General features: G+C 39.1%; 6 protein-coding genes and 2 pseudogenes across 7 annotated transcripts in view; 2 read left to right on the top strand and 6 right to left on the bottom strand.

Moving 5' to 3' along the window:
• LOC139478836 (multiple epidermal growth factor-like domains protein 10) overlaps positions 1-17,242 on the bottom strand; it is a 17,956-nt gene extending 714 nt beyond the window's left edge. Inside the window, exons 1-12 of one of the 2 annotated variants that reach the window (XM_071261497.1) lie at positions 17,114-17,242; positions 9,511-9,645; positions 8,946-9,152; positions 6,267-6,500; positions 5,742-5,876; positions 5,455-5,601; positions 4,764-4,904; positions 4,526-4,675; positions 4,029-4,178; positions 2,944-3,093; positions 2,314-2,463; positions 1-5 (exon numbers count right to left, since the gene is read on the bottom strand). The exon at positions 1-5 is cut by the window's left edge and continues 143 nt beyond it. In XM_071261497.1, the coding sequence (XP_071117598.1) occupies positions 1-5; positions 2,314-2,463; positions 2,944-3,093; positions 4,029-4,178; positions 4,526-4,675; positions 4,764-4,904; positions 5,455-5,601; positions 5,742-5,876; positions 6,267-6,500; positions 8,946-9,152; positions 9,511-9,645; positions 17,114-17,168 (1,659 nt within the window). In that variant the 5' untranslated portion in view covers positions 17,169-17,242. The remainder of the gene's footprint in view (positions 6-2,313; positions 2,464-2,943; positions 3,094-4,028; positions 4,179-4,525; positions 4,676-4,763; positions 4,905-5,454; positions 5,602-5,741; positions 5,877-6,266; positions 6,501-8,945; positions 9,153-9,510; positions 9,646-17,113) is intronic. The other variant, XM_071261498.1, reaches the window with a different exon arrangement.
• A 13,072-nt stretch (positions 17,243-30,314) lies between these two features.
• On the bottom strand, positions 30,315-42,867 carry LOC139478358 (matrilin-3-like; annotated as a pseudogene).
• A 9,911-nt stretch (positions 42,868-52,778) lies between these two features.
• Positions 52,779-59,760, bottom strand: LOC139478853 (matrilin-3-like). The gene is made up of 3 exons (XM_071261517.1): positions 59,712-59,760; positions 58,656-58,717; positions 52,779-53,421 (listed from the first exon to the last, which is right to left on the bottom strand). Exons 1-3 carry the CDS (start codon positions 59,714-59,716, stop codon positions 52,823-52,825), a joined length of 666 nt encoding a protein of 221 aa, XP_071117618.1. The 5' UTR covers positions 59,717-59,760; the 3' UTR covers positions 52,779-52,822.
• An 8,004-nt stretch (positions 59,761-67,764) lies between these two features.
• LOC139478826 (uncharacterized) lies at positions 67,765-84,907 on the bottom strand. The gene is made up of 27 exons (XM_071261485.1): positions 84,809-84,907; positions 84,515-84,649; positions 83,379-83,603; positions 83,033-83,266; positions 81,584-81,730; positions 80,650-80,790; positions 80,383-80,427; positions 79,699-79,836; positions 79,366-79,509; positions 78,764-78,866; positions 78,448-78,521; positions 77,354-77,862; positions 76,886-76,973; positions 76,684-76,760; positions 76,469-76,505; positions 76,018-76,115; positions 75,582-75,707; positions 74,998-75,143; positions 74,139-74,274; positions 71,879-72,022; positions 71,013-71,046; positions 70,616-70,671; positions 70,296-70,421; positions 69,972-70,103; positions 69,472-69,596; positions 69,025-69,160; positions 67,765-68,943 (listed from the first exon to the last, which is right to left on the bottom strand). Exons 1-27 carry the CDS (start codon positions 84,867-84,869, stop codon positions 68,866-68,868), a joined length of 3,495 nt encoding a protein of 1,164 aa, XP_071117586.1. The 5' UTR covers positions 84,870-84,907; the 3' UTR covers positions 67,765-68,865.
• A 467-nt stretch (positions 84,908-85,374) lies between these two features.
• On the top strand, positions 85,375-87,016 carry LOC139478357 (uncharacterized; the record flags this gene model as incomplete). Its single annotated transcript, XM_071260793.1, has 4 exons — positions 85,375-85,435; positions 85,581-85,715; positions 86,504-86,728; positions 86,841-87,016. Coding segments are annotated over exons 1-4 (597 nt in total), but the record flags the coding sequence as incomplete, so codon positions are not given.
• On the top strand, positions 87,010-92,312 carry LOC139478852 (scavenger receptor class F member 1-like; annotated as a pseudogene).
• A 3,851-nt stretch (positions 92,313-96,163) lies between these two features.
• Positions 96,164-110,315, bottom strand: LOC139478837 (receptor-type tyrosine-protein phosphatase kappa-like). Its single transcript, XM_071261499.1, has 19 exons — positions 110,238-110,315; positions 105,156-105,243; positions 104,920-104,972; positions 104,533-104,666; positions 104,196-104,283; positions 103,787-103,863; positions 102,943-102,979; positions 102,564-102,661; positions 102,339-102,464; positions 102,091-102,236; positions 101,511-101,646; positions 101,123-101,263; positions 100,909-100,942; positions 100,378-100,442; positions 99,774-99,899; positions 98,676-98,801; positions 98,205-98,338; positions 97,887-98,022; positions 96,164-96,797 (listed from the first exon to the last, which is right to left on the bottom strand). Exons 1-19 carry the CDS (start codon positions 110,296-110,298, stop codon positions 96,738-96,740), a joined length of 1,866 nt encoding a protein of 621 aa, XP_071117600.1. The 5' UTR covers positions 110,299-110,315; the 3' UTR covers positions 96,164-96,737.
• Positions 110,316-118,761: 8,446 nt separating this feature from the next.
• LOC139478356 (uncharacterized) lies at positions 118,762-143,903 on the bottom strand. Its single transcript, XM_071260792.1, has 29 exons — positions 143,843-143,903; positions 140,628-140,762; positions 139,493-139,699; positions 137,460-137,690; positions 136,471-136,605; positions 136,175-136,321; positions 134,753-134,899; positions 133,627-133,761; positions 133,331-133,477; positions 132,204-132,338; positions 131,908-132,054; positions 128,709-128,802; positions 128,533-128,585; positions 124,940-125,073; positions 124,621-124,708; positions 124,178-124,254; positions 124,052-124,088; positions 123,656-123,753; positions 123,431-123,556; positions 123,189-123,334; positions 122,547-122,682; positions 122,186-122,326; positions 121,989-122,022; positions 121,575-121,639; positions 120,983-121,108; positions 120,363-120,488; positions 119,912-120,045; positions 119,342-119,477; positions 118,762-119,007 (listed from the first exon to the last, which is right to left on the bottom strand). Exons 1-29 carry the CDS (start codon positions 143,901-143,903, stop codon positions 118,936-118,938), a joined length of 3,450 nt encoding a protein of 1,149 aa, XP_071116893.1. The 3' UTR covers positions 118,762-118,935.
• Between the last annotated feature and the right edge of the window lie 276 nt (positions 143,904-144,179).

The raw sequence follows: 144,179 nt of genomic DNA, 5'->3' as shown, positions 1-144,179 counted from the left end.
TGCAACTTCAAAGTTCAATATATACAATATGTGTACGAACTGTAAAATAATTATATATATATATATATATATATATATATATATATATATATATATATATATATATATATATATATATATATATATATATATATATATTTATATTACACCAGCTACCCTCCCTCTTTTAATTTGAAAAATGGGAATGTTTATTTTCGTACATGAAATCTTCAAGCAACCGTGGTATGCTTATATTTGAACGTTATACTTACCAAATGTGTATATGTCTAGGGTTTTACCTGATGGGTATGAAATGATTGTTTAGGCTCCGATTTCTTAAAGTTAGATCCCAAGAGCAAATAGAATCTAGATCAAGATGAAGATCAGGATAAGATAAGAGACAATTAAGATTTAAGTTATCCGAGATGTAACATTATAAGGGCATATAGATATAAGTTCTTCTTTTGAAGTTTTAAAGAGATTTCTGGTAATATAATTGGCCCGATCAATTGTCAACATTCTTCTAAATGTGACGTTTACAAAGTATAAACTTAAACCTTTCGCTTTTTTACCTGAACCACTATTCCTGTGGAAATTTATCAAATTGAAAAATGGGAATGTTCATTTTAATTGTCAACGAACCTCTACATGTGACGTTTACCAAGTATTAACTTCACCTTTTGAAGTTTATACACTTTTTTACCTTAACTACTATTCATGAGGAATCTCGAGTTGAACATTTCTCTGTCGTCTTCCTTGCTTACCATGATCTTTAGAATCCGCAATATTGGACAATAAATTAACATTTCTAACATATGTATGCGTGTGTCCCTCCTCTTCAAACATGACTACCTAGAAGTTCACTAAAATTCAAAATTCATCCCGAACACAAAATACTCTGAGGTTGAAAATTCTGTTTGAACTCTCATTTTAGGCAATGGAAAATTACTGTATGGCCTCTGAAAGTTCGGTATATCGTCAATTTCGCCATTTGTAACACATTCCTAAATAAGCATATATTTAGTGTATATTTTGAAATCAAAATTTTGAATATTTACTCGGAGAATTTAATTTTAAAAAATAACATTGTAGTGATCGCCAGTAATGTGTTTTTTTTAAACAAATCAGCAATGATCATTGTAAAACGTCGCCGTTAACATTACATGTGGAATGTTTTGAAAAATACGCAAACATCAACGCCAAAGTGAACTTGCTGCCCTTTTGTATAGTATTTACAAACTCACGTCTGTTTTGAGATGTCTCTTGTATTACGTATATTTCAAGCTCACCTGTGATAGCTACAACCCGAAATAACGAAAGATTCCTCGTAAAATCCCTCATACTGATGTCAATGGACACGCAATTTTGTAAATGTAGATGTCATACATCAACATTGTTGTTCACAATTGGTGATTTCTTTGAGGTGAAAGTCGGGTGACAATATTATGTTATTTCAGATATAAAATTAATAAAAAGTATGTTCGTTAATCAACAGTGAACTGTGTCCTTTATTTATGGAATTGGAAGTGTGAGAATACACCATCAATTGGTTTATCGCATTCCAATATAACCGGTAACGTAAATCGACGAAAATTGTGTGTCATAGGTCAATTGCCATCTCTTACTGGGCATTTACACAAACGTTTAACAAGCAATGTTATATCGATATGTATACTTTAATGACAGAAAAAAAAGTTCAGTCATCTTAAAATGACAAGATCTGTTCCCGCAGAGTAAATGCAGTTAAGGGGAATTATTACGATTATTGTCAGAAAGAATTATTTACAGCATATCTCTTATTGATGTCTGTAACATGTGTTACACACGGACGCTAATAAATAATCATTACTTCAAGAGAAATACATTATGCTGACGATGACCCCCCTTTGATAACTGATACGAGCGTCGTTAGTGGTCAAGACCATTCTACGGATCCTGCTCACAACCGAATCCCCTCCTTTTTCCTCAGGCCTGTCGTAAGCCTATCATCGCAGAAGCCAATGTAGGCCATTTGCCTTTGGAACCTAAGAACCTGCGACCCATTAAACGTTTACTCAGGAAGTGGTGTTGCCTATGATCACGAAAACAAATCATCTTCGAAATTGTTTGTATGTGTTTATCGGATTTATCAATGTAGTTAGGTTTCAGAACGGGATGGACACAAACGGTTTATATATGTATACTCATAAATTACCAATTTATTCATTCTTTATCAATATAGAAAGTAAAATACCTATGCCACTAAAAACATGAAAACAAAAAGTTTCTGTTTGAGCAACTGTGGTTGAAGTTTGTCAATACGTGAGCTATATACGAAGTTAGTCGCAGTCTTACCTTTGGCGCAGTCCTCTCCCTCCCATCCAGACTGACACCCATCCTCACACCGGCCTGTATCCCGGGGACAGGCGCCCGACTCTCCCAGGCACTTCCGGGCACGGCAGCTACCTTTACATCCAGCTCCGTATTCATCTCCTTGGACACATGCTAGGAACAGAAATATGTTTGTCCAGAGAATGTTGAATTCAATTGCTTTTTGTTTATTCTTACGTGTGTATCTATAAAGGGTAATGTTATATTGACTGATCAGTTTACACTGTGTCCATTACAACGTTGTCATAACGTTTTAAAGCAACTTTATACCGTAATCTAAGTGAATCTTAAATGTTGTTTAACGCCGAAGTCAGCAAATATTCGAGCTGTATCATGGCGACCTTTAAATTATTATTCAAGTCTTGACTGAAAGCATTCTTACACGATATGAGCCAAGTCCAAACAACCCAAACAATTCTAATTATGCATTGATTGCAATATGATGAACTGCGTATTTAGGACTTGTTCTGAACCTGAGTCCCAACAGTGTACATGAAATTCAGCATGCCGTTTTGGAGTAGGGTAAAATACATTTTTGACACTAGAATTCACACATGTATTAAGGGGAGTGTGACACTTTCTTACGTCTATTACCTGAAGTACAGTCTTCTCCCTTCCACCCTGACTGACATCCTGACTCACAGCGACCTGTATCCCGGGGACAGGTGCCGGTCCCTCCCTCACACATTCGGGTAGTGCAGTTATCAAGACATCCAGCGCCGTATTGCAAACCTTGGATACAGGCTGTAGACGGAAAACAATTAAGACAACAACCAAACCATTTGTTTATGACACTCAGCCCACAATGTACCACATACATCTATTTTAACCAGGATGTCATTTGTGAGCTTACACAAATTCACAACGTAATTTACAAATAAATTCAGATTATGTAACAATTATATCCAAATTATCACAACAATGTTACGTATCATTTACCCTTGGTACAATATTCGTCTTGCCACCCCAACTGACATCCTAACTCGCACTGACCTGTATTGCATGCGTCCAAGATGTGTAGTCATGCGTATCCTGAGTGACAATAATATATTCTTCACAAAAAAGAAACGCAAATCCAGATTTGTGGCTGGTAAGAAAATACTGTCACTATTCGATTGACGCAGATGCCAGGCAATAAAAACCCTGTACTTAAATACCGTTCATAGTGCTGCTGCACGTGCAGTACATGCAGCCCCATGGCCCTTTTGTTAATGCACTGGGTACGTTTTTTTCCGAATCGTACGTGTTTCCGGACTAATGGTTTGCATGTCCATTTTGTGATCATTTTGATCATGGAAATTTGTCACTGACACTATAAAACATTAAACCTCTTCATTGTGCACTTCTTCGTCTGCAACTGTTGCTTGTCTTGCCAAAAATATCCATTTGGCGTTCCTTTCTTTGAAGAGTATATCATAAATAATGGAGAGGAAACTAACCTTCTGTGAAATCAATATGCTTCGAGACATCATGCGACAAGTGTTTTACGAAAGATACGACAGTATACTTGTTATGTTATGTTATACAAACGGCTCAGTATGTATCGTATACAATGGTTCAATCAAGAAGCACTGTCTTCATGGAAGTGAGATTTACATACTGACTTTACCAGCCATTTTTCAACAAATAAATGTATACACATACATTAAATGGAATATGGACTATCTAAAGTTTCTTACCTTGAGTGCAGTCTTCCCCCTTCCAGCCTGACTGACATCCTGACTCACACTGCCCTGTATCACGGGGACAGGTGACATTCCCTCCCTTACACATCCGGGCACTGCAGTTACCAACACATACTTCTCCATATTCCACATCTTGGACACAGGCTGTAGATGGCAAAAAAGAATATGTATGACATAGTCTAGTGCCTGACCCTCCTTCACACATCCGGGCACTGAAGTTACCCAAACCACCAGCTCCACAGCTCACCTATGTTATACATGCTGCCAATGAAAAGAATACAAGCTGTTTACAGAAACGAAATAAGAGCTTACAGACATTAGTTATTCAAGAAATTCACATTGCCTATTTTTTAAAAATGTTCCACCATTAACCAGGACGCCAGTCAAAGATGGGCAAAGTGTACATGTATGACGACAATTATTTTATTTATGAGATTTATATTATGATTCTGTGCTTCGACTTAGCTATAACACTTGTGGATGCCATTTACCAGTAGTACAGTCTTCTCCTTTCCACCCTGGCTGACATCCTGACTCACATCGGCCTGTGTCCCGGGGACAGGTGACATTCCCTCCCTTACACATCCGGGCACTGCAGTTTCCAACACAACCAGCTCCATATTCAACTCCTTGGACACAGGCTGTAGACGGGGAAAAATTATGTTTGGCCAAGACCACAAGTCATAAGTGGCAATAATATGATAAATAGTGAATGATTGGCAAACTCACGTTCTGTACAATCAATATGCTTCCATCCGGGTATGCAGCCATTTTCACAATCCCCGGTCACGTGATTACAGGAAGAGGTTCCACTACACCTCCTAGAGGAACACAGGTGGACACAGCCTTCTCCGTAGGAATTTACACATTCTGAAATAAGGAAATGGGATGCATAACTAGATTCATATGTGAAGAATGACATTATGTCATCTGTTATAATTAATGTAAAAAAAAAGTATTTCGTTACGACATACTGTCATAAACAAAATGAAGAACTGAACACCCAGACTATCGACTGCATCCGTGCTGTGGCAGTCATCAACTTGCTACAGTAATCTATCAACATATTCAATACATAGACGACACATCGGTGTAGTTACGTTTGAACGATCGGCAATTTGATAAATGACGAGTAACACTAAATCGCCACACGTTCCCCGTCGGGAACCAACCCAGTCACGTTGATGGTGTCGGTGATTATGTATTACTCACAGAGGTTCAAAGCAGTTCTTAACATATATTTCTCATCTAATGATGGATATAGGGATATAGAAACATTGAAAGTGAGTAAAAACAAATCGTTCTTCAAAATAATGTCTATATTTTCACGAAATAACACTCATTTCTTTTTCTTAATTACCATAATTTAATCTATTAATCAGGGGGATTTTTTGTGTGAACATTCTCTGTCTATTCTTACTCTGTATACAGTCAGTTCCATTCCATCCTGCCTTACATCCCTCAACACATGTCCCCGTTACGCGAGCACAGCTGGAGTTGTCGCCCTTGCAGTGTCTGTCTGAGCATCGCCTATTACAGTTTGTTCCATAGCTGCCAAATACACACACTGAAACAATACCGTTAGTATACGTTTGCTATTCATTTACTTTTCGTTCTTTTTGCAAAAACCTCTGCAACAGGACATTGATATCAACTGAAGTGACAGAACATTAAACAATAAAAGTAACTGTAACTGTAACTACAAACCCGTGTCACACTTGTCTGGTTTCCAGCCTGGTAGACAGACGCCACTCGGACAGACGCCGCTCATGTAGTTACAAACCTCGCCGTCACAGTGGCAGTAGTTGTCACAGACAGCACCGAACGTACCGGGGCCACACACTTGAAATGCAAGACACCAACACAATTAAACAACATTTACAGCGATGGCAATGAACAGACAGAGATTAAAGATGAATACAAAAAGATTTTGTCAGAAAAATAATACTATAATTCCTACCATATCCAAGAAAAACATTGTAGTCACTCTAATCAAACATCGCCGTGAAGTCCATGTATGATTTCATAAGTGCGCCTCGTGTCTACAGCGAGAGGAATGCACGGTTAACAACCAATGTGTCAGTTATTTCCCCAACAACAACTATGCTTTATCACAACTAACACATGAGAAATTCATATTCACGCCAAACGATGAGTTATTTTTGAAAATCAAATAAAGTATTTATTTGTATCTATATACCCAAGGACAGGAAATACCATAAATGACACAACCTTCAACCTTCACTTCACAAAAATCCAGGACGGGTACGTTGACTTTGTCTTTCTCGTTGTTGACAGTTGTGTACAGGACCAGAAAGCGACCTTCACCAGAACAAGTGACGTTCAAAACATCAGGAATGTCTGTCCCGTCTCTGTTCCCTGTCACGTTGTAGCAGTTGACGCCATCAGTTGGGGAGATGGCAGTATCAGCTATGTAGATCTGGATACCATTCCGACGAACTTTATCTGTTACATATGAAAAGTGTCATGGCAATCGATGAAATCTAGTATTTCGTATGGAAGCTGGTCAGTGATGAATTGCAACATCGCTGTATATTCCACCAACGTTTTAGTAGTTTGCCTGTTGCAAATGCAGTCTCACATGTCTGTGTCACAACGCACATACTTACAATCGACAGTCTTAAGAGGAACACCATTTACCCTGTATGCTTACCCCAGACTATCATTACCCAGTGAAATAGTTATACTTGCATTAACTATTTCGTTTCAAGTCCTTATTCGATTCGCCCTATTTCATTTTATTTGGGGATCTCGAACAGTTAGCTAGAACATGAATAATAACTAATTTTAAAACGTCACAGTATTTGAGATTTGAGCAGATTGGATAACAGATTAATGGCGTCACTGGATGTGTATAATCGAGTGGAATGTAAGGCTTGTTATATGTCCGTATTTTTATCCTTATCATACGTCAGTGCGAAATAGCTTAAGCTTAAGACCACGACAAGCATTAACTGTGCCATGGATGCGTACATACGTGCTTTTATTATGAACTGGTTTACACACCTATTTCGTATTTGGCTATCAAGGACAATGATTCTATGTGGACATTGATGCATGATGTATTGGTACTCGGACCTTGAGTCGAAGAGAATTATGATACATTATCCTGCCAGGATCAGGATTTATCCTTGGACATTTATTCAATATATTTTGACACAATGACAATGATTCCCAGCAGGACATTCATTCAGGATGTATTGTTGCTAGCATCATGATGCACAGGTGGACGATGTCTATAGCTAGGTCCTAGCAAAACTATAATCTATACAGCTGTTTCATTAAGGTTAGTTTAGTGCATTAAGATCATTTATGTATATTGTTATTCACTGAGAGAATGGTCTTCCCACTCGCAGAAAGACACGATGAGAAATATAACAGCATTTTTCGTGAAATGATAGTAGAAAGTGTCACCATCTGATTACTAACACCCTCCTATATCCTAAAGCACCACAATATGCATGGCATGGCATGACACTTACCACATTGCAACAGACAACAACATTCATTACTTTGAACAAAAGGATATGTGGTCCTTCCGAAATTCAAAATCATTTTCGATCATTTATGCAGCTATTTTGATGTATGCATAGTGAATCAGTAAGATCAGTCTTGGAAGAAATAGTTCGATTGAGTGAACATGGTTTTATGCTGCTTTTAGCAATATTCCAGCAATATCACGGCGGGGGACACAAGAAACGTACCTATGTGGGAAATCGAACCTGGGCCTTCTGCGTGACGAGCGAACGCTTATACGTCTGGAATACCCCATCGCCCCTCGAAATCCTTCGAAAAGGCTCTGCCATAGTGTTTAGGCAATGACACCACAGCAGCATTAACACTGTTCAGCATGGCCTTAGAGTAAATTGGAAATATTATTTAGTGACCCTACTGGGTCTCTATCTTTAAGTAGGACATATTATTTCGCCTCATATGCTCCAGTATTTACATAACAGTGAGGTTTTGTAGGACACTAAGTACTCTATGGTTCCGTCGGACAATTCATTCAATGAACATGCTGGTGTCACATAGAAGAGTTGTTTTTTTAATGCTTTAATATCACTTTATTATAATATTTGACTCGATATAACAAACAATCATATTAATAAGAGAGACGTGATGATGTGTTTTTTCCCCACCTAAAGGTTTGTTCTGACATATGGTTGATAACTGAAGTCATCCATGATATATTTGTCATCCATTTTGCTATTTTCTGCATCCTAAGTTGCCATTTCGATGTTAGTACATGCTAATATGCAGGTCACCAATAAAACAAACAGTCAATGATCTACTGCCCTGATATGTATTCTGGAATGCAAATTCATTCAAAGTAATTTATCTATCACTGTTTTTAAACGCAGAATATTTGTATATTTTAATTTTCGGCTAATCTCGTCAACATTCGCCAATAACTCAAGGCATGGTGTAAATCCTGCTGGGGAACCATGTAGGTAGCAAAGTTACTGTAAGTCCCCTTGGTCCCTAGTATGGTGGCCTAACTTTAGTTGTTGGTGATTAATAGCCTGTTTTTATAATGTGTCATCTGTTGGAATCAAATCATTTTATTGCTCTAAAACTAGTTTTACACTTATGATCTGTGATATATTGCTGGTTGTTATATTGTCCTTCGTTGACAGTTTTTTATATAAATCTATAATAACAATGCATATCTTGTTCAAGTCACGATATGGCTGAAATATTGCCGATGTGACTTTAAATTAACTCACTCACTCACTCACTGATATGTATTCAGTTGTCATTATGTCAGCGGAGCCGCTGTTACAGTGGTCAATAAATGTGAAGAGCCGACAATGCTGTCTGTCTGTGTCGACTGCACCATGCTGTGCTGCCAGTAGAACATGTTTAATGAACATCTGGCGTAATACTCACAATTAGTTCTGAAGTATATGACGACGCCACGCACCAGTGTTTCATTTCCGAGATCCACTCTCCACCAGGCATATGTTATACTTGCATCATCATAAACTGAATGAAAACATGTTTGTTCATCACCGCCTCCTGTGTCCCCATTGACGGCGTTTGATGATGGGAAGTGGACACTACTTGATGATGTTGTCTTCTTGAAGGCTATATTTTCTGTGACATACAATAGAGTGATTCCTAAATAACATTAACATCATGTTATGGTAACATGCGACTAAAGCAGACATCATAAGGTCGATGTCAATATGTACTAGTAAATGGATAATACATAGCAACGAGGAACATGTCAAAATATGACAGGACCAGTGTTCAGGTCAGTTTATATTTTATATTAGATATTTCTGTTGGATATGAAAAGGTTTTGTCGCTTTATTTGTATCAACATTCCGGTCAGTGTTCATACAGGTATACTCTGTACGAATATATCCTCAGATGCAGTTCATGAACGTTGCTACCAAATGTAAATTGTTGTAACTGCATTGATTGAAACAATCCACATTCTCATGCTTACCTTTCTGACAAGTCGGACCGGACCATCCCTCGGAACAATATGCAGGTTCGCAACCGGAAGTAGGGTTACAATTGACCAGGGGACAGTGACACTGGTAGCTGCACCTGTTGCCGTATTTACCTGGCGTACAGTCACCTGTAACAGAAATGATGCATAAATGCATCAAGTACAGACCGTTACACTCAACACGAGACCACATTCGCCACATGGGCAGTTTCATAGTCTCCACAGTGACGAATACACAGACAAGGGCATTTCTGATCGCCCAGTACTTTATTGAACAAGTTATGTTTTCAAAGAAATCAAAATATGCCACAACAGACATCTGATCAGACAGATACGTTATTCTGCATTCCACATGATGTCAGAAAGAGCCCAGCTCCATATTCCACTATCCAGAAGGACGTAGACGTCTAAGGTTGTACTAGGGTCACAAGTCAACAAATGCCACAGACGTCTTATATGTAATTCCGCCGACCGCATACTTGTTATGCTGAACGCCAGTCACATACTCAGATGAATGTATGTGTGATTCAGTACGTCTGCGGGTAATATATAATGTTTACTGAGTGAACACATTTTAATGGTGGCACACATTTTGGATACATCACTCCTCTCTTTACAAACAAGATGATTGTCATCTGAACTATGAAAGAGAAATACACAGATTCAGTCTGAGGTGAATCCGAAATGATGCAGCACTTAGCCCCTCACCACTTTCCTTAAACCCACAGTATGATGCTAAATGCTGGTCTCAGATCAGACCAAACCAGGGTTTGAACCCAGGATTTGAAGTTTCCGGCACACCTAAGGCACACATCTGTGGAAATTGAACTCTGGCGCCTCTTTACCACCTGTCATGTATTTCCTGTGCCGTGAAGTGCAATAATGGTAATGTAATGGCAAGAATAAAACATGTAAGTAATATACATAGAAACCATAGAATTAATAGAGGTTATCACGCGAGTGTATCAAGGGATAGTAAATATCCTGCATTCGGAATAAATTAAGCGAGCCATAGTGTTTATTCATAATGCAGGATAGTGACAGTAGCCAATATAGTTCCAACTGAAATCTGTTTCTTATACAGTGGCGAAGCAATGTATACCAAAACCACAATTGTTTTATTTGCCGTTCGCGGCAATCCATTGGTCTGTTCCCTAGAGTAACTACCCTTTCTCAAAAGGAAGCTACTCTAACCCTAGTCTATGAGACGTCATGACGGACACGGTCAGACGTTGTTGACAGTCGGTCTGTCCTGTCATAAGGTTAAGGTGTACAGCGACAAAACGAAACAAGGTAACGATTCAAACAAATTTCGGCCAAATCCAACTATTTTAATTTGAGGAAAAGGTTTCAAGCCACAGAGGTGTACAAGCGCAGATATGGCTACTGATCCTTCTTGGTTAGGCCTAGTGCCCTCGCAAAACTGTCTCGAAATTTAGATCTTAAAAGTTAGACACTTATTTTCAGTATATTAGACAGTTCTTTTGATAATGATAGCAATCATCCCTGTAGTTTATCAAGATTCCCGATGGCAAATTCTGTCTCGATCGCCGAATGACGAGGGCGAAGCCATGTTTGTTTAAAAGCACTGAAAGTAGTCCCTACCTGAACTTTGATATTTGCATATCTATCCGAATATGACCCCAACGGATATGATTTGTATCCGTTGGCTTTTATCCTGCTGAGAAACCTACCCATTATTTGAGTTACAGTTATTCAGTGTTTGGAATATTCACAGCACTTGCAGAGTTAACCTCCTTTACTAAGAGGGAACCAGCAGACGAGACGATAAGTGTTGTCCACATGGATAAGGCGTTCACACTTTTGGTTAAACCCACGAATACGGGTATGGTGCTTATAAAAAGTCTGGTTTCGTGTCGTTTCTATGCCGTGCACTACATTAATCATAATGTAATGGCAATGAGAAAACATGCAATATATATTCAATTATATGTAAAGAAAAAATAATATGTATCCTGTACAAGCAGTACACAAGGGAATTGATGTTGCCAGTATTGATAAGGCACCATGAGTGGCGGCACGACGTTCTGTGAGTACTGAATGGCATCTGTTGCTATCTGGACGTCCTGTTTGAATCTGGTAGTCTCGGGATGGTTGTTATCTTCCTGCATCGTTGTTGTCTCCCAAAACCAGAACGGGGTGCTTCGGTGTGTGGTCTCTGACAGTAATTCCCCTGCACAGAGCAGTATTCTGGGAGATAATGGAACCAACTCCCAATTTGACGACATTCGCAATCCCAGGCGCTGCCTTTTTGGGTTGTGTATATTAACTGAGATTAGTTGATAATAACGCTACGATCTCGGCAAATGGATGATCACGTTATAACAAAACGAAAAGAATGCGGAAATGTCCATGTTCTTATTCAAACAGACAGCATACTCTTAAATACATGTAAATATAAATTTCCATTGCAAGAGCCTAACCAGCCCAGATGCTTTGCGATTAAACGATTCCATTTGGAAAAGGGCAAAATAGCTGTATAAATTATATGAATGGACCACTGAAAAACAGTGATCACTCGTATATTCTCGAAATGGGTAAGTGTATCCTGCCTTAACAATAGCAACCGCCATTCGTACAATTTGCATGAAAAAGTATTGTTTCCTGACGCAGTGCAGCTGTACCCCCGCTATGCAAAATCATCCGATAAACAAACCAGACAATCGGGTGACTGATGAACCAGAAACTCCAGTGACACGAGAGTAGCATTACTGATTTTGTTTAAAAAAATAAAAGTGATCTGTAAACGTTGAATTACGCCTGCTGTGTACAAATGCAGAGATTTTGCTGCTTACAAGAAAATAATGATTTTAGAAACATATAGATATTTCTTTCGTAGTTGACTCAGCACAGCGAAATGCTACTATGATCAATGCTACGATTATGATAATATTCACGAGGACAGGTGAACGCGTGCTGTTTGGCATATATGCGTATGGGAATTGAATCACTACCCTGATACCCTAAACCAGGAAGAAGATTACTCAATGTCAAGCTTTCACTGCTGGTCGGTAATGTTTGTGTGCGATGAGCACTCAAGCGATGCTCTTAAGTATCTGGAAGATATATTTTACTCAACATACAGTGGTGCAATTTAAACGAGGTTGCGACAGAATCCGAATGCTTATGTGTAAGGATATGTATTATCACCTTCAACAGACTGTTCGTAGTTGCACAGATAGTATATGTGTTCAAAGATGTAAAGTTGTTTCGATAATATATCTGTTCACAGATATAAAGTTGTATAGACGGTATATGTATTCACAGACATACATTTTTATGCATAGAACATACGTTCACAGATTAACAGCAGTCAGTAACGATACAGTCCGACATCGCCTGAAGGTAAAACAAATCTGCAAAGGAAAAAGGAACAGAATACACGCAGAAGCTACCATGTGTTGTGTTTCGAATCGGTGTCATGGTGCCAGTCACTACAGTTACAGATTTTGATGAATGTGGTCAAGCATCTCAAATCTGTATATAAAAATATAATTACTTCACAAATAGATTACATATTGTTTCAAGCACGCCTCTCCCATATATTTCATATAGAATACGTGACGTCATGTAATCATTACTATCAGTAGTATATTCACTGTAATAAGGAAAACCAGTTTGTGCAAACATCTGCCTGAACGATACTCGAGTAGGCTACCTATGAGTGAGTGTTTTCAATGTCTTGTCACCCCGGTGTCACCCACTTTACTGTGGTGTAGTGATGCAGACATTACACATTACTTCCTCGACCATCGTGTTTGGGACACCGTATCAAACCTTCACATCCCAACTCTTCCTAAACCAGCGTCAGTTATACAAAACGTATCCTTTACATAATGATATGCTGATTTAAAGTGCAACTTCTCATTTGCTCTTGAGAATTATGCGATCCCGATTACACTGTAACTATTGTATCATGACTGATGCCTTCACACTAACATTTACTAACAACTGGGGATTTTACCGTGGTAGGGTTAATGTAGGTAGGTGTGACACGACTCGTTTTGTGTTTAACTGGTGATACTACTTTTTAAAATAACCTGTAAAAGGGAGCCAGTGTCCTGTTCACTACACAGTTGTTGCGTTTGAAACACCGTGAACTGACACGTTTCAAAACATATCAATGACACCACTTGACTGTCATTAAGGTGTTTTACTGGATAGGTCCGTCACACAAACATTGTATATTTATATATTATGCACCTCATTTAGGTATATGTTTACATTATGCCGCTCATTTAGGTATGTACTGACATAACGCTGCAAATTTAGGGACCTGTATACATTCATCATTAGAACCTACATGTTGGTATCAGTACACATTATCATTGGACATGGGTAAAATAATCCTTCTGTCTGCCATGACTATTCGATATTGACGAAATTCATCATGAATTATCATTGACAATAAGAGACAGTAGCTGTTCCACACACAATATGAAACGAAACTATAAGTAATGGGATTCGTGTATAGGACACTATATATAACTGTATTTGTAGGATTTTGAAGTTGCAGTTAACTGCAAAAATATTGAAATGTGTGACAATGTATAAGTTGTTCTTATTTCGTGTACTTTCAAGTTTTGAACTTAAAACTACTAACACAATTAATGAAATATTCATGAAACTAAGATGGGCAGACAAACACTAGCTCATATTCAAATATAAAGAAAACTGGGAGACGGAAACCTCTGCAACACACCTTTGTGACACAATTAGCCATGCATTGGGCATTATTATCAGTTCTATGGATCTGACACAGGATCGGGGAAAGTCTCGTGTTGATAACGATTCAAGAATTCCGCTATAACTGCATGGTGAAGTCTGTCTTAGCGGGAAATCAAGACTGGTTGTTCTCCGGCGTTGACGTTTTATATTTACATGAACGTGAACTGTCCTAGCTACGGTCGACATGTATTCATGCTTCTGTTTACAAGCTACCGATAGCGTTGATTCCCTCTACTTTCTGCACTCGTAGCATCAGTTTGTCGTTGTGTAATCGCCCAGATAAAGACATGCTTAGCCTTTTCGCGACTTCATGGTGTCATCGCAGGGGTCAAATTAACCAAATTTACTCTATATTTTGCCTGTTACGCCCGATTGAATCTGTTCCGTGTAGAATCGGGACTAGTTACATGTATTCTTTGGCGTTGATGTGTGCAGTTGCACAGATACAGAGAACAGGTAAGCGAAAACTGTACACTTTTATAGACGTCATATTCCTGTTTCAGGTGTGGATCATGCACGTGCTACGGTCACTCGTCATGTCGATTCGTTTTTCCATATTTACAAGTTTGTAATCTGCATTTTGCTTTCGTTGTTGCGTTTGACGACTGTGAAAATAATGATATGTTTGGACACTGCATTGCATAATTTCCATGCTATGTGTAAAAGTCGGAGATTTCAGTTATTAGGCGTTTCTTTTAGGATGGAGTATATTAACTGAGATAAACATGACGAGTCATACTTGCTGGATAACATAGCTAAGATCACGGCCAGTGGATGATTACATTCTGATCGTGAAAAGACTATGCATACTCTGCCCAAATGGTATAACCCGCCAATCATACAATGTGCACGACAAAGTAAGTACTGGAGTACTTCTGCCATGCGAAGCCACCCAGTAAACAAACCAGGTAATCCTTTAAAATACAGTGACACGAAAGTATCATTACTGATTTTGTTGAGACAAATAAAACAAATCTGTTAATTTTAAAATACGTCTGCTGTGTACAAGTGCACAGATTTTGTTGCTTATAAGTGAAGAAAAACCTGAAGAAATATATTCGTTTTGAACAATGGGGTGCAGTATTAAACTCTCGGCCCAAATGTTTCTTTTGTAGTTGACTCAGAATAGATAAATACTACTGAGAATCAATGCTACTTTTTTTGATAATATTCATATAATCAGGTAAACGCATGCCATATATGCGTATGCGTGTGGATATTGAATAAATCAATGTAAACCTTATTCTCAAATGTAGCAAAGGTCTTGTTGAATCTCTCTAACTGATTGTTTATAATACGTTACATAATATCCATTACAACGATAAGACGACAGGACGACAATAGGTTATGAGAGACATCTCATTGTAGAGTGCACATCAACCACGCATCTTGTTCAAGTGCAGCTCTCTTCTCAACCATGAAACCTTACAACCCAGATACTCTACACCAGGAAGAAGAATACTCGGTGTAAGGCATATTTTGCTTTGTGGAAATGTGTGTCTGCCATGAGCACTCAAGCCATGCTCTTGAAGATCGTGGGGTAACAGGATAGTCAGAACATACATTATAACAATTTAAAGAAGGTTGAGATATAACTCTAATGCGTATGTGTATGGATGTTTATGATCAACGTCAACACAGTGTTCGTAGTTGTACATAGAGTATATGTGTTCAAAGATGTAAAGTTGTGCAGATAGTACATGTGTTCACAGATTAACGGCAGTCAGTAATGACTCAGTACGATATCGATGTACAAGGTACACGGAATAAAGAACAGAAGACCCGCTTGACCTACACATATGTTTGGTTTTGATTCGCTGTCGTGGTTTCACTTAAGTTACAGATGTTGATGAATATAGTCAAGCATCAACGCAGATCTTTATATATGAATAGAATTGCTTCACAATTTCGTTTACATATTGTTTTGAGGACAATTCTTCCATGCATTCCATACAGTATAAGTAACGTCATGTGATCATAAATGTCACTATGCCATATTCACTGGAAAAAGAAAAACAAGTTTGTGAAAACATCTGTCTGACCCATACCCTGGTAGGCTTCCCAGGTGTGACTGTTCTCCATGTCTTGTCACGCTGGTGTCACCCAGAACACGGCAATGGGATAGCGATACAGCCATTGCACATTATTACCTGAACCAACGCTTTTGGGACACCATACCCCTATAGCCCGTCTAGTAAAGTGACATACTAACAGGCTTATTTAAACTGTAACTCTGCTTTTGCTCATGAGTATTATGCTTTCCCGAATACACTGTACCTGTTGGGGGGCACGGGTGGCCCAGTCGTTTAAGGCGCCGCGATTCGCTGTGCAGAGTTGCGTCCCCTGGACACGCCAGAAACCTATGATTGTGGGTTTGAATCCCGGTTCACCCCAATTATGTTTCTAGGTTTGTCAGCGCCATACCCGCGCCCGTGGGTTTCACCAAAGTTGTAAGCGTCTGAGACCTGCATCACTTCGGGCTTTCCTCCCACATCAAGCTGACACGCCGTAATATAACTGGAATAATGTTAAAAGAGGCGTTAAACCCAACTCACTCACTCACTCACCGTACCTATTGTATCATGCCTGACATCCTCACACTAACAAGTCTGGTGATTCTACCATGGTAGGGTTAATGTCGGATAATGCGACACGACTCGTTTTGTGTTAAACTGGTCATACTACTTTCTAAATCTACCTGTATAAGGGAGATAGATTACTGTTCACCACACAGTGATTACGTAAGGAACACCGTGAACTGATACGTTTTAAAATATATAAATGACACAACTCGACTGTCATAACGTACATAGATATACGTACACCTATACGTAAAAAACTGACTTACCAGCTACGACACTGAGGCAGGCAAACAAGAACACAACACCGACACACGCCGCCATCGTCACATATTGCAGCACAGACCAGGACGATGATTACGGTCCTGTGAATATCTGCTTATTGTGTAAAAACCGTGCAGTGAAATTCTTTGGACAAAAGAGACTGTGGTTTGTGTCGGTTTTTATGACAACTTGCTCCACACATGAAGAAACACAGACTCTACAGCCTTTTGCTCACATGCTGTAATGAATAATACGACAAGTATCATCACTTGTTGTAAAGTAGACATGTGTTGTTATACAGACGAGTTGCTCCACCAGGTGAAAATAGCAGACCGTGCATGACGATGCATGGATGTATGTGTGTGTTGGGAGCTCCGCGCTTGTCGTAAAGCCAATTAATGTATATCATAAGGGTGGTCTGACTTGTTGCGTGCCATAGGCGTCGTAAACAGTTGCCAGTGATATCAACCACTGGTTTGCTTGATCCAAATAGATCATTTGGAAGCCTTCTTGATATAGCTTGAAGGTTAAAATGGTGGAAAACACTATTTACAGATTCATTTGAATTTGACCGATTTTATAAATAACACAGTTCCAGTGAATATTTTCCGAAACATTGGAAATTGGTGAAACTGAAATATGACAATAAAATATGACAATGTCCTCAAACAAAGAGGAATTCTCACACATGAATCACCCGTTCCGTTGACACTATTGATTTAAGGTACTATAGACTGTCAGCTTACAATCATGACAACGTATTCACATACGGACAGTGTTAGGTCTATACAATTAACGTAAAGTCGAACACTGCTATTTCGAACGTTGAATTCTGTCCGGTTGTGTCGAACTCGCAGTACGACCTCGGCAAACATGTATCACTAATTTAACCCGAATGTGTATCACTAATTTAACCCGAATGTGTCAAAATGGATATGTCGAATTCCAAATAGTCTCAAGCTCAATTTGTAGTTCCAAGAGTTAAAGATGACTTAAAACTAACCCTGATCAGTTGATAATCCAGATGTATGTGTGAAGAATGTTTTTTTTGTCTTTATTACATGTTTTCACAGAACATGCACGAAACAGAGAAACTATCACGTGAAACTACATGTAGCAAGACATCCTCTGCCGGCAAAATCATTCACAGAACAGTTGGAATGAACAAACGTACCGCATGACGATATTTGTACATTCGAAAAACATTTTTCTTCAGCACACTCACGTTTGAGATAATGCAGGTTTTAGTAGAGTAAGACCTGAGTAGCCAATCAAAAGAGGAGAGTTGCAACTACTGGTCTGCATGTGTTTTGAGTCCAAGTCCATGGGCGTGTTGACCTACACATGCAGTTGCTCACTGTGAGTCGAGGTGAGGTGAAATGAGGTTTAACGTCGCGTCCAAGATTATTGCACTTATATAGCGACGTGCATGTACGTGTGTGTGTTTGTGTGGCTGCTTGTACTAGTCCGGACTCATGCCGATTTATAGTACTAGCTCACTGAGATACCATGCCACAGTTTAACATGAATACCCCACTCAGACACAGTATACTGACTCTGAGCCGACCAGTCCTTGTCTTAGCCCCTAAATGCCGAGCGCCAGAGTGGGTAACGACAACTACCATCTTTTAACGTCTTTTGGTATGACGCGGTCGGGGATCGAACCCCGGACTTTCCGCTCTCCGGGCGGACGCTCTACCACAAGACCACGGAGGCGGTCATGCTCACTGTGGCTGCTGCTGGTAAACTATACGCGACTGCCGCCTGGGTTGAAGGTTATGCACCTGAATTGTAGTGGATAATTGTTTTCACGTCATGTACATAGAGATGATATTTTAGGGTTATTTTCAAATATTCTGTCTGTCATGAAGCGTGGTTGAAACAGATGTTTCGTGAGTGGCGTAGAATGAGATAAGCAGTCCTCGAACTGCTTAAATATTCTACAAATCAAAATGTTTCTGCTTAATTTTCCTTCTCGAAGTAACAACTCAATCTGAAAACTGAATGTGACCAAAAAACCTCCTTACGTTTAAACGAAAAAAAACCCGAGGTCATCACCAATTGGGCGTGGTTATAACTTTCATGGAGGAAATATGCATGTAGAAATATACAGATATTGCTCATTTTTTACTGTATCTCAGTCAGATGTCAGTCAGTCAGTCGATCATTATGTCAGTTGAATATGGGATTAAAGCACAGGAGAACGGGTATGGTGCTGACAAACCGAGGATCATGCTCCTCGTTCATGCTTAAAGGGGCACTGATCTAACGCCATTCCCCGGACTGGTTGTTGCCTTTGTTATTGTTTTTTCCCCCGTGAGTACCCGGATGATACGCAACGCAACTGAGCGTGACCAGAGACTGGGCTACCGTCTGCAAGGACAGCTAAATAAACTTGGAGGCTGGAGGCAATATTTGTTTTACGCATTTTTGCATAAACACTGATTGGTTAACTGTGATCTATAAAGATTCGACAAAGGGCGCATGTTAAATAATTTCTTCAGCCTAAACAAACAGACAAAAAGAACGGCGGAGCTCATCGGAAGTCGTCATTTGGAAATACCCCAGATGGTTATAGTTTAATACTAAAAAAAGTATCCATGCAGTGAAATCATTTTCGGATTTCGGATTGTGTAATACGATTACTACTCCCTTGTTGTCATACACGTTTTCTCGTATAACCCTACACTTGTGTATTTGTCGTCATTCACTTGATGCTCAGTTAATGAATTTATTACAGGTACAATTAGTGGTAGCACCACTTAGATTACCTGACAAAGGTTCTCATTTGGCATTTATTGTGTCTGGGGTAATTATTCAATCTAAATCCAGGTTTGAAGTGAGGTTATGTAATATGCACGTGGCAGCCCAGCAAGAGATGAATGATCAGTTGATTTACTTTTTTTGTAAATCAACGGATCGTTCCTAGTCATCAAAGGATTAACAGAAAATACGTTGATTGATTAACCACTGTGGATATGTCAAAAGTGAGTGTTTACATGTCTAGGTTTACTAAAACAAAGGGAATACACTCATATCATGGCGTGAAGTGCCGATGTAAAAACAACATACAATTTGTTCAAAGGGTTAACTGATAATACGTTGATTGGTTGCTCATTGTTATCAAACTCAATGGATTTTTTAGGAACCGTGGACGTAATGAAAATAGTTGTCACGTGGCCTTTCTCAGCCGACCCTTGAGACTTGACACCCGAAACGATATATATCTTTTAGAATATTTGATAGTTACAGAGACACGTGACATCGAATAAGTTATTTTGTATAGCTGCAGACGAGTGGGATATTATTCCTTTGTGTGGATATTCACGGATACATTCCTCGAATAAGGAAGCTGCCTATTTATACACATAAATTTGGTAAGTTGTAATTATGGTATTTGCATTTTGTTTTCCTTCATTTAAACCGATTCGTTCTTGTTTTTCTACCTCTTGGTTGGGAAATTCTTCAATGCGCGATAGACGTTTTTTTCACAGGTCATTTCCTTTGTAAGCGTGTATAGATTACCGTCAATTTGTAAAATGTGATTCTCTCAGGCATTTTTTAAAATGTGTAAATATTTCAGTCATTTTGAATAAAAATTCTGTCCAGATTGATTAAGACGATCAAAAGGGCCTACAAACATCACAACAGATTATTATGTAGGATTAGAAGCCAAACAACATAGAAATGTACTTTTCAACGTGACATTTTCAGTCTTTTGGTGATGACATTAAACATCAAAATGATTGGAATTCGTTATCATAATAATACAGATGGAAATGTTTTTCAGTCACTTTGTAAAATAACTGAATATTTAGACGTTTAATAAATATGTTACACATTTTGACACTAAAAAAATATACACACTATAAAAACAGCAATGCTCAGGTGAAATATTTACTTTGTGTTGCCAGTCAAAATAGTGTAAACGAAAATCGCAAAATTACCAAGCAAGTGACTTATCAAAACTTCGTCACCATTACCGATGCTACCCACAAAGATGCCTACATTTCCTTATTATCTCGAAAACTGTATTTCATTTTGTTGATCAATGTGACCATACGCTCTTATTACTACCGGTATCCATAAAAGTGACTAATGCGCTTACGAATGGCGCAACAGAGGTCGCGAGCTAGTCTAGATTTCTGCTCTACATCCGGGTACTCACTGGGAAAAAACAATAACAAAGGCAACAACCAGTCCCGGGGAATTGCGTTAGATCAGTGCCCCTTTAACATCTCAGTTGCAGTAGCTGTTGGCTTGGAAAAAGTAATACTTTCACTAAGATCACGTTAAACGAAAAAAGGACATGATTCCCTCACAGAAGCAGTTCAAGTGGTTGTGTATTGCATTCATCGTAATGGTGGACACTACATATCCTACACTTAATGGCCAATATCATGCGGCATATTATCAGTAAAGATATGTTATAACGCCTGAGCAATGCACCTAAGCACAAGTCTGTCGTCGCAATGGCTTCAATGCATGACAGTGTCTCTGAACACATTTCGAATAATCACCAGATTTTTCTAAATCAGAATTCCCCCTCCTCCGAAAGTTGAGGAAAGAGCCGTCTGGCAAGCATTACGCAAGTTTGGATTTCTGCGGTTGGGGACTTTTCACTTCTCCAGGAGGAAGCTTGCTTCATCAGCATTGTTGGCAAATAACAACTCCATCTATGCAGCACATCCCACTTAGGCTCAGAACGTTTCTGCCACTCTCGCATGTCCCACATGCCTTACGATGTGTTGTGAAATAAGAGTAGAGACCATGAAATATATATGTCGGTGCCAAGTACTAAAACAAAGATAAATATTGACGACAAACATCCTATGCAATGTGAGGACACTTCTGGCGTCCCCTGTCATGATATTGCTGGAATATTGATACAGGTCTCAACAAATCTTCGTTACTCTCTCATACGACCTAATTCCAGGCAACTGCACATTGAACATTGTGTTATGGATAATTGAAACAACACTATTTTTATTGTATGTGTTTCAAGCCACTCTCCACTAAGATATGTATATGTCATGATGAAATGATACTGCAACATGTTCTTCTGTATTTGGGGTTATCGAGCTTAACATAATGTTTGATGTACCAGATATATGTGAAATGCTTCTCCTACAAAGAAAGTTAATCAACTGCAAAGTATGGTTCTGCCATACACAACCAAAATATTTGATGATACCTGCAAGGAATAACTGCATGTTGAATGTATTCAACCAGAATATACATATAACATGATGCTAGCAGGATGTTGTTGAACATATCCTCAGTTGTAGTTGGATAAATGCTCATGGTGAGGTGAGTTGAAATTGGTGTGTGTGTGCGTGTGTGCGTGTGTGCGTGTGTGTGTGTGTGTGTGTGGCTGCTTGTACTAGTCCAGACTCATGCCGATTTATAGTGCTAGCTCACTGAGATAGCATGCCATAGTTTTACAGGAATACCCCTATCAGACAGAGTATACTGACTCCGAGCAAACTAGTCTTTGGTTTAGCCCCTCAGTGCCGAGCGCAAGATAGGGTAACAACAAGTACCATTTATTAACGTATTTTTGGGATGACACGGCCGGGGATCAAACCCGGACCTTCCGCTCTCCGTGCGGACGCCCTACCACTAGACCACGGAGGTGGTCGCTCTTTGGCTCTGATAGTAACTGTTGTGTACCAGAGCTGAACAGTCAATTCGGTGGTGCCTCAGTGATGATGTGGGTTGGTGTCATCTACAGCTGCAGAACAGACCTCATCTGTCTTGAAAGTCGACTCACGGGTCACGTTATCATTATTGTGTTGGTCGTAAATTCAAATTCCTGCAGGATGAGGTCTGCAACACAGAGCTTGTGGCAACCGAGGTTTTGAGAAATGAGTACCGCCGTGACTAGATCTGACTACCAAACACATTGAACATCATTTGGATGAGCATAGACGTCGTGCTAACCACCGTCATGACCAACTCCAGATCTCTTCAAGGGACTGGCTTCGGATCCTGACTACAACCATCACGACCATCATTCACAGCACCCCAGGACAATGTCCAAGTCTACACAGGTCAACCGTATTAACACTGTTTCAGCGTATCTTTGATGTTAAACCAACGATTTTTCATTCAAGTCTGACAATGACCATGGTCACATGGCCGATTAAAATCTGATGTTTTGTTATGATGTGATAATGATAATCAGACTGAAATGACTGGGAAATGACATTAGTGGAGTCATCACACAAGTGGTTTATTACTTCATCAAACACAACGGTACCACAACAATGACAAACAGAAGTCATGTCTACTCATGATACCTAACGCATCTGTAGCGGATTTGGGACGGACAGCTAAAGATTCCCTCTCGTATACAAATAAAAGCAGCAATCAACTCATAGATGTAAGTGTTTATACATGTGTTATCATATCATCTGCAGGTCATATCAAATCTGATGTGTGTCATTATGGTAGCATGTTCAAGGAAACAGTGACATGTTCCATGGTTGTCGTAAGAGGCACCTAATCAACGTTGATGAAAGTGTAGGGAAAATACTTTCTAGAAAACGTGTTTCTACTTTGTGCATTATACATTGGTGTTATGACATCTGACAGAAACAGACATGTTCAGGCCACTGATTCTTTGATATGTCACCTGACAATGTCTCTTTGTGTATTCGACATCATGATCATCTTCAGATCATCACTTTCACTAACTCGTCTCAATTTGTTTTTCTGAAGCAGAGATGGGGTCGGTAGAATGGTCAACAGTGCGCAGATCAGGGCAAGATAAGTTAAACGCTGATGCATATGAAGGGTTTCTCCCTGCTTGGATTCAAGTTTTGCAGTTAGGAGAAAACATATAGTGTGAACTTGGAACCGAATGTTACATTTTGTGATTTTAGCCAAATTTTCAAATTTTCTTATTTCTTTTAATGCCGGCATTATAATATAATACTTACTAATTGAGCAGAAGTACGGTCCAATAAATAATAATTTCGGAGGTTATGTACCAACAGTTTCAGGCAGAGAGTCTGACCATCGATTATTTACCCATGGTAAAATTGCCTTTTGGAAATGTATCCAGTAATACGGTCAGCAATGGTAAATCCCTAAAAATCGACGTTACTATTAGAGCTCAACAGAAATAGGAGCAGGTGATCTTAACCTTTCTTACTTTGGACCGTGATGACACTGTGATACATTATCCTATACACACGTGACTAGAATACACACACGACAAGAAAGCACACAACATGACTAAAGTACATACAACATCACGGGAATACACATGCACAATCAAACCCCAGTTGACACAGGTTACTTGTGTTTCAGAGAACATGGTAATCTCATCCAGTGACTCATTAAAGTTCATGTCTTCATGGGTGGCTCTCATTGTTCAGATACGAACAGTGTGTCACTAACACATGCAAAATAAATCGATCTATAAAACATTCAGAACCAATTTCCTTAACACGAATGAGATATTGAGGTACAGGTAGAGCCACGAGTGAAACTGTCAACCTTGTCATGTCACGTCATGGGACAAACAGGCTATTTGACAAGAATTAAACACAAGGAATATGTTTGTGCGTGCATATATTTATTCGTGACTTTACACTGATAAACATCGGCAGACTGAGGCAAACTCGAATGAACTATAGATTCTACAGTGGGAAATAACTTTCTTACAAGTTTTATCAATCTCTTAAATGTCATATACTTTTTAGTATGACTCAAGGTTTCGCTTTTGTCATTTATTGACTCTCGTATATTGGGCTCAAGGGTTCGAAGTTCATGATTTATTACCCAGGAATAGCATGTCTAATAGCAGAAATATGCTATTCCACCCATACATTCACCAATATTAGTTACTTTGAAATGTTAAAACATATTGATTGTAAACGTTTTAGGAAGCATACTACATCATACTAGGAAAGATCTAAAACCTAAACAACATAATGTGTCAAGTACAGGAATTTACATATTCTAACTCTGTTGCCGTTTAAACGAACTTTCACGTTACCTCTATAGACACATATCAATCTGTAACGTCATCTGCTTGATAGGTCCCACATTAAGCTTTTGTTCACGCCATCTGAGTTAAGTACATGCATGTTATACTACTCAACGTTTGCTAAAGATCACGTTTTGATGACATAAAATCCAACAACAAATAAAGGTAAAAATATCCAAATGTATGGGTAACAGTATGGTCAGAATGATTGGGTAACCCCTTTACGACCTCAGTTTTATAATGAACGGACAGAAGATTGCAGAATGCAATGTGCACGAGGAGCTTGGAAATCTGTGTTTGGATGTATCGTGACTGAACCGCTGCACAGCATTATCAGAGACCACATAAACATTTTGCTACTGAGGATTGCAACAACTGAATGGACGTATACCCCTTAGCTTCAGAACTTAAATTCTTATCCATGTGCAAACAGAAACAGATCCGCAAGAAGGGGGCACAATTAGTGCCAATAGGTATGCCTACATTTTGCCTAAATGTCTTACCCTCAAATTTTAGACTGATGTTATAAATGGGAAGTCAAGCCTTTTACATGCTGTTTTCTCACTAAACTTCAGATGATATTTGCTTTAATTTTTCACCAATTTACCTGAACCTCTGTGACGATAGATAAGTAAATTGTATCTGTGGTCACCATGGTTTGTAACAAAAGCCCCATTTATCAAGGAATGATTTTTTTCACGTGGGGATAGTGGTGAACATTTAATGCTTACAAGATCTAATGCTTTGACAAAATTGATTTTAATTCTCTTCTGAGATGTCAAGCAAATCATTTGGTATTTATTACACTTATTTGACATACTTTCTGTGAATTTATAGAAAGTCCTTTCTTGAGTGTATTAAGGATTAAGGTTAATCTTTGAGACTGGGATTTGGCGGTATATTTGCTCGACCCAGCAATATATCTCTCTTTGTAGGATTTTTTATGGAGGTTTGGAATCCAGTACAGAAAAGGAATAGACATGTCTTCAGGTTATTGGATTCAAGCCGGACGTTGATAGTACTGATGGTTTTATATGATTTCTTTTTCCATGAACCTACTGGCCTTGCATGGGTAATATTTGATATGTCACTGATATCAAGTTCTTTCAAACAATCAGTAGTGATGTTTACATAAAATCATTATGTTCTTTGATACTTTGTTGGTTGGAACAGCTACACACTTCTCAATTAGGACAGACATACTTTAGATGACAGCTGGCTAGGAACGAATGGGTTTATTCCACTTGTTTTCTTCTTGTCTAGTTGGTGTTCTCCACCAAATGCCAACATCACCCACTGACATTCAAGGGATTCCACTTCTCTTTGAGCCCATCTATTCATTCATAATGATAAAGCTGTGATCCCATTTGGTAGGAGGCTGCTCTCGATATTTTTGTTAATATTCGAATAACTGACGAAGGTTGTTATTGTCAACAATAGAGAAGCCCTCTGTGATTATATGACCTGCAGGCTGTTAGCAGAAAACTCAAATTTAGGGTATCAATTCCTTTGTTTGCAACTTTTCAAATCCAAGAGCATGTAGTCTTTGTCTGCCGTAGAGGAGTCTAGTCAAAACGCCTCACAACAAGATCAAGAACTATTCTCTCTTGCTGATATTATGCTTACTTTAACTGTTTATAGGCCCACCCATCAGCAAAGGCTGCTGTGGTAGTTTACTTTCTGTTGATGTATTAGAGTAAAGTCTTGTTCTTACTTTATGCAGTCCGAAAAGGCTCCTATAAGGAGAGGCAACAAACTTTCCAAATGAATCGTATTATTTGGCCTCCATCCTTTCTTGCGACAACATCTTCAGGATGCAAGGGAGTTAACTGACTATAAAAGTCCAGTTTTCACCCTTGCCAACCTAGGCTTGAATACTGGAATTATATTTTGGCTAGACTAACGAGTCTATGCATCGTCCAATAAAGATTGTGTAACAAAATCGACATCCAGTTTGTAAACTGCCATGCAAATTTCCATCGATTGCAGGATTTGCAAAGCATAGCTTATGTCTAGGGTTCCAAATTGAAATACCAGGTACCATATACTCAAAACCCGATAAATGTAACACCTGAAAATCTGGAAACAAATAATGGACCTGTATATTTCCTTATCGTGTCAATCGTTTTGCCAAAAGAGCATCAAATCTTACAATACTGATTTCGATCCATTTCTACTCACAACCTCCATGGCCCTGATATTTTAATAAATTGTCTTAACTCACTCATGAATTACGGTATGATTGATTACGGAAAATATTTCAAGAGTGAAACATTTTCCGGAATACCTCACACCGAGTGTGTTATTCTATGTAATACCGATAATCATATTAAAGACATGTTTCATGACAAAAACATCCGTCGCCGAACAAGAATCAGCTGTTGTGTTTTCAATCGCGTCTGAATGAAAACACTGCACACGCACTCCAACCGCATTGCTCAGTTAACACATTATTGCAGTCAACTTTCTGTGGCATTTACAAGATCTAGCATTGATAAAAGAAGTCAAGTTTAAAAAAAAACAACATTGTCTTGACAATGACACCACGAACTGGTCATCTAGAGAGAATACTTTCATTGAGTTAACGGTTCCTCACTGTCTGCACTGATTTACTACGCAATCCTAGTTTTGCCGAAGCAGTTGTTCTTGACGTACGCATCTGTCTTGTGCTGTAGTAGTGACACATGTGCGATCGGATCTGAGAAGTCACGTGTTGTTCCGTATGTCTAAATAACGGTTACACAGTCTTGAAATGATGCTTGGTGCTAATGATTTTTGTTTTGATTCATAAACCTCAGTTTAGCAATTTACATCGATTTCGGGAGCAGATGCTTGTAATCAATTCGATTGAAGGTAACGCGATATGCTACCCTTGATCCAATTAAAAATAGACAGTTCATATTCTGAACGATTCTAATTTGCGTGTCGAAATTTAACCAAATGCGAAGAATGATTTTATAATGCTTACTTCACTGTGGCCAATTTCTACTCATCTTATCTTTCCTGTATAGGTTTGTGAATTCATGTCAAGTTTAGTCCCATTCATTGTTTTGTTTTTAAATTTTCATTGGCAGTTTTGATCTTGGCGCACTTGGAACAGTTTATGGCTACCGTCGCTATATGAATATTGGAACTTCAATCTGACCATATGCTGTTTTAAAGACATCAAATGTTTAGAAGTTTAGTTATACGAATAACGCTCCCTGTCTGATCTCCGTTCACTTTAATGGGGTCATTTACTTTGATAGGTTTCAAATGGTCAGCCATGTGTGTTTACAAACAACGCAGGCGTTCTTTTGTTTTTCGCGTTTATTGTAAACTGAAAAGCTTGTTTATAACTTGCGTTGTTGATTATAATGTGAAATCACGTCGTTTATATGAAACTATATTTCTTGACTTAAAAATCGCGAATCAGCACATCATATTTATTAGATGCTCTTTTAAAAGTGACGACTTTTAACATTAACTTCAAAAGGAGCATACTGTTTGATCCTAATTTCGGGATGTCAAGTGGGTTATTTATGATATTATCGTAGAGTATAAATCGTGTCCATGTACCTAAACTCTCTTCCGTGATCTTCTTCTAAGATTTAATTGCGGAATGTATGTCCCTGTGAAATACGACGTTCATACAATTTGACCCTCGCTCTCTAAAAGTTCATGCTCTAATGGATTCAAACAAAGTGAAAGTAAATTCTTATATTTTATTATATATTTCTAAACTTTGACACTTCTTTTCAGTATGGGTGACTTCTTGTTTTGACTGACAGCAATACAATTATCATTTAAAAGGCGGGATAACATAGTTACTCACACAAGAGCGTATGTATGATCAACGTGCTCTGCAGGAACATCAGTTGTAGTTTGTTTACAACTAATGTATTCAAATAATAGCATCAGTGGAGGAGAACGGTCTATTAAGAACTTCCTTAGTACGTCAGTCACAATGACTTCGCGTCGTAAAACATTTATATCAAGTACAAGACGTGAAAAGGGCCGACACGACAAACGTGGCGGGAGAGAGATAGTCATTATTGATCATTTGGTCGACCAGTGGAGGGTGATTATAAATATGTGTCAAACAGATGCTCAGATAAAATAATATACTGCTGTGAACAGTAACTGTCAGTCTAGACACGGAGCGAGTCGTACTTCGATAGTTTGGATGTGCATTTCTTTGTTTTGTTCACTAGCAGGCAATTTCTTTGACGTTTTTTAATATTCTATATTAAAGGATCAAAATGATCGGAAACAACGCTTGTCTTTATAGTCGTGCTGGGAAATTCTTGTCATGCATCCATCTGGTGATACCACAAAATGACATTTTCTGTACTAATTATTTCATTGTAATTTAGCAAAATAATTACAATTTCTATCATGGATATTGGCCTTCCACACGGTACCAATATTTATATCATCGGCGACATCTCCTTTGTTAAGAAATAAATGTTGTTTTGGGGTGTTGTGATGTTTAAAAGCAGTAAGCAATGAGCAAACCTATTTCAAGTCTTTATAATTTGTGTTAATTGTTTTATATAAACGGTGAATTTGATGACCAACCAATGCCAATGGTTATATGTTTGTATACACTAAAGAGCAATGAGGGTGTGTGGATGTACACCATGTAACAAGGAGAACGCTCAACGTTGATGCTGACGGTTTGTTACATTTGTGTGGTGTAATCTCCCCAAAACATCTAAAAAGACAGAGGTTGAAAGCTGGTCATAAGGCATAAAGTCACGTTTTGTTTTTCTTTCCTTCGTGATTGTAGAAGCGATTTTGAATCACTTTACATTAGAATTAAAGAAGTTCCAAATGCTTAACCGAAATACATTGATTCAAGATTATGGTTTTCGAAGTTTCTAAATTTCAGTTTGGTACATTTTAAATAAACATCCTAAATGCATTGCTGTTTTGACAGATCGATATCATGGCTGTAAAGAGGCACTTAAGAGGCTTATTGTGTCTGCAGAATTTCCAGGATAAAGATGAAGGTACTTGAAAATGTTCCCGTGATCATTTCAGAAATTGCCATTGAAATAATAACAAAATGAGTTGGACCTTCATGATAATAGCTTTTCAACTTATTGTATAAGTGATGTATTCTTTTTTAAAACATCTTTAACAAACAATATGAAGTCAGTGTAGGCTGCAGATTATTTATTTAATGCAATTGATGTGTTTTTGAACTCATTCTAATCATCAGGTTTCCTTATGCACGTTCAATGCAGTGCGAAAGTATGGCGCTCAATCTTCTCCACAAGCCTCTATTCTTTCCATAAATTCATGGAAAGTACCTGTGTTGTCAACGTTCGTTCATAGCATGACTGTAATCAGGGTCTGATACAAGTGCACTGATAGTCGCATTTCTGTTGGCTGTCTCGCCTGGTCCCTTCGAATGGACGACGAAAACTTCAGATTTTGCTTGAAGGTAACCAATGTTCGCAGCCACAACCAATTCGTCATCATCTGTACCATAGGCGTCAGTGAAGAATATGACCATGTTGTCACCGTCTGGTCGGTCACCGTTTCTTCCCGTAAAAACGTCGTCGTTAGCCAACTTTATGGCTTCGCCAATATGTGTACTAGCACCACCTTCATTGGCTTGTGTGTTCACTGCAGCAACAACAGCTGTTTTGTTGTTGGCGTAGGCATTCGGTTGGAATTCCACTCTTGCGTTTACGGAAAATACCATAAAAGCAACATTAATGGTTTCAGAGCTTATATCCAAACGGTTGAGCATGTTATGTTGAAATCGTTTCACGCTACTGTACTGAAGCTTCCCGATTGAGTTAGATACGTCTTCTACAATCAGGATATCGAGTTTCCGCTGGCTGTACCCTGGAAAAGAAAACATATTTTTGAGTAATTGAGTTTTGAACTGCATTTCAGTTATATCCTAGTGTGAGTGCTTGATGTAGCTGCCATAGGGAGACAAGCACGAAGTGATGCAGGCCTCAGCGTGGGCATGGTGCTGACAAACCTAGAAACAAAAATTTCGGCAAATACGATAAGTAAAATATGGTCGGATGATGTTCAGATACGAAGGTACAATGTAAAAACTATAATTTTAGAGATGATATTAAGTTCGAGTCGTTATCATTTTGGTGACTACGGTAATGGATCACAAAGGCGACGTCAGAATTTCAACATAAACGGTAAATGAAGTAGCAGGGTGATTGATCCAAATAAAGATACGAAGGTACACGGTTGGATATACAGCTCAGTATTAGTGTGAAATAGTAAGTTTCTGTACGGATTATTTTGGTGAATACGGTAATGTATCACGTTGCTGGCGATGTTATATAGAGGACGTGCATTTCCTATAGCAGATAGAGAGATATTACTAACTGTATACTGCAACGATGTGCGTTTCAATGTAGATTGTCGCGAAACATGAAAGAAGGCTATATATGACTTTAAATTAATTTGGTAATGTATTTGGCGTGTAGGTTGTTTTGTGCCGTATATAAATGTATGCATACTTCAACGTTAGGCGTTTGAATGTACATTGTCACGAAATATAAGAGAAAACTATAGGTGTGTCTAAATGACTACAGTAATGCATTTGGCGTATGGGCCCAAAAAAATGTTTTACATGGTGATAAACATAAAAATACAGAATGCATTATACAGAATTGTTATAGCTTATACTGTCAACGAGTACAGTAGGTACATTTCCCAATATAACATCTGATGAGCGAACTGTCGTAAATATGTTATAAAATATAAATTGGTTGAAGTAGTCATGTTAAACCACATGAGAGATGATATTAATCACTGTTTTTAGCCCGTGGTTCAACAATGATTGTTGCCATGGGGATGGGTTTTAACTCTTGACCATGTAGTCATGACAGGAGAAGGGGACGGAAAGATCGTAATCTCACTATTGATCTTAATTATAGTTTGGAAGATCGTTAAACATGCGCCTGCTGGGTTCACGTAAATATGTTTACTGAGCCTTCAGGGAATGAAGCTGTCTTCGAGCAGTGTCGTGATAAACGCGCCATACCGTGCCTGCCGACTTGTAAATATAAGAAATTCTGTTGTTGAGAATAATTTGTGAAATTGTATAAAAAAAAGTATCAAGATATATTTGCACTGTAATGGTTGGAAGAGGAGCCGGAATGCTAAAGTGACGTCATGTCGCGAGAAAATCGACCTGGGACATAAGTACCCAAATTGAAACACAGATATGTTAGCATTACCACAAATGATATATCAAATAATGCCACATACAAGGACAGTATGTTAACTTAGGATGAAATCTGCCAAAACTATAAATCAGTACTGTCAACTTTTGACAGGTCAATTCCTCTTTTGTCCTGGATTCCAAAACTCCATAAAACTGTACAAAGGGAGACATATTGCTGGGTCCAGCAAATGTACCACCAAGTCCCTGTCTCAAAGACTGACCATAATCCTTAATACAATAAAGGAAGTACTTTCTTTATATTCACAGAATGTATTTGAGGCAAGTGGATTTAATACCATGTGGATTCTCAAAAACCTTTTTGCAATCTCAGCAAAGAACAATTTTTTTCATGATGTCAAAACATTTTATTTTTTAACTCTGTACACCACTATCACACATGACAAACATAACGAAAAACTTCATTCTTTGATCCATTGGTATTTTGTTTCAAAACCTGGTGTACGTGGATCCAGTTACGTATTTATATTCAGATTTTCAGGACAATTTTTGAAAAATTAAAGCAAATGCCATATTAGGTTCACTGAGAAAACAATATTATGCGAAATGTTGGACATTCTCATTGATAACATCTACGCAAAATTTGGGGGTAAGACATTTAGGCAAGAAGGAGGCACCCATATCGGCACAACTGTGCTCCACTTCTCGCGGATCTGTTTCTTTATGCATTCGAATTGGAATTTCTGTTCGGGAAGTCAAAACAAGGTCATTTGGCCAAGACGTTTTACTTAAGCTTCAGGTATAGCGATGATCTGATATCGTTCAATAACAGTGAACTAGCCAACTCCCTTTCACTGATTTACCAACCTGAATCAGAAATCTAGGAGACCAGTGTGACCACCTCATCTGTGTCATGTTTAGATCTTTGCATAAAGATTCAGAGTGACAAAACACTCTCAACAAGGCTGTATGGCAATAGGGACGATTTCATCTTTCTAATAGCCAATTTTCCCTTCATGTCGAGAAATATTCCAACAGCTCCAGCTTATGGTGTTTACATTGCGCAACTTTTCAGAGACAATCGAGCATGCTCTTTCGACCAAGATTTCAGAGAGAGTCATGCGCTTCTAGCTCGGAAGTTGTTTGATCAAGGTTTCAAGGCCTCAGTAAAGCTTTGAAAACGTTTTATGCTAGACATGTGGAGGACATTTCCAAATTTCACGCATCAGTGACAAAAAAATTGTGTCCGATGCAATTCCCTATTTTGACTTGTCTTTGGATGTGTTTGTGACGCGTGCCATCGACTGGGCAGGATACAAACACCTTTTCACGAACACCTGGTAACATTACTATTTGAAAGTAATTCATAAACACATATTTATGATAAAGTCAGAATTGTACAATCGACTGCACTGATTTCTGTTGGATATGGGAAGGGTTTTGTGGCTTTATTTATCTATGTATAATTATTTATGCATATAAGCCTAAATGGAGGGACATATTATATTTGGAAAAAAGATACCATGGAACAAACAAACTACAGGTGTTTAAGAAAGTCTACAGAACAGAATATCACGTGGCATACCGTGTCAACCGTCCTCGCAGGAGTTCTCTAGTTACACTCAGATGCAGTGTGGCTCCTTCTGTACACAAATATACCACCAGAAGAGAGATATTGCTTTAATTGTACAGACTGGGTGGAAGACGTGATCCGTGTTTTACTTATTTGCCCTTTAGATGACGAAGTGAGAGTTGATCTTTTTAATCTCTATAGTCTCTCGTGAATCGTCTAGCGATTGGTTGTAGAACTTTGTGTTTATACTTCATATGATACAGTGTAACTTTTTCTACGAGTGAGACAAAAATACACTTGTCTGTCACACATTTTAGGCAGGGACAGATCACTAATTACACCTTAACGCATTACGCTGTTGGCCAGGGGAATGACGACATCCACAGGTGATAGGGTTATGCTGCGGGATAATGACGACATACAGCCGTTACAAAAGTATTTCTTGTGTGATATTTAATTAGGTTTGTTGTTTCACGCCGCACTCAGCAATATTCCAGCTATATGACGGTGGTCTGTAAAAAATCGAGTTTGGACCAGACAATCCAGTGATTGATATCATGAGCATCGATCCACGCAATTCGATGATATTTAATTAGGATCCCTGAAAAATATGAAGCGTAATTTCTGCTTTGAGCACGTGAAGATGTACTTGCATTATCAAACACTGTACAGTAACATTTACTTTAAATCTTGTGTTTTTGGTTTTGAGTCAATAGTTTGGCAGATATATATGTATTTGCACATCTCCTCTTTTACTGTGTGAATGTTTGTTTCTCAACGTTACTACTTTTAGGGGTATCTTTCTTGATAAAATTAATAATGACCACAAGAATTGTTTCTAATGGTATGGTATTTAGCCTTTATTTCCATGATCTGAGACCCATTTTTGAATAGTTCGTGTAGATAGGTATCGTAACATGTACATGTACAGTAAACCACGGTTATAACGAACACACTTATAACGAACTGACGGATATAACGAACATACTTTTTAGGTCCCGACTATTTGCTGTAGTTATGCTGCATATATGCTGAAAAACGAACTACGGTTATAACGAACTAAAATTAATTGTCCCTTTGAGTTCGTTATAACCGTAGTTTACTGTATAGTCATATTCAGACTCTGCATATATGTAATAACAAACTTCTTCTCTTATTTAATCTATTTTCTCATTGGCTACCCTGGGCTTGTGGAACATAAGCTTTATGATTACAGATATATCATTGTATATATCAATGCGATTTGACTATTATTATTTAATATCTTACTTAACACTTGCTTTACATTAGATGTTTTAAGCATTACGTTTTGATGATATGGTAATGACATGCTAAGTACTGATCTGTGTACGGAGCTTCACTACTGTCACCAAACTCGAGTTCAGGTTTCGATCAGCAATTGGCGGAAGTGGGATTGTGTTGTTACTTGAGAGGAATGACGTAGCTGCTTCCCATTTTTTGTATATATTTAGCAATTATTAACTACCTCGCGTAGTTATGGTTAATACTAAGGATACGTGGTGAAATGAGTACGAAATCGTTATTAAATTCCGCTTTTGATTAAATTTTTCGAGTTGTTTCGACATGGTCTCATGCAATCTAAAATACATCGTATTGTTAATGTTCACGACTAAATGTTATTGTAAATGCTCAAATATATAAACATACACTGATATGTTCTTGGTTCCAGCCAGTGTGCCCTGAAAGCCCATTCGAGCTTCTACTGACTTACTCTGGTTGTATTGAACTAAACTTAGTAGCTAAGGTTTGTAATACTAAGCTTTTCAAGCCATACGAGAATAACCAGCCTTCCCGCGATTGACTGGTTACTTAGTAACTAATGTTTCCAATACTCCATTTTCTAGTAGTCCGTGGACAACCAGCCTTCTCGTTAGTGTCCAGCTATCTGGGAATTTCAGCATTTCCTTGTTCAGTCAAAGTGACTTAGTCTTAAGTCGATTCGACTAGTTTGATATTCAGACGTACTCGGCTAGTTTATTTTCAAAATGACTTATTTTAGGGATAAGACCTGTGTATTTATTTCCCATTATTTAACCCAGACGAGGTCATTCAATCATTAGAGTGTGGAGTTAATTGACGCAAGTGATAATTGGTCGCAGCCGACTTTACTGACTGTCTACGCATCTAAGGTCGGTATCTTATCAAAGTGTTTTTTTTAGCTACTCTCATTTTATCACTGTAATACAGTTGCTTCGCATTTACTCTGATGTAATTTATCAGTGATCCTTGTCAGCGCAGATTAGATTTATCTGATCTTTTTATTGCCATCTATTAGTACAATTAGCTTTTGTTAATAAACTTGTGAACCTATCACCACGTTTTCATTATTACTTTATTCTTATCTAATGACACCCCTGATCATTGGAGCACAGCCCCTTCAGACACACACAAAGAATATGATAATAAGAAAATAAAATCTTATTTACGCATTAAACGTATCACTTATTAACGTACACAGAATGAAATGCTGGGAGAGTGCTACTAAACCACAATTTATTGATATTTCACATACAAGCAGACGTATCAATATCGCTTAGCAATAACCCATAACGTATCAATGGACTTGACTGTATTTGGTTTAATGTGGACAGTTTTACAACTAAAAGCTGTTTCCCTTTTCAAAACAGTTAATATCATAGAATATTTAACTCTAGCCTTTTTGCACTTTAAGGACGACAGTGTTACATGTATTCAATGGCAAAAGTGCTAATTTCAAGCTTCAATACCTTTTTGCGGCAATACTTAATGGAACTGTATCTCTCAAAAAGACCCAAACAATGCAGAATATACATACGCACGCATACGCACGAAGCACATACACAAACACGCGCACACACACACAGACACACATACGCTCAGTTTGCCTTGTTTATAAAATCATAAAATGAAGTTTTCTAAAGTTAAGGAACCCTAACCTGAACACATATGCCTTCCTAAATAGATAACAAATTGTCAGAAGAGAATCTGTTTCAATGCATCACCAACATTTCTCGTGCCATTTATATACTATACGGGTATGATTGTGTGGATCCAATTCAGGTACGCAGGTGAGTGCGTCAGTTTATGGTACAGTTGCAATCACGTAAAATGCAAATTAACCGAAATATATTTAACATTAAACACCATCCTGGAAGTTACTTTCAAAACATATAACTACTAGTAGTTCGTTGATGAATAACGTGCTGGACGAAGAGTACAACCTTGTCTTACCCCACATGAACTATCGAAATACTCAGTAATTTTCTTACCATAATCGTACTTTATAGTTGCTTTAACTATTTATTTCAATAGTTCAGTGATAAAACATGATTATATCACCAGCAAGGACTCGTTTGCAGCCACCACCAAATGTTCCGTGTTAGGCTGCTTCTTGACTAAGATTTTAGTGACGCACTGAGTATCGATCAGTTTTTAATAATGACATAGAGGGAGTACAATTTACTCAAAGGGGCTGTGAATATGACGTGAAACTTTAATATTACACAACAGGGGTCCCAGATGTTCGAGTGCATGAGGATCATGTCGTGAACATTTTTCAAGCTGTACACTTTTTCGTAATCAAATGACATCACAGTTGCGTTTAGAACAAATATACATGTTGCCACAAGAGGACACGCTTTGAGATTGTATGAAGTTCATAAGTTAATTAGAATGCATCAGTAGATACAATAATGCAGCTGTCTTTGCAAGTTAACCTAGAAACTAAACTTAAGAATTTAAGGATCGTATTATAAAGAAAATGTACAGGAATATATTTAGCCCAGTTGACTATGGCACACTGGGGTTTTCTTTATAATATGTTTTCTTTATTATCCATGTGTATGTCGGAGGTTCACTGTCATGTCTTAATGTCTTGCTCAACTCATCATTGAAAACGTTTTTACTATTAGCCTCCGTTGCATTCATGAGAAAACAGCGTACATTGAGTCCCTTAAGTAAACTACAACTTGTTTAACGTTTGGAGGGTAAGGCCTATATCTAACAGTAGGACTAACCTCATTTGCCAAAAAAGAGTAATGGCATAGCGCAGTCATTAAAGCTAGGCTCCCAGGCAGTCCATCCTTTAGTAATACAAGACAGTGACCCTAAGCAATATGTAAGTTAATAATTAGTATATCTCTCACTAGACGAGAAATCATTGCTGCTGTATGCAACTTTTTAACTGTATGAGACAAACGTCTTATGAAACTGTACTGCCAGTATTTACTTGATCGTATGTAAGATTAGCATGCACACATACGGAAAGACGCGGCAGGCCATACGTTGTCTCCCTCATTATGGAATCTGACGCAAAAAAGGTCCAAATAATTACCACGAACAGCCGACAAAAATTATCTAAAGATACCCGCCACAACGTCATGATGTTATGACGTTACGTATTCACAAGCTATTGTTACAATGCAAACACTGATCTTTGACCAGTCAAAATTAATTTCAGAAAGAGACCTTTTTGCGTTTTTGTATAATGAGACAACTTCCGATAGCCTTGACTTAACAACGAAATGATGGGGAGAGCACATAAAGATTCTAGGCCAACACAGTGTAGCGAGATCGCGAGAACGCGAGTATTTGATCAAATATCGGTACATCACAAGAAGCAGCCAGCAAACTCCGGATGTATAGAAATCAGATGTAACGAATAACCTCATATGCCGAACCTAAATTTAATGCTGCTATGGTAGTTATGACAACTGTAAATGTGATTGACAAATTTCCAAAGTAACAAAAGTAAGTGAAATTGAAAGATTCTTGGCAAAGACGTACAAGGGTATTCGATACCAACTTACCTCATGATTAACAGGCGACCCGACGATGCCGGCTACTATATGTTGCGCAGTTTATTTATTCATTTCAATTAATCGTTACAGTTAAAATTTCAGAGCGTCATCGATCAGATTGTTATGTCACATTTGAAAATTTCAAAGTTTAAATGAAAATTTTGAACACAATGACAACTTAATGTAGTCGTTCTGTTACCTATCAATGAGTAAAATTGACGCATTGTATAATATATCCGTCTATATCGATATTTTGATAACCGTAACTACATGTTTATTAACAACAAGGTTCATTGATATTACTATTAGTTGTGCACAACTGACTTTACTCAACAAATAACTTCAATATTGAATCTATTCAGTGGTTTAGTGGCTGGCCATTCAGACAATATATTGCATTAATGATTTCATCTAACGCAAAGAAAAATATATGCTGATATCTACATACACGCTTGAATTATATCCAAGATAACAGTCACACGTTGCGAAAGAAGAATTACAAAAGTACTCAAAAATTTGAAATAATTAATGTTTTACAACAGCTGTTTACAGGAAATGTGAAATGTGAAGAAATATTAGGCAACATGACGCAATGCAATATCCCGACTTCAATCTCGTAACACACATGTCAGTCTTGGAACGTGAGAAAACATTCATATTTTATAATATAGCTCACCTTTTCGCGAACACATGGTGTCGTCGCTATTTGATAGTGTTTCATAAACACATGTTCATGATATAGTCGGAATCGTACAATCGACTAGATTTCTATAATGAAACCATTTAAATGCGATTTAACATTTCACTTTATGATCAGTTTACAAGAACAAACAATTAAAAACATATGTTATTACATATACTCTGAGTAATAATTGCTGTTTGAACTAACTTCAAAACCTTTTCCTTTTCGGGTTTGCAATCAATGACGAAGTGCCATGCAGTATACGGGTTCGAATAAAAGAGTCGAGAAAAGTCATTCCATGGTTTGCAAAAAGAAGAAAACAATTATTACATTTAGCGGGGGAATAAACCCAGGAATGGTAACGGGCATAGTGGGGAACCAACAACACATCAGTATGTAAATATATCCCGACCAACAACAATAGATGACGTCATGAGGGATTTAAACCTTCATTGAAAACATCTTGCTGGTTCATCACTAATTTCCATGATCCATTCATATCAACAAATTTTCGTCACAAGTTTGCCTTTTACGCACTATGGAATCTGTTTCGGCAGATTGTTGAGGCTGTCATAACGTAGCGTTGTTGTCCGTCAGCTGTCTATCTAAAGCAATTCCCTGGGATTGGTTGTTGCGTTTGTTATTGTTTTATCCCCGTGAGAACCCGGATGATATAGCATAAATCCGATCCGCCAGTCTGTCTGTCCGTCTGTCTGACCATAACAGGGAGAGAACTCGAAAACCATTCAGTTGTATTTGATCGAAACTTGTCAAATCATCAGTTAAATACTGAGGCGGTGCCTTTTGCTATTTAGGAATTTTAGAAATATATATTTTTTAGGTTTCCATGGCAACATGTTGGACTTAGGTTCTATAAGGGTGGTGTTCATTTCCGGAGCTTAACTCAAAAATTTGTTTAATGCTTTCTTACAAAACCTTGCATGTCTACCAGGCACATACTGAACTGGTGCCTTTTGCTATTTAGGAATTTTAGAAATATATATTTTTTACGTTTCCAAGGCAACTTGTTGGACTTAGGTTCTATAAGGGTGGTGTTCATTTCCGGAGTGTAAGTAATTGTATAGTAAGTATAATTCCTAAATCCATATAAGTGTCGACAATATCTATGGTTTTATCAGAAAAATGAAATTTAAGTTTCGACTATTTCAATTGGCCCTCCTCAAAAATCACAATTTTTGTTTTATTTTTATCTATGTATTATTGTAATATGCTCTTGTCCAACCTTTTGTGGATTTTGAGAATAAACAGATTCTGATTCCTAGCCATCAAAGGATCATAATAAAATAATTTCATTGATTAATCTTGCACATTGGATTTGTCAAAAGTAAGTGTGTACATGTGTAGGTTTACTAAAACAGACGGGATATACTCATATCATCGCGTGAAGTGCCGATGTAAAAACAACATACTTTGTTCAATGGGTTAACTGATAACACGTTAGTTGATTTTGCTCCGTGGATATTATGAAAATAGTTCCCAGACCTGATACTATTTTTTTTATACCTGTGAAGTACAATTCCTAAATCCATATAAGTGTCGACAATTTCTAGGGTTTTATCAGTAAAGTGAAATTTAAGTTTCGAATTTTTCGATGGGCCACCATCGAAAATCACAATTTGTGTTTTATTTATATTTACATATAACTTCCACTCTTCACAATATTCATTAAATTAGTCTAAGGCTTTTTTTAAACCGAATCTCCCTTTCTGACACCTTTATTACCAAGAAAGTAACTAGACATTTTATCATTACACTGTATCAACGATTTAATATTTTTATACACATTTTGAACTAACGTAGGAAATCTACCTTTGATGCCAATAGTCTGTATTTTCCTCCAAAATGGAAGTATACGTATACCCTATTCAAATATAAGGTTAAATAGTTCAACTAACAAAGGCATTAATAAATCAATACTATCAATAAAATAATCATTTTCTATAAATTCAATACCGGAGGCTTTAATTCTCTTTAGTTCTCTTACTGCTATCATAACTTCATTAGATGTGATATCTCCATTTACATGTTCACGGTCATATTGACTATCCATAGTACATTCCTCTATTTCCGGGTCTTCTGAAGTTGTCTCATTTAGCGATGTAAAAAACAAGTAAAATACAATGTACTTCTATTTCAGGACTTATATTATCATCCTTTTAATCTCCATTTAACATTTTCGAAAACTCTTTTGGAGAGTGTTTGTGTTTTTCTCTAATTTTTTTACCTAATTTATCTTTATATTGTTTTATATGCTTATCCATATATTTCTTATAAGCCTAAGATTCAGAGTTTAATGAGCGTTTATCATAAATAGAAATAAATCTTTTCAAGCAGGGTTTTGCTTTGTAAAAACATTTTCTAGCAATTATACAGGTCTTTCCAAACCATGGTTTGTTCATCTTATATTTCTACCCAACACCATGCCTCCCGGTCCCAAAGTCAGTGCGTGTAGCGTCTATCAGCACGTGCCTGGCCTCCTTAATAATGTCATTGATCAGATGTGGGTCAGCTTGGCCTTGTCTAGCCACATGAGCTTTCCAAGTGAGATTATTTAGCTTTTCAGCATTCAAATTTTGTAGAAACCTTTTAGTTCTATCCATATTATAACGTTTTGGTCTAGGATGAGTATTTTACTGTATTTACTTCACACTGGATACCTACCGTTCATAGTCAACTACACTCACATCATTACATGTTGTTTTACCTATATTTTTATCCTGTCCAAGTCAACCATTACAGATAAATAATTAAGATTTTTACATATCTCTTTTTATTTAATTACTCAATTATTAACCCTTGCATTATCTTGATAAGCCCTGACCTGTGGTATATTAAGTTTATCTAATAATTTATCAGGCGCAAGTTCTTTACCCATATCATTTATATCAATATCAAATTATTTGTGTGTTTATTGTTTAATCAAAAAGCTGTTTAGTTCTTGCATTGAAGTCACCCATCAAGATAACATACTCACTCAAAGAGAGAAAATAAAGTAAATTATTTTCAGTTTCATTAAATGTCTCACCTGTAAAGTAATTTGAATTTTCTGGAGGTATATATACTGTTCCTAAAAAGAAATCTTGTTTGGTGTCTCATAGCGTCTTTGACATTTTTATCCACAGTACATATTCACATTCTTCTTCTATCATAACTGATATGTAACTTTCCAAATCACATCTTATTGCTACAGCCAAGCCACCTGAACGTCTAATTGCCCCATTCCAATGCTGAAAGTACAGTTTATACCCTGTGATTGTAGATCATCTAGAGAATCAGTTTGGGTTTCCTGAAATCCTATGATATCCTTGTTTTTAATCAAATTGGTAAATTCTAGATATTCTAACTGCTTTCTAATGCCACGTACATTTAACGAAAGTCGTCTTAAATGATCGTAGTTACTTGCATCATAAACATTATCACCATCATCATAATCATGACCATCGTCATCATCATCATCACCATCATTATCAATTACACCATTATCATCTATACATTCATTAAAAACATCAACATTATCATCATCGACAGTCATGCCATCATTTTCTTGTACACTTTCGGTATGAACATTGTTACCAGTAGAGTGGATATCACTTAATTCACAAGTAAACCTATGTTTACTATCACTGACTGGGTAATAATTATTATAAGTGCGGTTATCAGTGCTGAAATGGCTATCAGTGGCCACAACCTCAATGCTATTATTTGTAAGGGTATTGAGGAAAGTACATCTGGGAACATCCTTTTGGAATATAAAATTACTGTCTTGATCACCTGTTATCTTCATAGATATATTCCAAGGATTACGTAAAGTTGTTTGTGCTGCATTGTGACTTGATGTTTATTAGCTCACACATACAGACATAATTAAATAAACAATGACTATGATGTCTATGACTATTTTCTGATTGATTATAAAATGAATTGTTTACACAGTCTTCCATGTTGGCACTATAAGAAATATTAACAGCTTCATCTGTGGTAGTATTCGTAGAAGAGAAATGACAGTTAGTATCACATTTCTCTTGTATTACATCAGTCATTGAGTATCTCGCACCTTGTTAGGACTTTCTGTGGCATCACATGGCAGTTCTTCATCAAAAGAAACGTCAACTTTTGCCTCTGAAAAACTAGTAAAATTACATACATGTGTGGCAGTTACATTGTCTGAGTAACTACAAGAAGAAATTGATTCAAGTCCTTTTGCAGATAATAATGCATCATTCACTGAATTGTTACTTGTGTTGATCGTGTTTATAGAGAGTGGATTACCTGTAGTTGTAAGTAAACCGTCACTGTAGTCTTTACTATGTACATCTCTGTACTGAATGTTATTTCTGTTGCATTCATCTAAACCATTACTCATTCTGTTCACATTAAAACAATATCTTGACAGCTGTTCAGTTTCACATAACTGTCACTTGTTAACAGTTGGTATGGATTATATGTCACATCTAGAGAGGGGTTAGCGTCTGCTTGCCCCTGTCCACCTGTGTACCCCCATCTGAATCCTCCTCTGTGACCACCACTAAGTCTCTGCTTGGGGGCTCTAATGGGGTGGAGGTGTGTCTATCAGATTGTTGTTTACATACAACCTGTCAACTACTATAGTAGCCTTCTTTCCATCTCTCTTAGCAGATCTCAGGCGGGGCGTTAGGACCTCTCTCCTTTACTGGGCTATTTCTTCTGGGAATTGGTCCATTACCCCATAGGATTTACCTTTGAGCTCCTTCCCACTGAACTTTACAGCATCACGTCCTCTAGTGTAGAGACATTTAGCGATAAGAGGTCTGACTCTCACCTGATCATTACCCTGAGTAGATGGACGTCTTGGCTCAATTATATGTACTCTCTTGAAGTGTATGTGTGCACTCTCCCTCTTCAAATGTTTTTTGATGAATGTCCTGAGAATCATCTCACTGTCCTCCCGTGTTTCATATGGCTCTTCCCGGAATATGTGTAAAAATTAGATTGTCTCGCATAGATCTGCACCCATGATCAATCAAATTCTCTCTGAGCTCTATATTTTCAGCTTTAAGATCTTGCGTATGTGAAACTTTATCTGACAATTCTTTCATCTGCTTTTCAAAACGCTCTTTCTCACTTTTCCAGTCGTTAAACTGACTGCTCATAAAGTTCACACTTTCTTCGATTGTATGAACTTTTGGCTTCAGACAATCTATATCTTTCACTTTCACTTCAATGTCCAAAAGGGGTCACGGGTGGCGCAGTCGTCTAAGGCGCCGCGATTCGCTGTGCAGAGTTGCGTCCTTTGGGCACGCCAGAAACCTATGATTGTTGGTTCGAATCCCAGTTCGCCCCGATTATGTTTCTAGGTTTGTCAGCACCATACCCGTGCTCGTGGGTTTCACCGAAGTGGTAAACGTCTGAGACCTGCATCACTCCGGGCTTTCCTCCCACATTAAGCTGACACGCCGCGATATAACTGTAATGCTGTTAAAAGCGGCGTTAAACCCAACTCACTCACTCACTCAATGTCCAAAATGTTTATTTTAATGTCAGTCACATCTTTCTCTATCAAATCCAGCTTTGACAACTTTCTGTCTCTGAAAATCTTGCCAAATTGGCGACACAATGATAGTTACTGCTTGACTGTGACTGACCTGGTATTTGAGCAGATTCGTGTGCAGGGTTGAACATCTCTTGCTGTACATCAGTTCGGTTAAATAGGGTGTTCAGTGAGTCTCTTACAATACCCGCGGTGCCCATTGCCGGTTTCTTATGTGACCGGGCCTCGTCGTTCGTGTAGCCTGTGCCTCTCGGGTCGCTACTCTGTGATGACTGCTTTCTCTTTGTCTTTTGCTTACTCTTTTTACTGATTTTTTTGGAGTGACTGGTCCAGGCATAGTATATTGTATGTCTAGAATATGTTTGCATACTGATTGTGGTCCAAGAAATCACACTTTTTGAAATATTCAATACATTATTGCAATATTGCTATATACACAATACACACTGATCACGGTTAAGTACAATGGCTGTTTTCCCACGGCAGGTCTTAGTGATACATCTCCAGTGTGTGGTCTGGCCTCTGGTTCGATTCTTAGAGTAAATGAACCTATCAATGAACTCTTGTGGGGTTCCTCTCTGAGACTCTATGTACCCAACTCTGCGTATACCAGCCATGTTGGTGATACCTTACTGACTTAGACTTTTTTAAACAGTATTTATTTCCACTTGGTACAGTGAAAGGGGATTGATAAACAGGAAGAGCCTATATAAATATCTCTCCCCAATAAAGTTCGAACAAGCAGCAGTAGTATATATGTTATACAGTAGTATATACTTGATATTAAGTCACATGTGGTACATCAAAGGTAAACAATTGTTTGTGAGATATACATAAGAGAGCATGTTTAGACTAAATCTTTTGCTCATAGAGAAGAAATGATGTACAGAGTCAACGATATTCAGCAGTATTTCTTTGTCTAGGCTGACGTTACCAAACAGAACGGTTCGAAAGTCATATCCATTAACATAATAATAGCTTTCAGATCTAATCTAAGTATAATTAAGGCAGTGTAACGGGCAAGTCAATAGGTAGTGTAAAGCACTTTCATTGAAAAAAACACATGAACATTCAGCATTATTGCTCATAAATCTTTCATATGTGTAACCATTCAGATCACTACATCCTAGTCTTAACTTACAGTGGATTATCTAATTTACGCGTGAACCAATATTTTTTAAATATGTCAGGCACTTCCTATTTACTACAGTTATACAGGGTTTTTTTAAACTGAGAAAATGAAGCGGCTTCTCTCAAAGCAGAATCTAGTACGTTCCAGGTGGAGACTGTGGAAGGTAAAAATGATTTTTTAAATAATTCAGATCGTCAATTAGGCTCATTGCATTCGTTAGTGCCTCCTTTTCATTCTACCTAACCTTGTATTTAACATTGTTTGTTAATCTTTACTGAGTTTCCTGTATTCTATATCATTGGAATAACTTATCTAAACATCTAAACACACGCAACCCGACACAGATCAAAAACAACTTATAAACACAATCACAATCTGCTTAATCGGTATCAATTAACGAGTTGGAGTAGCATACTCTGCCCACAGTTGGGAACAGCTCATTAATTAGTAGGTAAGACCAGGCAGTTACACTGGTCACACTTACTTGACTGGTCTGTCTGACAACTGGGTCGTCTGACAAATGGGACGTCTGACAATTGGGAGTGAACCAAATCAACTGATCATTCATCTCTTGCTGGGCTGCCACATGCATATTACATAACACACATTTCACCTCACTTCAAACCTGGATTGAGATTGATTAATTACTCCAGACACAAGAAATGCCAAATGGGAACCTTTATCAGGTAACCTGAGTGGCGCTACCCCTAAAAAAATGAAAAATGACACGACAGATCACGGACGCCCTAGGCTAAAACCGACTGAATACATGACAATCATCTTCGGCCAAAGCTAGGGTTTTCCACGTAGCACCGAGCACCATTACAAGACTGTGTAACTGTTATCAAACATACGGGACAACGATTGACCTTCCCAGATCCGGGCGAGACGTCAATGGTGTCAACTGCGATGGAGACAAGTTTTTATTTAGTGATGAGTCACGTTTTATGCTTCGTCGTGCGGATGGGTGGCGTCCTGTCGCCCCAAACTGCGTACAGGAAGTTGACAGATTTGGCGGCGGTAGTGTGATGATGTGGGCTGCCATAATCTACAATCGTAGAACAGACTTGGTGCAAGTTAAAGAGAATTTAAGGGCAAACGTTACACGTTTGAGATCCCTGGACCCATTATGCAACAAGCGAATGTTATTTTCCAACAAGGCAACGCCCGATCTCACACGGCAAGACTGACAATATGCAGGTCCTGCCATCGCCAGACAGGTTTCCAGGTTTCAATATTTATATATGGGATGCACTAGATCAACGCCTGACTGCGAGCACAACAACAACAACCACAGTACTTCTGACGATTAGCCCTGCTGGAAGAGTAGGTGAATGTTTCCCAGGCCACAATTTGGTATCTGATTGCTTACATCGGACGACGATGCCGGTCTGTTTTGAACTTTAATGGTGGCCATACAATATATTGAACACAGATGACCTTAACCATGAAAATCTACTGTTCCATGTGTGCAGAATTTATGTGGTGTATACAATATTCATCTACAATCACTTTGCTTTTCCTTTCCACAGGTACAGTAGGAACACACAAGTATTCCTGTTCTTCTGTGACGTGAAATGGAATAAGCGAGCGTATGTAATTGAATGTGTGTGAAAGTGTGACTTGCCAAACCTAGATGCAAATATTGATAGAACAACGAAATGACACGTGAATACTTTATCTACCAAATTCGGCCAGTAACGATGCAGTTTTGGGGGAATGTGGACGACATAAATTCTATACAAGTTGCCTTCTGAAATGTATCAAATACTGGACAAACCCAATCAACATGAATAATAACAGACTACCTAAGCAATCATATTTGATGATGTGTGATCTAGACGAAATAGGAAGAACATCATGGGTGACTAATTTTCAAATGAATGCGTGGATATTTCAGGAAGCAAGCAGAATCAATATATTTTCTTATCTGAATTCATGCAACGCGTGATTGACTCAGACATACAGAGACAGCATAGGTCTATTTGCTCAAACTCTCAACCACCCGACTACATACTCAAGATTTATTGAATTATTTTCACCATCATCATAATCGACCAACGTAGCTAAGTAATTTTTTTAAAGTTTGCTTTTAAATGTCCCATGGCAATGTAATAATGACATGCAAAAACCAATACCCATTCTTATTTATCATAAATTTATATGTAATTACAAACAAGTGCAATCAACCATATACATGTAATGTTTCATCAAATGCAGTATTGTATTGTATGTTCAATATGCCAATCTCCTCTCTCTCTCACACACACCCTAAATTGGCACCTTTTTAGCATCGAACCGATCCATTTTGTCTATTCTCATGATTGCAGTAGCGCATTAATACATAACACCACTGTCATAAGTGACGTCATTCTATGTGCTGCTTACTGCTCATAAATAATGTGACCCTACACAAAAAGGTTTCCGTCATATCTGTCGATTATCAAGGCGATGATGAAAATGCAAACCAGACAAAAACAAAGGACACGCTGGGTGCCAAGTTGAAAGTTTACACCTCAAAGAAATTACCAAATATGTACAACAATGTTGACTTCCGTATGACATCACTACCAGTGACCGACTTTTACAAAATGGCGTGTTCACTGACGAGAGTATACGGGATTTCCAGAGGAGGATTTTTGTTGACTGCGGGATCGTATACAAATACATGTGTCACGTAAGTAATCAGAAACATTCTGACAATCTGCATACTGTTAATTGTTAACCATTTTTTCCAATGTAACAAAGGGGATTAGTCAGAAATGCAGAAAACTACCGTCATCGTTGTGCGTGATTTAGCGTCAGTCATGGCGTCACATAGGACGGAAACTTTTACGGCTTCTGTTGAATTTACCACACCATTGTAATGTATGTATGTGTATTTCCATAATAAGTGCAACGATACACTTCTCATGAATATTCCCAAACGCGTGATCGAGCCAATGTATGCAACAATCAGACGAAAGTACCTCTTAAAATGCTACACAGTGTAAAATCTGAATTTTGCTTTGTTTACATTTCAGCAAGTACCGTTTTCCGAGCACAGTTTTCGTTTCCATACCTAATTTATTTCGCATGATTTCTTCTAGATAATTTGCATTGGTGACAAAGACCATTTATCCACTGTTTCGAAAATGTATGAGGAATTCAGGGATGCATGTATAGCAGTTTGAAATATACCTGATCGAATAGGCGTCTCATAACAGGCATTGTGTAAAATGCAATCAAATATGGCGGAACGTACACTTCGGCGTTCGTGTCTGCGTATTTTCCAAAACATTCTTAACGATTCTAGACTTATCAGCGACGTTTCAAAATTATCATTAGTGATCGGATACCCGTGATCGCTAATATTTTTCCACTTTAATTATTCGAGTAAATATCCGATATTTAGATATATAAACAGTAAATATTTATATAACGCCGGGAATTGTGATTTGGCGAGATTTACAATGTACCTAATTTTCAGAAGTCACTTTCAGTAATTTTGAATTGCCTAAAATGACAGTAAATGATAAACAGAAAGGGGAATTCAAAACTGTGAAGTGTATTAGTCTGCATGATATATTTTAAATTTTATTAGATTTCGAAGTGAGGGTTGAAGAGGAGGGACATATGTGTCGCTGTGGCATCCAGGGGGTTTACACTCTGAAAAACCAAAATGTTGACATAACAACAGATAATGTAACTGATAATAATACTAAACAAACTTGCAGACGACGACGAGTTTGTTTATTTTTATTATTAATTACATGGTCAAAGCAATTGAGATCGATGACATGCTTCAACCAAGTCAGATCCTTTGAGTCGCCTCTTACGACAAGCACAGTCGCCTTTTACGGCAAGCATGGGTTGCTGAACGTAGTTGTAGACCTACGTATGCTATCCGAAAGTGACGTCATAGTCACGTGACCAGTGCAGTGCGCAGTGCCAATAATCGTCAACACTTGAAGGGATGATGTAAATCCTGCTGGGGTCCATGCAGGTAGCTAAGGTACCGTAAGTCCCCATGGTCCCCTGTATGGTGATCTCTCTTCAGGGGCTGGCGATCTACAGCCCGTTTTTTATCATGTTATTGTTATGTATAAGTTTTATTCTTTTTTATGATCCCATACTAGTTTTAAAATCTTTTTCTGTGATAAGTCTAGTACTTTTACTGTCCTTCGTTGGCAGGTTTTTATATCAGTTTAATTGTATTTATAACAATTAACCCTTGATAGTCACGATATGGCTGAAATAGTGCCGATGTGACTTTAAATATTAACTCACTCACTCACTCACATCAAAACCAAGTGATCTCCACTCGCACTTTCTAAACACAAACAACAGATTCGAGCAAACATCGCCTGAACTATCGTTTAAAGGCATTGTGACATATGCCCAACTGCGGGTCGATAACAGATGATGTCTTAACAATCATTCCATATAAAATGTTACGTGAAAAAACATACATTTTTCTTTCATTTCGGTTCATAAACAAGCAGCATGTCTGCATGTTATCGCAAATATAAACGATCTAATAGAATGAGCATCTTGTCAGTTATATATAGCTTGTCTCAACATCATTTAGTTCATGAAAGTATATCCCATTGCCAATAATAACAGAAAACAATTCAAATTTACTTTTCGGTGTTGTGTAAAAATACTCAATATATATGATGTCGGTTTGCAATCTAGGTCGGTAGATTTCAACCACATTCCTTCTCAAATTATCGTTACGTCTTGCTGGAGTTTTCTTTTAGTGAAGTCATGGAGGTCGAACCAGCTCCCTTCCGCATCGCCCTCCCTTTCCAAGGAAAAGCCTCATCAAACAGCAAGCCAATATTGACACCTCCCTAAATGCTGTAAGATCTTTCCTGTATAAGTTTGTGAATTCATGTCAAGTTTACTCCTATTCATTGTTTTTGGGTTTTTTTTCATTGGCAGTGATGATATTGGCGAACTAGAAACATTTTCTGGAATATAGATATTGTAACTTCAATCTGGCCACATGCAGTTTTGAAGACATCAAATGTTTAGAAGTTAAGTTATACGAATTACGCTCCCTGCCTGATCTCTGTTCACTCTAATGGGGTCATTTACTTTGACAGGTGTCAAATGGTCAGCCATGTGTGTTTACAAACAACGCAGGCGTTGTTTTCTTTTTTTGTTTATTGTGTTTATTTTAAACTGAAAAGTTTGTGAAATATATGCTTTGTTGATTATAATGTGAAATCATGTCCATATGAATATATATCTCTTGTCTTAAAAATCTCAAATCAGTAACATCATATTTATTAGGTGCCTATTTTAACAGCGACGACTTTATCATTAACTTCACAAAGGGCGTGCTGTGTTATCCTCATTTCAGGATGTTTAGTGGGTTATTTATGTTATTACCGTGGAGTATAAATGGTGCACATGTACCTCAACTCTCTTCCGTGATCTTCTTCTAAGATGATATGCGGAAGGTATAGTCCTGTGAAATACGACGTTCATACAATTTGGCCCTCACTCTATAAAAGTTCATGCTCCAATGAATTCAAACAAAGTGAAAGTAAATTCTTATATTTTTTTATATCTCTATTTTTAACCTTGACACTTCTATTCAGTATGGGTGACTTCTTGTTGAGCAACACAACCATCATTTAGATATTGTAACTTCAATCTGGCCATATGCAATCTCTTTATCGTTTTTTAATGTATTCTAAAGCGCTGAGTTCAATACTAAAGGGTCTAAATGATCGGAAACAACGCTTGTCTGTTTTGTCGTGTTGGGGAATTCCCAGGGTTTTCCCCAGGAATGTTGAAGTAGTTATCATCATTTCAAGAATATAGTCTCGTGAAAAACATTAAACTGTGTCGTTCATACACTTGTGAACTTCAATTTCACGGTTATGTGACCGACCTCTCGTCCAATGGAAAAGCCTTGTATCGTGTAAACTTCACATTCAAAAAATATAACAACCTGAACCTTAAAGTACATTAGTTGTTGCCATGCATCCATGTGGTGATACTACAAAATGACATTTTCTAACATGGATATTAGCCTTCCACGCGATACCAATATTTATATCATAGGCGACATCTCCTTTATTAAGAAATAAATATTGTTTTGGGGTGTTGTGATGTTTTAAAGCAGTTAGCAATATGCAAGCCTTTTTCATGTCTTTATAATTTGCGTTTTTGTGTTTTACATAAATGGCTGATCGGATGACCAACGAATGCCAATGGTTATATGTTTGTATATACTAAAGAGCAATGAGGGTGTGTGGATATACACCACGTAACAAGGAGAACGCTCAACGTTGATGCTGACGGTTTGTTACATTTGTGTGGGGTAATCTCCCCAAAACATCTAAAAAGACAGAGGTTGAAAGCTTGTCATAATGCATGAAGTCACGTTTTACTTTTCTTTCCTTCGTGATTGTAGAAGCGATTTTGAATCATTTTACATTAGAATTTAAGAAGTTCCAAATGCATAACCGAAATACATTGATTCAAGATTATGGTTTTTCAAGTTTCTAAATATCGGTTTGGTACATTTCAAATAAACATCCTAAATTCATTGCTGTTTGACAGATCGATATCATGGATGGAAAGAGGCACTGAAGAGGCTTAATGTGTCTGCAGGATTTCCAGGATAAAGATGAAGGTATCTGAAAATGTTCCCGCGATCATTTAAGAACTTGCCATTGAAATAATAACACAATCAGTTGGACCTTCATGATAATAGCTTTTTAACTTATTGTATAAATGATGTATTCTTTTTTAACCATCTTTAACAAACAACATGAAGTCAGTGTAAGCTGCAGAACATTTATTGAATGCAATTGACATGCTCTTTCCTCAATAAAGTGACTCGCAGTGCATAGCCCTGACTTTTTGCATGAATGCATTGAAAGCATTTGAGTTGTAAACGCTGAAAGCATGACTGTTATCTGGGTCTGATGCAAGTGCACTGATAGTCGCATTTCTATTGGCTGTTTCGCCTGGTCCCTTCGAATGGACGACGAAAACTTCAGATTTTGCTTGAAGGTAACCAATGTTGGCAGCCACAACCAATTTGTCATCATCTGTACCATAGGCGTCAGTGAAGAAGATGACCATGTTGTCAGCGTCTGGTCGGTCACCGTTTCTTCCCGTAAAAACGTCGTCGTTAGCCAACTTTATGGCTTCGCCAATATGTGTACTAGCACCACCTTCATGTACTTGTGCGTTCACAGCAGCAAGAACAGCTGATCTGTTGTTAGAGTAGGCATTTAGTTGGAATACCACTCTTGCGTTTACGGAAAATACCATAAAAGCAATATTAATGCCTCTAGAGTTTATTTCCAAATCCCCGAGCATTTGTTGTTCAAATCGTTTCACGCTACTGTACTGAAGCTTCCCGATTGAGTTAGATACGTCTTCTACGATCAGGATATCGAATTTCTTCTGGACGCACACTGGAAAAGAAAACATATTATTGAGTAGCTTAGTTTTGAACTGCATCTCAATTATATCCTAGTGTGTCAGGTTGATGTAGCTACCATAGGGAGAAAAGCACGAAGTGATGCAGGCCTCAGCGCGAGCATGGAGCTGACAAACCTAGAAATAAAATGTGGGCAAAGTTGTGGCGCCCTTGATCATTGGACATTGGTAGATCTCAATAGCATTGTAATAAGTAGACGTGGTTAATATGTGATGCGACTGGAAATAAAAGATACGTCTCAACAGTTGTCAAGATGACTTTGTTTGATAAAATCAATGATAACTGTAACACCATTAAGATTATACGTATATATCTCCGTTTGTCCAGTTTTCTTAAAATTCAAACAAATGGATTATTAGTTCATTTCTTAAGGTAGATTATATCAAATTATTATTCCGTTGTTATACAAATTAAACTAACTTCATTCAAGATGTGCCGTATTAGAAGTGGTTCATTCAGAGACCACAAAAGACGACTTGTATTTCCAAATGATTGATTAGAAACTAGAAAGTACTAATTTCATTCGTGACAGATATCCCCGATGTGTATCCATCGTTTTGTTATATCTCCCTTCAAGTGTGAGATACATAATGAAATAGATACATTGAACTTGGCAGTCGTCGTGGTCTTCAGCTATGAAGGCCTGTCATCCAGGTGTCATTTGATGGCCTAGAAGTATTAAATATCAATTTTGTTCAATAGTTCCATGCATAATCTCCAACACTGGGATAACTTCTGTGCAAGTGTTATGTAATGTAGACGTGTAGTGTCCGATTTAAACACATAAACATCTGTATTTGGAGCGTCTAATCTGCACGCAAGTGCCTCCAATGCGGCAACCGACCTTAGCTAAAACAAGGGCAAAAGGTGCTTACATTACAGATGGTGTTAATTCAACTTACAAGATACTGCAGGTCCATCATAACAATCACAAGCATGTTCATGACTGATAAAGTTTGTTTGTTTTTTTGTTTGTTGTTTAACGCCGCACTCAGAAATATTCCAGCTATATGACAGCGACCTGTAAATAACCGAGACCCCATAAATCCAGTGATCGACATCATGAGCATCGATCTACGCAATTGAGATCGATGGCATGCATCAACCAAGTCAGCGAGACTGAACTTCCGATCCCGTTAGTAACTAATACCTTGGCTTTGGCACTGACATATCAGGCACTGGCATATTGTTCATCCATAAATCTTATCCTTACTTATAAATGCCGATCAAAAAAGATAGTGACATATTTGTCTAGTCGTTGAGATGCATTTTACGAGCATTATTTAGATTTTCCTTTAATGATCATTTCAACATATTTAACATGTCTGCTTATTACCGTTAGGTCGGCAAAATTAATACCTATATTGACGCGATTTATTTTCTACTTGGATTCCTCCTTTTTTGGTAACATGGAGGAAACGCTGAACACATATCAATTCCTGTTCTCTCAATCTGTATACCACAGGCCTGTTCATATACTGAACCGCAAACGAAACGTCACCCAAAGTAACATTGCATGAAAAGTTGTCATTTAAATATCTGGGTAATCTGTGTCAAAGGTTCTAAAATTTAACATTACCTAGTCCGGAAAAATGAAATTTGAAGATAAAAAAACAAAGCAGATGACAATAAAACCGATCGCCCAAACGCATCACAGCAACGACCATGGTAACCCGATGCAAATTGAAATGCACATGCGTTCCCTCATTTCTTGCCCTATAAAAATCCACCCAGATGGGATAACATTCCACATTTTTTTAAAACGAGCCAAGGATGTGGGACATTATCTCAATGTCGGTGTTGATTTTGTTGATGGTTCTGCACTGCTGGACGGTACAGAAATGAGTGTCTACCAAGCGAAGTGCCATATCACTTGTGTGTTGAGAAGGCCTTACCGTCTTCGCCATGCTTGTGGTTTTGAAACAGAGGCCCACCAATGGTACGACCCGGAATATGAAGAGGGCGTCATGGAAAATGATAAATATAAAATTCTTTGGATTATGCCCATTTACAGCTTCAGACGTATCCAGGCCAAAAAAAACTGATCTTCTCAATTTTGATGAATCCAATGAAATCATTTACATCATTGAATTTTCTGTCCCCTTTGACAGTAATGCTTTTGACAAGATTGAGGAAAAACATGGCAAATATGCAGACATCGCTTTCGAAATGTCACGCTTGCATCCCAAGCACCAAGCTGATGATGAGCCTAACCAGCCTGACTGCAAGGATCACCCAAACCCTCTTTGCTGCTTTATTCTTTTAATCTGTAAATTATAATAAATCTATGTCTGGTAAATGCGCATACAGTTATTATACGAGTGATATGCTTTTACTGGAGTAATAACAACAATAACAAATAACATTAGTTTACAGATATATCGAGTAAGTGTTACATTATATTAGAGCACGTGAGGTACAACCTCCAACACAATTCTATCCTACATGGGTAATAACGATAAGAGTTATCACCATCGTTAATACTTATTTGATATTGTAAAATGATTACGTAGGGCATATACGGTAAATTGCGGAGAGTGTTCAAATAAGGAATATGCCATTTATTTTGGTATAGACCCAGAATATTCATATGTTTAGTTTGAGTAATACTTTTCATGATATGATAATTTCGGCAAATACGATAAGTAAAATATGGTTGGATGATTGTTCAGATACGAAGGTACAATGTAGAAACTATAATTTTAGAGATATTATTAAGTTCGAGTAGTTATCATTTTGGTGACTACGGTAATGGATCACAAAAGATTTCAGCAAAAACGGTAAAAAAAGCATCAGGGTGATTGATACAAATAAAACTACGAAGGTACACTGTTGGAGATACAGCTCAGTATTAGTGTGAAAATAGTAAGTTTCCGTACGGATTATTTTGGTGAATACGGTAATGTATCACGTTGCTGGCGATGTTATATAGAGGACGTGCATTTCCTATAGCAGATAGAGAGATATTACTAACTGTATACTGCAACGATGTGCGTTTCAATGTAGATTGTCGCGAAACTTGAAAGAAAGGCTATATATGACTTTAAATTAATTTGGTAATGTATTTGGCGTGTAGGTTGTTTTGTGCCGTATATAAATGTATGCATACTTCAACGATAGGCGTTTGAATGTACATTGTCGCGAAATATAAGAGAAAACTATAGGTGTGTTTAAATGACTACACTAATGCATTTGTCATATAGGAAATATCGTACTGTATATAACTAAATAACGAACGAAACTTATTACAATATCTAAATGTTTTACATGGTGATGTATGGTAAAAATACAGAATTGTTATAGCTTATACTGTCAACGAGTACAGGAGGTACATTTCCTAATATAACATCTGATGAGAGAACTGGCATAAACATGAATGAACTGACCTACCTATAAAATTATTATTGGTTGAAGTAGTCATGTTAAACCAGTTTTTAATAATGGCATAGAGGTAGTACAATTTACTCAAAGGGGCTGTAAATATGACGTGAAACTTAAATATTATACAACAGAGGTCCCAGATGTTCGAGTGCATGAGGATCATGCCGTGAACATTTTTCAAGCTGTACACTTTTTAGTAATCAAATGACATCACAGTTGCGTTTAGAACAAATATACATGTTGCCACAAGAGGACACGCTTTGAGATTGTATGAAGTTCATAAGTTAATTAGTATGCAAATCAGTAGATAAAATCATGCAACTGTCTTTACTAGTTAACCTAGAAACTAAACTTAAAAATTTAAGGATCGTATTAGAAAGAAAATGTACAGGAATATAGATTGTTGATTAAGTTGATTATGGCACACTGGGGTTTTCTTTATAATATGTTTTCTTTATTATCCATGTGTATGTCGGAGGTTCACTGTCATGCCTTAATGCCTTGCTCAACTCATTGAAAACGTTTTTACTATTATCCTCCGTTGCATTCATGAGAAAACAGCGTACATTGAGTCCCTTAAGTAAACTACAACTTGTTTAACGTTCGGAGGGTAAGGCCTATATCTAACAGTAGGACTAACCTCATTCGCCAAAAATGAGTAATGGCATAGCGCAGTCATTAAAGCTAGCCTCCCAGGCAGTCCATCTGATAGTAATACAAGACAGTGACCCTTATCACTATGTTAGGTAATAATTAGTCATCGAATACGATTTATGTCACTACTGTACATCTGGAAATTAATGCGTCTCCTAACTTATACTGCTGACCTCTAGCCGACTCAATATCAATGGGACCCACCCCCCCCCCCCCCCAAACACACACACAAACCCCACCCACACCCCAGTATATCAGTTGTGGGAACTCTACAGTCCTTTGAAGATGGCTTACCGGCAACTATGATGTTCGAAAATGTTATTCCGGATATTTTAATCATGTTTTGATCCCAAAATATGGTGCATAAGTTGTTATGTTTGTAGTATTAACATAAATATAAGAAATAGTGTGTGCATCATTTTTGATTGTATGCCTGTGTCTTGCTGGACGCACTCCATACACCTTTTGTCTTATGTGTATCAATTTCACTTGACAATTTATATACTTTCTACTTATGTTATGATTATCTCTCCTCGGAAATTGACTTAATATATATATATATATAGGACAAATGATATTAAAAAAAAAAATCGATTTTTTCTTTTTACATTTCTTGCCTTTACGAAATATGATGGAAAGTGTCACTCCTTTGTCGAAGGTGTAAACTAAATTTATTCCTCAACAAGAAGCAGAAACGTGGCAGGATATACGGATTTAGGACGTTTGTCCGTCATTATCATTTATCTGCTACGTAAATATCATGTCATGTAATTTGATTGCAAAGTTTAACATGAATAAAATAAGAAACAACTATTTGTGAAGCAAACGCTACCTTTTCGTCATTTGTCAGAATCACGTCCTTGAGTTATACACTAATTAAGTGATATCATGGCATGTCAGCTTAAGGTACAAGAAAGGGCTAAAATGAGGTACGTACAATGTAGGAGACATTCACCACTTTGGCGAATTCTTGGAACAGAGAGTATGATGTTGACAGACCAACGATCATAATCTTAGCAATATGGGATTAGAACCAACCATCAAGGATGGCTACAGGGCAAACTTGCACAGCGTGTTGTTGCGCCTGAGACCACTCCACGACCTTTGCGCTTTCAAAACAAGGATTAAACTGAAGTAGTGAGTGAACTGAAGCAGTGAGAAGTGTCTACTTACCCCGCTTGGCGGAAGCCTTTCTGATGTGGAAAAGCCCCAAGACCATAAGCAGCTGCCAAATTCTAAAAAAAAAATATGAGTTGTAATTCTGATTTTTTGTATTTCTTTGCACGGTAAGTCTGTAGGCTAGAATACGCAAACGGGACATCTACAGCGTTGTCTTATGAAAAACGTCGTCCCCGAAGGGTTTCAATCAAGACTTTGAGGTCATATCTCTAACTAAACGACAAATCATTGATGCTGTATTGCAACTTTTTAACTGTATGAGATAAACGTCAAATGAAACCGTACTGCCAGTATTTACTTGATCGTATATAAGATTAGCATGCACACACACAGAAAGGCTACAGCAGGCCATACGTTGTCTTCCTCTTTATGGAATCTAACGCCAAATAGGTCCAAATAATTACCACGAACAGCCGACGAAAATAAGCACACTAAAGATAGCCGCCACAACGTCATGATGGTATGACGTTGATTGTTCATAAGCTATTGTTGCAATGCAAACACTTATCTTTGACCAGGCAAAATTTATTTACGAAAAAGGACCTTTTTGCGTTTTTGAATAATTAGACAACTTCCGATAGCCTTGACTTAACAACGAAACGATGGGGAGAGCACATAAAGATTCAAGGCCATCACAGTGTAGCGAGATCGAGAACGCGAGTATTTGGTCAAATATCGGGAGAACGATCCTGCCTTGCGATCCAGCCTTCTCGGACTTTCGAAATTTCTTCTCGGAATTTCAAGTTTGTGTCAAAAGCTCGAGATCGAGAGAATGTCTCATACAGTATTCCATAGAACACACACCTTGTTACACACACCATGCCACAATAACGTAATCAACGTAAAGTACATCACAAGAAACAGCCAGCAAACTCCGGATATATTGAAATCAGATGTAACGAATAACCTCATATGACGACCCTAAATTTAATGCTGCTATGGTAGTTATGACAACTGTAAATGTGATTGACAAATTTCCAAAGTAACAAACGTAAGTGAAATGGAAAGATTCTTGGCGAAGATGTACAAGGGTATTCGATACCAACTTACCTCATGATTAACAGGCGACCCGACGATGCCGGCTACTACATGTTGCCCAGTTTATTTATGCATTTCAGTTAATCGTTACAGTTCAAAACTTCAGAGCGTCATCGATCGGATTGTAATAGGGCATTTGAAAAATTCAAAAGTTTAAATGAAAATTATCAGCAGCTTCAAATTTGAACACAATGACAACTTAATGTAGTCGTTCTGTTACCTATCAATGAGTAAAATTGACGCATTGTATAATATCGTTCTATATCGACATTTTAATAACCGTAACTACATGTTAATCAACTCCAAGGTTCATTGATATGACTATTAGTTATGCACAACTAACTTCACACAACAAATAACTTCAATATTGAATCTTTTCAGTGGTTTAGTGGCTGGCCATTCAGATAATACATTGCATTACTGATTTTAACTAACGCAAAGAAAAATATATGCTGATATCTACATACATGTTTGAATTATATTCAAGATAACTGTCATATGTTGCAAAATGCGTAGGTTCATGCGCACAAAACTTGCTTTTAAGAATATATTTTTTTTTAAATTACAAAAGTACTTAAAAATTTGAAATAATTAATGTTCACAACAGCTGTCATCAGGAAATGTGAACAGAGAAATAATTGGCAAAATGACGCAATACAATATCCAGACTTCAATCTCGTAACACACCCAAGTCCACGTGTCAGTCTTGGAACGCGACATTGTTTTTGTATAACATAGCTCACGTTTTCGCGAACACATGGTATCTTCACTAATTGATAGTGATTCATAAACACATGTTCATGATATAGTTGGAATCGTACAATCGTCTCTGCTTTTAGAATCGATTTCAAAATATATCTGACTTGTTTAACAAAAGATTAGCCTCTAGCTAATCGACAGTATTAGCATGTATGTATGTCAATGAAACCATTTAAATGCGACTTAACATTTCACTTTATGATCAGTTTACAAGAACAAACAATTAAAAACATATTTTATTAGATTAATCTCTGCGTAATAATTTCTAACATTTCCTTAATTAACTTCAAAACCTTTTCCTTTTCGAGTTGTCAATCAATGACGTAGTGCCATGCAGTATACGGGTTCGAATACAAGAGTCGAGAAAAGTCAATCCACTATTGACTATATTTCGCGGATGAATAAACCCGTGAAAGCCAACGGGCATAGTGGAACCAACAACACATCAGTATGCGAATAAACCACTCCCAACAACAATAGATGACGTCATGAGGGATATAAACCTTCACTGAAAACGCCTTGCTGGTGCGTTGTTGTCCGTCGGCTTATCTGTAAATACTCGTGGAACATACAGATGTTACACATGTTAGTTATATATAATATATGTTTTGTGTGAGTATGCAGTAATTAAATAATATTGATTTTCCTATTGCTATGAAACTTCCTCAAAATTCAAAATATAATCTGCAAAAAAGAGAAACGCAAAAGTAGTAAAATAGTAGTAAAAGTAGTAAATATCTGTTATCTATAAAACTTTGCCATCACAATCTTACAGCAAGTGAACAGCGTACAAATGCCTAGACAGATCACGGACGCCCTAGGCTACAACCGACTGAATACAGGACAATCATCATCGGCCAAAGCCAGGGTTTTCCACGTAGCACCGAGCACCATTACAAAACTGTGTAACTGTTATCAAACATACGGGACAACGCTTGACCTTCCCAGATCCGGGCGATTCATTCGGCTGCGACGTCAATGGTGTCAAAGTGACAGAGTATGGCCACAACTGCGATGGAGATTTGATTTGGAAGTTTGATTTAGTGATGAGTCACGTTTTACGCTTCGCCGTGCGGATGGGAGACGTCCTGTTCCCCCAAACTGCATACAGGATGTGGACAGATTTGGCGGCGGTAGTGTGATGCATACCTGTACAAACCAAGTTCCACACTGGTCACTGCACAATGAAACGATCAGTCATGTTGCTGCATATGAATGCAATCCGAAACATTTCGCCTGCCCAGTAACAATCACATACTCTTCAACGTTAACATGGAATCAGTTTTTATATAAACTGGGAAATTGATTTTGACAAATAAATTATGCATCTAACGTTAATCCAATGTTACAAGCTGTAAACAGTCGCCGAAACACCGCAAACTAAGGCCCAAACACATTAAAATCGAATAATCATTTATTGTGTGTGTCACCATCAAACATGGCTGTGTACTTTTCCCCGGCAGTGTATGTTAGCAGCCCGTTCCCTTTACCTCACTTTTCCATGATGCAAAACGTACAGCACGAATGCTTTTTGGACACAAATCTCTCTTGGCCACAGTCACCTTCCAGCATACTCAGCCATTCGCACCTTTGGAGTATTGCAGTACGGCGAAGTTTCACATGTTTGAATGGTAATTTTGAGCATAACAGATAAATATCAAGAAAACATTTGACTCGTCAAAGAGTACCAAATGAAACATGGTTTACATTTCCTCACACTGTATACTGTCTCCGAACCGACCAGTCCTTGTTTTATCAAATCTATGCGGAGCGCCAGGGTTGATACAAGTGCCATCTTTAAAAGTCTTTTGGTGTGACGCGGTCGGGGATCTAACCACCTACACTTCTTCCAGACCACGGATGCGATCCTCAAGGATATATCAACTTTCTTAATTTGCTACACTTTGAAAATAACTTCTTGGATAGGGCGGATACTATTTCCACACGTTTGACAGTCGTATGCTGGACCACTTGGCTTATTTCGTACCTACTTAACATACCTTGAGGCTCTTTGAAATCATAATACCACTGCCTTCAGTAATATTCGTGCTAAGTGACGGCCGATTTTGAGAAGATATGTTTGTGGTAAATGGAAATGTGTTATGTGATCCGGAATCGAGTAACATTTGTGTGAGGGTAATGACTGCCGTAGGATTATGGTGTATTTAAGAAATAAATGACGAGTGGGAGTTGTTTATCGTACAATTAAACACTACAAGGAATATAAACCATGAGGAGCGCAGCCCCGAAGTGTTTATTCTCTCTGCAGTGTTTTATTGTACGTACGATAAACATCGACCACGAGTCGGGTTTTTTATTTGAGATATCATCATTTTGCACAGCTTTTTGAGAATGTCGGTCAAATGTACGATTAATTGTTTGATTGTTTGTTGCATAACGCCGCACTCAGCATTATTCCAGCTACATCACGGCGACCTATACTTAATAGAGTCTGGACCAGACAGTCCAGTGACTGACATCATGAGCGTCGATTGGGAAACTATGACTACATCAACCAAGTCAGCGAGCCTGACCACCCGATACCGTTAGTCGCCTCTTACGACAAGCATAATCACCTCTTATGGGTTGCTGAAGTATGGGTTGCTGAAGACCTATTCTACCCTGGATCTAAACATAGGGGGTTATGTCAAATAGGAAGTCATCAACTTGCGAGCGCATGTTTTCGAATCACCAGAAATGACGTCGTGACAGAACAATGTTTTGTCTTGAAAATAAACCAGGCTACGGTCTTCATTGTTCTTTGCGAAGCTATCTTATACAAGGTGATAGTAACGTGATTAGAGAATCAGATTCCAGTATGGATTCCTCCAAAAGCTGGTCGAGGTGGGGTTAAGGTGAACCGTGTGGGCACAGTAGAATAAGTCCTGCATTCAAAAGTATTTGACCTGCACGCACGACACATGCTATCAGGCGGAGAGGACCTGCCCATCACTATCAATGTTAGTTTACTATTTGGAAAATCCATAGGTGTTGGTTTCTTGATAAAAGTCCGATGTGATATAACGTTTTCATTATCGATTGTTGGCGTTGATATTTACTTCTGTTTCCTATGTTACAGACGGGTCGTCTAAGACACCTTAGTTTCACTTTACAGTTTCTTATATGGGTTAGGATGCGTTAAGCTTTGGTTCGATTCACAGATTTGCCAGAATGGGACCATTAAACCTCACTATATCGGAACACACCTATGACCTTTTGACAGTTGTTTTCCGCAGCCTGATATGCCGAACATTTAGCTATTCCAAGATGCCTTAAGTCCAAGTCATTGTGAAACGAAAGGGAGTGTTTGATGCAGACTGCTTTGCTCAAACAACGTTGTTATATGAGGAGCATGGATATTTGTTGGACAGTATGAATAATTTTCAATAATGACTGATAAGGATTATTTTTCAGAATGTCGATAAACATTTTGTGTTTTCAGATTTCTTTTATTTAGTATTCGATGCCCGGGTATTATATTTGGAGAGTTTCAGAGTTCCGTTAATAAAGGTAAGCATGCTAAGCTTAGCCATGTCGCTCCTCCACGGGTTAGTTTCCTGTTATGAGATCAGGAATGTGACATACATTTACATTTTTGAGTGATTACTTAGAATTCATCCAGTATTGACGTAACTGCTTTCAGGCGTCAAGTGGGACCTAACTACTAAAGTATTGTCGTTCCTTGTCATCATTGTCAGTTAAGCCATGCAACTCCCCTTGTCAGCATCGGCTCAGCTCAGGAGTGATTGGTCTAACGACGCTTACTCAAAATTGTCACCTTCAGCATTTATACTCGCAGAATAAAGAAACGCAACACCAGTTTTATACTTACATTAGTTTTACTTACTCTCAGTCCATCTATCAATACTCGAGAGGATCAAACCGGCCAATCTCGTCACTAAATGGGGAGAACTTAGAACGATCGGGATTCGAGTCGATCGACTGCAAACCGCGCTCTCCTCTCCTAATGTGGACATTTTCATATTAAAGTGTTCGGGCCTGGCCTGTCTTTGTCACATGTCACAATACCTCAATTTGATTCGTTAAAAGTTAGATCTGACCATGAACTCATGTGTGTCGTTAATTTGAAAAATACCGAAGCCAATGTGCCAGATTGATCATCTCTCTATTGAATTTGTGACTCTGGATTCTACAAATGAAAAGTATCTTACCTCTCTGCTTTATTCATTAACCAATCGACGATACCATGGAACCAATCCAATGATAAATATGCAATGTCCAGAATACTCTTGTGATAAATGTGAAATGTCTTTTCTCTATTTATTCCTTTCGAACTAAAAGTTCTCTGTCACGAACTTTGTAAATCTAATGCATCTCATCATTGCAGCTATAAACGGTTTATTTTGTTAAAATTTTGTTACCATTTTCTAATGTTTTTGACAATCATCTTAACCTTATTACAATATTATATTTGGGAATTGAAGTTACTAACATTGTAAACCATTATGCTTAAACCATGGCCTGTGCGAGTTTAAAAACCCCAAATACTTTCAGACGGATCACTAAACACATAGCCTGCGGATGAGCTGTGTTCGAGCACATGCCTTATTCATTAAGGTGGCTCGTAGTCCCGAGTACAACACACAGGTCCACCATCAGGCGAAGTTAAGTAGTGTGAGTCGGAGACAGATGGGGCATGGATTCCCGTGTTCAGCAAGCTTGGCTCCTGAGAGTGTCTAGGGGTTCGGTCCTGCCCATCACTTTATCACCCGTTAAGTGTGACCAGCCAAACCAGTAAGGTTTTACCTGAACATTTTTTAACAGTTTGCTTTCATGTTACTAGGACAGCGATAATTATTAAACGAATGCTATGCTTCAATTAATATTATATTGATATATATCTTGAATGATGTACATACATTGCTGCAAAAAGGCGTATATCTTGGAATATGTATGGGATATGTGTATTTAATATTCATTCTGAATTGTAGTACATCTACTACACACTCTGTCCATTTTAGGAACGGACTACAGTTTATTTTAACATTTATAAATACGAAGACAATTTATGTATGTCTTTGTTTCTCCACGTAAAGTCTGTCATGTTGTTGCCAGTAACGGAAACATATACAAAGAAGATTGATATGAGAGGGCAAGGTACTTTTTTCATTCTATTTTTCATTCCACATTATTTTGCAGGATCACAAACGAACTGTTATTGTAGACGTGTACAATACTAAACAATTAGCAGCTTTTAGCAATATTCCAGCAATATCACGACACCCGAAATGGGCTTCACACACTGTACCCATGGTTCGTGTATTTCTAGGTCATGATCTTTGTGTAATTTGGCGTGGTATTTTAATGTGTTATTGTTTTTGGAATCCTTAGAGAGATTACTATTGCTTCTAATGGCTGCGAACTGGTTTGCTAGGTTATTTGCTTTTTGTTAAGGGTTTGTTGAGTTATTTATGATTGGTGTATTTTTGTTCGTTTAATGCCTCGGATTGCGAGCATTTTGCACCTTACTGTTCTTGCGTCTGTGTGATGGTTTACTTTTTAGAAGAATATTTTCCAGGTTTTGTTTTTTGCTGTTTTGACGAGGTTTTGTACTTGGGGATTTAGTTGATATGCTATCTTTAGATGTGTGTAGCATTGTTAAGCTTTGTTAAATGCGCTTTGGTATTTTTGTTTAATCTTTTTAATTTTCTCAGTCCACAAATGTACTTTTTCGCTACGTAAATTATGCGTTCTGTTCAGAGGTCAGCTGTTTTAACCTGTTTACATAATGTTTTGAATTTGTCCGTGTAGGCCCTATTGTACTAGAATATGGTTTCTTTGGGATCATTTGAGGTTTGGATGCTTATGTATCCTATATTGATTGGAAAGTGGTCGCTGTCGAATGACTCCTCATGCACTTCTCACAAAATGCTTTTGGCGAGATCAGGGAGGGGTACAGATTGATTGGTTAATAGCTGACATGCTTTCATTTATTTATCATATCTAGCTGGTTGGCTGTTAGTTAGTAGTATTAGTTTTGTTTTGTTCGATCGAGTCGGCGATGATTTTGCGGTGTTAGTCTGTATTATCTTTTACACCCAAGGAGGGATGGTGGGCGTTGAAGTCCCCCAGGATGATCGTGGATTTGTGGCCTCAAGGTGTGATTCAAGGTGTCTATGTCTTCAGGTTTAATTTGTTTCAATGCCCAGTGGTATATGTTAACAAGGTTGTTTTGTTTTTTATTTCAATGAGTGAGTAATTATTATACCATTATCTTCTAGATTTGAGGTTTTTTAAAAGGTGTGTCATATATGAGTCTAACCATTTGAATCTTACCAAGTTATAATTAGGAAGGCTAAATTTGGGAAGAAGTGGATCTCCTGAACATAGTCAACCGTCAACTCGGTGCATGTGGGTATTCTCTGTTGGCTACCCAACTGTTATCAAGTACATGTAACTCCAGCTGAAAGTGTTAACTCCAACAGCAACATGGTGTCAATGGAATGATGATACTTCCAATATTAACATATGGACGCGAAGAGAGATCCTCATGATCAGAACACACCAGTTTCATTATTTGTCATAAGAATTAACGTCGTTTTGAAGGATCTCAGCTGATTTTTTTAGCCATGGATGGGTCTTTGATTCAGCCCCCTCAACATCAGTCAACGCAGTGGAAACATTGTCTCCTCCAAAGTATGTTCCATAGCTACCGTTTTATCGTCGAACCATCATTTATCAATATTATGCTAATCTTCTTAGGCAACTTCGATAGAGTATCCAGTCTGTCGCCATAACTGTAATTCATGTCTTTGAACTCATTGAACATTCCCCTCAGCAACGATACTTAGCACTGTCCGATTCTACCTCTTACTGCATTTGAAGAAAAAATTGTCTGACAAGCATTATGCAGATATTGATGACGTTATAAGATAGTTGCATTCAACGTTATTGAACCTATTGCACGTGTGTGTGTGTGTGTGTGTGTGTGTGTGTGTGTGTGTGTGTGTGTGTGTGTGTGTGTGTGTGTGTGTGTGTGTGTGTGTGTGTGTGTGTGCAGGGACTAGTCCGGACATTTATAATGATAGCCCAGAGATACCATGCAGCAATGTAACTTGGATACCTTAAACAAACACAGTATTCAACAAGTATAATCTTTTTTATTTACTTTGCTATGATGCGTCAAGAACATGAAACCGCAGAACTTCTGCTCACCAGCCAGAAACTATATCCACCAGGCCATTGGCGCGATCTGCATCAGGAGTTGTCCAAGAAATAAATTAACACAGATGTGACAGAAGATTTTATTTTGATCAGTGCAAGAGTAGAAAAAAAACACGGTGATTGCAACAACTAGTTAACTGACTGCTTATACAGCTTATAGACGACATTACATACCTGCTGTGTGCTGCATGTGTTGGGTTGATGTGGGAATCAGTACTAGCATTGCTTTTAAATGAATATTCAAAATTAAATAAAAGTAATATTGATAAAAGTAGGCAAAAAATAGTAAAATGATCATAATTATTTACCCCCGAATTTCTTATCACCAGCCAGAAACATGATCCACAAGGCCATGGAGGCAGTCGTACATTAGGAATTGTACAAGAAAGATATTGACACTGACTCATAACTATCAACCATGATACTATTCAGAGGTCCACACATACCACATAGTACCATCCTTCCTTGAGGGACGGTCGGGTAGCCTTGTGGTTAAAGCGTTCGCTCGTCACGCCAAAGACCCGGGTTCGATTCCCGACATGGGTACAAGCCCATTTCTGGTGTCTCCCGCCGTGATATTGCTGGCATATTGCTAAAAGCACTGTAAAACCATACTCACTCACTCACTCCTTCCTTGACATCAACTCAAATATACACACACATGTGCTAGGCTACCTACGTTTCAATCCTAAGGCGTAATTTAGAAAACATGTCATATTAATTATCATGTTGAATATCTGTCACATGCACAACAGCATTTCCCCGCAGAAGTTAAGAGTTATAGGTGGTTTATTTGATTCATTGTCATTAATGTGGTCACTTGTTCAGTGCGAATCATGTCAGAGGAAACAAGTGAGTTCATACGGTTGATGTCTTATTGACAGAAGTACACAAAACAGGGAACACAGATGATTGGCCTATTGTATATGTATAATGTTTGATCAGAATTTTGTAAATACATGAAGCATACGTGGTCATTCAAAGGAACACCATAATCATTAGTCGCATGGATAAAATGAAACAGAATGTGAAAATCCTGTTACAGTTGATTCCTGGATGTCTAAAAATCTTAAGCGTGTGTAAATTAAACCTGGCAATTTGGGGATAATTTGTGTCATCACAACAAGCTAAACGCCTTGTAGTACAAGTAAAAGGCGATGGCGACAGTAGGGTTAGATGGTTCTAGACATTCTAGGTAGTGTGAGACGACAGTCTCTTCCTTCTACATAGTGATTCCTCCAGGCCCATCCTCACAGTCTAGGTAGGCTGCCGCCACATCAAAACACAGGCAAACATCCGCCTGGAAATCGAAAGTAGAGAGCAACTGTATTTTGTTGTTTGAAGTAACGTGTTAAAGAACGGCAGATGGTAAACACTGTACCTGTGTGATGCTGTAGTGGAGGAGATTAGCCATAACTTTCATGTTATTGAAGATCTCCACTTCCCCGTCCTGCTTCACACGCTGCAGGATGTTGTTGGTGATGCAAAACAACACTGCTTGCCTTGTTGTTGTCTCACTGAAAGAAAGGTACCAGGCAGTGGAATATAGTGCTAAAGAGACGGGTTTTGTTATACATGCTGTGAACGACTTCACTTGCCTGCACATGTGCATATGTTTGTGACGGGTGCCACCGGTGGAGCATGACACTCAACTCAACACCTGGTTTCATCAAACTTTGATAGTGATTCGTCATCCAATGCTGAACATTGTCGGAATTGCACAATGCTCTCTTGTTTGGGCAGATATTATTATTATGATTATGGGAGGAGTTTTGTTGGTTTTAGTTATTGATATGTGCCGGCTATATCTTTGGGTGAGATAACATACTTGAACATCACTGTGGCTGGGGTTGCAGTGTCTCCCCTACTGGCAAGCAGGTCCACTGGGAAAGGGTAGGCAGCAACCGTCAGATGGTTCGCCAAGTAGACCTGTATGTTTGTCCACGAGGAACCCTATGTGGACAGAGGTTAGATGTTATCGGAAACATTATATTTGGTTGGTGGCATGGTAGCAATGCATTTGTACGCATTTCGTTTTCTTGTTTAAGACAAGCTCATTAACACCAGACCAGTGAAGATCCGGGGTAGAATAGATCTTCAGCAGTCAATGCCTGTCGTGAAAGGCGACTATGCTTGTCGTAAGAGGCGACTTACGGAATCGAGTTCACTGACTGGGTTAATGCATGCCATCGTGTCCCAATTTCGATGATCGATGCTCATGCTGTCAATCACTGGAATGTCTGGTCCAGACTCGTTTATTTACAGACCGCCATCACATAGCTGGAATATTGTTGAGAGCGGCATTAAACCTCAAACAAACAAACATACTCCAACCTCTTTCTTTTGCTGTATGTTCCTCAGCATGATGTCATGATTGATTATGTTTTCTGTGGAACACATCACACTGAACTGACCCAGATCCAGACTGTTCCCGGGGGATGGTATAATGTCTTGCAGGATCTACCAATGACATATAGTACATATACATGTGACAATGCTCATGATATTGATCAAATGTCAATAGGTAACATTACTTAATTGCAATTGTGTCATATGTTTCATACAGTGAACTCCTTGTGAAATATGGCCTATGAATTGAGGACTGTTCGTGACTAGATTGCGTTATTAACGTCTAACTATATATTATTGTACCTTGAAGTCCTCTGGTAATACTACAATGGTGAGAGCTTGATTCAGGTCTACCAGTTGCCAGAACTGAGATGCTGCGGTGATGAAGGTAGTATCCACAAGGAGGTACCCATTCATGGACTTGAAAGACTGACACAAAACAGCAATGAAACAAAATATAGCTGTACATTAGTAATCTGAGATTACATGCTAAAATCTTTAAATGATAAGCACAATTGGATCGTTTAAAAATTAATATCACATTTGTAATCGTATTGTCTCATTAGGTGAGGGTGAAAGCATAAATTTTAATTCAAAACGAGTGATCTTGAAATGGGACTTACTGGAGACAGGATAGGAACAACATCACATTGTCTTGATATTCGTCCCTGTTCGCTCACTAAACACGAATTGTATAATTGTATTATGCGTTTTCATGGAAATATAGGTAAATGAAACTTCAAGTTTATTGTGGAGCAACAACTATGTTCACATGAAGCAGATTTGTATAACTTCGGAGAAGACAAGCAAGCATTGCACAGGGTGTGACCAAACACAATGGCAAACATGTTAGCGTAATTTGCCCCGATTGTGACATTCCTGTGAATACTGTTAAACATTATGGATAACATGTCTTACATTTGAATGTCAGTCTTCTCTGGTATGCTAATCTACATACTGTGAGAGGAATTTGAGAACATTTAGTTCGAAGGAGATGTGCAAACTGTGTTGATAACCTACATTCCTTTGTTGTCCTGCTTCCTGTATTTACAGACTGAAAGTAGATATGAAATGGTTTGATTAAACATTACAAATATCAAGGCCTCGGGTGTAGCATGTGTCAAAAGAAAATGTAAACAACCTACATTCACTGATAACTGTAACACCAGTTGTTGGTGAAACGGAGAAACCTGTTATCCCATTGGTATACTGTTCATAGCTATGTTCACTTTAAGGTAAAATACTTCGTGACTGCCTAAATGGTTAAATTGTTCCAGGTTATAAAGTCGTTACAATATGCGAACCCTAACAGGGTTTTGATTAATTCATTCCTTGATATTTCTTTCACTCCGCTTTCTTGGTGAAATTTGATTGTAAAGGGTACCAAAACTGGCTTTAAATCGCCACGAATAAACACTGGTGCGCTCAATGTCTTTTCGAAATTTCTGGTGAGGTGAGATGAAAGTGGGGTGGTGTGGTGAGTGAGTGAGTGAGTTGGGTTTAACGCCGCTTTTAACAGTATTCCAGTCATATCGCGGCGTGTCAGCTTAATGTGGGAGGAAAGCCCGAAGTGATGCAGGTCTCAGACGTTTACCACTTCGGTGAAACCCACGAGCACGGGTATGGTGCTGACAAACCTAGAAACATAATCTGGGCGAACCGGGATTCGAACCCACAATCATAGGTTTCTGGCGTGCCCAAGGGACGCAACTCTGCACAGCGAATCGCGGCGCCTTAGACGACTGGGCCACCCGTGCCCCCGGGGTGGTGTGGGGTGGGATGGGGTGTGTGTGGGTGGGTGTGGCGCAGAGTGTGTGGGTATGTGTGTTAGTGAAGATAACATGTACGAATGCATGTATTTTGAAGGAGTGTAGAATGTGTGGTACCTTCACGTAGCTGCCGACATCGACTGATCCCATGGTAAACATTCGTTGATTTTTCCTGTTGTGGCGAAACTCTGACACGGTCATCGTTGTGTCGCCGTAAGTCAGAGCTGCTTGGAGTGTTGTGTACACGCGTTCATACTGTTCCTGAAGGGGATATTGGTACCCAATGTAACATACTACATGCAAACATAGATCAAAGCAACAGTAACAAGAATCACACAAGGCATGTTACAACTGTTACATGTGTCGCCTGTTTTATTCAGCTGAAGCGGGACGGTCGGGTAGCCTAGTGGTTAAAGCGTTCGCTCGTCACGCCGAAGACCCGGGTTGATTCCCGACATGGGTACAATGTGTGAAGCCCATTTCTGGTTTTTCCCGCCGTGATATTGCTGGATTATTGACAAAATCGGCGTAATACCATACATACTCACTTAGCTGAAGCCTAAAGTGTTTTCAGTAAGTCGTCAGAGAAGAATTTTGGAATCAGTTCTGATTACACATTGTTTAACACTGTTAATACTTTCTTTCATGAATGCATCTAGTTTGGTCAATTATTCCCCATACAATATAATTATGTTTATTATTTTATTTATTTGAAAGTGAGGAGAACCTAAAAACTGATAAGGGAGGAATAGTCTGTTCCCACTCAATTCTTAAATACAAAGTCACTTGTCATGGGGAGCCTGTTTTACTTGATTGGGGAAATCTGAACATATTTACATTGGCAATACAAGTTACAAGCCTGGAAAATATTTCTTTTCGTAGGCTTATAAATCCAGTATAGTATGTATGCCTCCAGATGTTCACCAAACGTATGACAGGAAACCCATAGAAACATTCGAAAATGGCGCATACATTTGTCTCAATCGCGTTTGTGTGGTGGGGTAGCCTGGTTTTCGCTCTCATTGATACAACGTGTGAAACACATCATGTGCTATTTATCCATCTGTAGATTGGGTGAATAATCTATTCAGTTATTGTCGTAGACATCTCGCCTCAGTAAGTGCCAGACCTACACTTCAGAGTGAACTACCTTGGTCTGCCTAGTGTGTCATCTCGCCTCAGCAGGTACAAAACCTACACTTCAGAGTAGTCTACCTTGATCTGCCTAGTGTTGTCATCTAGCCTCAGCAAGTACAATACCTACACTTCAGAAAGGCCTACCGTGATATGCCTGCTGTGTCATCTCGCCTCAGTAAGTACCAGACCTACACTTCAGAGTAGCCTACCTTGGTCTGCCTGGCGTATCAACTCGCCTCAGTAAGAACAAGCCCTACACTTCAGAGTAGCCTACCTTGCTCGGCCTGGTGTGTCATCTCGCCTCAGTAAGAACAAGACCTTCACTTCAGAGTAGCCTACCTTGATCTGCCTGGCGTATCATTTCGCCTCATAATGTACCAGACCTACACTTCAGAGTAGCCTACCTTGGTCTGTCTGGCGTATCATTTCGCCTCAGTAAGTACAAGAACTTCACTTCAGAGTAGCCTACCTTGGTCTGCCTTGCGTATCATTTCGCCTCATAATGTACCAGACCTACACTTCAGAGTAGCCTACCTTGGTCTGTCTGGCGTATCATTTCGCCTCAGTAAGTACAAGACCTTCACTTCAGAGTAGCCTACCTTGGTCTGCCTGGCGTATCATTTCGCCTCAGTAAGTACGACACCTACACTTCAGAGTAGTCTACCTTGGTCTGCCAGGCGTATCATTTCGCCTCAGTAAGTACAAGACCTTCACTTCAGAGTAGCCTACCTTGGTCTGCCAGGCGTATCATTTCGCCTCAGTAAGTACGACACCTACACTTGAGTAGCCAACTTGGTCTGCCTGGTGTATCATTTCACCTCAGTAAGTACCAGACCTTCACTTCAGAGTAGCCTACCTTGGTCTGCCTTGCGTATCATCTCGCCTCAGCAGGTACAAAACCTTCAGTTCAGAGTGAACTACCTTGACTTGCCTGGTGTGTCATCTCGCCTCAGTAAGTACGACACCTACACTTGAGTAGCCAACTTGGTCTCCCTGGTGTGTCATTTCACCTCAGTAAGTACGACACCTACACTTGAGTAGCCAACTTGGTCTGCCTGGTGTGTCATTTCACCGCAGTAAGTACCAGACCTTCACTTCTGAGTAGCCTACTTTGGTCTGCCTTGCGTATCATACCGCCTCAGCAGGTACAAAACCTTCAGTTCAGAGAAGCCTACCTTGACTTGCCTGGTGTGTCATCTCGCCTCAGTGAGTACCAGAGCTACGCTTCATAATGGCCTACCATGGTCTGTACCATCCCCTTTCTTTGATCCCTCATCCGTGACACAAACTCGAACACATCCACCCTATCTTCATTCAGAGCCTGATCCAGCAGGTTGTCCACAGCGATGTACGTCCCGGTCCGTCCGACACCAGCGCTGAAATGTTATCAGCAGTATTGAACCAAACTTTGAAGTGTATTGAATTAGTACTGTTACAGAGGTAGCATTCGTTATGGAGATAACAACCGGTTGCTTCATTTTCCTCCCAACAGCATGCAAACCACTTGTATTCAATCATGTGACTGTGTATTCAAGTAGATTAAAGTTAAAATAAGGACACGTTCTGGGTCATTATCACAGAAAAGAATATGTATGCTGCTAGCCGTGTTTAGATATACTTATAGTTTTAGTACTATGTGATTTTTAATAATAGCTTTCCTTTGACGCTTCCTTGGTCTAGTCATAGAGAGTTCTTGGGTTCGATCCCCTGCAGCGTTATGCCAATAAACGTTAAAAAATGGTAGTTGTTGTTACCCTGCCATTAAGGGGTTCAAACAACCACTAGTCAGCTCGGAGTTAGTATAATGTGTATGATTGGGGTATTCATCGTAAATTGCGGCATCGTATCTGAGTAGGCTACCACTATAGAATCCACAATAGTATAAGTGATCACATATATACACACACGTGTATAAGTGCAATAACCTTGGACGCGACGTTAAACCAAAATTCACCTTATCTTCCAAGACTAGCTCTCCTACGTAGAGATACAAGATGACCTGGATCTAAGAGTCAGTTACACAAAGGCATTAACAATGTATGAAAAGAATATATGGGTCTGTTGGATGATATCCTGATTCAAGGCATTCCACAACCTACCTGCAATGTACAAGTAGAGGACTTTGTTGTGGGTTGGGAGCCTTCCTAGCCCGCCACATGAACTCTGTCAGAGCTGTGTCACCTGAGACCCCACGGTCGGACCAGGATGTGAAGTGAAACTGTCGGAACTGGCGACTGTTACCTGTCTGCAATGTAATTATGGCAATGTACAGATAGGAGTTGAAAACATAATAATACTTTCTACTATCTTTATAAAGGCGGCAGGTGAATAATCGAGTCTGGACAAAAGAAAGCTGAGATTGTTCTTATCAAGATTCCACGCCTTCGGGGGTACTTTTAGTTTGATAAGTCGTCTCATATGAAAAAGTTGCTGGGGACCTATGGTCCTGAATCCTCATGGGCTATGTTCAAAATGAAACACGTCCAAAACCACATGAATGTTGAGAAAAAAATGCATGAATGTTTAGAAATAAGTTTACATAAATACACAAGGTCATTTAGAAAGGGGTCAAATGTCACAAATTGTATATTTTGGATATCACCTTCTTAGTAAAACACTAGACTCTCGACTGTACAATGATAACATATAACATATGTTGTGTTTTATAAGCTTGAATGCAAACCTCTTTCAGTGTAGCTGTGAGTTCTCGCATTGTCCATTGCGCACTGTGTGCTGTCTTGGTGACTGAGATGGTGAAGAGACCAACGTCAAGATCAGACGAATCAGACCAGTAGGGTTCACACCTCACCTGTGTGGAAGACAAGTCACGATGTCACATCAGTAGGTTTCACATGTCATGTAAGTAAAATCCTGCGATCTTGTTGATTGAGGTATGGGACATAATTTCGGTTATCTCTCAGAACAGCATAGGAACTAGTTGGAGATGTTTATTTAAAGATTAAAGATCTACATAATGGTTGCTTTGTCAGTCATCCACCCTTGCTACAATACCGTATGCGCCAGTGTACGTAAGGATTTGAGATAACTACGCATCAATGCACGAAAGGTTCGGAGCTGGCATTTTGTACCTGTCAACTATATAGATGTATGTCCATTACCTTCTCATTCTCCAGGATGTTCGTCAACATGATGATTTTCGTACAGTTGTTTTCCCAAATCATCCTCCAGAAATCACACAAAGTCTTCTTGTTGGGTGCTGAGAGGGGGATATGGCAAACTACGTTATTGGGCATGTTCGTGTGGTGCAGTGTGCTCTGTAATAATTGAGGTGACACTTGGTTTTCTAAGTGTCACATAATATACATAAATGGTTACACGTGATCTTTGGGTGTGACCCGCATCTCTTGGACAATAGTTACAGTAGATATAGGATTGGACATTTTCCAAATATGAAAATATGTATGTAGAGTATTGTATGATCAGGCCCTTGGGACTCCCATTTGTACACATTACAGGGATGTATCCAGGCGTATCTATATAAGGTTTATGAAAGAGCAACTGTTTAAACTGCCGGGATGTTTAAAAGCGAAAGTAATTGAAAAGATTCACCTTGAGCTGCGACATAGGCCTGCGAGCGAGAGTAGCCCTGTAGAAGGAGGTGATAGAAAAATACGGTTTGCATGAAGACTGATAAATTGCAGAGATTCTTATGTTGATACATTATTATAGCATGCCACATGTGGTATTTTATATGTTTGTGCAGCTTAACTAATTTTGAGTGTGTCATGCTTGTACTGAATTTGCATTAATATGTATTAACTTACATCAATATAGCTTGCATTTATATAGTCAGACGATGGATGCCCAGGCAGTTTCGGCAGCAGAACCCGATTGTAATCATCTGAAACATTAGAGTTAGCCAGTAAATTGTAGTTTAGATACTGTATACCGACAAGAATTGTGCCCCTTATGCATATGACGTTGACTATATGAAGAATTCCGTGTCTACAGTTACTTGATACTAACAAGGATAACATCCGAGGAATCTGTTCTTTCCAGTGTTATATGTCTGCTGCGAGACGTCGTACGGTCTTGTGAAGCCAGTGAACAGCATCTGAAACTCGTAACGTGAATATTAACAGTATAAACATCAAAACACTATACACCGCTTGTATGAGTAAACCAAAACGAAAAAATCACATAACACTGAGCCTGCTTCGTGCATGGTTTCGTTGCAATCTACTTCAAAAATGCATATCTACCTTTGTATTTCAAAGCCCTGGTTACAGCAAACTATATTAACCTTTTTGCGATTGATGCAGTATTAGTATATATCATCAATGTCCAAATTGCAACCTGCTTGATTGAGTTAATAGCTCATTCTGTATCAACGCTGCCTAAAGATAAACCAGCAAGTCGCTGATTGAAGAAAAACATATTACACAATTAACATCACACATAGATAATGATAATATATACTAGAACGATACAAACCCGGAATTCCTTCTGGAAGCCATATTTAGTGGCCTGCATCTCCTTGATTCTGTCTCCCAGCTTGTCCACCCCCACCTCAGTGATAAGAGGGGGACCCTCCAGGTTGTAGTAGGTGCTGTCCCCATCATGATCCTCCATCTCTTGGTGGTCCACGTCTCCATCGACCTCCTCTACCTCCGCGTTAACCTCTTCAACATCAAAAACCTTCTCACCATCATCATTACCAGTAGGCTTACTGCCTGTGTTCTTACTACTGACAGCATAGATATCCCCACCAAACCCTTCACTAACAGCTGTGACCACAACCAAGTTCTCACTAACACCCTCTATTTCCTCGACTCCACTGCTTCCCCTCCTTCCGCCACCATCACCATCTTCACAACCACTGAGATCCAATCCTCTTCCGATATCCAGCTTCACATCCGCCCCATCTTGTGCTGTGTTGCCTGTTCCACTATAGCCCTCGTAGGTGACGTTGTCGATCATGATGACGGTAGGTGCAATTGTTTCTATTGAAAAAATCCCAATTCAAATCTACATCTTGCATCGCTGATTTATATAATATGTCTTCCTTTGTGGTGATTATTGCCCATACGCATTTACATTGTGAAACAGCCTGAGGAAAATGTGATATGAGTTATGGTGAGGTGAAATGGGGTTTAACGTCGCGTCCAAGATTATTGCACTTATATAGCGACGTGCATGTACGTGTGGGTGTTTGTGTTGCTGCTTGTACTAGTCCGGACTGATGCCGATTTATAGTGCTAGCTCACTGAGATACCATGCCGCAGTTTAACATGAATATCCCACTCAGACACAGTATACTGAGTCCCAGCCGACCAGTCCTTGTTTTAACCCCTTAATGCCGAGCGCCAGATAGGGTAACAATGATATGAGTTATGTTTATCTTTTACTGACCCTACCTCATGTTACTGTTACGTTTTTCGTTCAACGAATACATGAAAGTTGTCATACCAGCATGTGTACTAAGTAGCTCCGACAAACATCCGATATATCGAAATTGCCACCAAAACGACGATATGCATTTATAAAACACCATTTATCACTCTATGGTCAATGTCAGAAACGCATACCATCAACGCTTGCAGTCATCTCCTTCAGTCTCATCTCAATGTTGTTAGCAACAGATTCGCGTCCATTGGAGGTTCTGAAATTTGGCAAAGACTGTATAACTACGAGAATATATCACTAAGGGAACTTGATTAATATTCTCATACTATGTACGTAAATGACAGGCTTGGTTAATTTGCCAATCTCAATCCTCAACCTATCTGAAACTGTAATCATGTAACGGTATACAAGCTCTAGTGTTCCAAACAGAACAGTGTAATCAACAATCGATACGAGTTTATTGATCTTAACTAGAAATTATCTAGTTAAGGATCTTACCTTGTTACGACAATTGCGATGAGAACCAGGAGAGCAATGAGCAGAAGACCGCCACCTGATGCCCCTGCAATCCACAGTACCCTCACAGGTAACTCACCAGTATCTGTTGATGGATGTACAACATATACTCAGGTATTCATATGAATAATGTGTTTATACATGTACATGAATGGTATTCCGCTAGGGATCAAGAAAACCTATTATATATAAAGTATATATATACGGCATGATTACAAACATATCTGTATATCTTTATATATACCTAAGATGTTCCAAATGCAAGATGCTGTGCCAAATTCAAAATACCCAAGTGTTAATTATATGTACATGTAATTCTTGTTAATGATTAGCGATCAGTCTCCAAAATAATGGTAAACAAGCATCCGTAATATCATAGATTTTGTACACTTGCAGTGTATAAAGGAACCCATATGCACCACATGCGCGTTTCATGTTCACAAAAACATGTGTTTGTGCCGGGTGCTACCAGTTGGCCGGGATACACTCGGTTTACCTATCCGAGAAAATCTGACATCATCACTGTTTGCCAGTACAATGGACACGATATCATTCTCTTTCTAAATGCAGTAATATATTTTTACCTTGCTTTGATATGCAGAACTCCCCTGTCGATCCCTCCCTGCAACCTCCCGGACAAGTTCCGTTGTCAGGGTGACACGTGTTATTGTCTCGACACGCACCACAGGTTTCCGAACAGTTGGCTCCATACGTCATCCAGATACATTCTGATATCAAACACAATATTGTAAAAACCGATATCATGTTTCTTTCAATCTAATCTGCCAACTTCATCACGGTAGCTCCATATCGTAGTAATACACCGATACGCATTGTTAATTTTCGAACATATAATTTTCGCTAATATATAACACAGAAAGCATATCCAATCTAGAAACTGATAGCATCAAGCTCACTCTGCTTGCACAGGTGCCCTGACCACCCGTCACTGCAGCCTCTTGGACAAGTTCCGTTGATATAGTGACACGGGTTACCGTCAAGACATGCACCACATGAACCCGAACACTTGTCTCCGAACGTCCCAGAAGAACATTCTGTAGTTGCAATACAAACATCGTTGATTCATTATTTACATAACATTGAATGAGAATATGATCTAAAACTGTCTCGTTATAATGATAAGTTCGGGCTTCATTAAAACAATGCTGAAGGATATTTTTTTATGTGGATAATTATGATCACAGGCGGTAAGTTTATGTCAAAAGCATTCAGATCAGTTTGTATGAGAATGAGTTTAGCAATGCTTTGAACAGCATTCCAGGAATATCACAGCTTTTCAACTTATTAATGGTGGAACGCCCGACGTGATGCAGGTTTCAGACGTTTAACGCTTCTGAGAAACCCACGAACGAGGGTATTGTAGTGACAAACCTACAAACATACACTGGACGAACCGGGATTCGAACTCACAATCATAGGTTTATAGCATTCCTAAGGGACGAACTCTGCAAAAGCAAATTGCGGCGCCTTAGACGAGGGGGCCACCTGTGTCCCCATGAATACATGAAGTATTATTCATGGTTACTGTATTCATTCATATATTGTATCAAATGTAATCAGCATAAGCACATTGTAACTACCTGCCACACAGTCCAATCCCTGCCAACCTGGTCTACACGCTTGATCTGAAACGACAGTATAGATTCTCAGAATACATTCGCACACACCATCTACTTCGTACTCATATATTCTTCGTGTATTTCACCACACGTTTCCTTGACACCTTCTCCACTTGTATACATGGCAGGGTTATGGTAATTTTGCTACATATGCAAGTTAGGTTACAAATTTGTTTCTGAGATTCCATTACTTTGGCGTGTTCAATTAGACTTGTAGTGTTCACTCACTTTTCACACAACCTGTTCCTGGATTGCTACAGTTGTGAACACATTCACCTGTCACGTGGTTACATGAGGCATCAGGATGTTTGCAGTGTCTGTCGTCACACTTGCGGGAACAGTTAGCGCCATAGTGTCCTTCCTCACATGCTAGAGTAGAATAAATGCATTATACTGGGCTACTTAACTTCAATCTTGGTGTTTCGGTAAATACGCTAAATAAGTAGTTGCTTGAGACAGACACGCAATGTCTTACGAAGAACTAAGTTATATTAAAACGTGTGATTTCGCAACTTTGATCATAACTATTCCACACAATAAAGGTAAGAAAACAATGTATAAATCACAATGTTTCTACAACTGGCAGTGGATATGGGACTTGGATATTGAAATATGAAACAAGTAAGATGATAACGTTGATGATGTTAACTAATGCAGAAACAAGAAATACATTAACTAATTTATGTGATATTTCACTTTTGATGCATACAACAAAAGACATTTCGTAACTTGTGACCAACTTCTTTGATAGACATTTAGAAGTTGGAGTACTAAGTAAGGATAAGAATTTATGGATGAACAACTTCATTACAATTAAGAGCGACGTTTTGGTGTAGGTTGATCTGTACTGTCTTTTCAGCTTGATAACGGTGTTAGAACCTACACCGAAACGTTGCTCTTAATTGTAATAAAAAAGTTGTTCATCCATAAATTCAATAAATTTAATACTACGCCTGTCAAACAGTATTCACTTGCTGTTTGTTAAACGTTTATGCTAGCGGTGCTACTCTGTCAAATTGTGTACATCACAATGCGGTTATGACATATGTATATGGTTATGAAATATTTATGTTCAGGGTAATATACAGGTAGGGCGATTGCCGTTGGTGATACTTAAAATGCTAGTTCATGCACATCAAAGAAAACATGAAATTTCACTCACGTCGCATACAGTCGGGTCCTCTGTAACCTGCACGGCAACCCTCAATACATTCACCAGTTACCTGGTCACAACGAGAGCTGTCCCCCCTGCATTCCCTTAAGCGGCAATCAGTGGAACAATTGAGGCCGTATCTCCCATGTTCGCATTCTGTACATAAATCACGGGAAATATTTCGGATCAGTTGCAGGTACAAACACGTTCTTTCCTTCTTGGTTGTATAGTGTGTACGTGCATTTAGAAACCCCCAAGGAGTAATCGACAGAGTTGTTTCCCCGGAGAACTCTCCACTTCCCGCGCGTATAGTTGAAACAAAATATGACAGATGATGACTACATGACACTTGTTTATGGATACAAAGCACTATATTCTATCCATCTACTTATGGGAGTCCCTTCATTAGTTGACCTGTATTCAGTTGATATATGTGCATGTCATAATTTTTACAAACGTTTGGATTAATGTACATCAATAAGAATATCATTATCTGGAGAAAACTATTAAATAGGGAAAATGTCAGCAAGACACAGAGATCAATTTAAAATTACAAAATCTCATTTCTGGGTCATTTGAAATGATATTAAGAAAATCCCTCTGATCATCATGATCATGAAATATGCACATATAAACCTCTGAAGTTTAGTACAACGTTAGGTTTTTGAATTGATCAAATTCATTGCAAATCTTAACAATCACCAGATGTGACTATGTAGACAGGATCTCATTTTGACTTTTACAACTGCCCAGGTGCTTGTGGATACCAAAGTTAACAGTTTATTAATAGAGGAAAGGGTATTTGGCATTGGTGAACTTCCACACGAACAGCCCAAGAGAAGAGATAAGAAGAAAGGTGGCAGAAGCTCATAACACATAACAGGTTGCATGTACATCAGACAGGTTTATCGCTTTGAGAGGAATATAGAAATTGGAACAGTAATGTCTGTATTTGTATCAATAATCTAGTAACAACAAAACGTGGTTGAGATAGGAAACCTACATCAATAGATTAGATTCATTAAGTAGTTGTGACATGGACCAATTGGTTGCTGTAAGCTGTAAGTTTCACAGACATAAACAGGTTAAAATTAATGCAGCCATAGACAGTTACAGTATAAAACAGTACCTTTCTTCACGTGAAAGTTTACAATGTCTTTTCCAAATATGGACTTATACAATTCACAAAATCTGTAAGCCACTATTTATATATTTCATCAATAATGCATTTATGTGAGACGGCGAGGTAGCATATGTTTGAATTAACACCCTTGTCTATGTTTCAGCACTGACAATGGGCAATTGTTGCATGTACGCGCCGGAAGTTAATATCACCTAAATATCTACCGCTTAGCCCAAGCAAATCAAGGGATGAAAAATATATTTGTAAGAGACTCTATAAGCACATATAGTCTGGCAACAGTTTTAAATTTGGTAGATATGTGCCTCAAATATTACCATTGACCTCTACCTCACAGAAGTCCATTATAGGTGTTATGACTCCTGGTTGGTCTTTGTTGATGGTGGTGGTGTACAGAAGGAGATAGCGCCCTCTACTGTAACACGTGACATGCAACACATCCGGTACGTCAGTTCCGTGTCCATTCCCAGTGACGTTGTAGCAGTTGTGGCCACTCGGTATGTTGACAGAGTTGGTCACATACACCTGGATTCCGTTCCTCCGAGCTTTAACTAGAGATAAAGATGCTGAACTTGCAATCGATAATGGCGATACATTTACAAATGATATTTCATTTCATAAAAGAGGGATCTGAGTGTATATTTAAACAGTTATAACACTTACAGTCTCTTCTGAAGGAGATAGTGACGTCATTCATCAGTGTTCTGTTTTCCAGATCAGCGCGCCACCAGGTGTAGTTTGCACCCGTGTTATTGGTGAAGAAGCAGCTGTTTGCGATGTGTTCAGGAGTTGCAGCTACCTTCCCGTCCGCAGCTCTGTGTGGTGGTGTGTTGAGGTGGGTAGGACTTGATGCAAACGCACTGTCAGTGAGATTCAGGAGGATGTTGCCTGAAGTAAGATTCATATGTGTCATTGTAACTAAGACGTTTGAGCTACTTATGCATTAACGTCATGCATTGTTTTCTTTGGATTATGAATAATATGTAATCACATATCAGCAAGCAAGAAACAGTGACACCATGAGCAGTAGATCCATAGTGGTACTATGAGAACATATGTCTATAATTTATCTGCCAAAATATCACAAATTAATTTCAGTTTTGTTGTGATTGTTTATTTATTGTTTGTCAAAAGCTGCACATCAAAACTCCACACGCAGCATTTACGTTTGAACATACACTAGATTATGTCAAACACATACAATATAAGGTGCATTTACTTTCTGGACATTTATTTAGCCAACTTGTAAGCAGGTTATGTTACCACCATACATGCATGTGACATGGGTTAAACAGTGAATGTACGATGAGAAGGCAGACATGTTGTGATGTGTGTAAAATTAAAAGCGGAAATAATTCAGGTACTGACATCTATAGTTGACAGATTAATTGTCATGGACAAATACCAGTATGAGGAATGAAGTTTTAAAATGAATTATAATAAGTATCTAAGGCCTAGCTAGACCATTACTTGGAAGAGTCTGTTACTTACAGGTCAAGCGCCAATATTGCCGTAGCTGGTGACGGAATTATAACACATTGAATATAATGATAAATGATATTTAATCTGTAATTACACAACACAACCGAGCTTTGGATAAAGCTTATTGTAAATATTGACTAGGTGCAACTTAAATAACATGTTTCAAGCATTGCTTTGCTGTAAAATAACGTTGTTGTTTTTTTTCTCTAATTACACAACATGCCCGAGCATAAACACAAAGCATATTTTAAACTTTAGCAGAATACAAAGTAGAAAGGGAAATGTATCTACCGTGCATGTTATTAAAACTAACGTACGTTTGTGACAGGTCGGCCCCGACCACCCCGGGTAACAATCCCCACTTGCACAGCCAGAGGAGGAGTTGCACGTGTTTGGAGGACAGTTGCACCGATAGTCACAGTCGACTCCATAGGTACCAACCGGACACGTCCCTGAAATTGAGGTATATGTATACATATCATTCAGATGGAATTTGTATTACACAAATAATAACAATACACATTCATTTCAAGATAAGTGGGCTGCCTGTGACCGACTCATTTAGAGAATTGACCTGATTGTATCCACTACGTTCATTTGTTTTAACTTACCTTGAACTTCATCAGCACACCAGACTAAAACAATAACACTAAGAAGGACCAAATCGAACATGGCCGTCACCAGATTTAGTCCTTACTTGTTCCTCGTGACATTTATAGTGGCTAACTGTGTCAGTATGAGCAACAGAAATTTAGGCGTTTCCAGTTGGACTTTGTCTATTTATCGTTTTACCTGGTTGATTAGATTTTGTCATGGTTGATCAACTTGTCGTTCAAAAGACCGACCTATTTTCACCAACATATGGGTGTAGCCGTTTATCTCTAAGGAAGTGATTTTATTATATGTTGACATGGACTACTATATAAGAAAAGGACAATGGTTGAAATGGTTCAGTCGACCATGAAGATTTGAAAATGTGCTTCTTTCTTTTTGACTTCTGCACACTCCTGTAAACATAATACACTTCGTGTTTGTGTTTAAATAAAATGCAAACCTAACAGGCGCTCATTTGTATTTGGGTAACTTAGAAACACACATATATGAATGAAACGTGGATCGCGTACCATAAGTGAATTCACACCTTTTGCTGTTCACTTTACAGTGTAAACTTGCAGTGATGGAGGGCATCGTGTTGTTATTCTACCTATCCTCTACGTATACGTTCCTATCTGCATCATGTGAGGTCTATATTTGGTTTAGGGACGTGATAGGGAATATGTAACGGCAGATTATCATATTATTTATCAATGACTTTATCTTGCATATGCGAGGTGTTATACAAATTCCATCTGAATGATATGTATACATATACCTCAATTTCAGGGACGTGTCCGGTTGGTACCTATGGAGTCGACTGTGACTATCGGTGCAACTGTCCTCCAAACACGTGCAACTCCTCCTCTGGCTGTGCAAGTGGGGATTGTTACCCGGGGTGGTCGGGGCCGACCTGTCACAAACGTACGTTATTTTCAATAACATGCACGGTAGATACATTTCCCTTTCTACTTTGTCTTTTGCTAAAGTTTAAAATATGCCCTGTGTACAAGCTAGGGGATATTGTGTAATTTCAGATAAAAACATAGCAAAACAATGTCTGACACATGTTATTTCAGTTGCATTTTGTCAATATGTACAATACGCCCTTTGTACACAGCTCGGTTTTGTTGTGTAATTTCAGAATAAATATAATTTACATGTTCAGTGTGTTATAATTCCATCGCAAGCTACCACAACAGTTCATTTAAAAACGGCATTCCACATATTGTTATTTGTCTATAAAATGTATCAACGATAGATGTCAGTACTTGAATTATTTCCGTTATTAAGTTTACACACATTGCAACATGTCTGCCTTCTCATTGTACATTCACTGTTTAACCCAACTCACATACATGTATGGTGGTAAGATAACCTGCTTACAAGTAGGTCACTTAAATGTGCAGAAAATGCACCTTATATTGTTATGTTCAAATGTAAATGCTGCGTGTGGAGTTTTGACGTGTAGCTTTTGAGAAACAATAAATAAACATTCATAACGCTATTGAAATAGCGTTCATTGTTTGGCAGATATATCATAGACATTTGTTTTAATATTACCACGATAGATCTACTGCTCATAGTGTTACTGTTTCTTGCTTCCTAAAATGTGATTACATATTTATCTTAATCCTCAAAAAATGCATGACGTTAATGCATTGGTAGCTCAAACGTCTTAGTTACAATGACACATATGAATCTTACTTCAGGCAACATCCTCCTGAATCTCACTGACAGTGCGTTTGCATCAAGTCCTACCCACCTCAACACACCACCACACAGAGCTGCGGACGGGAAGGTAGCTGCAACTCCTGAACACATCGCAAACAGCTGCTTCTTCACCAATAACACGGGTGCAAACTACATCTGGTGGCGCGCTGATCTGGAAAACAGAACACTGATGAATGACGTCACTATCTCCTTCAGAAGAGACTGTAAGTGTTATAACTGTTTAAATATACACTCAGATCCCTCTTTTATGAAATGAAATATCATTTGTAAATGTATCGCCATTATCGATTGCAAGTTCAGCATCTTTATCTCTAGTTAAAGCTCGGAGGAACGGAATCCAGGTGTATGTGACCAACTCTGTCAACATACCGAGTGGCCACAACTGCTACAACGTCACTGGGAATGGACACGGAACTGACGTACCGGATGTGTTGCATGTCACGTGTTACAGTAGAGGGCGATATCTCCTTCTGTACACCACCACCATCAACAAAGACCAACCAGGAGTCATAACACCTATAATGGACTTCTGTGAGGTAGAGGTCAATGGTAATATTTGAGGCACATATCTACCAAATTTAAAACTGTTGCCGGACCGGACTATATGTGCTTATAGAGTCTTTTACAAATATATTTTTCAATCCTTGACTTGCATGGGCTAAACGGTACATTTTAAGGCGCGGTGCGAACAGGCAACAATTGCCCATTGTCAGTGTTGAAACATAGACAAGGGTGTTAATTCAAACATATGCTACCTCGCCGTCTCACATAAATGCATTATTGATGAAATATATAAATAGTGGCTTACAGATTTTGTGAATTGTATAAGTCCATATTTGGAAAAGACATTGTAAACTTTCACGTGAAGAAAGGTACTGTTTTATACTGTAACTGTCTATGGCTGCATTAATTTTAACCTGTTTATGTCTGTGAAACTTACAGCTTACAGCAACCAAATAGTCCATGTCACTACTACTTAATGAATCTAATCTATTGATGTAGTTTTCTTATCTTAACCATGTTTTGTTGTTACTAGATACCAGATACAAATACAGATATTACTGTTCCAATTTCTTAATTCCTCTCAAAGCGATAAACCTGTCTGATGTACATGTAACGTGTTATGTGTTATGAGCTTCTGCCACTTCTCTTCTTATCTCTTCTCTTGGGCTGTTCGTGTGGAAGTTCACCAATGCCAAATACCCTTTCCTCTATTAATAAACTGTTAACTTTGGTATCCACAAGCACCTGGGCAGTTGTAAAAGTCAAAATGAGATCCTGTCTACATAGTAACATCTGGTGATTGTTAAGATTTGCAATGAATTTGATCAATTCAAAAACCTAACGTTGTACTAAACTTCAGAGGTTTGTGCATATTTCATGATCATGATGATCAGAGGGATTTTCTTAATATCATTTCAAATGACCCAGAAATGAGATTTTGTAATTTTAAATTGATCTCTGTGTCTTGCTGGCATTTTCCCTATTTAATAGTTTCTTCCAGATAATGATATTCTTATTGATGTACATTAATCCAAACGTTTGTAAAAATATTGACATGCACATATATCAACTGAATACAGGTCAACTAATGAAGGGACTCCCATAAGTAGATGGATAGAATATAGTGCTTTGTATCCATAAACAAGTGTCAGGTAGTCATCATCTGTCATATTTTGTTTCAACTATACGCGCGGGAAGTGGAGAGTTCTCCGGGGAAACAACTCTGTCGATTACTCCTTGGGGGTTTCTAAATGCACGTGCACACTATACAGCCAATAAGGAAAGAACGTGTTTGTACCTGCAACTGATCCGAAACATTTCCCGTGATTTATGTACAGAATGCGAACATGGGAGATACGGCCTCAATTGCTCCACTGATTGCCGCTTAAGGGAATGCAGGGGGGACAGCTCTCGTTGTGACCAGGTAACTGGTGAATGTATTGAGGGTTGCCGTGCAGGTTACAGAGGACCCGACTGTATGCGACGTGAGTGAAATTTCATGTTTTCTTTGATGTGCATGAAGTAGCATTTTCAGTATCACCAACGGCAATCGCCCTACCTGTATAGTACCCTGAACATAAATCATTCATACCCATATACATATGTCATAACCGCATTGTGATGTACACAATTTGACAGAGTAGCATAAATAGAATACACTTTCAACAAACAAGAAGTGAATACTGTTTGACAGGCGTAATATTTAATATCCCTAAACTTGGACCAAGTATGAAGAGGTATCTCAAATATTAACCTCAATGTATTTCGAGAAATGAATGTGCACTTTCTGAGCCCTATATCTGTAACGTCAGATTCCGTTAACAGGTTAAGCCGCTATATTTCCAATGTGGTCACAAGTTACAAAATGTCTTTTGTTGTATGCAACATAAGTGAAATATCACATAAATTAGTCAATTTATTTCTTTTTTCTGCATAAGTTAACATCATCAACGTCGATCATCTTACTTGTTTCATATTTCAATATCCTAGTTCCATATCCACTCTCAGTTGTGATGTCCACATTGTGAAGTATATATTTTATTCTTACCTTTATTGCGTGGAATAGTTATGATCAGAGTTGCGAAATCACACGTTTTAATATAACTTAGTTCTTCGTAAGACATTGCGTGTCTGTCTCAAGCAACTACTTATTTAGCGTATTTACCGAAACACCAAGATTGAAGTTAAGTAGCCCAGTATAATGCATTAATCTACTGTAGCATGTGAGGAAGGACACTATGGTGCTAACTGTTCCCGCAAGTGTGACGACAGACACTGCAGACATCCTGATGCCTCATGTAATCACGTGACAGGTGAATGTGTTCACAACTGTAGCAATCCAGGAACAGGTTGTGTGAAAAGTGAGTGAACACTACAAGTCTAATTGAACACGCCAAAGTAATGGAATCTCAGAGACAAATTTGTAACCTAACTTGCATGTGTAGCAAAATTACCATAACCTTGCTATTTATACAAGTGGAGAAGGTCTCAATGAAACTTGTGGTGAAATACACGAAGAATATATGAGTACGAAGTAAATAGTGTGTGCGAATGTATTCTGAGAATCTGTACTGTCGTTTCAGATCAAGCGTGTAGACCAGGTTGGCAGGGATTGGACTGTGTGGCAGGTAGTTAGAATTTGCATATATTAATAACATTTAGTGCAAAATGCTTGCGGAGTTTGCCCCTTGGTCACGCAAGAAACCTATGATTGTGGTTCGAATCCCGGTTCGCTCCGATTGTGTTTCTTGGTTTATCAGCACAATACCTGCACTCGTTGCTTTTTTCCGAGGCGTTAAACGTTTGACACCTGCATCACTTCGGGCTTTCCACCCTTATCAAGTTGACACGCCGTCTAATTCCTGGAATACTGTTCACATCGGCACTACACTCACTCACTCACTCACTCACTCACTCACTCACTCACTCACTCACTCAACCCACCCACCCACCCACCCACTCACTCACTCACTCACTCACTCACTCACTCACTCACTCGCCTGATACAGTTTTAGATCATATTCTAATACCATGTTATGTACATGAATCAACAATATTTGTATTGCAACTTCAGAATGTTCTTCTGGGACGTTCGGAGACAAGTGTTCGGGTTCATGCGGTGCATGTCTTGACGGTGACCCGTGTCACTGTGTCAACGGAACTTGTCCAAGAGGCTGCAGTGACGGGTGGTCAGGGCACCTGTGCAAGCAGAGTAAGAATTATGCTATCAGTTTCTAGATTGAATACCCTTTCTGTGTTATATACATTGACGAAAATTAAATATTCTAAAGCCACTAGCCTTTCTACGATGTGGAGCTACCAGTAAATCGTTGCCAGATGGGATTGAGAGAAGCATGAAATGCTTGCAGAGTTTGCCCCTTGGTTACGCAAGATGATTGTGGTTCGAATCCCATTTCACCCCGATTGTTTTTCTCGGTTTATCAGCACCATACCTGCGCTCGTGGCTTTCTTCGGAGCGTTAAACGTTTGACACCTGCATCACTTCGGGCTTTCCATCCTTATCAAGTTGACACGCCATGATATACCTGGAATACTGTTCACGTCGGCGCTACACTCACTCACTCACTCACTCACTCACTCACTCACTCACTCACTCACTCACTCACTCACTCACTCACTCACCCACTCACTCACTCACTCACTCACTTAGCTGAACTGACAATTATAACGATACAGTTTTAGATCCTATTCTAATACAATTTTATGTACATGAATCAACAATGTTTGTATCGCAACTTCAGAATGTTCTTCTGGGACGTTCGGAGACAAGTGTTCGGGTTCATGCGGTGCATGTCTTGACGGTGACCCGTGTCACTATATCAACGGAACTTGTCCAAGAGGCTGCAGTGACGGATGGTCAGGGCACCTGTGCAAGCAGAGTAAGAATTATGCTATTAGTTTCTAGATTGGATGGCTTTCTGTGTTTTATATATTTACGAAAATTGAATATTCTAAAATTAACAATGTGTATCCATCACTAGAGTTTCTACGATGTGGAATTACCAGTAAATCGTTGCCAGATGGGACTGAGAGAAACATGACATCAGGTTTTTACAATATTTTGTTTGATATCAGAATGTATCTGGATGAAGTACGGCGCCAACTGTTCAGAAACCTGTGATGCGTGTCGAGACAATGACACATGTCACCAACGGAAGATGTCTGAGAGGTTGCAAGGAGGGATTGACTGGGGAATTCTGCACACTAAATCAAAGTAAGAGTTTTGAGATATACATATCCACATTGTTTAAGACTATTTTTGTTAAAACATCATAACTGTATACTTAGAGTGAGTGAGTGAGTTTGGGTTTAAAGTTGCATTTAACATTATTCCAGTTATATCACGGCGTTTATACTAAGAAACAAGGGGAATGCACTACCGACTTTCGGCAACTCACTTAATACTGAAAACAGGGCCATATTAGACATATACAGGTCCAATATTGAAAACATTATTAGCCAATTATTAAAGACATTAACAATTAATTACATTCAGTCAGTGTTTTTGTTGGTTACATGTGTGGTGCATATGAGTTTAAAGTTCAAATATGTTCGTTGTATGAATAGGAGAGAGACCTTGAACAAATACATTACTTGGGTTGTTCTATGTATGCAGAATCAGATGGTGGCGGTTTATACCCAGTGGTATCTGGCATTCTTGGTGCTGTGGCGATGCTTGTCGTTGTTGCTGCTATTGGTGGCGTGTGGTGTTTGTGGAGAAGACGTATTATAAGGTACAATGGGCAGAATGTATATTTGCGTAAGTGTTGCATAACGCCGCAGTCAGCACTATTGCAGTTCTAACACGCTGGCCTTGATCAGGTTAACCAGTGGCTGACAGAATGAGCAACTTGCCTTAGAGGCTGACCATCTGATCCCGATTATCACCAACATGAGGTCCTTGGGCCAACATATACTTCCCCCAGCGATAGCTTATAATATGATAGTATGATAGGCATATCCAGCAGCTACATATCAGACTCCTACATATCTATTTTCATTTTGTTTTGTTAATACATTCATGGTCAGTGTTGACCATAACTTTTAATTGGCAAAAGAGTGAGGAGCGAGGTATAACTGGTCATCATTTCTCTTCATCTTGACAGGGAGAAGTCAATGAATTCTGCAGGACCTATCGTGACCACGTCTGTGACATCGAATGACTCTGAAAACAACTATACATCGCTGCATAGAACGCAGACAGAACTGTACGAGACCATCAGACCAACAGTACAATACAACAACGAAGGCGTGGATATTTAGGCTTAAATTAATCTCACACACGTCAAAGTTGAGAAAAGAAATATGTCAACACAGGAGCAGGGAATTCGGCAAGTGTATTTTATGCGCATCAGTGATTCATACTGCAAAGCTGTATGTGTGCCTTTTATCATGGTGATTCAATAAATTCGATTCACAATACATTGATATTTCCACAACAACCATACTGTCAGTCATGCTATGCGCACTTGAGGGCGTATCAGTGTATTGAATTGAATACGGAACTAAGCCGATTTTGCCGCACAAACGTTCTTATCACAGCTAAACTGAGCTTATCTAAAATAGAGATAGAGATTTTAATGATTGGATTACACTTTCTTTTAACCCTACTTAACAGCAAACAAATACAACAAAGGATTGTACTTTGATACTATAAAACACATATAATACAGAGAGCAGAGATCTTATTGTATTTTGCATTTTCTTTTGTTCTCATGTATTCTCAAAGTCGCGGGTCACGGATGGCCCAGTCGTCGTAGGCGCCGCAATTCGCTGTGTAGAGTTGCGTCCCTTAGGCACTCCAGAAACCTATGATCCCGGTTCACCCCGATTATGTTTCTAGGTTTGTCAGCACCATACCCGTGCTCGTGGGTTTCACCGAAGTGGTAAACGTCTGAGACCTGCATCACTTCGGGCTTTCCTCCCACATTAAGCTGACACGCCGTGATATAACTGGAATAATGTTAAAAGCGGCGTTAAACCCAACCCACTCACACTCTCAAAGTCACAAATAACGAGTTGAACATATAGTTTGTGTTATGATTCGTGCTCGCTCAACCCTGGTTGTGTAAATATTGGCTACGTTCCTTCGATAATCTTTATCATGTATAAAAAACATACTTAAGTGAAAGTCAAAAGTAAATTGTTTTATGTATCTATTTCTTTATAGTCTGATCGATCTTCGGGAAGCCCATGACTAAAAACTGCTCCTGTCAAACATTGAAAGTGTACTGGGGTTTATCAGGGAAATCGTAAAGATGTTGATCATATTGTGAAAATAAACTTTAAAACAAATTTCGAATTCGGTCTGTTCTTCACTTTTCACAGAGACAGATAATTTGACATGCGACTGTGCGTTTTCAACCTGTCACATTGAAAGGGAACAGAAGTTATCCTGGTCTGGCTGGACAACTGCTTGGCTGTGTACACAGTTAGGGGGTTGATTAATAAGTTATTTAGTCACTCCCATCATATATCGTATTAGTATCCCTTTAAATTATCACATTTTATTTTCCTCTTCGATTCTGTATGCTTTGAATCATCACCCACAACCAGAGGATTATATTACAACAATAAACTGATAGCAAGCATTTTCTGCAACTTCCACATGAAATGCGTTTCAACTCTTCTCTTATCGAAACATAAGATATGGTTATAGTCGCACACACAATCTATACTGCTTCTACCAGCAGGCAGGGAAGAAATATCTCTTCTGTTGAAGGTTCTATACTTATGACGTTCTTGACAGTGATTCATAACGCAAACTAATGATATAGCGGGTATCGTACAGTGGACTGCGTCATCACTGATTTTCAGTGGTCAATTCGTTTCATTTCCATAGCCATCGGTGGATTATCGAGAACGGCTAGTCTCTTGCAGTGACGTTTTATATGCTGTGAGTATATGAAATGTTTTTAGTTTGCTTTTGTGAAAATTTCAGTCGTTTTTCATGCCCCCAGTCGACTTATAACAGACTTACATTAACTTAATAGTTACTGGAACACCAGTCAGTGGATGTGCACAGGTATGTTGAACACCATCAGTCATAATGCCCAATAGTAGGCGCACACGTTCAAACCAGGGATGTATTGATCAGCGTGCAGTCAGGATTTCGTCAAAGGTGAAAATGTATTAACACAAAGGTCATTTTTCGGTTTTCCGTATATAAATGCCTAACTTGTGATCACAGTGTACACCATTTCTATTCGACCAGGAAGTTGCATATCTCTCATGCGAAGTAGGAGGCGTCAACTGTTTAGGCCACACTGCTCAATCATATCTGTTGAAAGGGCATGTTCACTGTGGGGAGAGAGCCTGTACACTCTGTTTACTAACCGTGTAACGAATGTATTGATACCTTCTGAGCCAGAGGCTTTAGTGCTAACTTTCAGAATTGAAAACGTCATTCTTATCAGTGTTGTAAGCGGAAGTCATATTTTCCAGGAACAGTGTCTTTTGTAAATACATTGAATTCGTAAATAACAAATACTAAGTATAGAAATATATATCATCCTGTCCCCAACATAAGCCGCGTTACACGCGATTATAGATTGTTACCTGACGGATTAGTATATATGACAGTGAAATATATATATATATATATATATATATATATAGAGAGAGAGAGAGAGAGAGAGAGAGAGAGAGAGAGAGAGAGAGAGAGAGAGAGAGAGAGGGGTGGTGGTAAAGGATATACTAAGTTTTTACGAGTGGCACGAGATTAGTACTATATACCGTTTGTGTGGCTGTCTACAGGAAAATTGAATTATTTTATTACAAATGTAAACCCTGAAACGTAAATTCTTCCTACCACCTCTTGTATTTGCGACTTACAAAGTAATTCCGTTTTTGCAAAAAAATATAGATGCCAAAGTAAATTCTTTATCATACATTTGGATTATATACAAAATCCACTTCAACAAAAATCATATCCTTGAAATCAACATGACCGTTTTGAAAGTGAAAGAATACACATTGGTGAAGTAACAAATATCGCGTTTTGCAAAACAAACGTTTCGATTGGCAAGTTAAATGAGAAATGTACAGTTGATACAGTTTAAGAGAACAACAAATGGCAAGAAGCGATATTAACTCCATAAATGACCATCTGTCTTTGTTCTGCCATGTCAATGTAGAACTAACGTAAATAGGAAGTCAGTTTGTGTATGAGCTAGACACTTTTATATCAAATATCAAATATCACATTTCCCAACATCAGAAAACTCAGTCTTTCACTCTGAAGTATATTATTAACAATCTTAATACACAGTTTACTGTATGTATTGGTTCTGTTGAGACGATGAAACTGTGTCCCTCAGACAAAGGAAGGGAGGTAACTCATGTCACCATATTCGATTCTACATATACATTATTCTCACCAGCTCTAATACTATGACGCAGTAGTTTGTACAGGTATATACTGGGCAGTTAGTGCCCTACGGGAATGGTATGCTACAGATCAAAAGGGGCCTTAGCCTGTCGGCACAACACCCAAAGTGGCAACAATTTGCATATCTGCGTCACGATTGGCTTTCCTCTAAAACTGACGCTCTTTGATATAAAGGAAGTATTGTTCAAAGCGATTTTAAACCAGCAAAGTCGCTCACTCACTACTATCAGGGGAAATATTTTCTCGGCAAGTTAATAACACACAGACGTCGATGACATCAACTCCATGCATCACGGACGTTGCAACAAGTGTGAGTCGTGTGTTGTGATGTCGTATACGCCGTCGATGCATCATATTTTCCCTGCAATATTCTCCAGTCTACATGTGGATAATGTACCCTGGCCTGCAGTTGTTGAATGTAGGCAGATAAGATTGTTCTCAGTTGATGTCAGATCCATCATATCCAAGTTATCAGTTGAAAGCAGCTTTTGTAGTGTACACTTCCTTGTTACGCGGATGTAAGGTTCCAGCATATTGACCATATAAACATTAAACATATCGATAAGATGTTGATGAGAGTCCGTCTGAATTGTACAAATGTACAAAAATGTTCAGTACACTGATATTAACAAAGTCGCAATAAGTACAATATTCAGTATAGCTTTACATGACATTTAGATGAATGCATAATATCCTAAAATCATGAGGAAATATTAAAGGCTTTCTGATGATAATGTTACAGTTTTTAAAGTAACTGTTCTAGATAGGAAAATAAAATAGAATACATACATTGTCGATGTAAAACCTATTTATTTGAAAAGACGCTTCTGCTTGCCACCTCAGCATCATTGCTTGTAGCCAGCCGTGGATGTTAAAGACTCAGTAAATGGTCGGTGATAACAGACCTTGCCGTCATTGGGTCTCCGTCTTATTTTAGCGCTTTAGTTCGAAAACAACCGAATTGATTTGAAGGTGTCGATGGGTCAATAATACATAGGAGTTCTAATTGGAAGTTTATATTTTTATAAAGTATACGTGAAGCCATGCATTGCACACTTTCTCACACATTAAACTGTCACAGCATAATATACATACATTAATATTCAAAGCGTAAAACAACACATCGTGATCTAACAGAGTCGGTATTTCCAATATGGTTGCCAGTTAACTCTAGCTAGCTACCAATCCAATCTATAAAACTAGTCGGTGCTTAACAATCCTTAACAACTTTTTCTGTTTTCGTCCGACCTCGTTGTACTTGACAGTTTGCTTACACATTTATTCACCTTCACTGTCGTCTACAACTTTTGTGTTTCGATGAAGGATGAGGCCAATTCAAAACACGTAGATACCTCGACCTGGAAATATATACAGTTTCGTATGTACACGTGTATTCAAACGTGACGCATGTGGCTCCTGAACATGGTGTCACCTTCCTCTTTCATTAACTACACACTGTACTCCTAACCTGAATGTGCATGTCATCAGTGTGTGCCACCTTCCTCATCTCTTAACCACACACTGTACTTCTTACCTTTTACAAATGTAACATTAACGTTGCTTACACACCATATAATGTGAAATAGGAAATAATGCGTTGGTAGAAAACCATCGATGTATGGGAGGCTCTTGACATACTGTTTCTTGAACATAATCACATAATTAGTAAAATCATCGTGTGTGTGTTGTGACTTCAGTGCTATTGGGTGAGTGAGTGAGTGAGTATGGTTTTACGCCGCTTTTAGCAATATTCCAGCAATATCACGGCGGGGGACACCAGAAATGGGCTTCACACATTGTACCAATGTCGGGATTCGAATTAGTAAAAACATCGTGTGTGTGTTGTGACTTCAGTGCTATTGGGTGAGTGAGTGAGTGAGTATGGTTTTACGCCGCTTTTAGCAATATTCCAGCAATATCACGGCGGGGGACACCAGAAATGGGCTTCACACATTGTACCAATGTCGGGATTCGAACCCAGGTTTTCGGCGTGACGAGCGAACGCTTTAACCACTAGGCTACCCGACCGCCCATCTGTGCTATTGAGTGGCAGCACATGTTATTGATCATTAAGAATCTGTAAGACTAAGTTATATCATGACGATGTAGAATATGTTATACCATGACTTATAGTATGTTGTACCATGATTAAGAGTATGCTATATCATGACTTTGAGTTTGTTATACCATGACCTGTAGTATGTTATACCATGACCTATAGTATGTTATACCATGACTTAGAGTATGTTTTACCATGTCTAAGAGTATGCTATACCATGATATAGAGTATGTCATGTCATGACGTTGTAGAGCATATTACACCATGACGTTTTAGTCTCTGACAGGCAGGAAGGTAGATACACAAAGAGGTTAATGGGCAGATTCTCAACGTAACAGTGTGTAACGAATATGTCACTAGAGATAAAGGTAGATAGACAAATATGTACCTCTGTGAGGTCGTTATCAAACAGATGCCCGAGTCGTCTGATGTTGTTGTAGATTTCCACCTCGTTGTCATTTTTCACGCCCTGCAAGATGTTGTTCAAGATGCAGAACAACGTAGCCATTCGCCTTTCACCCTCACTGAAAGTATTTGTACCATGAATTGACATTTGCTTAGATGAACCCTTCTGTGAATATTTTCAGTTATTTACGTACCTCTTAAATAAGGATTCGTAATTATAATTACATGTACACTACAGCAAATTATACATTATCAACAAAAAAGAATATATTATATCCACAAATCCCCAGTGCATAATTACCCAAACATAATTGTAAATGGCTCTGCTCTTGTTGCTCCACTTCGTGACTCCATCTCGGCTACAAGGTCAAGGACAACGTTTGGGTTGATTGTCTTCAGTAGATACACGCGCACTGGCCGAGAGGATACGTGACCCTTAAAATACAATACGTCAACGTTATATACCACGACGTCCCGTTAATTCGTAGGGTACCTTCCCTGGTCAAATGACGTCTATGGATTACTGTGCAGAAACACACATAAACCTTCCCAAGTATTTGTCCTGTATGCAGGGTACCTTGGATAGTGTTATCATGACTACGTTGTACTTTGCGCTAATACATAGGGACATTCCACAGTCTCTATATATAAATATATATGTATTTATTGAACTTACGACTGAACTCCGACAGTTTTATATAACTCGCATATTGACTGCGAGTGAATGACGTTATTAAGACTAAACTTGGATATCCATTCCAACTTATCATACCTCCATTTTTCTTTCCACATTTCTCAAAACGATGTCTGGACTGATATCATATATCATGGAACATTTCACGCTCAATGGAGTCCAGTCGAGGCTGGATCCCAATTTTGGCAGGAAACAGGGCAGCATCTGTTAGTTAACATTATTAAGAAGTCAATGGTAAGGCTCCTTACAGTCACACAAGTATATCTCATCATTGACACAACTTCAATATAGTTCCTGTACAAACTGCCCAACATTACTTTATGTCATCTGTCTGCTGTAGAGCAGTGGGGACACTCAAGTACTATACCTAGAAACACCAGCTTGTAGTCCTCCTCAGCATTCCTGATATCATCTGTCTGCTGTAGAGCAGTGGGGACACTCAAGTACTATACCTAGAAACACCTACTTGTAGTCCTCCCCAGCATTCCTGATATCATCTGTCTGCTGTAGAGCAGTGGGGGACACTTAAGTACTATACCTAGAAACACCAACTTGTAGTCCTCCCCAACATTCCTGATGTTATCTGTCTGCTGTAGAGCAGTGGGGACACTCTAGTACTATACCTAGAAACACCAACCTGTAGTCCTCCCCAACATTCCTGATGTAATTTGTCTGCTGTAGAGCAGTGGGGACACTCTAGTACTATACCTAGAAACACCTACTTGTAGTCCTCCCCAACATTCCCGATGTCATCTGTCTGCTGTAGAGCAGTGGGGGACACTCTAGTACTATACCTAGAAACACCTACTTGTAGTCCTCCCCAGCATTCCTGATATCATCTGTCTGCTGTAGAGCAGTGGGGGACACTCTAGTACTATACCTAGAAACACCTACTTGTAGTCCTCCCCATCATTGCTTGATATCACCTGTCTGCTGTAGAGTTGTCAGGGACAGCATGGCTCTATACCAACAAACGCCTACTTGAGTTCAACTAATATAGTGCATCGGATTCAACGCAGAAACCACATCATAAACTAAATCACATATGTAGGCTTGCTTTGTTACCAATTATCATTTCCATAAAAATTAAGGACGGTCTATTCAGATTAAACTACTTTCAGTGTTGTAGAAATACAACTCAGGGCTTATACCATAAGAAGTGAAATGGTGTCTCACTTGTTGTGACTTTGGTAGAACTATGACTGTAGAAGATTCGTGGCTAGTTGTGAGTTCCCAGAACGAAGACGCCGTGGTGACGGAGGGAGTTTCAGTTACTAGGTATCCTTTCAGAGAGAGTCGGGACTGAAATGTTCAAGAACAGGATTGAAAGTGCAATAGTTATTTGGTAGGTACAGCCCCTATGCCGAGATTGAATCACATATCAAGTATAAACAAGCGAGTTGGTGAGTGAGTTGGGTTAATCTTTGTCGCGTTTCCCAGATTCGCAATGTCGTTCTCGATAGTTGGATCAACGTAATATACATTTACCTACCACATGAATCTGACACTCCATTGTATAGCTAAACATTTTTACTGTCTAGAGGCGTTAACCGAATTCACTATTCTCTTTCGATGGCAAAACTGGCGTGTAATAACAAGCACTTACTTGTTGCTACACTTCCCTATGTGCAGCATATGAAGTATTCTGTGATAAGGACTAGCATTTACAGCAGTATGATTCTTAATTGAAAGTTATCCCAGATACAGACTGCATCTAATCTAAATCGTTCCTACCCTACCACACATAAGTATCATATTTAGATCATTTACAATTACATACTGGCATCATGACTGTTAGAACATCAGCTCCCCCGTTCACCCTCACAATGTTCTTGTAGCTGCCTCCTGGAACAAGGAGATTCATGTGTTAATTACTTCCACAGTATTTATGTAGCTACCTCCTAAAACAATGAGATTCATGTGTAAATTATTTCCACAGTGTTCCCGTGGCTGCCTCCTAGAACAGGGAGATTCATGTGTTAATTATTTCCACAGTGTTCCCGTGGCTGCCTCCTAGAACAGGGAGATTCATGTGTTAATTATTTCCTCAGTGTTCCCGTGGCTGCCTCCTGGAACATGGTAATTCTTGGGTAAATTATCTCACAATGTTTCTGTAGCTGCCTCCTGGAACAAGGAGATTCATGGGTTTATTATCTCACAATGTTCCTGTAGCCGCCTCCTGGAACAAGGGAATTCATGCGGTCATGATCCCCTCAGTGTTCGTACAATGAACGTAGGGACATGAAGATGTATATGACTTACCTGAACATGACGTCACTGTGAGTGACAAGTGCTGTTCCGCTATTCTTACCTGATTCGGCATTTCCTCTCTCCCGTCCCAATTTCTGAATAGTCAATATATAAAACCAGTGTCAATACATTGATAAATCAAAGTGAATTTTTTTTTAAAACCTCAACTTTAGAATATCGATGGATCTCAGTTAAAATTTATTTTTTTAGAAACATTGAGGTTGGGATGCCATTTTAATATTCATAATTCAACACCTGGGTATGTATATTCTCACCTTTATTAGTTGAGGTACTGTGATGTTCCCCATAGTGAATGTTCCATGACCAGCGCCTTGCTTAAATACTGCCACGGGCAAGGTCGTATCCCCGACCAGGAGTGCTTCATAGAGAGTGGTATACACGCTCAGGTATTGACTCTGTGACATATGTTAAAATAAATGTCGTAAAATAGGCATCAACATGAGAACAACATAATTTTTATACAAACTGCTGCCCAAAATTCTGTCATTTAGAGAACGCCTGGTGCAGTCAAACATAAACTAGTATATGGTGTAACAAATATATGGTGCACAAAACATATTTTTAAGTGACAATAACTATACTTATTTCAGTCCTGAATATACATTATATCATTAATACGTTCAACAGGCATCATTTATCTACCTCGTTCTGTACCATATTGTGGCGCTGCTGTCGCATTGTATTCACAACCCCGAACACGTCCACTTTGTGATCAGTGAAAACCTGATCCAGCAGATAATCCACAGCGATGTATGTCCCTGTTCGGCCGATCCCAGCGCTGGTGATAAAGGCAAATGTCCAAGTGAGGCATTAAATGAACCCCCATGTACAATAGACATTGATAATTCAAAAGGATAGGCTGAAGCCAAATACATACAGACCACATTTGACAAGATAAATGAAATTCCCATATGACAGCAGAACGTTTTAACCAACAGTGCTTTAGTCTTCTCTTGAAACTGAGTTTGCTTACAAAGCTGTTGAAGGACATTTGACTTTACTAAGTAGATTGTACCATTTAACGACATCAGAGTTTGTGAAAGCAGTATTCAATCGTTTTGTGTTTCTATATTTGTGGTTGCAGGAGAGTCCTCGGGGCTTTACACGTTTAAAAGTTAACAGAGGTAGCCAGGGTCTGTACCATTGATGTACTGATACATCTATAGTGATAATGCAAATAATATGTGACATCGTGATTCCACATCCAGACAATGTCACTTACCTACAGTGAACCAGCAAGGGGGAGTTGTTCGGGTTGGGCGTTCTTCTTACTCGGAACACAAACTCCGCTTGTGCGAGTTCATCTGCGGTGCTGTCATCCGACCACACCGTAAAGTGGAAGTGATTCACGACAAGACTTTCTCCAGTCTTCACATGAAATAAGAACATTTAACATTGCAAAATACTGTTGTTGTTTTTTATATATATTTAATCACAAATTACGACAACTTCGATGGTTAGATCTAGTACCTCTTTAGACGTGGCGTTGATTTTCCTGAAGGTCCAGTGAGATCTCTGTAGCTTCTTGGTGACAGAAATCAGGAATCGTCCCACATCAAGTTTATATCCGTCCAACCAGTAAGAGTCGCATTTGACCTTGTGTGGAAACACAGACAATAAATTGTATTATGAACATCTACGGTTCAGATATAGTGTGGTTGTAAGCATGTGTAGCGTAAGAGCAATAGGTCCTACCACGTCCTTCTCTACGTGGTTGGTCAGCATAACCACTCGAGTTATCTCCTTCTCAAACACCATTCGCCAGAAGTCACCAACTGTTGTCCGTTTTGGCCCTGGACAAAAGGTTAGCATCAGGTTATGTATATCATTAAAGTTGATACTGTATTGCATTAACTACTGCATCGTGATAAACATGGAGGGAAGTGTTTAACGCCACTTTAGACATTATTCCTCCTCACAGCATGTGTCCTTAATGTGGGAGGTACACTTGTTAGTTGATCTGTGCTGCTTAAACTGTATCATTGACATGATAAAACATCTATGTTTGACGTTTACGTATTCGTGCTTTGAATTAAAATCAATGGAGCACTTTAGGAAAGAAAGTTATACAAACCTTGAGTCGCAATGTATGCTTGAGGTTTGAAATATCCCTGAAATAAAAATGTTGTCACGTAATCTTTTGTTTCTGTATATGCATAAGTACTCACGGAAATGAAAAAAACCTGTTTTTTCGATCTCAGATTTTAAATAAATGCAGTTAATGTACAAAATATATAAATATTCAAACAACTCATTTAGTACTAATTGGGCCTTGGCACAAATACAGCGTATCAAAGGTTTTTTATGTCTTTTTACACGTAAAAGTGTGCAAAAATATGAACAATACAGACTCTTGTGAAACTGAGCATAACCAGGTGTTAGTAGATCAAGGTGAAAGTCCATGACCTATGACACCTTGACGACAGGTGAAAACAGGTGCTTGAAACCCACGTGCATCAGATTTGTCAGTGGTTATTGATTTGTATGTGGCATTGTGGGAAAGTGAATCATCGTTAAAATATCAGAACGTAAAAGTAACATATCCCTTCTCAAACAACAACTTACATGTCATTATTATTAGGTACATAAACATAGCTGTTATTTTTATTGTTGTTTTAATAACTTTTTTTCCAGGCTAATTTGCATAATGCCTATAGCCTATTTCTGCCATGTCAATTTGGATTTAGTTTTATTTTTGAATGTTGAAAGTGCCTACAAATTACCTCCTGTAAAGTACATTTTGGATTGAGCTCTGAGATAAAACGAGCTAATCCAGACTTGTACTTTTCCAGTTGTTTTGTTATTTCTTATTTACATCTACGTAATGCTTTGTGTGGATTATTAAATCCAGCAAAACAGTTGAGTTTTTTTCATTTCCATGAGTACTTTAGCTTGAAACTATTTGACGATAAACCCACATTGATGTAGTTAGCGTTGATATAGGTAGAGAGAGGATCACTGTGCAGTTTCGTCAGCTGTACTTGGTTGAAATCATCTGAAATATAGTTGTAAAAGGTGCTTCAAACTACATTTACATCGATTTCTAAATCAGACTAAACATGTTTGGATGCATTTAGTCGATAGCCACGTGATTTGTTGCAACTTGTTGAAAATATTTAAAAAATCGATGGAAGCATTTATGAGATGCTGTTTAGTCTGCTGGCTGCATATGCAAGTATGTGCAACACTTCACGAATTAACGTATTTCCTTTGTTAAAGATCAAGCACTGACATGCTGTAACAAGAAACGGCCCATGCCCAACAACTAGTGGTTCACAGTTTACACCTATATGCAGACCCACAAACATTGTGCATGGCATTACTTACAAGGATAGATGTTTTTATAACGGTTCTTGGCTCTGTTTCCCTTCCGTCGAGATCTTAGCTGAGGTCGATTGGCACCAACAGAAAGTCGCTGGAACATATTGCATTCATCTGGAACTACATATGTGATCAAACGAAGATGTCTTCCAAACAAGGAATGATACATATTTTGAAATTGGATATCCTGATGATGAAAAACATTGTCCATTCTTACCTTGCATTTCATATCAATTACTAGTTCATCGATAAAATTATGGTGATAAATAAAGTCGAATCGATATATCATTCCTGAAAATGCCATCGTTTTCATTATATGACACCACCAATATATAGTGCCTACGTTGAATTCACTGTGAACACCACCAGCTTCCTCTAACAGCTCCCTGATCCTGTCATGCAGTTTGTCCACCTCCACCTCGGTGGACTGTTCAGGGGTGCCATGGTTTTTGTAGTCGCCATTTGCTCTCGAACTTCCTGAAAGTGTTTGCTTATGTCAGAGTTATGTTTCAATTCACATGGAGCACGAAGAAATATGTGTGATGAGTTTCTAAATAGTTCAGGGTAGATATGATAATGATCAGTGAAAATGTATTGGTCCACACACACACACACACACACACACACACACAAACACACACACACACATATATGAATATATATATATATATATATGTACGTGCATAAACAAAACATTTACTACTTATATTTTGAAAAAAATCTGCATTACCTTGTGAGTGATGCACTAGACAATGGCAGCCTGTCGTGTTCTTTCCTTTGCACCTAGAAAAGTTACCATTTCATGAAATACAGGTGAATCACCAAGTTGCTGGACGGATAATCTATAATTCTCTTGCACTAACAATTGATTTTTACTTGTTGTGCGTCACTTGTACACAAGTTATGCGGCGGACCAGAATAGATTGTTTGGTTCTCTAAGACTATATGGGTGTTCATTCATCTTACCAACACACAACACCTACAACTGCAACAGCGATGATCAGCAACAAATACGCCACTCCTCCGATAAAAGCACCGATCAAAAGCGTGTGGTCTGAAAGGAAGAGTGAGAGGTGAAACACGTTTAAACAAAAAGTCGTGAATTGGAGCTGTCCTGTATAAGTTCATTGGTCAGTGTTTGTATCGTACAAAAGCAGCTCGCTCTCTAATGTGGTGATAAGTATACATTTATGCATTTGTACACAGACTTGCGCCAGATCCAGAGGACTGAGTGGTCAACTGTTTCAAAGGCCACTTCTTGCAAATCGTGCCCCTATTATATTAACATTTAATAACATATTTTAAATGGACAAATATCACTATTTATATACACGTATATATTTAAATATCTTAATATCAAGCTTGACTAATCAGTCTTTGGGGCATGAATAAACTTCTCAATAAACTTCTCAATACTTCTCTTACTACACAAGTGGTTCTGGCCCTCCATCATCTATTAAGGATCGGTGGTATTGTTGTTAAACATTGAGTACATGTTATACAAGCGTCACCTCCATAGCCGTCCGAACACCCGACTCAACAGGATCCATCAGTCTTGTTACAAACCTGATCACCGAGACACTTCCCACACTCAATATGACACCCAACACCGTACACTCTGTCGGGGCAAACTGTAGTACAAGTGAATATTGCAAAGGTGCAGTTGTTTAGTGGGTTGTCTGGTCCATTACATAACCGTCGTTGAATGGCAGAAGTCATGCTGAGCGGCTTTAGGCAACACTTTGTAATACAAATTGTGTGAGTTGTTGGTGATCAGGACATGCTTACACTTTTTGTGAACACCTGGTGTCATCACTGGTTTTAGGTCTTCCATTCATATCACTGAATCTCTTTCTCTCTATGGAATCTGTTCCGGGTGATTTATCTCTGGGGTTGACGTTACTGATATAATATATTTTATATATATATATATATATATATATATATATATATATATATATATATATATATATATATATATATATATATATATATATATATATATAAGACGTATATCTCTGGGGTTGACGTTACTGATATAATATATTTTATATATATATATATATATATATATATATATATATATATATATATATATATATATATATATATATATATATATATATATATATATAAGACGTACGTAAATCACTTGAGCCTACGCCCGTAAATCCATGTTTCACAGCTCACGTGAGACGAAGAGAAATGCTCTGCGCATCTGTGGTTAACATTGTCAAGACAGTGTCCACACAGGGAAAGGGTCATTGTCAAGACAGTGTTCACATAGGGCAAGGTTCATTTTAAAGACAGCGTCCACCAAGTGCAAGGTTCATTGTCAAGACAGTGTTCACACAGGGCAAAGGTCATTGTCAAGACGGTGTCCACACAGGACAAAGGTCATTGTCAAGATTGTGTCCACACAGGGAAAGGGTCATTGTCAAGACAGTGTCCACACAGGGAAAGGGTCATTGTCAAGACAGTGTCCACACAGGGCAAGGGTCATTGTCAAGACGGTGTCCACAAAGGGCAAGGTTCATTGTCAAGACAGTGTCCACACAGGGCAAGGGTCACTGTCAAACAGTGTCCACAAAATACAAGGGTCATTGTCAAGACAGTGTCCACACAGGGTCAGGGTCATTGTCAAGACAGTGTCCACACAGGGCAAGGGTCATTGTCGAGACAGTGTCCACACAGGGCAAAGGTCATTGTCAAGACAGTGTCCACACAGGGAAAGGGTCATTGTCAAGACGGTGTCCACACAGGGCAAAGGTCATTGTCAAGACAGTGTCCACACGGGGCAAAGGTCATTGTCAAGATGGTATCCACACAGGGACAGGGTCATTGTCAAGACTGTGTTCACATAAGGCAAGGGTCATTGTCAAGACAGTGTCCACACAGGGCAAAGGTCATTGTCAAGACAGTGTTCACCAAGTGCAAGGGTCATTGTCAAGACAAGGTCTAAACAGGGAAAGGGTTTAATTGTCAAGACAGTGGCAATCAAGTGCAAGGGTCATTGTCAAGACAGTGTCCACTCAGGGAAAGGGTCATTGTCAAGACAGTGTTCACACAGTGCAAGGCTCATTGTCAAGACAGTGTCCACCAAGTGCAAGGGTCATTGTCAAGACAAGGTTAAAAAAGGGAAAGGGTCAGCGTCAAGACAGTGTCATCCAAGTGCAAGGGTCATTGTCAAGACAGTGTCCAAACAGGGAAAGGGTCATTGTAAAGACGGTGTCCACACAGGGAATAGGGTCATTGTCAAGACAGTGTCCACACAGGGCAAGGGTCATTGTCAAGGCGGTGCCCACCTAGTGCAAGGGTCATTGTCACGACAGTGTCCAAAACAGGGCAAGGGTCATTGTCAAGACAGTGTCCACCAAGTGCAAGGGTCATTGTCAAGAAAGTGTCCATACTGGGCAATGGTCTTTGTCAAGACGGTGTCCACCAAGTGCAAGGGTCATTGTCAAGACAATGTCCAAACAGGGCAAGGGTCATTGTCAAGAAAGTGTTCACATTGTGCAAGGTTCATTTTAAATACAGCGTCCACCAAGTGCAAGGGTCATTGTCAAGACAGTGTCCACCAAGTGCAAGGTTCTTTGTCAAGGCAGTGTCCAAGATTCATTACCAAGCTATTGTCCACACAGGTTAAGGGTTCATCGTCAAGACAGTGTCCACACAGGGTAAGGTTCACAGGGCAAGAGTCATGGACAAGACTGTGACCACACAGGATAAGGTTCATTCTCTACATACGGATCGAAAAGAGTCTGCATTCTGTCAAAGAACCAGTTCATAATACCCCAAACGTCGTGATATCATACGTTTCATTCAATAATTGGAAAAGTAACATTCAACCTTGTTCAACTTCGAATGCGACACGAATGGTTGCGCCTGTTGCAGATTTCTGTGGCGCCGTCTGGCTTTGAGTTCAACCAATGACTTTCTTGGTGACACAGTAATGTTGTTTTCTGTAATTTCTTTCCACCTGGTAATAGCCTTTTAATAGCGTTTGTATTTGTTGGTGTTGCGCACCTTTCCTCGACGACAGGGGTGATCATGCATTCGTGGGCTTTGAACCAAGCATGATTTTTCCTTGTTTTTTCCCCAAAGGCTGAGATTGAAACAGTGTTTCTTACACGCCTGTGGGTGAGAAACCCATTTGAGATAACTGGTATCAAACATATGTGTGAGATCGAACTCCAGGCCCGTGATTGGCTACTCCATGGTGATGACCTGAGGTCAGATGTTGACGGACTAATTTTCTGATTGTAAGTGATTGATAAGTTGCTTGTGCTTCAGTCGAATGTTCACCCACGCCTTGTTGGACCACAAGGGTAATAATTAAAAATAATAATAATAATAATAATAATAATAATAATAATAATAATAATAATAAACAAATTAGACTTCGAAGTCGAATAAAATTCAAAATACAAAGTGACTTCTGAAAATAAGGTACAATGTAAATCTGGCCAAATAACAATTCATAACAATCTAAATAATGGATATTTACTAGTACTCGAATAATTAAAGTAGAAAATGGCATATTAGCGATCAAGGGTATCAAATCACTAATGATAATTCCGAAACGTCGCTGATAAGCCTTGAATCGTTTAGAATGTTGTGGAAAATACGCACTGACGAACGCCAAAGTGTGCGTTCCGACATATTGGATTGTGTTTACAAAATGCCGGTTATGAGACGCCTATTCGATCAGGTATATTTCAAACTCAAATGCTATACATGCATCCCTGAATTCCTCATATATTTTAGAAACAAATGACAAATTTGTCACCAATGAAAATTATCTAGATGAAACCATGCGAAATAAATTAGGTGTGGAAACGAACACTGTGCTCGGAAAACTGCACTTGCTGAAATGTAAACAAAGCTAACTATTCAGATTTTACACTGTGTAGCATGTTTAGAAATACTTTCGTCCAGTTGTTGCATGCATTGACTCGATAATGTGTTTGAGAATATTCATGGGAAGAGTATCGTTGCACTAATAATGGAATTCCAAATATAAACATCACAATAATGTGGTAAATTCAATAGAAACCGTACAAGTGTGACGTCATGACTGACGGTAAACAAATAACAGTACGCTAATTGTCAGAATGTTTCTGATTACTTACGGGACACATTTGTGTATATACGATCCCTCGATCAACGAAAATCCCCCTCTGTAAATCCCGCGTACTGTTGTCAGTGTAAACTCTATTTTACAAAAGTCGGTCACCGGTAATGATGTCATACGGAAGTAAACATTATTGTACACATTTGGTAATTTCGTTGAGATGTAAACTTTTAACTCGGCATCCAGGTGTTCTTTGTTTTTGTCTTGTTTGCACAGACATAATCCACAGACATGGCGGAAACCCTTTTTGTGTAGGGTCACATTATTCATGAGTAGTAAGCAGTACATGGAACGACGTCACTCGTGACGGTGGTGTTACGTATTAATGCGCCACAGCGTTCATGAGAACTTACAAAATGCATCGAGCCGATGCTAAAAAGTGCGATTTTAGGGTGTGTAAGAAACAGATTACAGTACTCGTGGCTGTCAGATACCATTGTAAGAAACAGATTACAGTACTCGTGGCTGTCAGATACCATGGATCTTACAACTCGTTGTTACAAAGCGTATCTAGATACGTTTTGAAACAACTCGTTGTAAGATCAATGGCATCTGATAGACACTCGTGTAGGTAAAAGACAGGGAACTAGTACGTGTGAGACGCCCGTCCTGTACCCGTCTCAGCTCTAAAAAACTCCCTCCAAAGTCTACGCCTGCGGGTAGGTATGACATGTCCATGCCTCCAAACAACACACCATACAAACATAAGAACATATGACAGAGCCTGTTTACAGATACTCGAGTGTAGCAATATCTCCTTGATTAGCAATTACATGCAGCTACAGACATCAGCATGTAGACTCTCAAAAATACCCATCTACATGTTAACGTGAACTGATCACTCGTTACATAGCGACATTATTTTTCATACTTATACACTGAGTATGCTTACAAAGTTGTTGAAAGGTCTTTACCTGATGCGCCAACAATCCGACAGAAGGACAAAGCGGAGAAAACCCACAGCACAGCCACCATACTCCCTGTGACACGAAGACATATTCGACTTCCCGGTTATAAATGAGCTCATACAGTCTCTCAATGCAAGGTTTTAGTTTTAGTTTCAGGTTTAGTTAACACGTCACATAAAACTGTCCGTGACCAGCTCCATGATCTGGTGGGTAGTGCGCCTGTCGAGAGAGCGAAAGGTCGGGGGTTCGATGCCCGGGTGCGTCATACCGACAGATGTGACAAAATAGTGCTTGCTGTTACCCTGACTTGTGCTTGGCATTGAGGGGATAAAACTCTACTGGTCGGCTCGGTGTCTGTATATTGTGTCTGAGTGAGGTATCCATGATAAAAATATCTCAGTGGGGTAGTACCATAATACCGGACTAGTACAAACAGCCACATATACTTCACGGTCGGTAGCCTCAGAGCAATTCAGAACGTCAACGTCAGAGAATAGTTAGGATCGAATATTTGCCGAAACAGATTCCATAAGAAGCAAAAGCCGAAAACGTAGATATGTCCTGCTCTACTGATAGCATCCTCCACTCACACAATGTTTATTTGAAAAACGTGTTTATCTCTTGCCTTACGCTGCATATGGCGGCGGTCTGTTCACGGTCGGGTGTTTACCAGACAGTCCATTGATTGATTATGAGCAATGATCAACGCCAGGCTATATGTGGGTGTGCGCGCGCGCGCGCGTCTGTACCTGCTTGCGTACACATGTGTTTGTCACGTTTTAATTTGAGCCTGTTGTAATTGTTCACTGGTTTTGCTGAAGGTTTTGGCTGTCTAAAGTGATCTAGGTTACTCTACACACTTGACGTGAGGTGTATTCTCATGAAAACGATGTCAACAACAACGACGTCGGATAATGGCTTAATTTCCAAATTGATACACTGAACAAAGTTTGCGATAATAACATGATATCGCAACAATTAGACCGACGAAGAGAACAGACAAAACTCGCAGTACATCCATCGAATATTCTCTAGCGTGAACACCGAAATACCTCGTAGCGTCACTCCCCTGGGTGAACATGGAAATACCTTGTACCGTCACACTCCTGGGTGTACATGGAAATACATTGTACCGTCATACTCCTGGGTGGACATGGAAATACCTTGTACCGTCATACTCCTGGGTGTACATGAAAATACCTTGTACCGTCACACCCCTGGAAAAACATGGCAATAACTTGTACCGTCATACTCGTGGGTGTACATGGAAATACCTCGTACCGTCATACTCCTGGGTGTACATGAAAATACCTTGTATCGTCATACTCCTCAATGTACATGGAAATACCTTGTACCGTCATACTCCTGGGTGTACATGAACATAACTTGTACCGTCATACACCTGGGTGTACATGGAAATACCTTGTACCGTCATACTCACGGGTGTACAAGGAATTACCTTGTACCGTCATACTCCTGGGTGTACATGGAAATACCTTGTACCGTCACAATCCTGGGTGTACATGGAAATACCTTGTACCGTCATACTCCTGGATGTACATGGAAATACTCCTTACCGTCACACTCCTGGGTGTACATGGAAATACCTTGTACCGTCATACTCCTGTGTGTACAAGAAAATACCTTGTACCGTCATACTCCTGTGTGTACATGGAAATACCTTGTACCGTCATACTCATGGGTGTACATAAATATACTTTGTACCGTCATACTCCTGTGTGTACATGGAAATACATTGTACCGTCATACTCCTGGGTGGACATGGAAATACCTTGTACCGTCATACTCCTGGGTGTACATAAATATACCTTGTACCGTCATACTCCTGTGTGTACATGGAAATACATTGTACCGTCATACTCCTGGGTGGACATGGAAATACCTTGTACCGTCACACTCCTGTGTGTACATGGAAATACCTTGTACCGTCATACTCATGGGTGTACATAAATATACCTTGTACCGTCATACTCCTGTGTGTACATGGAAATACCTTGTACCCTCATACTTCTGGGTGAACATGGAAATACCTTGTACCGTCATACTCCTGGGTGTACATGGAAATACCTTGTACCGTCATACTCCTGGGTGTACATGGAAATACCTTGTACCGTCATACTCCTGGGTGTACATGGAAATACCTTGTACCGTCATACTCCTGGGTGTACATGGAAATACCTTGTACCCTCACACCCCTGTGTGTACATGGAAATACCTTGTACAGTCACACTCATGGGTGTGCAAGGAAATACCTTGTACCGTCACACCCCTGTGTGTAAATGGAAATATCTTGTACCGTCACACCCCTGTGTGTACATGGAAATACCTTGTACCCTCACACCCCTGTGTGTACATGGAAATACCTTGTACCCTCACACCCCTGTGTGTACATGGAAATACCTTGTACCCTCACACTCATGGGTGTACATGGAAATACCTTGTACCCTCACACTCATGGGTGTGCATTGAAATACCTTGTACCCTCACACTCATGGGTGTGCAAGGAAATACCTTGTACCCTCACACTCATGGGTGTACATGGAAATACCTTGCAAGACATACGAATGATAATATACATTTATTTTCACGCCTCAAACATTACCGCAACTCTGGAAAAAAACTTATTTCATATATCTTGTATCGAAATGCCTTTACGATTCACAGTAGTTCAATAGAGTATCTGAACTGCACTCGACCAGCCTACACCTTGTAATCATCTTGCCAAACAATCAGACCTGTGCAGACAGGCACGTCTGTTGCTTGTCATTATCCTTCCAAACACACTCAGACCTGCGCAGACAGGCACCTCTGTTGCTTGTCATCATCTCGCCAATTACACACAGACCTCCGCAGACAGGCACGTCTGTTGCTTGTCATCAACACCCCAAACACACACAGACCTGCGCAGACAGGCACGTTTGTTGCTTGTCATCCTCTCCCCTTGTACCGTCATACTCCTGGGTGTACATGGAAATACCTTGTACTGTCATACTCCTGGGTGTACATGGAAATACCTTGTACCCTCACACCCCTGTGTGTACATGGAAATACCTTGTACAGTCACACTCATGGGTGTGCAAGGAAATACCTTGTACCGTCACACCCCTGTGTGTACATGGAAATATCTTGTACCGTCACACCCCTGTGTGTACATGGAAATACCTTGTACCCTCACACTCATGGGTGTACATGGAAATACCTTGTACCCTCACACTCATGGGTGTGCATTGAAATACCTTGTACCTTTATACTCCTGGGTGTACATGGAAATACCTTGTACCCTCACACTCATGGGTGTGCAAGGAAATACCTTGTACCTTTATACTCCTGGGTGTACATGGAAATACCTTGTACCCTCACACTCATGGGTGTGCAAGGAAATACCTTGTACCTTTATACTCCTGGGCACTGTTACTATATTACAACGGTGGCAGGCTGGCTTGTGTTTCGATGGGCATAAATTTTGAAGTTCCGTGTTGTAGTTTTATATTTATAATATATAACTGTTAATATCAACATTTCGATATGATTGATGCCCCCTGATAACCTGTTACAGCATTCTCGAGACCATTTTTGCGGAAATTACAACAAAACTACTGTTTTCAAGCTGTGCGTTAATAATCATGCAGTATCTATTTCCGTGTGTAGGTTTTACCATTGAACTCAAGGAAATGAGAACTTGATGAAACATGAAACATTTAGAGCGAGTGAGTATGTGCTTTGTTTGGAGATCAAACATTTAAGAAAAAATGTAGAATCATGGCATAGTTAACAGATCAAAATCAGCCATCAGTGACTACAAATCCTCCTACTGTGTTTCTCTGTTGGGATTCGGATGTGATGAGGAAAACACGTGTTAGAATCTACTGCGCATGATTTGTTAAATACGGTCATGAAGTCGGCTCACTGATCTGGTATGAATACTTGGGATGTTTGTGAACTATCACAGGAACATGCTGAATAATACATCTTAGGTAAAAAAAATTAAAACAACGTAACCCCGCTTTAAGCTTGGAACATTATTTTCATGATTATATCACCTGATGTGACAGCGCTGATGTGGGAAGAAAGTCCAGAGTCAGTGACACCTACGCGTGGGGGTAGTGTATTTGTTCAAGTTAACTGGTGTGACTGAATTACAAAAGAAACGTGCAAGACATACGAATGATAATATACATTTATTTTCACGCCTCAAACATTACCGCAACTCTGGAAAAAAACTTATTTCATATATCTTGTATCGAAATGCCTTTACGATTCACAGTAGTTCAATAGAGTATCTGAACTGCACTCGACCAGCCTACACCTTGTAATCATCTTGCCAAACAATCAGACCTGTGCAGACAGGCACGTCTGTTGCTTGTCATTATCCTTCCAAACACACTCAGACCTGCGCAGACAGGCACGTCTGTTGCTTGTCATCATCTCGCCAAACACACACAGACCTCCGCAGACAGGCACGTCTGTTGCTTGTCATCAACACCCCAAACACACACAGACCTGCGCAGACAGGCACGTTTGTTGCTTGTCATCCTCTCCCCAAACACACTCAGACCTGCGCAGACAGGCACGTCTGTTGCTTGTCACCATCTCCCCAAACACACACAGACCTGCGCAGACAGGCACGTCTGTTGCTTGTCATCATCTACCCAAACACACACATACCTGTGCAGACAGGCACGTCTGTTGCTTGTCATCATCTACCCAAACACACACAGACCTGCGCAGACAGGCACGTCTGTTGCTTGTCATCATCTACCCAAACACACACAGACCTGCGCAGACAGGCACGTCTGTTGCTTGTCATCATCTACCCAAACACACACAGACCTGCGCAGACAGGCACGTCAGATGCAGCCTGATCTTCCATGTTGGCGAAAGCGGTTTTGAAATTGAATTAGTTGGAACAGAACCATAAAACATTTATTTGATAATGTAGACAAAATTGATTGATAACAGATGCTTTAATACTGTTATACAGTTATCCATAAATTGTATTTACTTTGTCATCCGTCAACTTGTAATGCCTTTCAAACATAACATCTATTTGGCCTAGTTGTGTTGGTCTATGGCAATTAAATATACTTTATCTCGTCCGCTTGAAAGAAAGTCAGACACAGAGTCGATGAAAAGAAAGCTACCAAAGCAAACGACAGCTTCCCCCTCTGTGTCGGGGGTGACACCCCATCCCATGTCGGTGTTTACAAACATGTCACGCTTCTGTGTCGGGTGGGTTGTCACGCAGTACAAGAATTGATTTGACTGACCTCAAGGACAGCTAGTTCAAATATGTACTCATCCACACAATCCTAGATAATTTAATGTAACGTTATTATACATATATTCGCAATCCGGTATCTGGATTATCGATCATAACCCTCTGTAAACCTTAACGCATCAGTGACAAAAACATTGTGACGCATCAGTGACAGAAAATATGTCCAGTTTTAGTTATACCATACCGTCCCGTGTATTTTCAATTAAACAAGCGTTTGCATGTGTTTGTGACAGATGCCATCGGTGTGGCAGGATACGCTCACCTTTTCACAAACACTTGGTATCATCACTAAATGATAGTGATTCATAAACACCTACTCACGATATAGTCGTAATGGTACAATCGACTCTGATTGGTTCTGAAGAATATGGAAAGGGTTTTGCCAATAATGTTTGAGGGTCAGGTACAGACCCCATGGTTTGTGCCAGTATTGACCTCATAACAAGTGCAACTTTTATCACAGGTAATACAATATGGGTTTTCTGTCAAGACGTTTGTGACACCAATAAACTTCAATATGTGAAACTAGATTGTCTTAACACATTCCAGGTACATTCCATCATGAGCCTCCACATAACCTAGCCTTTTTGTTTTAAACGAAGATTTAGTTACTTCAGTGGGAGGTTACTTTAGTTAGATTGATATCTTGTTGAAGTAATCAGTGAGTGTATGAGAGAATGAATGTTGCTGCAAATAACACTGGTTCATTCATTCGTTCATTCTTTCGTCCGTTCATTCCTTCGTTTGGTCGGTCGTTCCTGGAAAATTGCTACGGCCTGGCATTAAACATTTCAAGATTTTGAAAGCAGCAATCCAATCTCTCAAGACTGTTACAAGAGCAAATATTTTATGGAGCTTCTTCACTTGTTTTATATTTAGAGTACCCTCCCTTTGAAATGGTTGAACATGCGACATAATTTGCAGTTGAACAGCATCGCAGTGGTTATTCGGCTACAACATCTGTCCCATCTATCTCATATGTGCTGGCGAGTAGCAATAAGCTAGCAGTGTTGACATATAGTGGTGTGGTCCGGTGAAGGCGTGTTGGCGAGCCAAAGTACTGTGAGTACCGGAGATCAATGTGATTGTATCGTAGCATGTTTACTTCCTTGTTTATCGGACATTGCGTACACTGACATATTGCACGGTCACTGTTTGTGTCGTTTTGTGATTTTTCACCAAACAAAGCACATTTAGTGTAACAATTATTCATGACGATGACGTACAATATTATCATTTTTGACAGGACATCCAAGCATGCTTCATTCAAGTGTTGCAAATAAATGAACTGCCTGTATGCATTGTAAAGTACCTGAAGCACAAAGGAGACGAGATACATGCAGAATATAGAAACTGATAATTGGGGACAAATATGTAAAATAATAGCTCAAATAATGAGCGCCAAGGGGATATAACACATTGCATATATTGTTGGAACTCCTACTCCTGTCACGATATATGGGTACAACAAACAAGTAAGGCCTATCTTGCTGTGGTTCCGCTGTCATTTACAAAAGGCAACATCAAACTTTCATGTCGTAAAGATGACGTGTTTAGTTATCCTCTTAAAAGCGAGTTGATCTATATTAACAAATATTTTGAATACAGGCGCTAACGATGTGCTTCGAGCAGCCTGCCGTACGTTTCATGAACGGGGCTTTTACCTATCAATATACCAGTTCATGTAGCTTAAGTTAAAAGTGTATGGTCCATGCTTTTTGTTACAAAAGCGCCATGAATCAAAGAATTTCTTACTCGTGGGAGATAGTGGTGTAAAAAGTTGGAAAATCAAATGTTTGAATTGAACTTCGTTCTTTCTTAGACTGCAAAAAAATATCAAGCAAATTCTTTGAGTTTTTGAGAATCCAAATAGTATTAATTCTACATGTCTCAAATGTTTTCTGGGAGAATAAAGAATGTACGTGCTTAATTATATTAAGGATTATGGTTAATCTTTGATACAGGAAATTAGTGGGACATTTGCTGGACCCAGCAATATATATCTCTGTATATATTGGTTCTTCGTGGAGCCGGGGGCCAAACGAAGAGATGAACCCGTTGAATGTCTTGCAGAGTGGATTAAGAGCTTTGAAATCGAGTACAAAAGAGGAATGGACATGTCTTCAGGCTTTAGAGTCTAGCAAAAGTAGTGATGCCAAAAATATCAAAGAGTGATGCTACCAGGTGTTATCGAAAAGGTGAGTGTATCCTGCCCAACCGGTGACATCTGTCACAGATACATGCAAAGCAAGTCATTTGTTTACATGATCAAATACGGGAACATATGGTACAAGTGGTCAAATAGGTAATTGATAAAAGAAACTTCCATCTTCATGTTGGTTTACAATTCGACATTATCTTGGAAATAGACACTTCACCCGCACCTGACTTGTATTTACATGGTGTTAGATGATAAAAGTGGAGCATGACGGATGAAACAAGATACACAACACAGTCAGTACTGAAGCTGGTGTTTAATGCAATGCAATACAGTAAATACATTCATGTTGGAGAGATAACCTTTAAACATCAATCCTTTGAATTCCAATCAATGACACGACAAAGCCCTTTCCATAATCAGAAGCTATGTCTGATTTTTTTTTGCATATGTCTGATTAAATGTTATAACAAGTTATATGTGAAGAGTTAAACCGAAAAACAGTTGAACTCATCGCAGGGAAACAACTGAAATACAAAGGGATTTATTGGTATGAGAGCAGTCATGAAATGTTCTATTACATGTCGTTTATTCTGATAATAAAATTTAACACCGTAACAAGCATAACCTGTGACGTTTAGTAGTACACAATAGCGGAATAGCATCCACATGGTGACAATTGTAAACGTTCAAATCCATAAACATAGTCATATGAGATCAATAAATCCAATGGTACATGTGACGGTATATTTCATCACTCTGAAATAATGTACACACAAATGAAATCATATATTATTCATATTTAAAATTCAATTGTTGCAATGTGTTAAGAATAGTCATGGTTATTTACAAACATGTCAATACCAATTATTAAATAATCCCGTAACATCCCTGAAATAGCATCATGCATGTTCTCTTACAGTTATTACAGTGTCTACTTTCTGAACATACAACACATACAGTATTTCAATATCGAAATTTCTCAATCTGGACAAAGAAGCAAACTACTCTCAATTAACTCTCAATTGGACTATAAACACATTAAATATAGTGGTATAGTGTATGTCTAGATATTCTGTTGCAGTTACCTGAAAGTTGAGTAACCTGATGTGTAGATTGCTACATCAAGGGTTACATATTTAACGATTCCTTTAATGCTGATCTCAACCACCATAACGAGATTTCTTCATCACAAAGTCAGCGAAGCCCAACAGTGTACGTGGAAGGTGTTTTACAGATGGTGTGCTTCACATGTTGGCATACAGATTCTCCGTCTCTAGATAGGTCGAGGCCAGATCGTAACAAACGGATATCTCATCCTACAAACACAGAGTAGTAAATGTACTACATACACAAATGGCCTTGTCCGTAATTTCAAAGTGGCAAAGGCTAAAAAAAAGTTCACATTTGCGTCGTTATGCTTTGGTTTGGTGGTTTTACTTGTTCAGTCAGTACAAAAGTCAAATTTACGAGAATTTCCAGCCAATAAAGCGAACAATTAACAATAGTTTTTACAGGAAAGTAAAGGGTACAATTTCTTCCAGTTTTGTTGCAATACACTTTAGTTCCTTCAACGTATATTTTCGTAGTGTAAGACGTAAGTGGCACTTCATTAATCGATGTGTATTCATGGCACACCGTCCCTGCATGTACCTGTGTGAGATCGTTGGCATGCAGATGCCCCAGTCGCCTGATGTTGTTGTAGATCTCCACCTCGTTGTCGTACTTTATGCCCTGCACGATGTTGCTGAGAATGCAGAACATCGTCGCCATTCGCCTTTCGCCCTCACTGAAAATATTTAGACTCTTTGCTTTGATATTTTATAGAGGAGATATAACAAAAGTTCAATTTTAATTTCTTGATCAATCAGGACAATTAGTAACTGCATTATTCAATACATTGGTCGTATGTATGTATTGTTTCAATTTCATACACAAAGAAAGACTTTCATAAAAGTTACCTCGCCCAGTTGATACACCCTGCTGTGAATATTTTCAGGAATGTATGTACTTCTTAAATACGTATCCGTAATTATCAACAGTAAAATATATAATACCGACCCCACTGAAAGTGTTATTTGCACAAATCCCTTATTCATAAGTACCTAAACATAACTGTAACCGGCTGTGTTCGTAATTATTATGACATGTTAACAACAGCAAAATATACATTATCAACAAAACCGAATATATTATATCCACAAATCCCCAGTACATAATTACCCAAACATAACTGTAACTGGCTGTGCTGTTGTTGCTCCACCTCGTGACTCCATCTCTGCTACAAGGTCAAGGACGACTCTTGGGTTGATGGTCTTCAGCAAATACCCGCGCACTGGCCGAGAGGAAACGTCACCCTTAAAGTACAATACCTAATGTTATTACGCCCTATAAAACCGTAGGCTACTTTCCCAGTGAAATCATGAATTTGTAATAATATGCAATTTACATACAAACCTTCTCAAGTATTTGTGCTGGATATATGGTACTGTTCCTCGTGAAATCAGGACATTGTAGTAATATGTAGTTATAACATGGAAACATGTCCATCTCTATATATGTTATATGTATTCATTTAACTTCTGAACTTTATTGAATTTTATTGAAATACTGACTGAGAGTCATTTGACTTTGTTACTTAACTGAGATATTCATTCAAATCAATTTATACTACCTCTATTTTTCTTTCCAAATTTATCAAAACGATGTCAGGACTGATATCATATTTCGAGGAACATTTCACGCTCACTGGAGTCAAGTCGAGGCTGGATCCCAATGGTGGCAGGAAACAGGGCAGCATCTGTTAGTTGACATGGTTAATAAATCAATAGCAATTATTGTATCTGATAATTCACATATCTTCAACATAGTTCCTTGAAAAACGAAAGACCTTGTGTTACTATGACACCGAATGACTTTTTTGGTTATCTTCTTATGTAGTTTTATTCACAATTTATTTCAACCAGGAAGAAAGCTTATACTTAGGTGGTGTTCAGTCCCTTACTCCTCAACACGCTCTATTGTAAACCAACCCAACATTGCTTTATATCATCTGCCTGCTGAAGAGTAGTGGAGGAAGTCAAGTACGATACCAAAGGAACACCTACGCTGTACTTGTAAACCAACCCAACTTTGCTTTATGTCATCTGTGTCATACTTAATCACATATACAGGCTCACTTCGTTACCGATCGTCATTACCCTAATGAGAACGGTCTATTCAGCTGAAACTATTGTCAGTGTGGTAGACATTCAACTTTAGGCTCTCACCATAAGAAGTGAAATGGTGTCTTACTTGTTGTGACTTTGGTAGAACTATGAGTGTAGAAGAGCCGTGGCTAGTTGTGAGTTCCCAGAACGAAGACGCCGTGGTGACGGAGGGAGCTTCAGTTACTAGGTATCCTTTCAGAGAGAGTCGGGACTGAAATGTTCAAGAACAGGATTGAAAGTTTAACAGTTATTTGGTAGGGACAGCCCCTATGCCGAGACTGAATCACATATCAAGTATAAACAAGCGAGTTGGTGAGTGAGTTGGGTTGAGGTTAGTTGCGTTTACCAGATTCGCCATGTTGTTCTCGACAGTTGAATCAAACTAGTATACATCTGCATCACTTTGGATTTATATACCACATGAATCTGACACGCCGGTTTATAACTACAAACTGTTACTATCAAGTGGCGTTAACCGAATTCACTATTCACTTTTGATATTGCGAAACTGGTGTGTAATAACAAGCACTTAACTCAACTATTCTGTGATAAGGACTAGCATTCACAGCAGTATGTATCTTAATAGAAAGTTATCCCAGATACAGATTGCATCTAATTTAAACGTTCCTATCCTAACACACATACGTATCATATTTAGATCCTTTACATTTACATACTGGCATCATGACTGTTAGAGCATCAGCTCCCCCGTTCACCCTCACAATGTTCTTGTAGCTGCCTTCTGGAACAAGGAGATTCATGTGTTAATTATATACACAATGTTCCTGTAGCTGCCTCCTGGAACAAGGAGATTCATGTGTTAATTATCTCACAATGTTCCTGTAGCTGCCTCCTAGAACAAGGAGATGCATGCGTTAATTATATACACAATGTTCCTGTAGCTGCCTACATGAACAAGGAGATTCATGTGTTAATTATATAAACAATGTTCCTGTAGCTGCCTCCTTGAACAAGGAGATTCATGTGTAATTATCTCAACAGTGTTCGTACAATGAACGTTTAGACATGCATGTGTATATGACTTACCTAAACATGACTGAGAGTGACAAGTGTTGTTCCGCTATTCTTACCTGATTCGGCATTTCCTTTTTCTCTTCCTAGTTTCTGAATAGTAAACATATATAAAACCATTGTCAATACACTGACAAATCCAGGTGATCAAATTCATACCAATTATGATATAATGTGGAGTTATCAAAAACATAAATATACTGCATCAATGGATCTAAATGACAATTAAGAATACTTTGGAAATTGTTATTATCACCTGTATTAGTTGAGGTACTGTGATGTTCCCCATAGTGAATGTACCCTGACCAGCTCCTTGCTCAAATACTGCCACGGGCAAGGCCGTATCCCCGACCAGGAGTGCTTCACACAGAGTGGTATACACACTCAGGTATTGACTCTGTGACATATAATACAATTAATGTCTACATGAGAACAAAGTAATTTTCATACAAACTGCTGCCCCATATCCCATCTTTTCCAAAACTCCTGAGGTCAGTTAAAGGTAAACTTGTATATGGTGTGACAATTGTACAAAATCATATTTTAGTCAACATAATAGTTATAATCATTTCAGCCTTGAATTTACATTATTTTTAAAACAGATATCAATTATTTACATCATTCTGTACAATATTGTGGCGCTGCTGTCGCATTGTATTCACAACCCCGAACACGTCCACTTTCTCATCAGTGAAACCCTGATCCAGCAGATAATCCACAGCAATATATGTCCCTGTTCGGCCGATCCCAGCGCTGGTGATAAAGGCAAATGTTCAAGTGAGGCATTACATGAACCCCCATGTACAGTAGACATTGATAATTCAAAATGATAGTTTGAAGCCATATACATACACACACACAACCTTTGACAACATAAATGAAAGTTCCCAGTGACAGCAGAATGTTTGAAACAAGGGTATTTTGAACTGTAGACATTGATAATTCAAAATGATAGGTTGAAGCCATATACATACAGACAATCTTTGACAAGATAAATGAAAGTCCCATACGACAGCAGAACGTTTTAACCAACAGTATTTTAGGCTGGTCTTGAGATTGTTTAGTGTTGGAGAACATTTGACTTTACCTAGGTGATTGTAACATTTCACGACCGCGGATTTTTTTTAAGTGTTTCCATCTTTGAGGCTGTGGGAGAGTTCAGGACGGAGGGAACTGTTCCACTGATGTTCTGATACATCTACAGATATCATACAAACAATAGGTGACATCGTGATTGCACATCCAGCAATTCCACTTACCTACAGTGAACAAGCAAGGGGGTGTTCTTCGGGTTGGGCGTTCTTCTTACTCGGAACACAAACTCCGCCAGAGCGAGTTTATCTGCGGTGCTGTCATCCGACCACACCGTAAAGTGGAAGTGATTCACGACAAGACTTTCGCCAGTCTACACATAAATAAAAACATTTAACATAGCAAATAACTGCTTTGTTTGTATTACATAAAAAATTCCGACAACTCCGACGGTTACATAATCTGGTACCTCTCTAGACGTGGCTTTTATTTTCCTGAAGGTCCAGTGAGATCTCTGTAGCTTCTGGGTGACAGAAATCAGGAATCGTCCCACATCAAGAATATCTCCGTCCAACCAGTAAGAGTCACATTTGACCTAGGGTGGAAAATAAGACATCAAATTGTTTTATACACATCCACGGTTCAGACATAGTGAGGATATAAACATGTGTAGTGTTCGTGCAACATGTCTTACCACGCCCTTCTCTACATGGTTGGTCAGCATAACCACTCTAGTTATCCCCTTCTCAACGACCATTCGCCAGAAGTCACCAACAGTTGTCCGTTTTGGCCCTGGACAAGAGGTTAGCATCAGGTTATGCATATCATTAAAGTTGATACCATTTTGCATTTACTTATGCATCAGGATGAACATGGAAGGATAGTGTAAATTCATAACTATCAATAACATCTGCTGTGTCTTTGAGTGTGTGAGTTTGGTTTAACGCCGCTTTGAACATTATTCCATAGCACGACATTTCAGCTTAATGTGGGAGGTACATCATGTGCTGGCATGATAAAACATATCACACTTGCGTGCTTTGAATTAAAATTAATAGAGCACCGTTACAGGAAAGAATGTTACACATACCTTGAGTCACAATGTATGCTTGAGGTTTGAAATATCCCTGAAATGGATATTTTGTCAATTAGTCGTTTGTTTATATTTGTGTTGTCTCATATCACTAATTGTGCAAGTGTTTAATCATTAACCCACATTGATGTAGTTAGCGTTGATATAGGTAGATAGAGGATCACTGTGCAGTTTCGTCAGCTGTACTTGGTTGAAATCATCTGAAATGTAATGGTAAAAGGTGCTTCACATTTACCTTAAATGTCTTAAATGATTTAAGTCTTAAATCAGAATAAACATGTTTATATGCATAAGGTAAGAGACGCATTTAATCAATAGCCAAGCAATATGTTGTAACTTTGTAAAAATGTAACAATAATCGATGGAAACATTTGCGAGATGTTTTTGAGTCTGCTGGCTTCATATGCAAGTATGTGTATCACTTCACAAAATAACGTATTTTCTTTGTTACAGATCAGCCAGTAACGTGCTGTAAAGAGAAACGCCTAATGCCCAATAACCAATGGTTCCCTTTAATTTTTACACCTATATGCAGACCCGCAAGCATTGTGTATGGCATTACTTACAAGGATAGAGGTCTTTATAACGGTTTTTGGCTCTGTTTCCCTTCCGTCGAGATCTTAGCTGAGGTCGATTGGCACCAACAGAAAGTCGCTGGAACATTTATGCAGGATTTATCTGGAACTACATGTGCGACCAAACGGGCTTTTATTTCAAACAATTAAAGATACATATTTTGAACTTAGATTCCTCATGATGCAAAATATTGTCAATTTTTACCTTACATTTTATATCCAAGTAATTGATAATAGTATTGCGATAAATGAAGGAGTCAAATCGATATCTTTTTCATCATATATGACACTACCAATATATAGTGCCTACATGGAATTCACCGTGAACACCACCAGCTTCCTCTAACAACTCCCTGATCCTGTCATGCAGTTTGTCCACCTCCACCTCGGTGGACCGTTCGGGTGTGCCATGGTTTTCGTAACTGTGATTTGCTCTCGGAGTTCCTGAAAGAGTTTGCTTCAGTCAGTGTGATACTTACGTTACTCTTCAAAAAAAAGAAACTTGACACTGACTTTCAAAATGTAATATAATCCGATTCTTTCAAAATTGGACACAGAAACCATAATTGGAACACTGTTTGCAGATCAAATGTCAGTATCGGTTGTGCCCACCACGTGCATCAATCACCGCTTGAAAACGACGACCCATAGATGCAATCAAGTTGTCAATAACACGCTGTTGGATGTGCTGCCATTCATGCTGAAGTGCATCAAGAAGCGCCGGAAGTGTTTGGGGCGGTGGATTCCTTCTGCGAACGCGTCGATCCAACTTGTCCCACAGATGCTCAATCGGGGACAAATCTGGTGATCGGGCTGGCCAAGGTAATGTCTTGATGTTGTGCTGTAAGAAGTCCTGACAAACACGTGCAACATGTGGTCGAGCCTTGTCCTGCTGGAACTGTCCGCCATGAACGTTGACGCGAGGAAGAACGTAAGGCTGTAGGATCAAGTATCTGTAACGCACACATGTCAATGCGAGAGGCGTCCTACCACCGTGATGAATTCCGGCCCATACCATGACACCCCCGCCGCCAAATGGGACAAACTGCTGCACGTCTGTAGACACGTACGCGCCCATCAACACGTGTGAGTAGGAAACGGGACTCGTCAGTAAACAGTTCATTTCTCAACCTTGCACGTGCCCATCTAACCCTCTGTTTGCACCAAAGCAGACGGTCCGCCAGATGACGCGGGGTCAATACATGACGTCGAACAGGTCTTCGTGAAAAAAGTCCAGCCTCCCTCAGTCTGTTGCGTACCGTTTGATCTGATATTCTACGTACCCCAGGGGTCTGTGTGGTTGTAGACGTGGCTGTGGTAGTGCGGTCTCGGAGGTGTCGCAGCCGGATGTATCGACCTTGTTTGGGTTGTCACCCTTGGTCTTCCTAAACTTGGTCTGTGGTCAACTCTGTTGGTGTTGTTGTATCGGGTCCACAGTGCGGAGATTGTCTGTCTGGATACGCCAAAGTGCCTGGCCACTTCTTGCTGAGTTGCTCCAGCTTGTAATCTCCCAATTGCGCTGTTCCATTGAGCCGCATTCAGTCTTGGCATTCTGTCACCGCCTCTACTGCCGTTATACGGACTGTATGAACAGCCGTTGATGTGATTTTATACCCATTCAGCAGGGGGCCTGCATGCCTAAATGCAGAATCCTGTGCTGCACGTTTTTTTACAGGCGGTTGCCTTTGGATGAAGCTGTAACATTGATCCTCAAACGCTGCGTTTATGTGCTTTGCATGTGTTTTCGCGAATTATAGACACATCATCTTTCTGTTTTACTTATTTGGTTCTCATTTAATGTAATTATTTTAGATATTTGGCAAAAAGTGGTTTTACATCTATGTCAAGTTTCTTGTTTTGAAGAGTATATGTATAGACATACATACATACATACATACACACACACATACATACATACATACATACATACATACATACAAACATACAAACATACATACATACATACATACATACATACATACATATCCTAATTAAAATTAAAAACTTCACATTTCTAAAAGTTATCCAATATCTGATATACAACGGACAAATGTATCAGAGAAGGTAATTTTTAATCATTAATGTCCAAAGAAGGATTTTAATTAACGGCGGTAACCATAATTTGTTCCAAGCACCTACGGTATTCAGTAATAGCATTAACAGTTTAAATCATAAGTCCCAAGCACTAGAATCTGATGGCACACAAGTTCAGTAGCGTGTATGGCCACCATGTGCGTTGACAACTGCCACACAACGCCTCCGCATGGACCTTGTGATGCTTGTGAACACATGATTGGGAAGACGACGCCATTGTTGCTGCAAAATGGTGCCAAGATCTTGCAAATTCTGTGGTTGGTTCTAGAGAGTGCGCAGACTTCTGCCAAGAGCACCCCAGGCGTGTTCGATGGGATTGAGGTCGGAAGACCTTGACGGCCAGTCCACGACGTTGACTCCCGCATTCTGAAGGAAATTTCTTGTCAAAATTGCTGTGTGGGGTCTGGAATTAACGTGTTGGAAGATCAAACCGGGTCCATGTGCTGCCATAAAAGGCAGAAGTTCTGGTGCCAGTACCTGGTTGCGGTAAGCAGCAGCGTTGAGGTTGCCACGGATGACAAGAAGCCTGGAACGTGCATTGCCACAGAAAGCACCCCACACCATGACACTTCCGCCTCGAAATCTGTCAACTTCCTGTACACAACACTGGGCGTAACGTTCATGACGGCGCCTCCACACCCTCGCCCTACCATCAGCAAATCGAAGATTAAATCGGGATTCATTACTGAAGACGACTTGATTCCAATTCCCCTGAGTCCATCGTAAGTGTCGCTGTGCCCACAATTGACGTGGACGTCTGTGTAATTGAGTCAGAATCGGCCCGCGGTATGGCCGTCGTGCTTGAAGGTGAGCAGTTATCAGACGGTTTCGAACAGTTTGCGCACTCAGTCTACCCCTAAACAGTTCATTTCTGGTTGATGTAGCCGTCAAAAATCGGTTACGGAGTCGACGTAAGACAATCTGACGATCCTCTGCATGTGACGTCAAACGTGGTCGACCTGGCCGAGGGCGATCAGCGGTGGTACCCGTTTGCTGTAGACGCGTCTGTAAATCATAAACAGTCCTTCGACTACAACCCATCATCCTTGCGACTTCAGCTACGGACGTTCCCGTCTGCAACATGCCGATGGCACGTTCACGTTGAACATTTGAAAGGCGTGGCATGACAAATGGCCGTAAAGACCTTTGTTATCTTGTGTTTTTCTTTTTTGGGGTTAATGACTGCTAACAAGTATGGCTGAAACACGTGCGGTATTATGGCCACGTGACAAGTTGCACGTGTAAAACCACTTTTGCCACTATAGTGCTGTGTACATGATTTTGATCGATTCACCTGCACAAAAACGGGTATTATCTGAAGACAATACGTGGCCATTACTGTTTAAATACACAATAAGGGCCCACAATGATAACTGGTCAAAATGTTAAAATTTTAGGATTGTGAAGTTTTTAATTTGGTTCATGCATACATACATACATACATACATACATACATACATACATACATACATACATACATACATACATACAACATACATACATACATACATACATACATACATACATACATACATACATACATACATACATACATACATCATCAATCCATGCATACGAAACTACGAATTCAATTAACTTATTAGTCTATGACTGGATACATACATACATCCACATATATACATACACACAATCAAACATTAATACGTACACACACACACAAACACACACACACACACACACACACACACACACACACACACACACACACACACACACACACACACACACACACACACACGAAATTAGAATTTAATTAACTTATTAAATTATTACAAAAATATGTGTTACCTTGTGAATGATGCGCTAAACGGTTGGAGCCTGTTCTGTTCTTTCTTGTGCACCTAGAAACATAAGCGTTTAATGAAATCCAGTTGAATCAATGACTAGCTGGAGGGTATGTGTTTACGTGTATCAACGTATGCAGTTTAGTAATCTTGGACTATATCAGTGTCCGTTCATCTTACCAACATACACAAGCTGCAGCTGAGACAGCGATGATCAACAACAGGTACGCCGCTCCTCCAACAACAGCGCTGATCAACAGCTTGTGGTGACTCTCTGAAAGGATAAATGAATGAGTGAATGTTGTTTTTAAAGAAGCACCCTTCGTGGAACATGTTTTATTTAACATAATCGTTTCGTTGGCCAGCGATGCTCGTTCCCTGATGTGGTAATAAGTATACATTTATACAGATATACACCATAGAATTGTGGCAGATCCAGTGGATCGGGTGTCATATGTATTCTTTTCTTAAATCGTGCATGGGCCCCAATGGTATTGATATATAATTTTAAATGAAAATATATCATTCCGTTATACTATAGAACAGCTCATGCACATTGAAATATATAAAGAACAGGATCCATCAGTCTTGTAACAAAACTGATCACCGAGACAGTTCCCACACTCCATAAGACACCCAACACCATACATTCCGGCGGGGCAAACTGTAACTCAAGGGAAAACTCCAAAGGCACAATCGTTAAGTGGATTTGTTTGTCCATCATAGGACCGTCGTCGTATGGCAGAAGTACTGCTGTGCGGCTTTAGGCAACATTTTATCAATGTAAATTGTGTGAGTGGTAGGTGTTACCGGAAGAGCAGGACACACATCAAGACTGATTTCCAGTCATTCATTTACCAATATATTATTGTCCCTATTTTGACTTTTACGCCCTTTTGAATATATTTTGGCATATATTCGATACATAATTCTTGATTATGAATATATTTCATGCGTACCAACGCCTATTTTTCACAGCACACGTCAGAAAAAGAAAAATAATCTGCGTGTGTGTGGTAAAAGTCTATGCCAGCAATCTTTTGAAGATTATGTAATGATTGAAATCTCACAATGTAGAAGTGTGGGCATACTATCTATCAAGTTTATACAAGTGAGGATCCTTGAAAAAATAACCATTAATGAATTGGTTTCTTATGTCAACAACACTCGAACAAACAAGTAAAAAGTGATATTCTTCTTCTATGTTATTAAAACTACACACTTGAAGGATGAATTCTCTCTGAATTATGCAGTGTCTACTTGATTCAATAAGGAGATCGCAAGAGCTGCATCTAAATCGGGCTAATACCACTCGGAATTTCTTTGAATCTATTCAAACAAATAGTGCTCTCTATAGAAGTTTATTTCGATATCCGAATAGTGATTAATTTATTGGACAAAGGTGGACTAGATAACCATTTTCGGAAGTACATGTCTTTTAAAAGTGTGATACATACCCCAAGACGTGGACGCTGGCAAATCACATACGCACAATACTTGCATATTTTAATATATTGGGATTTTTCTTTGATAAGCTCTGAGAAGCTTTCAAAAAGTATCACGGAAGACACGTGGAGGCCATTTCCAAATAAGACGCATAAGTGACAAGAATTATGTCCGATGGAATTCCTTATTGTTATCTGTACCATATGCTCCCGAGTTTTTTCAGGTGGCCTTCTTCACACTATCCAATCAAGTGATTTCAGTCTGATTGTACTTCCCGTCAGAGCACATTTCGGAACAGCCGTCGCCATACGCATGTACACTTTATGTGATAAATGACACATGCAACCAACTAACGCGTAAACGCTGAACAATCACATATAAACAAACACATGCACAATTTAACCCCTTAAGCACATGCACTCTTAAAAAAAAAAGAAACGCACAGGAAGTATGTAGTTCATTGAACCTGACTACACAAACAATCGGGTATATAAATTGGATATATGTAATTAGAAAATGCTGGTGGCCTGATATTCGACAAACAGTGCGTCAAAAAGCAGCCATTGTCGATTTGCAATGTCTTAAACGGCATTGTTTTCACACTTGTTAAAAAATGTCATGGAGGAAAACAGTGTGGCAAAATGCAAGTGTAAGTTTTGGCATTCGTAACTCGTGGTAGTGGATATAAAAAGGCAAGCATAAGCCAATAATTTGTCATTCAATTGTCAGCATATTTCAAGTTCCAAAATGCCGAGACTCAGCGCTGCCGATCGGAACATCGTCATAGGACGTATCCAAAGAGGGGAATTGCAGTCTTCTGTTGCACGCCACTTTAACGTCCACCACAGCACCATTTGCCGCCTTTGTGACCGATACACACAATTCAATTCCACTGCAGACCAAGAACCGACCGACCAAGAGTTACCAACCCTGCACATACCTTAAAGCCTTGGAATTTTAGAAACTGTTTTAGCGATGAATCATGATTTCTTCTTCACCGGCGAGATGGAAGACAATGTGTTTATCGTCGTCGAAATTAGCGTTTTGCCTCCCATTGCGTACATGAATTCTACAAATTCGGTGGCGGTAGTGTCATGGTGGGGGGGCTTATCCTACACCACGAGATCTGACTTGGTTGTGGTTGGGAGCTGTTTCAATAGGACAACGCTCCACCGCACACAGCTCGTGTCACGGTAAACTACCTACATGATGCCAACATCAATGTCTGCCGTGGCCGTCGAGATCTTCAGATCTCAACCCTATCGAACACCTCTGGGATGAACTTGATCGGCGTGTACGTCAACGTCAGAACACGCCGCAGACACTCCCACAACTGGCCAACGATCGCGAGTTACAAGCAGAATGGCGCAGAATTCCGCAAGACAGTATTCGTACACTTATCCAGTCAGTGCCGAGGAGATGCAGAGCCATGATTGCTACCAGGGGCGGTCACACAAGATACTGAGTTCACCGCAACCTTGTGGTCTTATGTGACATGACAATAAGCAGTTTTCGAAGCCTTTGTACAACGACATCATGTGACCTTCAAGGTCCAAAATCTCATATTTGTATCTATGATAATAAATCAAATCTATCGACTTTATTGGATACATACATTTCCAGAAAATCTACCTGTGCGTTTCCTTTTTTTAAGAATGTATTATTATTTTTCTTTGATAAGTGATCACAGTCTAAATGTACTTCCATGCACATTTTGGAACAGCCGTCGCCATACGGATGTACACTTTCTGTGATAAATGCCAAATGCAACCTTACCATATACGCACACGAAGACGCTGACAAATCACATGTATACAAACAGATCCACAATTCAAGCCTTGAATCATATATTAGTTGTTTTTTCTTTGATGATTTGTTCAAGCATACATAAAAAGCTATTTGTCTACAGCTGAGGGGTGGAAAGTTATCTCACTTTGAGTACAGTCTGTTCCATCCCATCCTGCACTACAGCCTCCAACACACTCCCCTGTCTCGTGGTCACAGCTAGAGTTGTCGCCCTTGCAGTTTCTATTCAGGCAACTATTGCTACAGTTGGCTCCATAGTAGCCAAGGTCACACACTGAAAGACAACACAAACGTATTGTGATACCCTAACGAGGTGTATGACATTTGACAAGTGTTAATCGTTTGTTGATATTTTGGATGACTAAATTATTCAAATAGCACGTGGACATTGGCTTTTTTAAGAAACGATGTACTTGAACTGACCTGTATCACACGTTTCTGTTGCCCAACCAGGTCGACATATTTCACTAGGACAGACGCCGCTTACGTAGTCGCACACGTCGCCGTCACAGTGGCAGTAGTTGGCACAGCTAGCACCGAAAGTACCAGGACTGCACACTGTAAGGAATGTATTCAATCTCAGACAAAAAAAGTTTCAATTCTGTGAAACCATTGTTTCTTTAACTTTGTACATTACTATCCAACATGACAAAATTAGGGAAATATTTCCAGTTATGCCCCCTTCTTGCTGATCTGTTTTTTTTATATACAATTGAATCGGAATTTCTGTTTCGGATTTGCAAAGTCAAAACAAGGTAGTTTGGCCAAGAACTTAAGCTTCAGGTATATATCGAGTATATAATATTGTTCAAAAACAATCAAATAGCCAGTTCCCTTCCACTGTTTTCTTCACCCTGGACTAGACATAAAGAAGACCAGTGAGACCACCTCTTCTGTCTCATATTAAGATCAGTGCATAAAGAGTGACATAACAATCTCCACAAGACTGTTTGACAAGAAGGATGACTTTAACTTTCAAATAGTCAACTTTCCCTTTAAGTCGAGCAGTTGGTGTTTATATTTCACAACTTTTGAGATACAATCAAGCATTCTCTTTTTACCAAGATTTCAAAGAACATCATACGACTCTTGCTCAGAAATTGTTTGCTCAAGGTTACAACATTCAAGGCCTCCGAGAAGCTTTCAAAAAGTATCACGGAAGACACGTGGAGGTCATTTCCAAATAAGACGCATAAGTGACAAGAATTATGTCCGATGGAAATCCTTATTGTTATCTATACCATATGCTCCCGAGTTTTTTTCAGGTGGCCTTCTTCACACTATCCAATCAAGTGATTTCAGTCTGATTGTACTTCCCGTCAGAGCACATTTCGGAACAGCCGTCGCCATACGAATGTACACTTTCTGTGATAAATGCCAAATGCAACCTTACCATAAACGCACACGAAGACGCTGACAAATCACATATACACAAACAGATCCACAATTTAAGCCCTTTAGCATATATAAGTTGTTTTTTCTTTGATGATTTGTTCAAGCATACATAAAAAGCTATTTGTCTACAGCTGAGGGGTGGAAAGTTATCTCACTTTGAGTACAGTCTGTTCTATCCCATCCTGCACTACAGCCTCCAACACACTCCCCTGTCTCGTGGTCACAGCTAGAGTTGTCGCCCTTGCAGTTTCTATTCAGACAATTATTGCTACAGTTGGCTCCATAGTAGCCAAGGTTACACACTGAAAGACAACACAAACGTATTGTGATACCCTAACAAGGCGTATGACATTTTACAAGTGTTAATCGTTTGTTGATATTTTGGATGACTCAATTATTCAAATAGAGGGTGGACATTGGCTTTTATAAGAAACGATGTACTTGAACTGACCTGTATCACACGTTTCTGTTGCCCAGCCAGGAAGACATATTTCACCAGGACAGACGCCGCTTACGTAGTCGCACACGTCGCCGTCACAGTGGCAGTAGTTGGCACAGCCAGCACCGAAAGTACCAGGACTGCACACTGTAAGGAATGTATTCAATCTCAGACAAAAAAAGTTTCAATTCTGTGAAACCATTGTTTCTTTAACTTTGTACATTACTATCCAACATGACAAAATTAGGGAAATATTTCCAGTTATGCCCCCTTCTTGCTGATCTGTTTTTTTTATATACAATTGAATCGGAATTTCTGTTTCGGATTTGCAAAGTCAAAACAAGGTAGTTTGGCCAAGAACTTAAGCTTCAGGTATATATCGAGTATATAATATTGTTCAAAAACAATCAAATAGCCAGTTCCCTTCCACTGTTTTCTTCACCCTGGACTAGACATAAAGAAGACCAGTGAGACCACCTCTTCTGTCTCATATTAAGATCAGTGCATAAAGAGTGACATAACAATCTCCACAAGACTGTTTGACAAGAAGGATGACTTTAACTTTCAAATAGTCAACTTTCCCTTTAAGTCGAGCAGTTGGTGTTTATATTTCACAACTTTTGAGATACAATCAAGCATTCTCTTTTTACCAAGATTTCAAAGAACATCATACGACTCTTGCTCAGAAATTGTTTGCTCAAGGTTACAACATTCAAGGCCTCCGAGAAGCTTTCAAAAAGTATCACGGAAGACACGTGGAGGTCATTTCCAAATAAGACGCATAAGTGACAAGAATTATGTCCGATGGAATTCCTTATTGTTATCTGTACCATATGCTCCCGAGTTTTTTCAGGTGGCCTTCTTCACACTATCCAATCAAGTGATTTCAGTCTGATTGTACTTCCCGTCAGAGCACATTTCGGAACAGCCGTCGCCATACGAATGTACACTTTCTGTGATAAATGCCAAATGCAACCTTACCATAAACGCACACGAAGACGCTGACAAATCACATATACACAAACAGATCCACAATTTAAGCCCTTTAGCATATATAAGTTGTTTTTTCTTTGATGATTTGTTCAAGCATACATAAAAAGCTATTTGTCTACAGCTGAGGGGTGGAAAGTTATCTCACTTTGAGTACAGTCTGTTCCATCCCATCCTGCACTACAGCCTCCAACACACTCCCCTGTCTCGTGGTCACAGCTAGAGTTGTCGCCCTTGCAGTTTCTATTCAGACAATTATTGCTACAGTTGGCTCCATAGTAGCCAAGGTTACACACTGAAAGACAACACAAACGTATTGTGATACCCTAACAAGGCGTATGACATTTTACAAGTGTTAATCGTTTGTTGATATTTTGGATGACTCAATTATTCAAATAGAGGGTGGACATTGGCTTTTATAAGAAACGATGTACTTGAACTGACCTGTATCACACGTTTCTGTTGCCCAGCCAGGAAGACATATTTCACCAGGACAGACGCCGCTTACGTAGTCGCACACGTCGCCGTCACAGTGGCAGTAGTTGGCACAGCCAGCACCGAAAGTACCAGGACTGCACACTGTAAGGAATGTATTCAATCTCAGACAAAAAAAGTTTCAATTCTGTGAAACCATTGTTTCTTTAACTTTGTACATTACTATCCAACATGACAAAATTAGGGAAATATTTCCAGTTATGCCCCCTTCTTGCTGATCTGTTTTTTTTATATACAATTGAATCGGAATTTCTGTTTCGGATTTGCAAAGTCAAAACAAGGTAGTTTGGCCAAGAACTTAAGCTTCAGGTATATATCGAGTATATAATATTGTTCAAAAACAATCAAATAGCCAGTTCCCTTCCACTGTTTTCTTCACCCTGGACTAGACATAAAGAAGACCAGTGAGACCACCTCTTCTGTCTCATATTAAGATCAGTGCATAAAGAGTGACATAACAATCTCCACAAGACTGTTTGACAAGAAGGATGACTTTAACTTTCAAATAGTCAACTTTCCCTTTAAGTCGAGCAGTTGGTGTTTATATTTCACAACTTTTGAGATACAATCAAGCATTCTCTTTTTACCAAGATTTCAAAGAACATCATACGACTCTTGCTCAGAAATTGTTTGATCAAGGTTACAACATTCAAGGCCTCCGAGAAGCTTTCAAAAAGTATCACGGAAGACACGTGGAGGCCATTTCCAAATAAGACGCATAAGTGACAAGAATTATGTCCGATGGAATTCCTTATTGTTATCTGTACCATATGCTCCCGAGTTTTTTCAGGTGGCCTTCTTCACACTATCCAATCAAGTGATTTCAGTCTGATTGTACTTCCCGTCAGAGCACATTTCGGAACAGCCGTCGCCATACGAATGTACACTTTCTGTGATAAATGCCAAATGCAACCTTACCATAAACGCACACGAAGACGCTGACAAATCACATATACACAAACAGATCCACAATTTAAGCCCTTTAGCATATATAAGTTGTTTTTTCTTTGATGATTTGTTCAAGCATACATAAAAAGCTATTTGTCTACAGCTGAGGGGTGGAAAGTTATCTCACTTTGAGTACAGTCTGTTCCATCCCATCCTGCACTACAGCCTCCAACACACTCCCCTGTCTCGTGGTCACAGCTAGAGTTGTCGCCCTTGCAGTTTCTATTCAGGCAATTATTGCTACAGTTGGCTCCATAGTAGCCAAGGTTACACACTGAAAGACAACACAAACGTATTGTGATACCCTAACAAGGCGTATGACATTTGACAAGTGTTAATCGTTTGTTGATATTTTGGATGACTAAATTATTCAAATAGCACGTGGACATTGGCTTTTTTAAGAAACGATGTACTTGAACTGACCTGTATCACACGTTTCTGTTGCCCAGCCAGGAAGACATATTTCACCAGGACAGACGCCGCTTACGTAGTCGCACACGTCGCCGTCACAGTGGCAGTAGTTGGCACAGCCAGCACCGAAAGTACCAGGACTGCACACTGTAAGGAATTTAATACATGAACGAACACACGTGCAATGTCACTGGACAATCTATGCACGTTCACAAATTTGAGATGATGTTATTTTGGACCGATGTAATTGGAGAGCGATATTCAATATGACAATATATCCAAGCCTATTTAGGTTGGTTTGATTCATTTCACCAATTCACCAAAATTGTGTATGTTACAAGAATAATAATTCAGTAGTAGTTATACAGCTCTTATTATGACAAATATTCTTTGTTATATTTGTAACCATAAAAATACAAGACAAGAAAACGTTTTTCACCGTGAAACTATACATCACAGAAATCACTTATAGGCATGTTCGTTGTTTATGATGGTGTTCAGGGCCAGACAGCGCCCGTCACCAGAACACGTGACGTTCAAAACACCGTGCTCTTGTGGAGCATATAATTTTACAAGATTTGCAGTAAAAAATGCTATCTGTTGATGCAGTCAAGAAGTTACATAAACATATTGACATTTTCTATTTTAATACTATTATACTACATTCAACAATTCCCGTGGTTTAGTTCGACATATGTTATTCTCTGCTTACCAACCCATCCCACATCTACTTTCTTATAGTTTGGTCGAATCATTTCACTCGCAAAGGACAAAAGAGAAACAGCGGAATCACGGTTTCGATTCCATGCATCCGTAAGATCAAACTTCGATTTAGTCATGACAATTTTACCCAAAATATGACAGTGTGCATGGAGAATATAAATCAGTCAGTAGTAATACGGTTCTCAGCACAGAAAAATTAACAATTAACGTTCACCAAAAAAACATGTAGAGTTTATGATAATTAAACTTGCCAAAAATATAGCATTGGTTTTTTTTACCGTCAACCTCAACTTCACAGAAATCCATGATGGGCACGTCATAATCCTCGTTGTTGACAGTGGTGGTGTACAGGACCAAATATCGCCCTTCGCCAGAACATGTGACCGTCAAAACATCAGGTATGTCCGTCCCGTCTCTGTTCCCTGTCACGTTGTAGCAGTTGACTCCATCAGTTGGGGAGGCGTCGGTATCAGCGATGTAGATCTGGATACCATTCCGACGAACTGTATCTGTTAAACGTGAAACATCATGATTATAATTACTGTATTGTAACAGTTTCGAGTATTAGTAATAAAGTCTTCTTTACATCTGACAAGTAGCATACACCTGTATTCTTTATCAAAGATCGAGGTGAAAATAGCGCCAAACCGTTACCAAAGTTATAAATGTTATGGGAACATGACAACTGTATGTGCAATATCCTCGTTTCTCAACGTTGAATTGTTAAAACCAGTTCAATTGTCAGGCTGTCGGGCTGTTATTTGTCTCAAGTAGACAATTGTTAATGATCATATGAAACACATTGTATTTTAGATTTAATTTTCAAACTAACCGTGACATGATTATTGCAATCCCCCAGGGGAAAAACAAAACTATGAGTAGCATTTCTTTCCATGGACGTATTAATCAATAATGTCATTTTCAGGAAATCCATATTCATTATCGAAAATAAGTTATTTAAAATATTTACACTTATATATTAATATCTGTAGATGTGCTTATGTGGATAAAGCCAAACACCGTAGTGTCGCAGTTGAAGGACTTAAGATGAATCACACTAATATACCTAGAAGATTTGACCTTTCTCTTAATGCATGTATAAGAAAAGGGTTTAATTCGTAATCACAATACCATGATTACATTAAATCACAATTGCGCGCATAATATCAGGTATGTCTGTCCCGTTTCTGTTCCGGGACAGTATCAGCTATAAAGATATGGATACCATTCCGACAAACTTTGACTGTTGCAAGTGAAAATCCACTATGAACATTATGTCATTAATTGACGTTTTGTGTCTATTTACGCAACGAATGATGAAAAACGCTTTTTGGGTCTTCTTTGGAGGATATGCGACCATTGCTCAATCAAATCAATAACAGTCTTTAAAGGACTACGATGTGAACAGTGTGATTGTCAAACCGTTCTGTGAAGAAATTCATTGTGCAGTAAGCACTGGCATTGTAGTCCATTGGAAGTAAAAACACGTCCAATTATGTACATTTTGGACCAACCCCAGTTTAATTTTCGTTCCTTAATGACATGGTTGTGTGGAACGTAGCCATCTTATCAACCCCCATTTCACAAATGATCCATCACCACCCTGTTATGTTTAGCATTGGACATCATAATTCGTATCTGACTATAAGAACTTATCAAGATTTACAATTATCGTCGTAGTCAAAACTGGTTCGCCTATACAAATAATTAATATATATAATCTCAAGTGTGAGAAATTGGAACGAATATCAAAGAAAAATCTCTACTACGACCTTGATTAATAATAATAATTGAGTAATATGTATCCATGCCTAGATGGGATAAACATCACATACCTGTCTTGTACCGGGACAACGGATGAGAAGTGACATTAGTTGAACTTCTGACTTTAGATGAATTGGACAAATTGTTAATGATTATTTTTTTACTTGACACTAACTATATCAATGATCTTAAGAATATACTTCAATGCACACGGAGAAAATAACTTTGGGGAACACCTTTTATCATCACCATTTTACTGTGATTCATAAATGCATGCTTCTAATAAGTCGAAATCGGAGAATGAAATCTACTTCTGGCAGATATTTCTCCTGATTTTTGAAATGGTCTTTTCTATATAATTAATCTTTTTTGCAGTAGACTTCATTCTCGTGATAGTCTGTCCTGGAGTGTATGGTGGCGTCATGTTTTTCTGTCTTAGAAGTGTGAATGGACGCGTCTCGCACTGCTTTAAACACCTGGTATCATTACTATTTAAGAATCGTGCACTGGACTCCTCTCCTTGCAGATAGTTCCCATGATTACTCGCTGTCCTTCCTGAAGTATATGGTGACGTCATGTATCGGTGTCCTCTCCCCCAGATCCACTCTCCACCATGCAGACGTTATAGTTCTGTCTTTAAATCCTGAATGAAAGCATAGTTGATGGTATGCGGCTCTTCTGTCTCCATTTACAGCACTGGCCGCTGGATGAAAGGCTGTTCTGGCTGATGTGGGTTTGTTAAGTGCTTTATTGTCTGCAATACGATAAAACCAAGTAACGAATGACTATTGAATTTCATGTGTCAGAATCTGAACAAAAAACGATTTTCGGAGGATATGTTATTGGACGTAATTAACTGCAGCTAATAACTGGCGAATGCTGATACATATAGGTCTGCAAACTGTATTTATCTGGCCTTACACATCACAACAGTATTGGTCAGTGATGAAAACAATAGACCTGGCAGTTATTGCGATAGATATTTTGCCGATCTCTATATCTGACATATGCATTCTCTGCATTCCACACAGAGAAACAGGGCCGCATAATGGATGTTGACACTGTCATTAAATGTACCTCATGCACTTAGCCTGGACATAAACATTGTCGTCATTCACAAACATCTCATTCTCTGGTTGTTTTGTGATAAATGGATAGAGATTAGTGGTAAATGGATATAGATTAGTTGTGAACATGGATATAGATTAGTAGTGAACATGGATATAGATTAGTAGTGAACATGGATATAGATCAGTAGTGAACATGGATATAGATTAGTAGTGAACATGGATATAGCTCAGTAGTGAACATGGATTTAGATTAGTAGTGAACGTATATAGATTCCCTGCAGGCTTATCCCTCGGGATATGTGGTTTGATGTATCCTCACATAGTAACCATGCATTTTATAATGCATCGCACTACCGACACATTGCCACCGCTCATAACAAAAGCAGACCACCAACATGATATGAACGTACCCTTTCTATTGCCCATTCAACTTTACGATAGTGACAGACAAAACATGACCAGCAAACTGTATGTAAAGTAACCGTCGGGAGATGCACATAAAGTACTCACTGTGGAGAATAAGAGATACTCTTGGAACTCTATCACGTCAAACAATTTGAAGCACGACACTGATTTAACGTTTACAGGAACATGATACCGTCTCTAACATACGTTTCTGACATGTTGGCCCTGACCACCCTGGGCTACAGTGCTGTAAATTGCATCCATCCGGAGCATCACACCTGGTCACGGGACAGTTACATCTGTAGCCACACTGGAAGCCGAATGTACCACCAGGACAGCTGGCTGTAACAGAAGCATTATATCAGAGATAGACAGTGACACTGGTACCCATATGTATCATCGGGACAGCTGCCTGTAACAGAATCATTATTTCAGAGATAGACAGTGACACTGCTAGCTGTATGTACTATTAGGACAGCTACCTAAAACAGAATCATTGTATCAGAGTTAGACAGTGACACTGCTGGCTGTATGTGCCATCAGGACAGCTGCCTGTAACAGAATCATTATATCAGAGATAGACAGTGACACTGCTAGCTGTATGTACTATTAAGACAGCTACCTAAAACAGAATCATTGTTTCAGAGATAGACAGTGATACTGATGGCCGTATGTACCACCAGGACAGCTGCCAGTAACAGAAGCATTATATCAGAGATAGACAGTGACACTGCCAGCTGTTTGTATTATCGGGACAGCTGCCTGTAACAGAATCATTATTTCAGAGATAGACAGTGACACTGCTAGCTGTATGTACTATTAGGACAGCTACCTAAAACAGAATCATTGTTTCAGAGATAGACAATGACACTGCTGGCTGTATGTACCATCAGTACAGCTGCCTGTAACAGAAGCATTATATCAGAGATAGACAGTGACACTGCTAGCGGTATGTACTATCAGGACAGCTACCTAAAACAGAAGCATTATATCAGAGATAGAGAGTGACACTGCTAGCTGTATGTACTATTAAGACAGCTACCTTAAACAGAAGCATTATATCAGAGATAGAGAGTGACACTGCTAGCTGTATGTACTATTAAGACAGCTACCTTAAACAGAAGCATTATATCAGAGATAGAGAGTGATACTGATGGCCGTATGTACCATCAGGACAGCTGCCAGTAACAGAAGCATTATATCAGAGATAGACAGTGACACTGCTAGCTGTATGTACTATCAGGACAGCTACCTAAAACAGAAGCATTATATCAGAGTTAGACAGTGACACTGCTGGCTGTATGTGCCATCAGGACAGCTGCCTGTAACAGAATCATTATATCAGAGATAGACAGTGACACTGCTAGCTGTATGTACTATTAAGACAGCTACCTAAAACAGAATCATTGTTTCAGAGATAGACAGTGATACTGATGGCCGTATGTACCACCAGGACAGCTGCCAGTAACAGAAGCATTATATCAGAGATAGACAGTGACACTGCTAGCTGTTTGTATTATCGGGACAGCTGCCTGTAACAGAATCATTATTTCAGAGATAGACAGTGACACTGCTAGCTGTATGTACTATTAAGACAGCTACCTAAAACAGAATCATTGTATCAGAGATAGACAGTGACACTGCTAGCTGTATGTACCATCAGGACAGCTACCTAAAACAGAATCATTATATCAGAGAAAGACAGTGGCACTGCTGGCTGTATGTACCATCAGGACAGCTGCCTGGAAAAGAAGTGCTATATCAGATATCGACAGTGACGCTGGTAGCCGTATGTAACAAAGGTGATAGGCCAACCTTAGAATACAGTACCACAAAAAGATAACCGTATCCTGCCCCACCTGTGGCATATATCACACACACTTACAAAGGCAAGTCATGTGTTCACCTCAAACACGGGAACATATGGGAAAAGTCAAAATTAATATTTGCATTGGACATGTCTTCTGTCAGTGAGGCGTTTGAGGAAATGTCATTCACCCGTCCATCATTAAATGTTTTCAAAGCTTTACTGAGACATTGGGTTTTGTAACCCTCATCAAAAACGTTTTGAGCAAGAGTGGTATAATGCTCTTTCACATTTTCACAGAAATAGCAGACTCGATGGTGGTGGTTGACGGTAAAATGCTAAATATGTAACCACCAACTTAGAGAACTGGCATGTGGTGGTTGACGTCATGTACTGGATATGCACTCACACATATCTAGAAAACTGTCATGTGGCGGTTGACAGCAGAGCACTGGATATTCACCAGCATTTCTTATTTTTAACCTTCTGGACCAATGGGATTTTTCAGACCAACGATGAATATCTAGGTTGTTCCAACATGAGATTTCTTAAACAGACAACGGAGTAAATGGAGCTAAGTGTTTTCAGATAGTCAAGTAAGGCACTATATATCTGCGTGAATCGCAATAACAGGCATCAATAACGTCACCATAATACTAAACTAAAGTCATCTACATGCCACAGTGAGGTAAATAGCGACTTTTTGTTTCATATTGAAAACCTGAATGTGTTTACATGGCTGTCGAAAGATCTTTTACCTGACGTGCCCTCAATAAGAGAGAGGGACAGAGCGGAGAAAACCCGCAGCACAGCCACCATTCTCAGTGTACACGGACCTATATCACTTCCTCCTTGCTTTATTGTATGGCTTTAGGTTTTGTTTCAGGGTTAGTTAAAGCGTCAGTGACCGCCTCCGTGGTCTAGTGGATAGCACGTCTGCCCAGAGTGTCAAAGTCCGATGGTTCAATCCACGGGTGCGTCATACCAAAAGATATTACAAGATGGTTCTTGATGTTACCCTGCCTGGTACTCGGCATTAAAGGGTTGTACCATCACAAACACATGCAGAGACAAGTCAATTGTTCACCTGACAAAGACACGGAAAAATATAGTTCAAGTCAAAATAGGAAATTGCAGCTGACATCATTTTTGTTAAAGATGCGTCAAATTTGTAAATGCCTACGATTAAACTTTTTTGAAAGCCTCATGAGTCCTTGAATTTTATTACCTTGATCAGTCGACTTCTGAGCAAGAGTTGTATGACGCTCTTTCAAATATTGGCAGAAAGATCAGGCCTGATTGTACCTCATACGTTGTGAAATGTAGACACCAAGGACTGGAGATGTAGGAATATTGGTCGACATCAAGGGAAAATTGACTATTCGAAAGTTAAAGTCATCCCCCTTGCCGCATAGATTCATGGAGAGTGTTTTGTCATTCTGACAGCATGTATTGTGTGTGCCCGTGTGTGTGGGACAAGCTACCGACAGTCTACAGATACCAAGGCTAATCTACTCACGCGACGGGATCCCGTCAAATCGTGATAATGACTACTGACGTCAGATAAAGGCTTAATTTACACATTGATACACTGAAAAAAGTCGTGGATAATTACCTGATATACCAACGATCAGACCGACGAAGAGAGCACAGAAAACTCGCAGTACATCCACCATCCTTATGCTGTGAGTGTATGACAAGGTTTGCAGGCTGAATGTGTTTCGACGGGACTTAATTTTATAATTATTTCCGTGTTTTTTTTTAGGATAAGTGACCTGATACAAGTACAGTCAAACCGTTGTGTTGACGTTGAAGGGACCTACGTAAATAATTCGAGTGATCGAGGTTCGACAGTATCGAAAATTGTGAATAAAGAAGGAATACGCAGGAACCAAGCTATTACTTCGAGATAGCCATCATTTCGACATAGCAAAGTTCGACACAACGGTGTT

Source organism: Haliotis cracherodii, unplaced genomic scaffold (assembly GCF_022045235.1).
Source record: "Haliotis cracherodii isolate W230 unplaced genomic scaffold, xgHalCrac1.p SCAF_4, whole genome shotgun sequence".
Lineage (NCBI taxonomy): Eukaryota > Metazoa > Mollusca > Gastropoda > Lepetellida > Haliotidae > Haliotis > Haliotis cracherodii.
Note: the sequence above shows the minus strand (reverse complement) of the source record. Positions and strands in the feature narration are given on the sequence as shown.

Excerpts from the sequence above, each read along its gene's own strand:
- LOC139478853 (XM_071261517.1), bottom strand. Across the intron at positions 53,422-58,655 it reads AAAGGCTTCCGCCAAGCGGG|TGTGCGTCCAGAAGAAATTC; the intron begins GTAAGTAGACAC and ends TTTCTTTTCCAG.
- LOC139478826 (XM_071261485.1), bottom strand. The coding sequence starts at position 84,869 with ATGTTCGATTTGGTCCTTCTTAGTGTTATTGTTTTAGTCTGGTGTGCT. Across the intron at positions 83,604-84,514 it reads GGGGCCGACCTGTCACAAAC|GCAACATCCTCCTGAATCTC; the intron begins GTACGTTAGTTT and ends ATCTTACTTCAG. Across the intron at positions 72,023-74,138 it reads AGGGGATGGTACAGACCATG|GAACAGTATGAACGCGTGTA; the intron begins GTAGGCCATTAT and ends TATCCCCTTCAG.
- LOC139478837 (XM_071261499.1), bottom strand. The coding sequence starts at position 110,298 with ATGGTGGCTGTGCTGTGGGTTTTCTCCGCTTTGTCCTTCTGTCGGATT. Across the intron at positions 104,284-104,532 it reads GTGTTCACAGTGAATTCAAC|CGACTTTCTGTTGGTGCCAA; the intron begins GTAGGCACTATA and ends AATATGTTCCAG. Across the intron at positions 98,339-98,675 it reads ATGTGGAAAGAAAAATGGAG|GGTCACGTATCCTCTCGGCC; the intron begins GTATGATAAGTT and ends TTGTATTTTAAG.
- LOC139478356 (XM_071260792.1), bottom strand. The coding sequence starts at position 143,903 with ATGGTGGATGTACTGCGAGTTTTCTGTGCTCTCTTCGTCGGTCTGATC. Across the intron at positions 137,691-139,492 it reads CATATACTTCAGGAAGGACA|ATACAGTTCGTCGGAATGGT; the intron begins GCGAGTAATCAT and ends CACGTTTAACAG. Across the intron at positions 134,900-136,174 it reads TGGAACAGACTGTACTCAAA|TGTGTAACCTTGGCTACTAT; the intron begins GTGAGATAACTT and ends GTTGTCTTTCAG.